Genomic DNA, 144179 nt, shown 5'->3' on the forward strand with positions numbered 1-144179 from the left:
TACACTGTAACTGAGATTTAATACAGGTCTTTGGCCACTCTACTTTCAATAGCTGTATCCAATAAAGGAGACAGAGAGAGATGAGGACCTTTGTCTAAAGGCAGGCACACCAAGTGGAAAATCTCACTCATTTAAATTAAATTCCTCCAGAGATTCCAAATAGTTCTAGGAAATTAAAATATTTATTACATTATTGTTTCTGTTTTTTTCACCTTTCTTTGCATAAAATAAAGAAATTAAAGGGTGAAAGAAAGCCTAGGTAGACTTAAAAGTACAACAAAGGAAGACCTTCATAATGTAAATCTCTACCGAGAACTGGAGCCAACTTTTTATTTTCCACTTCTGAAATATTATCTCTCTCTAGTATTTACTTCTTCTATTTAGAAACTTAAAGCAACAATAATCTCTGCCACTTGTTAATCTCTTTGGATGGAGATAAGTATCCTAACGCAGTGTAGAGGTAGTTATACAAATATAGAGGTTATATTTTTTATTGGAATGGGCACAAAGTATAATGACCTATATAATTCTGAGAAAGAAAGTAGACCTCAAAACTTGAAAAATCTTTAGTGCACTACACTAAACTTTCACTTACCTGAGTTGAAGAGTTAGAATATAATACCCTATTAAACTGTGTAGTACCCATTAGGTATCAAAATATTTCACTCAAAACTTTTGCAATAGGCCTCTTTCTAAAGTGTATTTATGGAAATTTTGGCAAAGTGTCCAAAGTACTAACGTGTACTCAGCATTAAAAAAACTCCTTGATCTTATAAACTTACATTTACTTAATGCATGGAAGACATGCATCGATTAAATTGGAAATGCAGGCAATTTTTTGACTTGAAGGTTTTTTTCAAGGTCTAGCTTGAGCCACAACTTAAAGAGTAAAGGAGGGAGGGGAGAAGGGGGACATAGCATGAGTGGCAGAGGATCTGAAAGAATTTCTTCTAACAGAATGAAGGAGTGATTAGGGACAGTCTTTGGCATCTAGAAGACCTAGTTTCTAGGCCAACCTCTACCACTTATTAGCTATATTACCTTGGCAATATAATTTAATCTCTCTAAAGCTCAGTTTTCTACTCATCTATGAAATTGACATAACACTACTCCCTCCTTCAAGGAGTTATTGTGCAGATTAAATGAGATAACGGCACAAAGCATTTACTGAGGCAGGCAATGTCAAGGGTCCATGTCAGTGTTATTTCCTTATTTTATGACTCTGTCCTCTGGTCATAGTTAATTTAACAAGGTCATATACTTTGTATATACTGGCCCCAAAATTCTGCCTCTCAGAAATCTGATTTTTAGAATGGAGAGATAAAACAACCCCATGAAGCTATTGGAGGAATCACATTAAGTCAGGGTCTAGCGAGGATTATATGATTTCCAGAGCTAATCTCTTTCTGTTTCTTCCCAACTGTTAGTTATTAAAATCTTTGTGTCTATGAGATACATTAATAATCTTCTAATATTTTGTTTTATGTAAGTTAGCAAGAGTTAGATCCTGTAGTTTGTAACTAAAAAACTTCAATGGACAGAAGGCTGAAAAAATGCTCCAAATCTGTTGTGCATGTTTGAATTCCCATTTTTTTTCTTGAGTGGCAAATATAAAGAATATTTTAAGGAATGTGAAACTGAGAAGTGAGACGGAAGAGAGAAAGAGGATGAAAAAATGCAGGAAGAGCAACAACTCAGCAGTTAGGGATTTGAATTAAATGGATTCCATAGGTAATTCCCATTGCATGTTCTCCTTCCCTTTCCTTTCCTTTGCAAAGAAATATTTTAAGAAGGAATCTGAGAAATCAGTACTTCCCACTTTCATTTTTTTTCAAATTACATGATATATACCAAATTGGTAGCTACAGAGAAAATGAGTGTTTTATTCCTAAAATAGAAAGGTTCTAAATGTTCTTTAAATTCTTAGCTCATGGGGGGGAGGGGGGGAGGGAGAAGGGAGGGAGGTTTTGGTGATGGGGAGCAATAATCAGCCACAATGTATATCGACAAAATAAAATTTAAAAAAAAAATTCTTAGCTTAGCCAAATTATTTGATAAATAATTACTGAATTATTATTAACCCATTACTACTTGTTTCTCTATTCTATTTCTCTGATTATAGAAAATGACTTTTTTGTAAAGATTGCAAATAATAACCACTTCCAGATTTTTTTTTCTATTTATGTGGCAATACTCAGAAAATTGTAGTGAAAAGTGGAAAAAAAAAAACCTGAGGTGGAAAGAGTTAAATAAATAATGTCATATCCATGCATTGGAGCATTAGTCTGCACTTAAATAGAATGAAATAAATCTATATTTTTGACATGAAGCAAAAATCCTAATATGTTAAAGGGCAAATTTTAAAAAGATACAAAGCAACATGTACAATACAATCTAAATTTTATATGAGAAAAAAGAAGAAAAACAGAAGGCCTTACCTCCTAATATTATCACATTGGGTGTTTTGACATCATAGTCTCATGACATATGCATATGTTCATGTCTCTCTCACAAACCTTCACATAGTTGGTGATTAATAAATGCTTGTTGAAACAAAAATAAATTAAAAACTTTAAATTTTTTATATTCATAATAAGACTCAATTAAATTCCTAATGTATACATAATAAACCATATTGTATAAAAATATATATAAATATATAATAACAGTAATATTACATTGAACACTAACTGCAATAACATGGCTAGTTACGTGCCTGACAACATGCTAAGTACTTCACTAGGATTATCTTATTTTACTCATAATGAATTTTGAGTTGGTTACCTGTATTACTTACTTTTCACACACAGGAAAACTCAGGCACAGAGAGGTTAAATAATAGGTATAAATATATAACTAACATAGAACTAGTGAATTTTCAGCCAACATTCAAATAACAAGTCTAATTACAGCAGCCACAATTTATTCCTTCTAAATATCTATCTATCTACCATCCATCCATCCCTCATCCATTCATCCACCCATTTATCCATCTGATCTCTGTGTTTCTCTGTATATAAATCCATCTATCAATAATCTACAAGTTCATTAAAATCATATAGTGCATGCCTTCTTAATCCTGCTTACTTACTTAGCAGTATGTCACCAACATTTTTCATGTTAGTAAGAATTTTAATATCGTCTTAATGACAAAGATATATTTCTCCCTGTTTTTAACATTATCTACCTCTTTCATCAAAAGTAGATCATGCTCCGGCCATCACATCTTGGGCACGAGTGGTGACAATTTGCACTTTTTACCCCATGAATATTCATAAACCCCCCCAAAAAAGAAAAGAAATTGGCTGTGAAGCAAACAAAACAAAAAAAGTCCCCCAAAACCAGAAGTAGATCATGTTATTTTTGTTGTCTCGTTACTTAATTTGTGCCTTATCACAGATTAAGTCTTTAGCTTCCTAAAAAACAAACAAACAAAAAAACAAAAAACTAGAAGCATGGCATTTCATTGAAAAATGTTTCATAAAAAAAGTTAACTAAAACCCTAAATTTAATTATACATTCATAAGTTAATTATGCTAAGAAAAAACAAACCAGTTCATTTGAGTAGCTCTGTATCACATTGGAGTATGAATTTTCTAGGAATTTTTTATTCAAACACCAAAATCTGAAATAAAATGATAAATGATTGAATGAGTTCTGCTAGGCAGCTGGCGATGACAAGGTTAATATGATGTAAAGGAAAATGAAAAATGTTTTAAAGCATGGATTTATAAGTTAGAAAAGAACATTTGTTTTTCTTTTTTCTTTCATTCATACTAAATGCTTTATGAGAGCCTAGTTGAAACTAGCATATTTTTCCCAAATAAAAATAAAGGTTATAACTACTCTTTGTGTATCTGTGTACTTCAGGTGTATAAAGTACTTTTGAAAAATATAACCAAAATGAAATAGTTGGTTGTCATTCGGGTAATTACCCACAAGATTCTAAGAAAGAAAGAAAAGAAGAAATTCTGAAGAGAAGAGTAGGAGGTTGCGAATGTCACCAGCTCAATGGTTTAAATCAATTTCTGTCATTAAACTAAACACTTAGCCAACTAAAACTATCCAACTGAATGCCTGTTCCCCTCCACTCACCATACCCCATCTTTTACAATAATAAGCATTTCTTTTTTCTGAATCTGCAGTATCATAAAACGATAACTGAAGCACTGGTATATTGAACAGTTAAGTATCAGAACTCAGTAAGAAGTAAATTATCCCTTGGATACTAGATCAAATAAACTGAGAAAAATTCTATACACTTCAGAATATTCAGAAAGAAGGACTGAAACACAAGTACTTTATGGCGACAATCTTCACCTTTGTCTTAATTGAAATTGTTTTCATGATGAGGGGGAGATGAAGCCCTGTAGTCAGTGAATCCACATTTCCTACTGGCTCTGTTATTAATCAGTTGGGTAACTAAAGATCAGTCATTAAATCTCTCTGGGCCAAATTTCTATGATTTTGTACAAAAAGAAGCTTTGATCAGCCATTTCTCTAGAGTCAATTTCAGGTCTGAAATTATATTCAATAACTTTCTCACTGAGTAATCAATTTGATATTGATTAATGAAAACGTGGGAAAAGTAAAAAGTTGTTATACTGTCTAATTCACAAATATTACATCAGTCAACTCCTGTAATTTCAAAAAGTTTTAGTTGCTATTCTATTCAATATCAAATCTCCACAATGAGTGACGTGCAATCTCTTAGAATGAGAGCAAATATTTTACTTCCTTAAATCGTTATTATAAAAAATGCATATAAAGCCCTGAAAAGTGAACACCAGCTTTCTCTTTTCATGAATCTTTATGGGGCTTGAGGGAAAAAGCATGATACCTTAGCAGGCAATTAACTGTATTTGCTAAGTGAATGAATTAATGAATGATAAACTGATTTAAAAGCATACTGGTTTGCCCAGGTTTCTAGAGAATTAAGTTCAAAAAGTTAGAAATAAGATTCAAGCAACTGAGATACTTTATAAATCACTGAAGTTAGTATAGCTGCTTTATTAATACAAATTGAGGAGATAAAATCAAAGGAACCCTTTTTCTTAATCATTGTTACTACTGTTTTATTCCAAAACTTACAATTCCAAGGTGATATATATAATGTCCCTTAGTTTTAAAATTTTTCCTATTTTAAGATATTCTTATGTAATGCACATAGAACATGTAATCCTTTGCCATTATCTTGTAAACCAAACCAATACAAAGATCCTTTAATGTGCAATTAAAAGCAGAAAACCAAATAATGGGGAATGACACAAGCAATGGGATTTGGACATAACCCACTCAATCATTTAACTTATGTTCCACTCTGCGAACAGTGCTAGACAGAATGTCTATCTTTGGAAAGTTTATGGTTCATCTAGAAAGACGAGCACTAAATAAACATAATTAAGTATGTAATTGTATTCATCCATATTTCAAATAATGGCAATTTCAGGATGATATGGAACTATGGTTAATGAGGATTTAACATAGTTTGGGGGGGGGGCTTCACTGAAGAGAATATGTTTAAGCTGAGATCTGCATAGTGAGTAGGAGATAACCAGGCAAATAGAAACAGAACATCATATCATAAGGTAGAGACAACAGCATGTGTGAAGGCCAGGCACCGGGAAAATGTGTTGTGTTGAATGCACTATAAAGTGTCAATGTGGCTAGAGCATAGGAAATTACAAAAGTGGACTGAGATAAAGGTAGGCATGTGGGTGGGGTTATATTGTGCAGGGATTGTGCATATTGAGTTCTCAATTTTATCTTACTACAGCAGAGGGGAAGTGTTAAATTGGTTTAAAAAATAAATGATCTTATACAATCTGTGTGTTCACAAGGTCACACTGAGTATTCTGAAGGCAGAAATGGAAACCCAATCAAAGATCTAATTATATTGAAGAACAGGTGAAAAATGATGGTGATTCATATTAGGGCAGTGTCAGGAGAATGGAGAGTAGTATTGATTATGGTTGTATTTAAGATAAATAGTTGAGAAGAGTTTGAGCTTGAATGTAGAGGATGAAGGAGAGAACTATCAAAGATGACTCCCAAGTTTATGCCTTGACATGCTAGTTGTTAATATTCGAGAAATCATCTGCTTTAAGATTGGCTGAGGTCCAACAGCTGATAAACATGCAAAGAGTTTCAGAATTCCAATACAGAATATACTAAAATAATGTAAAAGTAAGATTGGGTTCCTTAGTATTTTTCAAAGGGAGAATTTGGGGAATGTGTGGGATGATTTTGATTATCACAATAATTTGAAAGCTGCTGTATGTGTTGCTGGATAGTACAGCCCAAGAAAGAATTATCCTCCATCTCACAAAATTTTCCAATATCCTGTCAGACTAAAATGACGATAAATAAAAAATCATATTTCTTAATTGATACATTTTTTATAATAAGTTGCATGAAAAGCTAGTAATTTAGGTGAGCATTATCAGGATGGTAATTTAGTGGAAAGAAAGACATGGTCTGGAAAATTTGTTTATGTAACATATTCTTTATGCTGAATATAACATTATAACAATTCTAACGCTGTATTTACTCAGCAACATTATAGCATAATAATGCAGTATCTGACAAAAAAAACAACTAACTGCATAATTGCAAGTATAACATAGATAAGCTCAAAGACATTTAGAATCAATATTATTAGTGAGGACAAATACAACATTTGGATCTTATTCAATTTCTTTTTCATTTGTACTTTATTTTTCCTTGCTGTTTTTGACCTTCTTTTTGGGGTACCTGAGATTCTGAAGCCAATAGGAAGGCAATTCATACTAAATTTCCAGGTCTGTCTGTACCACCAGTTCCATCCACTAACATTGTCACACCAAAAGACATTCCTGTGACTCAAAAGTCTAAAAGAAAGTCCCTGGGAAGCATTATCATTAGCAATGAGAGCTATTAGCCCGGGAAAAGTCTGCTTTACTGTGTCATGGTTGTCTAGAACATCTGAGAATCATTACAAGATAATTCATATCATTGGTCAAGCTCTTACATTGAGTTCTATACTGAGTAAAGATTGAGAGTGGCTGGGATCTTCAGACAATAGGTTTGGCATTAAAAAAATGGTAAAAGTGATTTCAAAAGAATGGGCAAATGGCACATATAAACTTGTTGCAAATATAAGCTAACATGTTTCTGGAGGGTACTTTGTAAAAGTCAACCTTTAGATTTAAGCAAATATTAAATGAGCATATACTTTGTATCAGGCCTTTTTCTAGGTCCTGAGGAAAGAGCACTGGACATGACAAGTAACGCCTCTGTTATCATGCAGAAGTGATTATCCTACGTGATGACAGGAGCATTACAAGAGGATGAAGATGAAAGCAGCGATGTGCTTTGTGGTCCAGATCTCAGAACTCCCATATCTGTCCATCTGTGCATTCTATTGGACAAAGCCAATCTTGAGGACAGCCCAAATCCAAACCATAAAGAAAGTGTTCCCTCTGAATCTGGCTCATCTAGCATCTTCTCAGGAATGAGATACTCGGCTCTCCCATGACATTTAAAAACACTAAATTTGAAATAACTATGCAAAACTTTTTTTTCCCCTCAGTTTATTTTAGTGCAGTGACATGAACATTGACCCTATTAATGTGATGGTTGAATTAAAAGAGCTAACTTATTTGGTGGAACTATAGATACCTCCTCCAACCCCATTCCCAAAGAAATGCTTTTTGAATTATAGGTCACAGAATGCTAGAACTGAAAATGTCCCTGTATACTTCCTATACCATCCCCTTAATTTATTGATTAGAAAATAACACAATAAAAGAGAAATAATAATTTTTCCAAGGTCACAGAGTTAATAAAAGAATCAAGATTCCTAACTCTGAATTGCACGCCCTTTGTGTTAAAACATGTTGCCTCAAAGTTTTATTACAGATGATTATTAGAGAAGTGAATTGATAACTATACTATGTATTACCATAATTGTGTTATTAAGAAACTGTATTTAATTATGCAAAGAGTTCAATTTCTTAAATCAAATTGCCTGGATTCAAAACCTTCTCTGCATGCATTGTATGATGAACTGTATGGGCAAGTAATTTAGCTTCCATAAACATTAATCTTCTGAAATGTAAAACTTTGATAATAATACTACCTGTCTTGTAGGTTTTTTTTTTTTTTTTTTTTGATAAAGACCAAATAAGGCTTGCCACATAGCACTTTGCTTGGCACAGAAATATGCTCATTGATAAAAATATTTATTTCATTAATTGAATTTTAATTATGGCAAAATTAACATACAGTGAAACGCTCAGATAGTAAGTGTACAATCATATAAATTTATCAGCATATAATCCCAAATAATAACCTCCCTAATAAAGATCCAGACTATTTTCTTCGCCCCAGAAATTTGTCTTGTGCCACAATTACCACCTATTATAGGCAACCTCTGTTCTGATTTTAACCACAAAGATTGTTTAGCTACGTTTGAAGATTATATAAATGGATTCACGCAATATGTGCTGTTTTTGTCTTTTGCTTAACATAATATTTTTGAAATTCAACACTGAAGTTGAATGTATATATGAATGCATGTATATAGGTTTATGTGTGTGTAGCTGTATCTAATATCTCTATTTGCTCGTAAGATTATTGCTGAATGATTTTCTGTTGTCTAAAAACACCTGAATCTGATTATCCATTCTTCTGTTAATGACATTGGGACCATTTCCTGTTTGAATGAATCTTCTATAGAATTCATATACTGGGACTTTTGGGGATGCATTTTTTTTATTTGATAAATATTTGGAAGTAGAATCACTTATTCATATAAAAATGAATGTTTAACATTGTAATAAGCTGCCAAAACATTTTGCTAGTGGTTGGACTGTTTGACAGTTTCACAAGAAATGTTTTGAGTATTGGTTACTCCACACTCTCAAAAAATTTGTTATTGTCAGTTTTGTTAATTTTAGCCATTTTGTGAGTGTGAACAGGTATTATTGTGGTTTCAATTCACCTTTTTTAAATTACTGTTAATGGTAAACACCTTTTCATGTACTTAGATAAATGTATAACTTTTTTTATTAAGTGCCTAGTCAAGTATTCTGACCATGTCTTATTAGGTCGTTTGCATTTTTGCTAGCGAGATATAGAATTTCTTTATGTATGCTGGATGCAAGCCGTTTGTTAGATATTTTAATTGTGAATATTTTCTCATTGTTTGTGAACTGCTTTTTCATTTCTTAAGTAGTCTTTTGATGAGCAACAGTTTTTAATTTTTAAAAAGTCCAATTTATTAATGTTTTGTTTTATGTTTAATGCTTTTTATGTCGTTTCTAAGAAATGTTTGCTTAGACTGTGGTCATGGAGATATTTTTCTGTTTCCTTCTAAAAATTCATAGTCTTAGATTTTTTATATGAGATAGGAGATAAGAGGCAAAGCTATTTTAAAAAATAATTTATCCATTTATTCCAACACTATCATTTTATTTATTTATTTTTTATTATGAATATTCATGAGATACAAAGCTAATTGTCACCCCTCGTGCCCATGATGTGAGGGCCAGATTCATACCGGCAGCATACCCATTACCAGAAATTACTTCTGTAGCTAGTGTCCCCCATCTAATTATTTCCCAACCTCCCTCCCCCTCCCCCTTTCCCCTCTACTCCACTTTGTAGCCCTAGGAATATTCCCTCCCTCTGTAAGACCAACATACAATTGTGGTCTTTCTGTCCTTCCTTCTTTCTCTCTTAACTCCCACATATGAGTGAGGATATGTGGTATTTATCCCTCTGTGCTTTGCTTATTTCACTCACTCAACTTAAGTTTCTCCAGGTTCATCCATGTTGTTGCAAATGGGAGTATTTCATTCTTTTTTACAGCAGAGTAGTATTCCATGGTGTCTATATACCACAGTTTCCTTATCCTGCACTTACTTAGAAACTCTATCATCAGCTATATGAACCTCCTGATTTTTATATATTCCTAGTAAATTTTTTGATCATTCTAAGAAATACCTCTGTATCTCACATAATGCTTCTCGTATCCATGTCTACTTTCAGCCACCACTTTGCTATTTGGATTTTACTTGTCCCATTATTTCTCCCCTGTGCTCTTTTTATTCTGCCTTCTTTGGTATTTATTAAATTATATTTTAGTTTTGATTTTAATTTCTGTAGTAATTTTTAGCTATATCTTTTCTATGTTTTTTTTATTGATACTTTAAGGATTGCCATTTTCATCTTTAACCTATCAAAATCTATTTAGAGTTACTTTATATCACCTTATGAGATATGCAAGAAATTTGCAATAGTATAATTTTCTATCTCCAATTCCAGGATACTTTGTGCTATTGTTGACTGTATTTTATATGCATATGGGGTATAAACCTCAATATGCCCTGCTATAATTTTTGCATTAAAAGATCAGGTGTCTTAAAGAAATTGAGATGAAATGTATAATCTTCTATGTTTTTTCATGTATTAACCATTTACAGTGCTCCACACTACTTCTCCTAGATCTGGGTTTCCATCCGGTATCATTTTAGCATGAAGAATTTACTTTAGCATTATTTTTAGTTCAGCTGTACTGATGACAGATTCTCTCAGCCTTTATTTACTTGAAAATGTATTTATTTTGTGTTTAGTTCTGAAAGATTTATTTACTAGATATTCTAATATACATTTCATTTTGGCACTTTACAGGTGCTGACATCCAGTTTTCTGGCCTCCATTGTTTTGTTAAGTCAGCCATCACTACTTCTCTGGATACTTTCACAATTTTCATGTGCCATTTAGTTTCTAGATGTGTGACCATAAAGTTCCTAGATGTAGTTTTCATTGTGTTTACTATGCTTTGTGTCCACTGAGCTTCTTGGATCTGTAAATGTTTTCTACCAATTTTGAAAAATTTGGGCCATTATTATTTTAAATATGTTTCTGCTAAATTTCCTCTTTCTTCTTTCCCCTCACAATTTTATTAGTATGCTAGATATTGACTCACAGCCCCAAGTTACACTTTTATTTTTATTTTTGATGTTTTGATGTGCTTTTTATACTGGATAATTTTTTACTGGTCTGTCTTTAAGTTTATTATAATTTCTTCTACTGCTATTCTTCAATCTGCTATTAAAATCCATGAGTGAGTTTTTCCTTTCGGTCATTATAAATTTCAGTTTTAGAATTTCCATTTTACTGCTTTTTAAAATTTAATTTCTATTTTTTATCCACAAATAGCAATTGGATATATTTATGGGGTAAAATGTGATGATTCCATATATATACACATTGTGGAATACTCAATCAGGCAAATTCACATATTCATCACCTCACATACTCATTTCTCTGTGGTAAAAACAATTAAAATCCACTCTTTTAGAAATTTTTAAAAATGTATTATTTTTAAAATTTTTATTGGTGATACATATTCATGGGGCAAGAGCTGACCATAAGCACCTGTGCCCAAATTGTGCTGAGCACATCTAAGCTATTAGCATGTCCACATCTCAAATTACAATTATTTCCCATGTCTCCCACCAACCTCTCCCCTATGTCATGGTGATAGTGGGCATCCTGCTGCTTTTGTTTGTTTTGTTTTATTTTTAAAAAATTACTTTCATTTCATTTCTGGGATTCTTTGCTATTAACTCATTTGACAATATAGACATCATGATCGTATTTTTCTTTAAGTCCTCAAACTATAATGGTTGATTGAACATCTTTATCTGCAATATATGGGTCATCTCAGGTTTTGTCAATTTCTATTGACTACAAGCTCTTGTTTTTTTTTTTTTTAAATGTGCCCTATTATCTATGTCTTGTATTTTTTTTACCATGTACCAGACATTTTAAATACATTGTTAATAACATTCTGATTTGTTATAGTCTTCTGAAGAACACTGATTTTTGTTTTAATATGAGTTAAATTATTAAAAACTCAACTTAATTTTGTGGAAGATTAGTCTTATAGTGTCTTTAGGATGGTCAGTCTTAGTATCGTCCTTAGACATAGAGCAAATCCTTCATCTTGGAACAGAGAAAAGTTATGGTCCTTGGAGGGTTTTATAGTAAAGTCTGAGGTGTTTATGAAGATCCTCTACTTTGGCAAGATTCAAATTCCAAATTGTGTATCTTGTGCAGCAAGTGGCAGCTGAAATAATGGCTCACATTTTTAGTCTTCCAGTTTTTGCTTTTTTCAAGGCTTCTTGTTGTCTTTGCCCCTTGCCACACACACACACACACACACACACACACACACACACACACACAATGTTTAAGGGACGTTTGCATACAGATGCGGAGTCTTATCTTTCTATTGTTGTTTTGTTTCTGTGATTTGCTACTCACTTTGAGCTGTTCCAACAATTCCAAACTGTCCTTTTAAACCTCAAGACAATATGATTGCTGCTTTCTGCTGATTCTAAGCCTCTTATTATACCTGTGGAATTGAGGGGTTTTCTAAAACAAGAAATGGTTCCCGCACATAGGAAAAAGATGGTCACTCTTTATGTGCACTCAGGAGAAAGTGACGTAATCTTAAATTTTATCCAGTTCAGTTTCCTCTCTCAAAAGTCAAATCTTCACATTGTTTTGGCTACTTTTGGTAACTTCCTAGTACTTCACATCACTGTTTAATATTTTATCCACTACTACTAGCTATAATTATAATCTATACAGTAGTTAAACTACTTTGTCATTACCAGAACTAAAATCTAAGTAATATATTGTAATTTCCCAAATAATAGGAGACTATGTATCAACAACCAACTTGTCCAACTTTTAACCTCATGATTTACTTCTGGGTATAGTAACCATGATAATAATAATAATACAATGTCAAAGCAAAAGAGAAAAAATTAAACTTTATTTGTAGAAAATTAACTTACAAAACAATTCTCCAGTATTTTGATAATGGCTTGTTTGAATGAGAGAATGTGGATGGTAGTTTTCTTCTTTTTATTTTCCATTATTTTTCAAGGCTCTTATACACGTATATGCATTTTACATAAATATGAATATTGATGGGGTTCAGGACATGCTTCCCCAAAATATGGCATCCTGGCATGCTCAGTACTATAAACTGAAGGAAACTGAGACAACCACAGAAGTAGTAACATATGTCTGACCTTCTCCCGTCCTCCTCTCGTCTAAAACAGGCCATAGAATTTAGGAAGAATTACCTTCATCCCTTCTCCCATGAAGTGGGCCATAAAACCTAGCTGACCCCTGAAAATAGGTCATAAGAGTCATTCCAGAGTTGTCCTCTCTTTACCCATGGGAAAGGAATGTCCTTATTTCTGAAGACACAAAGGCAGACAAGAATGTGAGCTAACAGGCCTTGCTAAGTTCCCAACAGTTTATTCCCACGGATCATACTTCTTTTTGTCCAATCATATTTCTCCATAACTATCCACCTCTTCATCAGACTTAGCATAAAATATACAGTTTTTCCTGTTTCTTCGAGTCTTTGTTTCTGAAGGCTCCTGTGTGATGTAAAACTTACATTAAGTAAATTTGTATGATTTTCTCTTGTTAATCTGTTTTTTGTTATAGGGGCCTCATCCATGAACCTTGTGACGAGTGGGAAAAAATATTATTTTTCTCCCCTAAATTACATACATATATATTATTTACAATGAAAATATAAGCATCATGTTTATCGAATAATGATTATTCATATTCATTTTAAATATAATCTTCTTACACACAGGCGAGAATAAATATAGCTAAATGGTGATTATAAGAAAAATTACTAGAAGAGATCTCTTACAAATATCGTTGAATATAACATGTGTTGCAAAATCTTAGAAAATATATTAAAATACTTTTTTCAGAGAGTGTCATCTGATAAGAAAGATTCACCGGCATAATAAGGTCTACAAGCCACGAATAGGACAATTAAAATTGTACCCAGATACGATAAATCGTAAAATTTCCTCTATGGCTATTCTTAATATGCTGAGAAGTATTCCATTATTGAAACAAATTCTAATTTTCAGAGATTATTATGAGACGAATGAGGAATCAGTATATGAATTACTACTTTGTGGTTGTGACAGCATTCATTCTCACAGCTTCGCTAAGCTTGTCACTAATAAACTCACCTGAAAAACTTACATTGGAAAATGGAAAATGTCCTTTATGGTAGAAAACAATTGTCACATATAGATTTTTTATAGAGCATATAACAAAATTTGCAACATTGTGGCCTACATACTTGCTTGGTTTGGTCTCGTTTGTGTTTTAAAAATTAGGACATTTTGTATAATGATTATTTACATTTTCTCTGGCAACTCTGACTAGAACTGAACAGTGGCAACTCCATTTAGATAGTTTGGCTACTTCAGTTTGCATGGTTCCACCCCTTCACTGATTGAAAAACCATCCAGTTTCTTCCATTTATCTCACTTGCTTGGTTTTCGTAGGCATCTAAGCACATATATATATAACCTTAGCTGACAAAATATGATTGAACAACTTTGCTAAAAACAAATACAAAGCTAGAAACAACCGAGGCTCTTAAAAAAAATTGTAAATGGGCAGGCTTTCTTGATTTCTCCTTCTGCATGTTCACTACTGGAGAAAAGAAATGCTACTGATTTTTGTGTGTTGATTTTGTATCCTGCTACTGTGCTGAAATCATTTATCAATTCCAAGAGTTTTTTTGTAGAGGTTTTAGGCTGTTCGATATATAGGATCATGTCATCTGCAAACAGGGACAGTTTGACTTCATCTTTTCCAATCTGGATGCCCTTTATTTCCTTCTCTTCTCTGATTGCTCTGGCTAGTACTTCCAACACTATGTTGAATAGGAGTGGTGAGAGTGGGCATCCTTGTCTAGTGCCTGTTCTTAAAGGAAAAGCTTTCAGCTTTTCCCCATTCAGGATGATATTGGCAGTGGGTTTGGCATATATGGCTTTAATTATGTTGAGATACTTTCCCTCTATACCTAACTTATAGAGGGTCTTTGTCATGAATGAGTGCTGAACTTTATCAAATGCTTTTTCAGCATCTATAGAGATGATCATATGGTCCTTGTGTTTGATTTTATTAATATGGTGTATCACATTTATTGATTTGCGTATGATGAACCAACCTTGCATCCCTGGGATGAATCCCACTTGATTGTGATGAATAATTTTTCGTATATGGATGGACCTTGAGAGAATTATATTAAGTGAAACAAGTCAGGCACAGAAAGAGAAATACCACATGTTCTCACTTATTGGTGGGAGCTAAAAATTAATATATAAATTCACACACACACACACACACACACACACACACACACACACACACACAAACCGGGGGGGGGGAAGAAGATATAACAACCATAACTATTTGAAGTTGATACGACAAGCAAACAGAAAGGACATTGTTGGGGGGGAGGGGGGAGGGAAAAGGGAGGGAGGTCTTGGTGATGGGGAGCAATAATCAGCTACAATGTATATCGACAAAATAAAATTTTAAAAAAAAATTGTAGATATAAGGAGGAGCAAAGATCCTCACAGTGCAGCAGGGAACTAAATAAAGAATTACAAACAAGAGATTTGTTTGCTCTGCCTCCATTTTAATCACAATAGAAAGAAGTCAAATGACTACATGCGAATGTTGCTGTTGTTGTTTTTATTGGATTTTGTCTACATGCCAAAATAATTACTCTGCCTAAGGCAGAGTTCTAAAGCGGAGCAGGTTTCCAGGGGTGTCTGTCAGGCCTTTATTGCTTCATTGTCTGAATTCATCTCCTTAGCCTATGTCATTGGCAGCAAACACCAGTAATTCAATCTGCTTTCCTTGCGCATATTTTAGAGTTAAAGACAAACTGTGAACCTGATTATCTTGTGTTCTATTTCTATGTCTCCTGGGCTCCTTACTCAAGTTCTGGTTTTGAGTCAACTCCCTGGTATTTTCCAGGAAGGAGCTCCACTGATCCCCTTCACCTGTTCCTCTTCCTGGACATGTTTGTTGTGGTATCCTGACTCTACAGAAATTATGAAACACCCCTCCACTTTCTTCCTCATGATGAGTTAATGGGGTTTCCTCTGTGGTGCATGAACAAGGTTGGCATAGAGGGGTATCTTCCATGTGTCAGTATCCATGGTAACATTCTAGGCAAGAAGAAAGCATGCTAATACCACTCACTCACCCCAGGAATCTTCAGGATTGTTACCAAAGGAGCAACAAAAAAAGTCAATCCTCACACAGCAAAAATAAATCCCTTTGTATTGTTAAATGCCCTTTTGACCATCTCCCTTTACCCACTTTCTTTTCATAAAGCAGCCTCTCATTTTGTGATCTATACTCTTTACTCAAGCAGCTACCCCATGTGATTATATTCTTCAGGCTTCACGCAGTTTATGTCTTTACATTTTCACTGAGAATAGATAACAGACAAGGGAGGAATGAATTCTGGGGAGAATAGAATTTCTCGATGTATTTTAATTCTACCAGTGTTTTCTCCCTTCATTCAAAATGAATCCACCAAGTCTGTTTCCTACAGGACGGGCTTACCCAGAAACAGCCACTCCTCCCCCACTGACGGCTCCCCCACCCCCAACAATATAATCATGATTGCGAGGACTGCACAATTTTAAAATAAGGATTCTTGGCAGATCTGAGGAGACAAACATTCTGTCGTTGGTGATATAGTTTCAGGGCTTTTTGAAGCATCTCTTGTCTCCATGAAAGTCAGTCCTTGCATACTTACTTGTGTGTGCAGTAAAGGGTTAAAAAACAGAGCTGGAAAGACCACGCATGTGTTAATCCGTGCTGCTGCAGCATGCATCACTTCCACTTTGACCTCACTGTTAATCTGCGTGAAAATTAATCACACAGATCCTTTAGTGATTTTTCAGTTTCTTTTAAACACACACACACACACACACACACACACACACACACACACACACACACACACACACACAGCCTTGTCCTCTCTAAAAGAAAAATCAAAACAAAGCAAACAAATAAACAAATCTAAAAGATGGACCTGGGGGAGTACGCGTGAGTGTGAGGGGCATGAGTATCCTTACCAATGTGTTCGCTTTTCTCTCCCTTATTTGTCTGGGTCTGTGTCTCTCCCTGCACCCTCCCCCTGCCTTAATTATATTATTCCCCGTACTTGGAAGCCTCTGCCTCAGCTGACGCTTTGATGCTATCTGCAAGAGCTGGTGCCGATCTATTTCTGCCCCCTGAATATTAATTCCTGAATCTGGTAGCAATACATCTCCCCAGTGACGGGACCTACTAGAGGCAGGGGGTGGGGGGAGCCACCATCGGATCATAAGCATAATATTAATACAAAGGGGAGGGATTCTTCTGCACCAAGAACCAAGAGGCGAGAGTGAAAAGAAAAAAAAAAAAAAAAAAAGCGATGAGTTCGCCAAATATATGGAGCACAGGAAGCTCAGTCTACTCGACTCCTGTATTTTCACAGAAAATGACGGCGTGGATTCTGCTCCTGCTATCACTCTACCCGGGGTAAGATGTGCCCTTTTTGGCGTCATTTTTTTTTTTCTGAAGAAGTGGGGGAAGGGGTGGGTATGAGGAAATAGGGAGACCACCCAGATTCAAAACAGTCTCCTCGGATTTGGGGCTTTATAATTCAGGGGAGAGTGAATATATGGGGCGGGAACGAGAGGAAGGAAAGAGGAAGGTCACTTTTGTTTATTTATTAATTTATTGGATTTTTGTTTTGTTTTGTTTTAGAGTGGAAAAGCTAACCTGATAAACACTTTGGGGAGTAGGATTTGGGCTTTACTGCAATCTGATGCTGAGGTGGGCTGTGCTGATAAAGCCGGCATTTGAGGCCATGTTGAAGGCGTTTTGGGTGGGGGTCTGGAGGAGAAAATTGCAAATGAGGTCCTGGCGCACACCCCATAGATGTGTGTGAAGGAGGAGCCGGAGTGGGGGGCGGCTCTGTTCTGTGCACTAAAGTATCGCTTGCTCCTGCACCTGGGCAGTCTTAAGGTCAGTCAGCCAGGTTTTTTATCCAGCCCCTTTGGCCCGGCAGCCTACTCCCTGATGGGCAAACATGGTTCAGCACCAGGGACAGCATTCCCGGTCAGAGCCAGATGGTGAGAGGCTTGTCTACCCTGACAGGACATCTTCTCTAAATCTACATGGACATTCATATAGTCAGAAAGAAGGCCGATGGAGCCAAGGAGCATTAATGAAGTCCGGAGACCCTGCTCTCGTTATTGCCACCCCCTCCTAAAGACAGAAGGGGGACTGTTGGGGATGGGGTGGCAGATGTCGTTGAATGAATACATGAGGGAATGTAGTTGTGAGAAAGAGTTGTCCTTGCAGCAGTGTTGAAAAATATGCTGAACCAGGTGAATGTGATGCCAGATCTGTGAAGTATGCTTTAGAGTCTTGCTGCACTGAATAGAAAAGAGGGGTGAGATTGGAGGGGAGAGATTGGAGTTCGGAAAACCTTGAGCATGTGTGTGCTCTGAAATGTTTTGCAGCTCATTTTTTTTGAACTTCCTTGCATCGAGACTGTCAGGGTAGTATCCTCCCAGGTAGTGTGGTTCGTCATTCATCTATACATCTAAACATCTCTTCCCCCTCCTAAGATTTTTACCCAGTACCAAAGTCAGGTTAGAAGTCCAATACTTATATGACCTTCGTTCTCCTATAAGATACTTTTAAAATAAAGCTCCATAAGAATTCCTACACACACCCCATCCCCCACCACCATCAAAAAAAAAAAAGAAAGAAAGAAAGAAAGAAAGAAAGAAAGAGAAAACTAGCTATAGAAGAAATTAAGACACTACCCTAACGTTTTCTTGAGAGTTCACACTCATATAGCAGTTGTAACAGAAAGAGCTGAAATGGATGAGGATTAAACTATTTTTTAATTTTATTTAAAATCTAGTCAACTTCCCAGGTCCCCCCTTTTCTAGGGTAGTTAATAGGACATGCAGATTGCTGGTAAAGAAGACACCCAGGCAAAAAAAAAAAAGAGTAAAAGCCTCACTTGGAGTTTTTAGGCAGAGAGAGGGTCTCCTTAACTCTCAGCACTTTTTATACCTTCCTCCGTTGCTATAAAAATAGAATATATTTTCATTAAGCGTATAAGATTAAATAGCTTTCTCAGAAGAGAAGAGGGCCTTTTACTGAAAACAGTTTATGTGCAATACACTTTAGTAGAATCCTGAAAAATAATTTTTCTAGTCAAACTTTGCACACATATTTTCTATTTAATGTGCTGTGTAGGTGTTAATCTTAACTTGTTTTTAAAATTAGAGAGTTGATTGTTCCTTACTGATAGAAAATATATTTCCCATATTTCTTCCATCTATGAAACCTGTGGATTAAAATCTATGTAATACATAGAGAAGCATGTCCGTTTTTTCTACTAACATTCATCTTAGTAAAAAATTTTATAACTGCATACAGGAAGATATTCTTAGGTATTTTGTCTTCAGTGGTCTTATTTTAACCAAAGAGAAATAATTTTTTTATTGTTTATAACACCATAGTATTTAAGATGTCTTCTTGTTGCAACAGCCCCATCTTTTCAATTCCAATGTCATCTAAAAAGTATAACTGGATGATACATTTTAATTTCCAATTCCTAACAGAGTAGTCTAGATGAGCTTTTAAAAGAGCTCTAAATAATGTAAGTTATGTGTCGTGACAACTCTCCAATAGGAGAATTTTCACATTTTCTCACTAATAACTGAAAATTAGACTCATTGCAGTTTGATGCAGAGAATGTGATCAGAGCCTCAGTTTGCTGCAACCCCACTTAAAAAAGCCATTTGAAGGGCTGAAGGGAAAAAGAAGTTTTGATTCCTGAGGCTGATCCTGAAAAAAGACAATGAGTAAGTGGAAAAATAACTGGGGACCCTAGGAGCTCTTTTATAGAGTCTTTTAGGGTAAACAGTAGCAGAGAACTATCCAGAAAGTTGAAAGAAAATGTAAGAAACATTAAATTGATTTTTTTAACTTGTGTAACTCTGAAGAATAAGATTTTTCCTTATTAAATTACTAAATTCATTGGGTTCTGTGAACAAAAGTAAAACAAGAAGACAAATAGAGCATTGGAATGAGAATATTAATAGCTAATATCTCTTCTTATAAGTAAAATAGTTAATTTCTAAAACTCAAATTTTTCTAAATGGTCATTTGTCTTATTTACAGTGCTGTCATTTGAATTACCTGGAGAACTTGCTAAAATGGAGATTACTGAACTGAATGGTTCTGAATCATAACATATGGGGTGGAGCCCAGGAATATTTATTTTCAGCAAGTCCTCTTGACTACACTTTGAAGAAAAGTGGTCTATACTTTTCTGACTTCTAAAAGTTTATTCATCACCATATTTAATATTTATAAATGTTTCGAGTATTGCTATTGTATCATGCAGCTCAGTACAGTAAATTGATTTTGCATCCAGAATTTTTAAGTTTGTATGTAAACCATTGAGTGTAGTATACAAACCATAAAGTAGGAAATAGTATGAGGAATTTTAATAAACCCACAACATGTATGAGAAGGCATTGGCTGAAAAAAAATACATACGTGTCTAAATGTGTGTGTAATTATATCCACAATCTATATACATGCCATGTACAAATAGTCGTACATATAAATTTTAAAATTAATTTTATAACATTATAAACTCTTTCAATGTAACTTCATTTAATGTCAGAATAAAAAATATCCTAATAGGAAGAAAAAGATTAAGATAGACCATAAAAATTTTTATAGTAAATAGGAATAAGTTATACAAAAGAAGATGTTTTTACATATATTAGAATAAAACAGGATCTTAAAATATGCTTTGAGTGATAAAAATTTGTTTTTTAAGGATAGATTGATCAGAATTAAATTAAATTAAATTAAAATTCTGATGATCAGTCTAAACTTTACTTTGAAGTGAATTTTGAAAAAGAAAATTGAGTTAAAGATTTATAAATACTTCTAATCTTAGCTGTTGCCTGAATAAAACTGCTTCAGATGATTAACTTTATGAGCTGCTAAAGTGTTTGTATCCCATAATGAAAAATACATAGTGTTTAACTTAAATAGGCTATAGCCCTGCACATGGAGGGAATATTGTGATTCTTCAATATAACCCTATCTGTTAACAAAATTAATTTCTACAGATAAGCTTGTTATTCCCTATCTTTACAAAAGTCCCACCTGCTTGGATCTGGGAAAAAACATATCCTTAGCATATTTAATTGCTTTAGTTGTAGATACAGCATTTCAAATCATCTACCCTGAGGCAAACATCGAATTGGGGGGGGGGGGAAGAAAGAAAGAAAAGAAAAGAAATACCTACCACTCAGTACTTCCCAGAATGCAGTTGCCCACCAGCATCTAGACAAAACACCTGGATTGTAGGCAGAAATTTAAAAATTGGCTTGTAATTTAAATAAATAGTTATATAAATGTCTCTCTGATATCTTACACTCAGAAAAATCCTCTAATTAGTTAATTTGTAGAATATTTAATTAAATGATAGAGGTCTCTGTTCTACACATTTCAAAATTTGTTTCATGCCAAGGATTTCCACTCAAATTGGAAAGAAGTTAACACTAACTTTAGAGACTCTGTCTTTGTTGTGAATACTACCTTGCTAAATCCATGACAACCTCTCTGCTATCATTTCCCAGACATTCCAAGACAGACTTTCCAGAGTTTAAGTAGATAGGCTTTACTGGAATGATACATACTTGTGATTCTCCAAAGTACTTCCGCCAAATTGACTGATTACAGAAGATTGATTAGAAGTTATAACAAGAACAGTTTGAGAATTGTTTGACCACTATGGGTGTCAGTACAATTTAAGTGTTTAAAGATTCAGAATTGTGGGGGGGGATGGATATTCCGGATGTGATATTTTATTCAGGTAGATATGAAGAGAAGAATACATCCTCCTGCTCCTGTTTATAAGAGACCTATACGACATCTTGACACATTCAGGGTCATAAACCAAATATTCATAACACAATATAAATTTCATACTTTCAAATTTACCAATGTCATATATATACATACACTGAAATATTGCCTTCCACTGAGCAAATTTAAAGGCTAGCTTGTTCAATGTTGTCCTTCGGTTTTCTTATAAAAATCCTTAGAAAACTGAGAGACAAAATCGAGGCAACTATACTGAATATGAAAGTAGAAATAATATTTACAACTTCAATATCTGGACATGTATATTTTTAATATGTAGATATCTAAGGAAGACATTTTAATCATCTCAATCACATAAGCAACTGATTAACTTTGATATGTAATAACTTAATATTGAAGCACTTAAGTTTTAATTTTCAAAGAAATAAGAAGTTATGAATTTCTAGAAATTAATAAGGGCTTTAGTTTTTTACAAGAATATTTGCATCCACATTCTTATTCTCTCAATAGACACATGAGTTAGATGAGGAAAATAACATTATATTCTTCTGGCAACTGTAAAAAAATGAGATTTGGAGAGATTAAGGGACATATACAAGGCTCTTTGAATATTATCTGTAGGGCAGGGTTGATAACCGCTAGTTGCTTTTCTAGTGCAATACACTCCACTACACAAATGTAGTCACACTTTTTCTTTCCAAATGTAAGAAAATACTTGGATTGTTTTGAGATATAAAAGACCTCTCCACTTTGCCTTACTGGGAGGGTTGTTTCCTATTTATTTGTTCCATATACTAGAGAATAAATATCCTTTAAATGGAAATGAAAAGCTCCTTTTAAGCTACACATTAGTGGTTTAGGGTAAAAATAAAATTTAACTACAAATCATATTAATCCTTATAGTATTATGATATAAGAGCACAAAATATGGTAATAATACTATATTATTATAAAAATCATTGTATAACTCTGCATAGATAAAGTACCATGTAAATGCTAAATAAGTAGCACTGATATTACACTTTCCACCCATTTATAAAGAAAACCATATGAACACTAAATAACATAATAGTGGGGAAAACAAGGGATGTTTTTAAAGCAAAGATCCTTTGTAATAATTGAAACCCTGCCACAAACCCAAGTTTAGTTGTAGAACCAAAGTCTATGTAGTGAGACAAATATACAGTGAGCTCTGTGATTTCTTTAGGCGTATTTTAAAAAATGGCCAAAATCAACTAAATGCAGCATATCAATATAATCTTGGTAAGAATATAATGATTGAGTCCTTTTTGTGGTTTTTTTTTTTTTTTTGGCTATCAGTTCTTTTAATAAATTGCTTTTGGAGACACATACAAAATACATAATTGAGGACGACAACTTTAGATATAAAAAGTAATAATGAATTTATAATTTCTCAATTAATTCATTAAAGGAATAATATTTGAGCCAGGTGTGCTCTAGGGACTGGGCGTGTAACTAGAGGGCAGCAGGAGCCATAATATCTGCCTTCTTGGAGTTTGCAATCTTATGGGATGACAGGCAATGATCAAAGAGGCATAGAAATGATTATTAAGTTTTAATTCATGTAAATGATACACAAGAAAGTCACATGGTGTTGTGAGAGAGCATAGCACATTTCTATGTTAGAGCATAGGACAGAGAAACCGAGATACGCAACCTAGTGGAAACTCATGCATTACAATCTGATTGGTTAGTTTCAATATTCTGGCATTCTTCTCTTGGCCATAATAGTCTTTGTTGGATTTGTTGCTCTCAATTGCAGAAGGTTTCACTTGAAAATGAATGGAATTTTTTTTGAAAAAGTAAAGCAATGTACATTTTTCAAAATTCTCTGAATACTATTTTTCTTTGGTATTTTTGAAGATACCTGTATATATATGATAGACAAAGAAGGACAATTAAATAAAGCAATGCTGTGGTATATGATATTTTCTTAACATGTATTCAATTTACTAATCAATAGCCAGTTGATGGGTTTTTCCCCAACAACTTTCTATACAATAGTCTATGTGTATATAAGATAAGGTTTTCACGTTATCTGCATGAAAATGGATACCACCACCTACCACTGATACATCTTCTCTGAGCCTTTGGTAATTCAATATAAATAGTCAAATACTGTTAAATATTTAATAGATTTATCAATTTCCCTCCACAGAGGAAAAAAAATACATGACCACCTTAATATACAGAGCAGTGTGAATGGCAATAAATTACAGAAATATTAAAGCATGAAAACTTGGATACAATAGAATCAAGAGATACAGTAAATTTTTTGGAACACTTTAGCATTAAATACAAAATACACTGTGTGTGGCCTGCAAAAATACATACAGAAGGAGATTTTAGCACCTTGATATTTCTTTCAATTTTGATAAATTATAATATTTTGGTAAGATAATAGATGCTAGCAATGATGTTAATAAATTATCAACTGCTTTCTAAAGATATTTTCATTCAGTACCCTCCTTCAACTTATCCTGTCAGAATAAGGAAGTGTGATTTTAGTTCATTTGAAATAAACATTCTACAATAAGCATGGTGTATACTCATGCACATATACACAAACCTGCAGCTTTCTGATAATGTTTTTAATCTTATAAAACCATACTTTTTCTATGACATAACAAAGATTGAGTGAATGCATTTTCCTCTTAAATTATTCTGAAATGAAAGAGCAAGCAAATTCACTTTAAATTTGAGGCTACTTTACAATATTTCCCCTTTCTTAATCAGAAAGTGATTTTCCCCAGTACTTCTTGGAAAGGAAATTTGAAGGAATAGCTATTAGAGTTGGTAACAACATCTACACAATTCCAAGTGAAAATTATCATTCAACCAAATTACCCCCTTTTAACTTCTCCTTGCTGAAAGAATTCTGCATTTTAATTTCTTAGTTATGTTTTTTATAATTAAAAAATACCTCTTGGTTTTTTTGTTGTTTTTTTTTTTTGGTCTTTTTCGGGACCAGCACTCACCAGCCATTCCTATACAGGATCCCAACCTGCGGTCGAAGCGTCGCTGCGCTCCCAGCGCTGCACTCTCCCGAGTGCGCCACGGGCTCGGCCCGTTACCTCTTGGTTTTTTTAAATGTATACATTTGGAGTTGATTATTCCTGATTCAGTTTCTCAACAGTTACTTAAATGATTTAAATAGTTGCTTCATAATGTTCATAAACCTATAACATATTAATCAAGTTATTAGAAATTATGAAAATTTAGATATTTAGTTTATTCTACACCCAGATAGTTTTTATAAACTAAATTGTTTGGGGGAAGCTTCCTAGCCCTATGGCCAACTTTTTTTTATATATTGATAAAAAGTTTAACTAATATTGGTGTATTGAAATATGTGATATCCTCATCTAAAATGTGGAGTGTACATGAAAGCAATTATAGCCATGTTTAGATATTAGTATTATGTAAAATATCTTTAATTTTAGGAAATAAAATATTTTAATTTTAGCTCTCTATTTTGAGAAGATACTTAATCTGCCTGAATTTTCCTGTAACTGATTTATTGAACAAGCTGGCCTAGAAATCATGTTTCTCTCCAAACAAACCTCGTCTGTTGAATCTCTCTTTCCCACACTTGAGTGTTACCACAGGTAAATCTCACAGTTTTTCTTTTCACTTTAGGGTTTAGAATCATCTCATTTGCAAGTACTAAAGTCTCATCTAAATTAATCCTTGAATTTTTCATTCATTTTAAATCTTTTTCCATTCTCTGGTCTGGCCCGACCAAAGATTTCTGTAGCCTGATGCTATACCTTCACTTCTCAGGCTCTCCCATCCCCTCTTTTTATGCTGTTTATGGCTCTTTCAAGATTGGGGTGGAGGAGGGAGGTGAGTTAGAGAAGAAAGAACTTAGCTTTTCCTCTGTGGTGACAGACGCCTAAATACTGAGTGATTCTATTATGGGGAGATTGGATGGTTTTAAGGAGACAACCCTCTTCCTGCCTCCCCTCTGGACTATTCTTGTCTAATACCTGGCATGAGTCGTGCTCTACAATGGCTGATGTAAGACACTCCTTTGGCTTCACTCAAAGATACATCCACCTTGACACTGCTAGCCGTGTCTTGACAAATAGGCAGTCTTTAAGACGGTTCCAGAAACACTATTTTTTTTTTCTGACATCCACTTAGTTCATGGGAAAACAGAACAAAACATAACAAAACTCAACAAAATTGCTTGTCAGATTGCAAAAGTGAAGGTCTTTCCTATTCAGATTCACTATTTGTGTAGTCCAAACTAGTGTATTGACCTTCAGACTTCTTCAGGAAAGAAAGAGCCTACCTTGGTGATTGTACTGTTCATGTTATAGAGAATGCAAACCAAATTTCTCTTAGAATTCTCTATCCACCCTCTGTTCAGGGAACACTAAGAAGTAGGTATGAAAGCTTTTCTTTTTGGGCTATGTAGAAAAAGAATGGCCCTGTCGGTCTTCCGTCATGGTAGATATCTGCGAGTGGACTTCTTGGCTTTCTTTGTGCTTGTGTTGACATGGCAGTGGAGCAAGTCTTGCTGTGGGATGAGGGGATATAAAATTGCACAGCTCTTACTTCTCTTAAGCCAATGACCCTCCTTCACAAGACCTCCTCCCCTGCTAAATCCTTCAACTTCTATTACACAGCAGCAAGGAGGGTGAAGGAAAAGATATTCAGGATTGGTTTTTGTCCTTCTCTAGCAAGTTCTGCCTGTTCTTAGCAGTCTACCACATTTATATTAAATGAGTGTATAATAACGTGTCACCTGTTTTTCTCAGTTCTGCTCCACTGGTAATGATTACAGCAGGGAAAATCTCATTTAATATTTTGTTCTCTATGCAATGCGTTTCTCCCATCAGTCCCCCATCTTCTTAGGTCTTTACTCAAATGTCACCTTCTCAACCAGACCTACACCAATTCCTCAATGTAATATTGCAAACATCCCTCCATCCTGTACTCCCAATTCCCCTTACCATCTTCTATGTTTTATTTTTCCTTAGTATGTACTTACAGCCCTCACTAAGTAATTAGAACAACTTTGTTATGTTGTAATTAGTTTATTATTTTTACTCTCTGTTTCCTATCTCCCTCTGCTAGAAGACAGGATCTATTAGGGCAGAGATGCTATTGTGTCTATTGATATAACCCAGGCTTTTAGAGAAGTGCCTAGCCCCAATAGATGTTCAATAATTATTTGTTTAATTAAATAATGAAAATTGCACTCTTGTTCCCTAAATTTTTCTTCTTTTTAAAAAGGAAGAGAGAAAAAACCTTTTCAACTCCAGTATATCTCACTCTAAATCCAGCATATATGGCTTCCAACAAAAACAAAACAAGCAAATAAACAGGACATACAGAATAGTATAATCTTTAAGAGCATAAGCTATGGACACTCACTTGATCAGGATTCACTTTGACAGCCCTCAGTCAGCTTACTTAATTTCACTTAGCCTCAGTTTCTTTGTATTAAAAAAAGGAACACAATAATTTTTTACGTTTAGTTTTAGTAGTAGTTATTATAAAACATATTAAAGGCTTGGCACATAGTCAGCATTCCCAACATGTTGTTATTGTTGTTTTTGTTACTAATACAGGGTCATTATTTATTCCCCGGGGATATTCCTAGAGGTACAAGTAGCTTCTCTACCCCTAAATCCTAAATTTTAGGAGAGAGATTTCTTGATACATTTTTTTCTAATTCTCCAGTCTCCTGTCTTAACTTGTGTGAGATAAGCAAATTGGGGAGAGATCCCTAAGTTTTAACTGCTCACTCATTTTTAAGTACAATTACTGTAAACTTGATAATACATGCAACAATGTGGATTAGGTCCCAATTTAATGAGATAATGTATGTCACCATACAGGATTCCTTCCTGAATTCAAATTTCCTAACTAAATGTGAAGAAGGATCTTTTCCCAAAGATAGTGTGAAATTGCTGTCTCTGAGTTACTAAGCAAAATTACTCAACTCATTAATCGGAGTAAACCCAGGTTGCTACTCCTGATGGCCAAGTCCACACTGGATAGCATGAAATGGAGGCACTGACTGTTGAGCCTGAAGTTGATATGTTGCTATTCGAGGTCATGTCTAACTCTTCATTTTTCTTTTTGTGCCTCATAGATCTGATCATAGAACAAAACTCAACATCACTTATCACTTAGGTTACTGCATCAGCTGCTCAAAATGCCTTTCTGATACTTTTGTTACCTTCCAATTCATTTACACACAGCAGAAAGACTTTTCCCCCGACAACTATTATTTTAGATAAAGACATAAAGATTCAATAAGTTGCTTAGAATTTAATGTAGAGTTAGATGAATTTTTTCCAAATGTATGCACCAGTACAAGCACCACCTGTGAGTGTGCACACACATGCACACCACACACACACACACACGAATATACGCACAGTTTCCATCACATCATCAGGTTTTCTAGTGCCCCTTTACAAATTACCATTCTTTCATTCTCCCCTCCCTGCTTTCCCCTGTAGCCTCTCTTCTAATTTCTCTCACTAAAGATTTTTTTCCTGTTCTAAAACATCATAATAATGAAATTAACAGTGAGTGTATTCTTTTGTGCCTGGCCTTTTTTGCTCAACATGTTTTTGAGATACATATCATGAGTTCTTTTTATTGTTGTGAATTCCATGGTATAAACGACAATATATTTAGCTATTCTTCTCTTGATGTTTCTGGTTTGAAGCTGATTGGACAAAGCTGTCACAAACATTACTGTGCAAGTATTTCTGTGGACATGCTTGCATTTCTCTTGATGAAATTGCTGGGACACAGAACAGGTGTATTTTAACATTATAAGAAGTTACCAAAACAGTTGTACAGTGTATGACTGTTAAAGTTCCTTCAAATCTTTACAGTTTTAGATATTCATCTTTGTATTAGTTATCTATGTCTATATATACAGTTGCCCAAAAGTTAGCAGTTTAAAATAAGAAACACTTCTTATCTTACAAAATATCTGAGAAACAGGGATCCAGGTGTGGCTTAGCTGGGTGACTGTGGTTCAGGATATTTCATGAGGTTACAGTAAGTTGTTGAACAGGGTTCCAGACATCTGAAGGGGCAGGTGAATCCACTTTCAAGCTCACTTTCATGTAGTTATGGAAAGGAATTTCTAGTCTCTTGCCTTGTGGGCTCTCCTTTGGGTTGGAGATGTGGAGAAAGAGAGAGCAAGAGAAAGAGAGCGAGAGCGAGAGAGAGAGCGAGAGAGAGAGAGAGAGAGAGAATGAAAGTTTTGATGATGAATGCCACAGTTTTTATAGTGAAATCTCAAAAGTTATACACCGTCACTTCTTCCATATGCTGTTGATAATGAAGACCAACCCGAGATGTCGTGGGAGGGATCTACACAAAGGTGATGTCTTCATCTGTTTGGACTATGTAACAAAATACTGTAAACTGGGAGACTGTAAAAACAAAAAAGTCTATTTCTCACAGTTCTGGAGGCTGAACGTCTGAGATCAGGGTGCTGACATGGTTGCATTCTGGTGAGGAGCCTCTTCCAGGTGCAGTCTACTCTCGTCTTTGCATACTCACAATTAGCTGTGTGCTACGTTATATTTCACTAGACCCCTTTGAGCCCCAGGCTATTTCCTGTCTCTTTTATAGGTACTACTTTCAGCGCTTCATATCTTTCTCCCATTTTCTTTTGAACCACATCATCTTCAGTACAGCATTTTCAGGATTTGAGAGTTAATTTTTTATAAATATTTTCTATTCATTACTAAAAAGGAGGGGTCATATTGGAATGATATTTAACTAATATTATTTTTGAAAGCATGAAATAATAAAACAACAGCATGGTAAAAAAAAAAAAAGACCCCCCTCTCCAAAAAAATAAAACCCTTTCTAGTCTCATCACATATCACTTCTCGGCCTTTTGGCTAAGATCATTGTAGTCTCATCGCATATCGCCTGACCCGAAATTTTCTATATAATAAAACCAAACGGCAAATAAAATTAAGTTAGTGTCATGAAACCAAAGATGTATGAGCCCTCAAATACTCCTCAAAACATTCATTATAGTTGACTATAATCTTCCAGGTATTCATTTGGTCAACAGGTTGTTTACCTAGTTTCCAAGGACCAGGAAACAAATCCTTTTTACAGATCTGCTGCCATTCACATTTGCAACTCAATTTCTCAGATGAGTGAGCATCAAAGTAACTCTGTAGAAAGCCACATGGTGAGAGAGAGATTTCTTTGTTCAGTTTTGTTATCCTTAACTTCAGATTATAAGTAACCTCCCAAGAAAATTCTTAACAGATGTCTAAGTTTCAAGAAAATATATCTGAAAAATGCAATTGCACATAAAGCTTCAGAAGATTGGAGACTTGGTTACCCACTGTGATTCAGGTGACCCAAAATGTGCCTTCCTGAATACCTATTTATTTTGGTCATTACATCTTATTTAATTCCTACTCACTGCGTTGTAGCACCATGCAAGATGCTGAAGATAAAGCACTGAACAAGGCAAACATAGTCGTTGCTCTTGTAGAGCTTATATTTTAGAATAAGGACATGACTCAAAAACATAATAAAATATTATATATAATTTAATAAAATATTATATATTATAACTTTGCTTTTATGAATTTACTCAAAACAATGTTGTACCTATGTATTGACTCGTTTCACTTATTGCCTCAGATTTAAGGAAACTGTGTAACCAGATATACATTTTACATTTAATCATTTTTTAAATCCATAAATCCATATGATTCTATTCATTTTCCCATTGAAAAAGTTTAACATGCGATATAATTTGACTCTTCTTGATTTCTGAAGTGCTGTGTTAAATGTGGAATGAAAATTAATGCAACATGGACAGATTCCCTCCTGCCTGCCTTCTGCCTTCCTGCCCTCAATAAATGAGTTCCTAACACTTGCTTGGCCTGGGTATAAACTAATGAGAAAGATAGGCCTCTTCTTTACCTTCACAGACCTTGCAGAACAGTAAACGAATAAACAAATAAAATACTTCAAATTGTGACAAGTGTTGAAGAAACAACTAAAAAACTATAGTATGATAAAAAAAAAAAGTCACAGAAATTTTCCTTTACATAGTATGATCAAGACAGGTCATTATAGAGAATAGATAAGTTGAGACTATAAGGAGATGAAAAGTATCTGGCTATTGAAAAATTGAAGGGAAGTTGAAGGGAAGACAATTCTCATCATAAAAAACAGCAAGTGGAGGAACTTGAAAGGAATAAGTGATCGGTGAAATTTAGGAACTACAAATAGGCCCAGGTGGCTGGAGGACAGTGACCAAAGATAAAAAAAGTCAGGAGATAAAATTTGGGAGACAGGAAGCTACTTTCTAAGGCATGGCCTTGCAGCCATAGTAAAGAGTTGAATTGTATTCCAGGTAAGGGGTTTGGATCAGGGGAAATACTTCATAGAGTAATACCATTAGTTTCATTCTTAGAGGAGTATGCCTGTATGATTTGGGGAATGATGAACGTTGCAGTTTACCTATTTACTTTCAGTTGCTTGACAATTAATTAAATTGCTGACATATAACTTCCTTAGACATATATGGTGGTGTTCTTTACCCTGATATAAAATCTTAGCAAGACCAAGAACCAGTTTTCATTTTTCTATTATGTCAATGAATTGAGTAGGAGGAATGCCGTACAAATGCAATTTGTGGGAATGGGTATGCTGCCAGTATGAATCTGACCGTCACATCATGGGCACAGGAGGTGACAATTAACTTTGTATCTCATGAATTTTCATAACAAAAAAAAGAAAAAATGACTTGAAACATAATTATTTTACGACATTGCTATGAAATTATTGCATTGTTTTTAACTAATGTGTTTAAACAGATTCATATTTATAGAGCTAAATATTTGTGTCTAATACATGGCAAAAACTGTCCATAAAGTCCAAATTAATTACTATAATTTGAGCATTAATAGATTTTAAAATTTTAAGGGATTCAGATAGAGAACATTAACAAAAGTAAACTTACTTTCTATCCATGAAATTGGTTGTTGAACTTAATCTGTCTACAGAAGAACCAGGGAAGGTAATATTGCAACTAAAAGCCAAAAAGAGGTACAAATATTGTGTACCAAATTAATAAGAAACCACAGCACCATTTCATTAATAAAATTTTCTCTCTCTAGGAGATTGTTACATTTTTACGTAATTACCTCATACTTTAATATTAGGAAATTTCACAAAAATCTCATGTCAGAGAATATTTTGAAAAATTTATTCATTTATTTTATGGAATAATTGGGTTTTTAAAAAAGTTGTCTGGCAAAATTGGCCTTTTTAGTGTACAATTCTATGAATTTTAACACATATGTAAGTTCTTGTAAGTGCCACCCAAATGAGGATATTGAACAGTTCTATCTCCTCCAAAGTAACAAGAAAAAGCTCCCTAGTGCTACTCCTTTGTAGACACACCCTTTCCCTCATCCTACTCCTTGCAACAACTAGTCTGTTATTCATCGCAGAAGATTTTTCTTCCAAGAATATTGGATAAATGGAATCATACAGTTTACTTAGCATAATGCCTTTGAGATTCATCTGAGTTATTGAGGTATGAAATAAGCACATAAAAAGAAGTTCAACATCATTAACCATTATCCATTAGATAAATGAAAATTAAAACCACAATATGATATCACTACATACCTATTAGAATGGGTAAAATAAAAACAGTACTGGCAAGACCAGCATTGGTGAAGATATGAAGCAACTACAATTCTCATATGTTGCTAGTGGGAACAAAAAATGGCATAGCTACTCTGGAGAACGATTTGTCAATTTCTTAATAAGGTTAAACATACACTTAATATATTACTCAGCATTCCATTCCTGAATATTTACATGGGATAATTAAAAACTTGTGTTCCAGAATAATAGCTGTAAAAAACAGTGATTATCTAGCTAATTTTTTTTCAGGTATGCTTATATAAAAATAATTGTATTTAAATTTTTTATACAAAATGGAGGTTTTTAAAATTTTTAGTTGAGAGTGTACTTGAGTGAATCAATCATAAACTTTTCAATGATTATGTGCTCTGTTTTGATACTACTGATGATTATGTACCTGATGATATGGGAAAGACAAAAAAAATAATGATAGGAAAGATGGGAAGCATGAATTCCATGGAGGCCTCATTTTACAATTTGTGCATTAGTGATGCAGCCTCTTGAAAAAAGTATCAATACCCTATGCAGAACAGACACTAAGTTATCTTGTCATTCCATTAAGGCACTCTGTGTATAATATAAATTCATAATGATTTAAGGCTTTTAGCCTTATTGTATAATAAAAAATCTAAATTTTATATCTATAAATAATACAAGAGTCATTTCCTGTTATATAAACTTTTTATTTCTCTATGAAATCAACATGCTGATTTGTTTATTTATTTATTTATTTGCATAGTACATTTTTTGTATTGGTTGTGAATATTCATGAGATACAAGCTGATTGTCACCACTCATGCCCAAGATGTGATGGCCAGATGCATACGGGCAGCATGCCCATTACTACAAATTGTGATTATACCCTATGTCCCCCACCCAATTATTCCCAACCTCTCTTCCCATCTACCTTTCTCCCACTCCACTTTGTATCCCTAGGTACACTCTCTCACTCTGGGAGTCCAACACACCACTGTGTTCTTTCTTTCTTTCCTTCTTTCTCTCTTAGCTCTCACTTATGAGTGAGTACATGCGGTATTTATCCCTCTGTGCTTTGCTTATTTAACTCAATATAAGTTTCTCCAAGCTCATCCATGTTGTTGCAAATGGGAGAATTCCATTCTTTTTTTTGGCAGAGTAGTATTCCATGGTGTATATATATCACATTTTCCTTATCCAATCATCCATCAATGAACATTTAGGTTGGTTCCATATATTGGCTATTGTAAACAGAGCTGTGATGAATGTGACAGTGTAGGTATCCCTTTGACATGATGATTTCCATTCCTTTGGTTATATACCCAGAAGTGGGATTGCTGGATCCTACGGAAGATCAATTGTAGTTGTTTGAGAACCTGCCATACTGTTTTCCATGGTGGTTGTACTAACTTGCAGTCCCACCAACAGTGTAGGAGCATTCCCTTCTCTCCACACCCTCGCTAGCATTTATTATTCTCAGTCGTTTTAATTATAGCCAGTCTAACTGGGGTGAGGTGATATCACACTGTGGTTTTAATTTGCATTTCTCTGATGATTAGTGATGTTGAGTATTTTTTCATCCTATTGGCCATTTTTATGTTTTCCTTTGAAAAATGTCTATTCAGCTCCCTTGCCCATTTTTTAATTGGGTTATTTGTTTTTTTACTGTGTAATTGCTTGAGTTCCTTGTGTATTACAGATAGTTAGCAAAAAATTTCTTCCATTCTTTAGGCTGTCATTTCACTCTGTTGATTGTTTCATTTGCTGTGCAGAATTTTTAGTTTGATACAGTCCCATTTGTTTATTTTTTATTTTGTTGCCTGTGCTTTTAGGCTCATGTTCATAAAGTGTGTGCCCAGACCTAGTTCCTGAACTGTTTCACCTATATTTTCCCTTAGTAATTTTACAGTATCAGGTCTTATACTTAAATCTTTAATCCATTTTGAGCTTATTTTAGTATATGGTGAGAGATGCATGTCTAGTTTCATTCTTCTGTATATGGATATCCAGTTTTCCCAGCATCACTTATTGAAGAGAGAATCTTTTCCTCAATGTAGGTTTTTGTTGCCTTTGTCAAATATCAGGTGGCTGTAAGCCTGAGGGGTGATTTCTGCATTCTCTATTCTGCTCCTCTTGTCCAAGTTTCTATTTTTATGCCAGTACCATGCTGTTTTAGTTGCTATAGCTTTGCAGTATAATTTCAAGTCAGGTAGTGTTATGCCTATGGCATTATTATTATTATTTTTTTGCTCAGGATTGCTTTGGCTGTTTGGGGTCATTTTTTGTTCCATATGAATTTAAGATTGTTTTTTTTTTCCATTTCTGTGAAGAATGTCATTGGTAATTTGATGGGGATTTCATTGAATCTGTAGATCACTTTGGGTAGTATAGACATTTTCACAAATGTTAATTCTTCAAACCCAAGAGCATGGAATGTCTCCATCTTTTTGTGTCTTCTTTAATTTTTTCAGTAGCGGTTTGTAGTTCTCACTGTAGAGATTTTTCACCTCCATGGTTAAATTGATTTCTAGATATTTTACTTTTTTAAAGACTGTTGCAAATGGGCTTACTTATTGGAAAATATAAATGCAACAGATTTGGCAGCATTTACTTTGTATCCTGCAACATTAGTGAAATTATTAACCAGCTCTAAGAGTTTTTTGATAAGTCTCTAGGCTTTTCTATATATAGTATCATGTCATCAGCAAATGGGGACAGTTTGACTTCATCTTTTCCAATCTGGATGCCCTTTGTTTCTTTCTCTTGCCTGACTGCTCTGGCTAGTACCTTCAGTACTATGTTGAGTAGAAGCAGTGAGGGTGGGCATCCTTGTCTTGTTCCTGTTCTTAAGGGAAAAGCCTTCAGTTTTTCCCCATTGAGAATGATACTGGTGGTAGGCTTGTCATGGATGGCTTTTATTGTGTTGAGATACTTTCCTTCTATACCTAATTTGTTGAGAATCCTTATCATGAAAGGATGTTGAATTTTGTCAAATGCTTTTTCAGCATCTATTGAGAAAACAAACGTGTGATTTAAAACATGATTAAACTCGGGATGAAGTTAGGATAATTTCAAATTCCATTAGGGCTCTTTAAAAATATTGTTCCAGAATTCCAGGAACAAGAGTAATTTTGGGCTTTCCAAAATATATTCATAGAGCACTAATTCGTGCTCATTCTCAGTACAGAACTTTTTTAAAAAAGTAATGATTACATGTTCTGAGAATAGTCCTTAGCTCTTACTAGATGTCTGTGAATAAACACAAAAATGAGTGAATGAACACAAAATTTCTAAGATCTTGAGTATTTATAATTCTTAGGTATGTAAATTCTTATTATACAGAAATAAAAATGTATATAATGAGAGTAGGGAGAATGAGGAAGAACAAAGGAACTACAGACAAAACTGAGAGATAAGGATAAGACAGGATTTAACTTTTTAAAGTGAGCAGTAAAACCTTGATTTTTAGAAAATATTTTACCTATCAATAGTCAAATAATAAAAACTTAAGAGGAATCTTCTAGAATTGGTCATGACCACATGGACATATTTGGAATTTGATTAACTTGAACTTAAAGATAAAGGTTATAGGAAAATTTTAGAAAAGAAAGAAACAAAGAAAAGTAAAAGGAAAAAGAAAAAAATTCCCAGAATTATGGTCACTCATACGTATGTATACGTGTTGGGAGAATGTCTGCATGAAAGTGAAAATTTTAATCAGCTACCTGAACAAATGAGCATTATGATTCCAAACATCTGAATGTTAACACAAAATTGGAATATTTCATTTCCTTCTAGCACAGAGTAGAACACACTACAGTGATATGAATTTTCAAGACATTTTGAATACATTTGAACTTAGTACATTTGAATATGCATTTGAATATATGCAGATATTACTTGCAATAAAACCAGCCTTCATTTTTATACACTTGTTCTCAGTGATGTTGAAACTATCCTAAATCTGGGACAGTTTAATCTTTCATTCACGTGCCATGCAAAAGTACACAGAGGTTCTCCTATACATCTGTGGCCCTCTTCCGAATATGTGAGAAATTGTACATGTTTATATGCACGACATTCTTTTTTGCTAGAAAAAGGACCAAAAAGTTTCATTAGTTCCTCAAAATATTTTGTGTTTTAGAGGAAAATATTCTTCTTACCCACAGAAATTGATATTTGGAAGTAAATATAAGTGCATTTTGATAGAAATAACATTAATATCAAGTTGAAGATGCTGACAGGCAGAAATTAGTCATGTTCTACCACATGAAAATGTTTTTATTACTGTCTTGCATTGTTATTTAAGTGAGTTTTTCTAGCTGTTCAAGTATTTGTTGATCTCCTCAAATAGATGAGAAGTGTTTTGATATCAGCACTGTACTTTGTATGTCTTCCCATCTGAAACTGTGTCTTTCATAAAAGAGTCTCAGATATAAGCTGATTAACTGAAGGATGAAGAAATCTAAATTTATAAGGCATTGTTTCCTAAATTCAGCCACTTTCATGGTTTTTGCCACATCTAAGTGACATCTGGTCATTCATTTATTAAATGTCTTTCATAAAAAAGAACTATCTTTTCAATATAATTATTTTATTTCATACTCTTAATAAAATTAATAAAATCTGGAAGATCAATGTCACTTTTCATAGCAGAAGACAACTGCAAAGAAACTCAGTGAAACCAAAATAATGTTATTGGCTTTAAATTACATATCATTGTCTAACAGGCATGCCAAGCTTGCTGCTCGGCGTTAGCAGATTGGAGACAGTGGCTACAGACAAATCAGAAGTAAATGAGACTTAGTTCTTAATATAATCTTGTATTATATATTAAGTGCTGAAAAAATTAAAAATAGAACAAACTTTCTAATTATGTGTTTCAACGTCTTTTAATTATATGCCCATGCAACATTTAAAATTGCGTTGTGTACCAGGAGCAGGTGTCCCTAGCTTTGGGAAACAGTAATATGGGGCTGTCTTAATATGACATAAATATTGAGGATGATTCTATTTTAGATTTCCAGTTTACCTTGTAACACGGTAGTAAGAAGTATCTGACTTGTCTGAAAGCAGTTACCACAGTATTTACTCTAAGAAAATAAAGTCCAGGTGGCTTTGCCATACTCTCTTGTAGGAACTCTCATTCTGGCTCCACCTTAGAATTAGTTGAAAACCAAAGTCTCGGTCTCACCCTAGACCAATTAAATCAGTACCATAATCTTAATGCATGATAGTCATCATATAAGTGAATAAATACAAAGTATTTCCTCCTGATAGGTTTCCAGATGATAAATAATTTCATTCTTCTCTGACATTAGCTTTTATAGTTTGCACATCTTCTGTGGTTAAAATTGGTCTTAGATTTTCATAGAGCCTAAGAAGAAATGCAGAGCTTGTGTGGGTTTCTGCTCCGAAAGAGAGGAGCCCCCTCCCCACAAGTTACATTGATTTAGTTTATTATGACGTTGGGTTTGTAGTCTAGTAACAGCACAAATACAGTGTATAAATTCTTCCACCTCATAAGAAAAAAAATGCTGCATGAGATCAACATACATGATTACTGCCTGTTTAAATTTTCACATTATAGTGTGCAAAATGAGTTGCTCCAGTTTCCCAAGATCATTCAGGCTCTGAATCATATATTAAATGGAGCAAAGTCCCCATAGCTTCAATTCTGTGGCAAAGTACACACAAATGGGAAATTGAAAACACTTTTTAAAAATTATTTTGCAAATAATCACAATAAAGTTCATTATAATTAAAGAAATAAATTAGAAATATGCCAGTTTAATAATCATCTATTAGCATTTCTTTCTAACCACAATTTAGAATTCACACTTTTATCCAACACCTATAGACAGTTGAGTTGATTTTAGAATTAGTTTCTTATGTTAACCTTGGCTTTGTTTCATTTTAATCCAAAAAAATATTTTCAACGTATGTAGGTTTTATGCAGGAAATCAATAACATTTACTGAAGAGAGAGATGGCAATATGCAATAGCTTGTTATATGGGAAGCTCGTTTTAGTATTTCCTGTAATTGTTACATAGGCACATTTATAAAGAGAGTGAGTTTTACTATGTTAATTTTCACAAACATGAAACTTACTTAAAAATAACCCATACTCTGATTGATTCATTTAATATTTTGAAAATGATTCATTGGGTATTCAATAGCATTAATTTTGCCAAGTGCCAGGCATATTTTGGGAAATAACAGTTGAAAACAGAAACAGTTCTTACCCTTAGGGGCCTAATGTTCCACTTCTAACCTTCACAACTAAACCTAGTTATTTAAGCTGGTTTTTTTAAAATTTTTATTTTTATATTGTGAAGTAAGGTGTATAAAAAGTACCTGACATAAATATAGCTCAATGGATTACCATAAACTGAAATAGAAACCCATATAAACGCCAACCAAGTATGGAAATAAAATATTGCCACAACACCTGAGAAAACTTTCCCTTCCCAGTTTCTATCTTCTTTCTCTTTACCTCAAAGCAACTGCTGTCCTGACTTTGAGGACAATAGTTGAATTTTTCCTGCCATTAAATTTTCAATTAAAAATTGAATCTTCATAAATCTTCATTAAAACTACTTATGAAAGTTACAGTGTAGTAATGGAGACAAGCAATAGGCAAATCAATAAATATACATTGTGATAAACACTGCAAAATAATTAATCTACTGGTTAGATCATATAAAGAATGGGGCAGGCAACAAATGTAGGCAAGAGAGTCAGAGATGGCCTCCATGAGGAGATGATGTTTTTGTGGAAAACCGAAAGATAACGTATTTGTGTATGTATATAAGTGCATATACAGTATCTTTTGCTTGGATTTTCATTTTTCAAATTAATTTTGAGGCATGTAGCAATAGTTCATCAATTTGTATTGCTGTACAATACTTTATTATATGGATACACCATATTTTATTCATCCATTCTATTCTTGATTTGAGTTATATCCATTTCTATTACCAATAATGCAACTATGAACCTACTTCTGCAAGTCTTTTAGTATACATGTACATGCATTTTTTGAGGGAATGAATCTAGGGATGGAATTTCTGGATTATTGAATATACAGATGGTCATCATTAGCCAGTAACGGGAAAATATTTTATCCTCAGCAGTGTATGAGTCTTCGCTGTTCTACATCCTCACACTTTTATTTAGGAAGGGTTAAACAGATAAACAACAACAAACTTTGAAGGGTGGAGGTGTCTAACCCAGAGAAAACACACTTTAATGATAATCCTAGAACATGACCTGACATTGATAATTTTTTTGTTACACTCTCTTTCCTACAGTAAGCGTTGTGGTTGATGTCTCCACATCCCCCCCCCCCCCAACCTTCTCAAATGACACATTTTATATTTGGTATCTGTGAAATCCACATGCTTTTGGAGATACCAGTGGTAGGAAATATAATTGGAATGCAATATTCAGCATATTCCCATGCTCTAGCCATAGATATCAGTTTCATATATATGACCCCATGCAGGCTGGTGTTATAGAAAAGAAAACTTCCTGGAGGCTTTTAGAAAAGTGAGCATCTCACTGTTGTTTTTTAAAACATTTTTTTGCTTTATTTTATTTTATCATTATTTTTTATTATGAATATTAATGAGATACAAAAAAAATTCTGGTAATGGGTATGCTGCCAGTAGGAAACTGGTCCTCACATCTCACTGTTTTTGAGATAGCTTTTTGAAAAGTTATCTCTCTGTTTTCATGGATGTAAACAAGAAAGTGTAGAGGTGAAGGGTAAATTGTCAGCATCTTGTGATCACATAGTCAAACATCTTTGGATTGAAGCTGGTGGAAGAGAGAGACAGAATCTGCCTTTTTGAATACATAGTTAAGAAACTGAATCAAAGCACTCTGGAGTTCATTCTACTGCAGACTTTACAGTTATAAGTGGCACTGTCTCCCAATTTAGTTTGAATGTTCTGATACTTGCAATCAAATTCATCTTAGCTAATAAAACCCCACAGACATTTATTTGATGTAGGTCATTGGTGGCTGTTAATGAAAACAGTTTGCATTTTACAAAATGGAATATATAGCTCTGATAATTGATTCATTCAAATACACACTCACCAAGAGCTGTTAATATAAAAAAATTGAACTAGGTGTGAGGTAAAGAAGTTATGAGTAGGGCAATTCAATGTTCTACTTTCCTGCCCTAACTCTACTCTCTTTGTTATATATACAAATATGTATAAACGCCCATGCATAGAGCACTCTTCCCAGCAGGTTCTGCACAGATCACTCACATATTCTCACTGGGAGGTATAGAATCCCACAGGCCACTGAAGGGCTCTATTTGAAGGAACAACTGATGTCCCAATGCTCCTGTTCACTGAACACCACAATGTCTCTCAAGAGCTGCAAGTTCTCCTGGATAGTATTGAGTGGAGTACCCCCTCCATGACCATATTCTGTGTTCCTTATGCCCTCTGAGGGTGTACATTCACCTACTGAACCTGCTCCTACACTGACCACCAAAGTCTCCACCTGTTGCAGTGGCTTAAAGGCACCCTTTGAATTTTATTCCTTAATATATTTGCCTTGCTTTTGCAGTGTACATTGCTTTACAAACAGAGAAAGAGTTTAAATAAGGAAGCTTATCATATTCGTTAAGTTAAATTGCAAGGTCTGCTTTTATTCCTGTGTGGGGGGATCAAATCATTGGTATTTGCAATGGCGAGTTTATGAAATCCCAACATTATTAACTTTGTGCTGAAGGTGCCATATCTTTTATTGGGCTCAGGTATAAACTAATATATTTTCTTAAGGGGAAATGAGCTAGAGCAGTCACTTATTTTGCATAATCATACTGTTTGATTAATGTATAGTAGCAGATTCTTTGGTCCCAATTCTTTTTTCAAAACCTTGTAGAATAATGGTTAAATGTTTTGGTTTTGGCCAATCAAAGTAACTACTGGTAATTATAATGCTTTATACATAAAATGGGGATCATTACAGAAATATCAATGTTTTAAGGATTAAATGGGAGATTTGTGTGAAGTCTTTAAATTTATTCCTAGAACACAGTGAATATTTAACAGTAGCTATTTTGGGTATTATTTCTATGAGGAAAACTGGTTAGAAAAAAAATTGAATCTTCATAAATCTTCATTAAAACTACTTATGAAAGTTACAGTGTAGTAATGGAGACAAGCAATAGGCAAATCAATAAATATACATTGTGATAAACACTACAAAATAATTAATCTACTGGCTAGATCATATAAAGAATGGGGCAGGCAACAAATGTAGGCAAGAGAGTCAGAGATGGCCTCCATGAGGAGATGATGTTTTTGTGGAAAACCGAAAGATAAGAAATAAGTCATGCAAGTACAAGACTGAGGGGAGCAAAAAAAAAAAAAAAAGGTTATAGGCAGAGAGGGCAGTATATGCAAAGATGCTGAAGCATGGCCAGATTTCCAGAACTCAACCGACTCTTGGGTAACAAGATGACATAAGGAGCAAGACATTTTTGTGTTAATCATTTTTTCCCCCACAGAATAGTTCTTACCTTTAATTTGAATTAATCAGATATGAGATAAATGAAATACAGATTCATTGTGCTCTTTCCTTTACTAAGTAATCATTAGACTCCTGCTATTTTAAACATTAAAAATCATAATCATTACCTTTGTCAGTTTGCTCATATAACAATTTTCTTCCCAAATATTTTTTAGATTTTTATTTCTTTTAAAACGTTTTCCGGCTAACTTCAAAACACAAACTCAGTTGAGTTTTCAAACAGGAAAAATCTTAAACACATTAAGAGAGGAGTCGCTGAATTACAAGGATGCTTTTTGAGCATGGGATTTCCACTGGATTCTACAGCCTGGCAAAAATTGGGGGTAGCAGGGGATCCCTGTGAGTGTGGTAAAGGAAGGAACAGAGATGTATGAGATGTAAGTAGTGGATATGTACAATTTAGAGGTAGCAATGGTGCAGAAAATCCATTGCATGGAAATTTTTAATCGAAAAGATTCAAGGGTTCCATTTTACTGGCATATGTGTCTAGGGGGATTTATTTTGATGTATATAATATTCTGTATATAACTTAATGTATTTATAAAATAAAAGTAAACCAAGACTTGTACCAAGTAAATACTAGTAAAATTAATGTTATAAAACAGTGAAATAGTAATCCTTTAAAAATATTTTAAGCATAAAAATAAATGACTTTTTAATTCAACTACTTACCTATGTTAGAGAAAGAAAAATATATATGAATATTCTGTCTTTAGGATGTCAAACACCAATGGATTTAAGGATATCTAAATCAGAAGACAAATGCTCTTATTTCTCAATGAAATGTTTGCTGTTCTACTATCTGGAGAAAGTGCAATGACTAGATTGCCCCCTCCACACCTCCACTAAATGGAGAACTTTATTAAATCTATGGGAATCTGAAATACCTAGATGAAAATTTAAAATTCCAGAAACTGAGGGCCGAGCCCGTGGCGCACTGGGGAGAGTGCGGCGCTGGGAGTGCAGCGACGCTCTCGCCGCGGGTTCGGATCCTATATAGGAATGGCCGGTGCACTCACTGGCTGAGTGCCGGTCACGAAAAAGACAAAAAATAAATAAATATATAAAATTCCAGAAACTGCATGATTAATCTCCACAGTGGAAAACATACAGAATATGTACCAAAATTCAAATATTTAGGATCTTCTTCATAATGATTAGCAACCCCTCATCGAACAATGTCTATCCAGTATTTGTTTTGTTTATAAGCCACATTTTTCCCTAAGTAAAAACTATTTTTGCTTACAAATATAAATATAAATTCATGTTGGTAATCATGCTTAAATTCAAACTATGCATAAAACTCGAAATTTGAAAATAAAAACAAATAATCTAGTCTACAACCTGGAGATTCAGATTCAAAAGACTTAAGCCAGGAACCTGGGAATCTGTGTTTTTTACAAAGCCCACCCCCAACACACACACACACACACACACACACACACACACACACACGCACACACACAGCCAAGATAAGTACCATTGATCTAACCATCTTATGACTAATATTCTCAAATTATAATATGCATTTAAATCATTTGAGGAACTTTTTAAGAACGATTCTGATTGAGGACTCTGGCTCAGTCCCAGGGTCTTGCATTTCTAGCAAGCTCCCAGGAGGCGCTGATACTGCTGGTCCAAGGCTCATTATCGGAGGACTCTCTGACAATTTTTTGAAAATATTTAGAGATGAAAACTCCACACCTTTTCTGACATTGTCTCCCAGAAACTGTCACTCATATGACAAAAAAAATTATACTTAGTTAGTTTAAGAGTAATTTCGATTTCAGTTCTTTCCCTCTATAAGAATATTTTTAAAACTATAGGGCAACACAGGAGTAATAACTTCTAAAGGCTGTTGCATTCAGGTAGGTGCCTTTAGCCAGAGTTCAAGTTTATATTTGTGCTCATCCCAGACAACAGTTAAGTCAATGTTCTTGAATCATTATCAGTCAATTTCTGCCCAGGCAATCTCATGGAGTTCACAATCCCACAGAATGACTCATCTGTTGGTCAGATTTCAACATGCCTAGATAGCCTATTTGTGAATGCAGAGATTCTTACCTCCAAAGAATTCTAGACAAAGAAATGAAGAAATGGCCAACGTTGAACGAGGAAAGTTTTTGTTGTTGTTGTTTTGTTTTGTTTCTTAAGACAAATCTGGAAACAATCCCAGATTATGCATCAGCCCCTTTAATTTAGACTTCAGTTAGGAAAGTTGTAAAGAAAAAAATATATATTTATAATGTAAGGGCTTGTTATCTTTCTTCCTGGAAAACATCTGTTTTTAGTTTTCCTCGGTCCGTATTAGATAAAAGCCTTAAAATTGCATCTGTAGGTTTAGGTTTTAGTTACATAGTTGGAGCTGTTATTATAAATATAGCAGTAGTCACTTTATAGCAATGATTATAATGAATCTGTTTCTCGGACTATGTGTCAGGCGCTGTGCTAAGAAAGCACTTGATAAGCATCATCTTAACCTTACATAAGAATGTTGTGTAAGTACTAGTATTAACTCTATTTTAAAAATGAGAACTTTGAGGCTTAGTAAGGTTAAATAACTTGTCCAAGGTAATAAAACAGTAAGTAAAAGACACAAGACATGAATCCAGAAAGCAGACCTAGTACTTCCTCACTCCCGAGTATATGCTTTTAATTTCTCTACTCTATTTTACCACTCTATTGCTAAGTAGACATCCTGAAGTGTGAATAAATCTTTCACCCACACTTTTATATGAAATAACCAATTTGACTATTGTTTTGGCATCTACCAGGTGATGATTCTGAGAGAATTATTGATGCACTTATGGAAAGTGGCATTCCTTCTAAGTATCCCTTATCATTTTGCTTAATGTATTTTTACTCCTGGACTGCCAGATAATAGCAATAAAAGTAATATAGTCACGTCAGGATCATTTATTAGTTACTGTGATGAGGCACCATAAACAAGCAAACCAAATGATTTAATGCACATTTCCTTCTCTTGAAGAAAATTTAAGGTACAGATGTCTGACAGAGAGAGAGAGCAAGATAGAAATTTTTTGAAAAGGCACTTTTGCAAAAACAATTTAAACTCCATAATAAATTTCATTATAACATCTGATGGGCCAACCATATTCTTTTCTCAATGAGTTATTGGAGGGGTTTGATTTGAAAAATTCTTTCTTTGCCCGGGCCCTTTTATTCTTTTTTTTTTTCTTTTTTTCCCACTAAACTACTAAGATGATTTGGGCACAGGATTAGAGCTCTGTTAGGCAGAGTTAAGCAGTGCCCTGGAGAAATGATAAGTTGAGGCCTAATAGGGATTTTCCTAGCAAGTAACTGGTCTCTGTGCTTGCACTGAGGCTTTTCTCTTTGGGAATTGGTTGAAGCATTGTCCAGCCCATCATACCCACTATGGCCACTCTATGAAATTAATGCTTGTTTAACTTTCCTATGCCCACTAAAAATGCGAGATGTAAGATGCTGGCTCTGTCAGGTTTTTGTAGATGTGTTTTTAATGAGTCTCCTATTCAAACAGCTTTAAAGGAATAAAAAATAGGAGATTATTCTACTCACTTACTATGTGGATCCATTCCAGTGATTATTCTTAGAACTTCATCTTTCATCCTTACTTTCAAACCAGATTAATCACATAATCATTTTTCTTTTACAATATTTAGTCTTCAAGATATAGGCATACATAAATACATTCACATGCACACACACAATTATATATACATATATACATAAGGCATCGCTACATTACATGTGTGTATGTATTTGATGACTGAGCATGAATGAAGAAAGGTGATAAATCTGGTTTGAGAATTTATGTATATTAATGGTAATGGGCAATTATTTGATATCTGACAAGATCCATTGTATATCATATATTTAGGAAAATAAACTGAAAATGGGGATGGGGGTGGAACATTTTGTATTTTAAGGTTACCTTTTTTTCTGTTTCATCCTAAACCACAGAAGTAACTGGTATTCACCGGGTGTTGGTAAGAATGGAAATGGCAGCTATCACAAGGGTTTGCATTGTCCCTAGATAGATCTGGAAAATTTAACCATCTTGCATGAAAGGGGAGGGGGTGGAATTTGGGGCAGAGGAAAATGTAAGCGATAGGAATTCCAATTCCCTTCCAAAGTCAGTCTTGGTTAGCTTCCAGTCCAATTGTGTGTGCAGTGGAGTTTGGGCATCTAAGACTGAATCACAGGATATTATGTGAGTTTTTGATCAGTCAAATAGGTCATTTTATTTTTATGATTGTAGTACATTAACCATTGGTATGAGTTTCCAGCTTTGGAACTTCTGCTGTAATAAAGGTGGTTTAAAATCTGCAACTACATTTTTCTTCATAGTACTGGGTTCTTAACTACCAAAGATAAATGAACCGCCCTTGTCTTCAGTGCAAGTGAGGAAAAAAAATACACACACACACACTCCCCGGGGGAAGCAAAAGCAGCAAGACTGAGCTCTCCTAAGTAGTTCAATTGAGGGGAGAGAGGCACGTCTAGCGGTTTGTGGGAGTGAATCTAATTATCAGTCTCTTACTTTCATTAATAGGTTGGAGCCAGTTAACTTCTCAAAGGAGAGCGAAATAGACATTATGCCTGAATTCTTAGACCACATTATGATTTAAGCATCACTTTCACGAAAATAGTTTTTTTTTTTTCATACGTTCTTTAGGAGGCTGGGCAAGTGGGTAGGAAAAACATCAAATATGGGAAAGGCAAAAGTAACTGCTACAATGTGGTATGTTTATAGATGAGAGGGAAGAACATTCTGGAAAACTGGAGAATATATTTTAATACATTTTAATCTTTCTCTGTGCTGTCTAATTATTTAGACTATCAGATGAGAACTTTCAATGTTTTATATGTTCCTGCAATCCCACTTGCTTTCTTCTTTTTCACCAGTGGTCTGTGAGTGAAAGCCAACTTGGGTATAATCTATGTGTTTCTTGACCAATATTTTTGGTTTCTTAGCTTTACTAGCCAAAAATCTGATGATGACTATGAAGATTATGCTTCTAACAAAACATGGGTCTTGACTCCAAAAGTTCCTGAGGGCGATGTCACTGTCATCTTAAACAACCTGCTGGAAGGATATGACAATAAACTTCGACCTGATATAGGAGGTATGTTAAAGTTTTTGTGGTGTGCTGTAGATAGGAACACATAAATATGTCTACCTGATTAGAAGAAACTACCAGCATATTTCAAGAGCCAGAAAGATTTAAATTATACTTTTATTCTATGCTGTAAAAATAAATAAAAAGCGTTTAAATAGCATTTAGGCCTGAGGGTGGGAGGCGTAATAAGTTCACAACGAAGACATGATTTTCAGGTGAAGCATGAGAGCTAGCAACTCAAATTTTCCTACGTATCCCAGAGATGCTGTAGCAAAAAAGTGGCAACTTCTTTATGAAGTAATATCAAAAAATGAACAAGAAAATAATAGTAAAGAGAGGATATATTGGTTACCTATTGCTTTGTAACAAACAGTCACAAAATCACAGTGGCATGCAACAATGAGCATATTTTAGTACCTTGCAGGGGGATAGGCAAAGTTAGGCTAAGCCAAGCTGGGGCTGCTCATTTAGGGCAGCCGTACTCTAAGCATCTCTCATTCTACTCCTGGGACCAGCAGACAAGTTAGGAGAATCCCTCTCATGACAATAGAAAAAAAGAAGAGAGAAAGTAGATGCTCATAAGGCTTTATGCTTAGGCTTAGAACTGGTACACTCAATTTGTCTCTATATTATCAGCCAAAGCAAGTCAACTGGTCAAGCCCAAAGTCCAGAGGCAGAGGAATGGCCTTGCTGAGGTGAAGACAAAGGTGTAAATGCTGGTAATCTACCAGAGAGAGTTAGGTCAAGGAAAATGGATAAAGATGAGACAGATGTACTTTTTGAATTGAAGCCCAGAATGATATTATGAATCCTTGTTCATTAAATGTTAAATGAAAATGGAGCACATGCATTTGGTCATGGATGTTATACTACAGATTTTTAATGTCAGTGCTCTCTGACAGATAGTTGTGTAATGGGCCTCCATATGGTTTACTCATATTATCTATGAAGTCACAGCATCCAATAAGTCATTGGGGAAGATTGATTTTTGTGTTGTCTAGAGGTGTGTGAGGGTAATGTGGTCATAAAAGGAATCAACAGGGAGAAACATTTCAAAAACAATTCATATTACATGTTGCTCTTTAGAACTACTTTATGTTTCTAATACCTTTTTTTCTGGGTCACTAAGTAATTATTTTCCTAAATGGGTTAAGTCAGTTAACAATGCCCAAATAGATTTCAGGGTTTAAAGGAAAAATGGTAAAATTCATGATATCTGAGAGAAGAATGAAGAAAAGCTAAGAGCAGTGTTTTTTATTTTTTCTGATTTTTTAATTTGTATATAGTTTTAAAGGGGTAATCAGTTTCAAAATTCTGCTATGCTTGCTTATTGCATTTACATACTTGAAAGAAAATGTTTCTGTGGAAACAAAATAGTTATTCTGATATAGTGAATTAGTAACTGGTACCAAATTAGTTACAAATAAATCACTTCTAACGTAGCTAAATAAATCTATTCTAGAAAACAAAGACTAGAACATAAAAATTTTGTACCTGTCCATATGAACATATTTCTATGGTTCTCTTTACAGTAAAACCAACCTTAATTCATACAGACATGTATGTGAATAGCATTGGTCCAGTGAACGCTATCAATATGGTGAGTTTCACAATAAAATTTTTTGTCTATTTTATTAGCATGTTTGAAAGGAAATTTTATGGAAATAGAAAGGAACATGCCAATAAAAAGAATTATTTTCAAGAATTTGGAAGAGAAAGACAATATTTCAAATCTTTTTTTCCCCTCTCTCTTGTAGCATGAAGATAATTAAATGCAGAGGATTTTTGAGATGAGAATTAAATGTGATCATATGTATAAAATTAATTTTATGTTATAAAATTATCCTATACTATTATAATTTAACAATCATTGTGCACTTGCCAAGTGCTACTTACTATAAAAGAAAATATAGTACTCCACTGCTTCTTAGAATATTGATGGTGTGGGGATAGCATAGTATGCTTTAAGTCAGAAATGTTTCTCAGAGGAAATAGTGCATCAGGTGTAACAATAAATGTAACTTTGTTCTTATATGACACTTTCTATCCAAATCTGAAATAAAAGTAGACTGGAGTCCATGATAAAATATAATAGAGTAAAATACAATAGAGAATAGAATGGGATATGACATAACATAACATTATATAATATAATATGGTTATACTATAACTTTAAACCAGTTTTTACAAAGCTAAATAAAGACACTCTAAGTCAGAAAAAGAGAGATAAGAAACTTTAATTGTTCTCAAACAGGGCGATAAAAAGTATACTACTACTGCCTACTCTACGCAAATGTTTGCTCATTTAACCATTAAATAAATTCTAACATTGACACTTCTTTACAGCTAAAATTATCAGAATCTCTAGTATCCTGATGTAAATTGTAAGTATCTAAGAAGGAGACCTATATACGTAGTTTATTTAAACTTAGAATTTTTAGACATTTTTCTTTTAGAAATAAATAACAGTCCCAAGAATTGTTCCAGAATTGCAGTTTATGAAATGCTGGTTTGAAAAATCAAAGCTTTTCATTTGTGTGTGTGTGTGTGTGTGTGTGTGTGTGTGTGTGTGTGTGTGAGTGTGTGTGGTTTTGTTTTCAATTTTGGTCAAAAGGTCGATCAAAAATTATTTAATTATTCTATCTCTTGGCACATCACTAATTAATGGACAAAGAATTTCATAAAATAGGAAACCTTTTCATTACCCGTAGACATCATATATGCAACTAAATGGTGAACAAGGGTGGCATGACTTACCCCAGTGGAAATGCCATCAATTTCAATAAGAAAAGGTGGCAGCTGGTGCAGGGAAAGAACACAGAACAATGTGAATGAGTCAAAAGAAGCAGATTCTAGACCAGTCCAGAGAGACTGTGTATTCTTGAGAAAATCAATAATGTACCTGGTTCTTTATGTTTTTCAACATAAAATGGCGGGGGTTCTGGGGGACTGCACTAGGAAGTGTGGATGAACCCCTTTTCCTACTTCTCGTATTCTAAGAACAGTGAGTTGCTGTATTTCTTTAATTTCCCCAGTTATAGGAATGCTTAAAGTCACGTTATAAAATAATGCAAGACATGATTAGGAACAGTTAGTTGGAATAATGTCAATACCAAATATTTTAACCTATTGTTTGGTATAATAATAGTTCCTTCTTTGTTTTTATTGTTCACATAAGGTGGTTTATTAAGTGAGATAATGCATGAAAAGTGTTTAGCTGGAGGACTGGCACAAAATAAATACTTGATGAATCATATCAACAAGAATAAAATGATAGCAGCCTCTATCAACAGTCGGGATGATGATCACGGTGAAGACAGAGACGGAAAGTGAAGAATCTTAGTTTTGTAGAGCTGGAGGGTCCCAAAGCATTTATTTGGATTAACTATTCATTTGTAAAGATGAGGAAAATGAGACCCAGAGAGAAAAGGTGTTTTCCTCAAAGACGATCTCTAAATATGGTAGTCAAACTAGAACTCTGGTGTTCTGACTCCAGGCCTAATGATCTGAATTTTACACGATGCATGCTTTTCTTAGACTGAAGTCACTACTTTCTAGTTTAGTGATAAGTACTTGAGGGGAGTCATTAAGGAGGTATATGTCATTATAGCATGTCAGAATATGCTTTGTGATAGAGATTAGCACAATAGTAGAAATTATTTTTTAATTGGTTAGTTTCATCTTGTTTAGAGAAAAAAAATAACAATAATAAATAGTGAAAAAATATTGTTACTTTTCATTGGGTGTTTGCTCTGCCAGGTGTAGTGCAAAACATTTATGTGTGTTCCCTCTTCTATCCCCACACAACCTAACTAGTTAGGCTCTTTAGGATCCCCACTTTATTATGAGGCAACAGCCTCTAAATCTCCAGCTTAGGATGTTTTTCAAGTATTCTGGGCTTTGTTTCACTTTACAGTGGTGGTTCTGAATCAGGGTAACTTGTTTCTCAGAAAACATTGGCAATGTCTGGAGACAATTTTAGTTGTCACAACTTGGCAGGGGTGGGGGCATGTGTATTAGTCCATTTCTGTTGCTTATAAAAATACCTGGAACTGGGTACTTTGTAAGAAACCAAAATTTATTGCTTACGGTTTCGGAGGGTAGAAAGTCCAAAGTCCCAAGGACACACCTGGTGAGGGTCTTCTTCAGTTGGTGGCTTTACAGCAATGTTGGGGTCCCACATGGCAGAAAATGGTAGAGCAGAGAGAGAGAGAGTTCCTCATGCGCTCTCCTTTTAAAGCCCTCAGAACTATGCCCCTGACCACCACTATTAATACATTCACTATGTCATGGTCCTACAATCTACTCACCTCTTCAAGGCCCAGCCTTTCAATTACGCTAATAGGATTTCCCAACCTCAACCTTTACAGTGGGTATTGAAGCTTCGATGAGGTTGGGGGTGTGGGTATCCTGTCTACAGCAGCAGGGTGGGCGGATTGCTACTGGCATCTACTGAGTAGAGGCCAGGGATGCTCCTAAACATGCTGCCATACACGAGACAGCCCTCTCCACAGCAAAGAATTAGCTGGCTCAAAATCACGACAAACTGCTCTACAGACATGGAAACTGAATGACTGTATCAGAAGTAAGCTCTTTTGCCAAAATTCATTTGGACAGGTCTACTTTTTCATAAAAATATCAAACTGATCTACAGAAGACAGGCGAGGCAGTAGCCTCCTCAGCAAAGTTTGTGCTTCTTTTGGGACTGCTCAAAGCCTTAGTGGCTTTGCCTCATATTGTCAATGAAGAAAAGAATGAGATATACCAGTGCTCTGCAATATAATCTTACTGTATTATAAACATTCTGTTTTATCTTTTTCTTTAATATAGGAATATACAATTGACATATTTTTTGCCCAAACATGGTATGACAGACGTTTGAAATTTAACAGCACCATTAAAGTCCTCCGACTGAATAGCAACATGGTGGGGAAAATCTGGATTCCAGATACTTTCTTCAGAAACTCTAAAAAGGCTGATGCACACTGGATAACCACTCCCAACAGGATGCTGAGAATCTGGAATGATGGTCGGGTGCTCTACACCCTAAGGTATGCTGTTAGAAAAGGAAAAGAGTAATTGCTGGAAATAAAACAAAATCAACCATACTTCCTTAAAAGAAATGAAAGAAAAAAATTTCAAGCCTACATTATGGTTGGCATGTTTGGTCAAATAGTACATGATACTACAAAATTAGATTTTTTTTTCTTTCTGTTATCAATGACCTTTTTCACAGCACTAATCATAAATAGAACTTATTTAATTTTTTATGGCTGGTGATAACTCTGTTTTCTCACAAGTGACATTTCTCTTGCCTTTGTAAGACCATCCGACTTTACCCTAATCTTGGCTTCTGTGTGTGTGTCTTGCTACTTTAGAACATGGAAACTAAAACACAATCAGTCATCTTTGAGACCACCAGCTCTTATGCTTGGAAATGTCTCTGATTCCAAAGAAATCATTGATAAAGGAGAATTTTTGATATCAAAATCTTCATGCATCCTTCTATTTTTAGCTGCACAATGGCAAGCACCTATGAATCTACAATCTTCCATTTCCTGTCTCCCCTCTCTTTATTACATTTATAGGCTGTTTGATTTAACTTATTGTCTAGTTGGGGAATAGATATCTTTTGGGGAAAGTTGAAGGAGCTTTTTTCATCTTCTAAACTAAATATTAGGAAACAGTATCTTATGCCATTATCTTAGCACTTCATACTTACATGCATTTAAAATATATTTACATTGAAGTTTCTCATTGTTGAGAGTAAATTATTAGACAGCACAATTTATAAGTACATAGACTCAGGAATTAGACAGATCTGGCTTTGGTTTTTAACTCTCTATGTTGCTATCTGTATGATCTAGGGCAACTCTTCACAATTTCTTGATACAGGATCTTAGGGGCAGCTCTCTGGTAGCAGGGCTCTTGGTGCTGGAAGATATCTGAAAGTTTCGTTTGCATAGTATGATGTTTTTACTTGGCTACATTTTTGTTTAGAAGCATTAAGTGAGAACTAATGAAAATTACCAGGAAAGAAGGCATCTCCCCCCGCCCCATTCCCCCTCCCCCACCCCCAGGACCACAACTGAGAAAAATCTTTGACCTTTTATTTCTTTAATTTCTATAAAATAGACATAATGATTCTGACCTTATAGAGTTGCTACAAAGACAAAATGGAATGATATATAAAGTGCTTAACATGAGCCTGATACATACTAAGCATAGCAGATATTAAATTTATTTGTATGTATTTTCAGTAAAAAAATATGAATGATTCTTCTAGATCTTAGTATTCTCAAACATCTAGCTTCACAATGACTTATGTTAAATGTACTTGTGGCATATATGTTGTGCCATATATAATATTCAACATACAGAGAATAAGACTTTAAAATGGCTCCAAAACCTTTGTCGGAGTTATATCAGTTACTAGGAAAAAAGGCCAAAATTACAAAAGAAATTCATTGCATGTATTTTGTATTCTTCGTGGGTTTCGTTAAATTAGAGATAAGGTAATGACTGAAATTAAAATCCAGTGGAAATTAAAGTCTGTCTGATAAAACAGAGCTTGGTCTAGCTTTTGAAATATGAAGTCAATCACTCTATTCCAAGTCCCTTTATTGTTCTCATAACATTGTAGTCATTTTTTTGATTTCTATTAATTTGCTGAATCACTATGACATTTAATTATGGGAGCCATATCAAAAATGTCACTCATGATATTCTATCATACTTTGAATGGTTACCAATCTATATGTAGAGATAATTTTATTCCGGTTTCTTATCTATATTGAGCTATGAGGGAGTGTGTGTGTGGGTATCTGCATGTACGGATAAATGTATATGTGTGTATCTATTTATCTGCAATCTATCTATATTATTTCCAATTTTAATAAGTCCAGTTTAATTTGGAGAAATAATTCTAATAAGATATCAAATTTAATTGTAATTTCATTTATGAATATAACTAATCTTTTCTTTGAAGAGCAATGCAATTGTTGAATAACAATGTAAAACCTCCAGCTTTGGAGACAGATAAACCTAGGTTCAAATCTCAGCTGTGCCACTAGTTATGTGACTTTGTACAAGTTCAAGTATAATAAACCCATAATAACACCTACTAAATAAGAAAACAATTCACTTTACCGAGTATCTCATAGACAATTAAGCGCTTAATTATCATGAGATATATTTCAAGATCAGTAATTGCTCTATTATATCACAGAATAATAAGTCATGCCAACTAAAAATCTTTTAAAGTAAATTTGTATAAAATAACACTTTTGTTAGTTCAACACTTTTGTTTGTTAGTTCAACTTTTTAGCTATAACAAATATAGCTAAAAAATATGAAATTTAAAAAATCATCAACTCATTTCCATTACAATTTGGAATTATGTTTATATTTCTCCAAACATGGCCAAAATATCTGGGATTCCTTTAATTCTTTAAGTCTAGGACTTGGGTCTTTGAAAATCTGTAGGCTTTAATATGCATGCCAGACACAAGCTAATTGAAACTGGCAAACATTTTTCTAATATATTTGTGTATGTGTATTTAACATTTCTTGTTTGACATTCAGTATTCTTCTACTCTATAACATTCTATTTAATGACCTCATAGTGTCCCATTTAAGAATGCATTATACTCCTTTGTGCAGCATAGATATTTTTAAACTCACCTATAGCAATTTAAAGTTAACAGCTAACAAGTACTTACAAACAGAAGGACTTGCTTTAATTAGCAGATAAGATCTGAGAATTATCAGCATTCATTTACATGCAAACAGTAAATGAGCTTAAGTCCTTAAAACAGTTTGTTCTGTTAATTAAGCTAAATATATTCCTGAGCAATCTCATGTGTGCAATTAATTTGCCAAAAAAAAAAAAACAACCAAAAAAATCCAAAACCATAAAACAAAAACTCAACTGATAACAAATTTTGAATAAATAAAATTGAGGTGAATAAGATGCTATTTCATCTGTGAAAATAAATAGACTACATTGTCTTAAATAATTTTTTTCTGAACTTGGTTATTTTTCAGTAAGGATCACTTTCTGTTAACAATAAGAATGTGAGATATACCCTCCAGGAACAAAGATGAATGGCCACAGAAATTGTGCTAAAGTACATTTTAAAAATTATGTTCTATTCATGTTTAATATATTTCTATTTAGGTTGACAATTGATGCTGAGTGCCAGTTACAGTTGCACAACTTTCCAATGGACGAACACTCCTGCCCCCTGGAGTTCTCCAGTTGTAAGTAGTATTCTTTCTATATTCTATACCCCTCACACCTATAGTCTTTCTGATTGCAATGTCAATTGATTGGGAGAATCACAGAGAATTACAAAATTACATTAAGCTCTGTTGTTGACTTTGAAGATTTTGACAGTCTCTTTCGTTATAATCCCAACTTGTCCCTATTATGGAGATTCGTGTAAAAAAAAAAAAGAAAAAAATCTATCTTATCAGAAATTGCAAATAGGTTTCACTGGGTTGCAACTTTTAATAAATCAACAGTGGTTGCCTGGAGCCCTTTGTTGAGATAGACTGTAAAGCTGGGCCTGGACTCAACAGAAAGGGTGCAGAGGTTGATTATCCATCCGCTACCCACTTCTTTCCATGGGCCCAGGAGGGGAGCACAGCAGCACATTGCTAGTTAAGACCTCTTCCATACCAGCATTGTTTTGTTAGTATAATAAAGGTAAAGTGTTTGGTATGTTATCTGACACAAAATAAGACTCAATAAAATGTACGATTACTTTTAATTAATTATTATTATTACCAGATAGTAGAGTATAGCGAGAGAATCTGTGATAATTCTAACACAGATTAGGCATTAGTAACCTTCACAGATGTTTCCTGACCTAACCAAAGGCAATCAAGCCTCAGTTTCTGAAAACCTTTGCCTTACTGTGTGTTCAGCATCCACATTAGGTCACTTACCTCTTCCTTATTTTTAGTCTGCCAATTATGTATATTAGGTACAATAAAAACCTAATTATGGATTTCAAAATTATATTTCTATAGATATAATTTCCCAGGCAGGGAGTCAAGGAGACTCCTAATAACCAACTGAATGATAATAACCATAGTGAAAATAGAACCATTGACTAGTGGAGCAATCACCTGTTAATCATTACATAAATTCCAAAGGAAACAGAGGAAAAATATAACTGTACATCACATATATTTAGAAAAGTTCCATTATTAATCTTTGTTTATGTTTTACTTCATCGGAGAACAAAACATATTTAATTATAAAATTAATTCTCTAAGGATCTTCTTTTCTTTTTCCTCACTCCTTAATTAATAAACATATCATAGACAAAGAGTTGAGCCAAAAGGAAAAGAAAGGAGGAAATATACAATATTTTATGCCAAGCAGTCAATCAGCCTCCATAATCAAGACTTATCTTTACATGGCGTTATTAGACAAATAGCTGAGAAGATACCTAGTTTGTATTTATTTATTTTTATTTGAAGAAGTTCATCCTCCACAGTTTACTTAATAATAATGTCTATCCACCTATCAAACATAAACTGACTGTCAATTTAATGAGATAAGTACTATTATCATCTCCATAAGGAAGCAAATAACGTAGAAGAAAAAAGATTAAGAAATTTGCCAAGGGTATTATGGCTAGGAAACAGTACCCATAACCATTACTTTATCCTGTAATACCTCTTTCATGAAGACTTTCTGCTCTCTTGGTATCAAACTCACTGGTATTTTCTCCTTGGCATTTTTCCTTAGTGCTTTAAACTATATATTCCTATGTATGTTAAGATGAGAGTCCAAACAAACTGAGAGAGAGAGAGATAAAATGTTAAGTAGTTGAGCTTACTTTTTCCAAATATATCTTCTACTCTAAATGCTTGCCCTAAGAGGGATTTGAGTCTGCTCTTTCTTATTATTTTCTGTTTCTAGATGACTCTCAAAATCTTGCCTTATTGACTGTGAAACAGTATCTGGCATATTTACTATTTATTACACACTGATCACTGTTTATATATTACTGTAGACAATGTAAAGTATGCATATAGCATATCTGAAACCATGTAGAGTATACCTTCCATGCAATTTAAGTGATTTTTAAAAGTCATTTTGACCTCTGACTTTTGCATATTACTTCCCATTATGATGTGATGTCATTGTATTTATTTCCCTTACTCTAATGACCTTTTGTTGAGGATCCTTATCTAACTTCGACCTCTCTCTCAGTACTTGTCTCAGCATCTTGTTCTTAGAAGTGGTTGCTACATATGTTCATTTATAATTATTTTTAATGTGAGCTTTCCCATCCATGGCAGATGGCTATCCACGTGAAGAAATTGTTTATCAATGGAAACGTAGTTCTGTTGAAGTGGGTGACACAAGATCTTGGAGGCTTTATCAGTTTTCATTTGTTGGACTGAGAAACACCACAGATGTAGTGAAGACAACTTCTGGTAAGATTCACTTGAAAAGAATTCTGAGAGATACTTCCAAAGTTAAAATTCTGGTGTATATGATTCAGAAAGTTTGTCAGTATGTGTCTACAAATGATCTTCAGAAAATTAAATGAAGTGTTTAATTTTCTAGAGAAAATTATAATTGGTATTCTAGTAGAATGGATAAATATAAATAGATCCTAACAACTTGAAACAAATTGGATTCAAATTGGATTAGTAGATTATTTTCTAATTTCTTTAAGCAAAAAACTGGTAGTGATTATTAAAAAAAGAAAATATATATTAGGTTAAGTTTATTGCTCTTTTTAGGAAATGTGTTCTATAATACGTTGAAATAGCAGCATTTAAAATAATTACACAGGGAGAATGAGCTTTTCAAAAATGCAGAAAAGTTACCATAGTGGGTATGAACTCATTTTCCATTCAGTTATTTAATACTTCAGACTGGCTCCACCAATGGATAAGAGACCAAGCTCTGTGTATCAGAGAGACCTGTATTCAAATCCCTACTCTATCGGTTGTCAGCTATAGATATTGGGCAAATTAATTGAAACCCTGAGGGGATCAGCTTCTCCAGACACCCAGTGCATCACAGGGATGCTGTCTGTATGAAAAAAAGAAAAAATAATAATAATAAGTAAAATGCTTTGAATGATACCTCGCAATGTTTGAACACTCAATCAATAGTAGCTCTTACTAATATCAGTTACAATTATCAGGTGTGAATGAGGCATCATGTGGTCAGGACTTTAGATTTTTCAAGAGAGGCTAAAAGTCAATATTTTATATGAAATCTCATGATTTTTAATGGTATTAATTAATTGATTTAAAACCCCAAGTGGGCCAAGTTATACATTTCCAGACCAGATCTATCTTTGGGTGGGCAGTTTGAACCTTCTGCAATGCTGAATATACACTCCGTGCAGGTTATTCCAACTACTCCTTTTAAAATATGTAAATTTAAATGTGTCCTCATTTCAAATATAAGCATTGTATCCTCAGCTTACCATTTATTAAAACATATCATTTGAAATCTTTTTCCATGAGTTGAGCTGTTTTTTGTTGGTTTAGTCACATGTACGTGACTTTTATTTTTCTAGAATTCACAGGACAAAGTTTTGTGCTGAATAATTTGGAATAAGCTCTTGTTCTATTATTGCACAGAGAGAAGCAAATTAAGGACCTACGCAAAGTTTGAAAATTTAAGATTTTACCTTAAACACCATTCTCTAAATCCAAGAATTATCTTGCCTTAACATTGTTTTCAGCATTTGCAAGTTTCTCCCAAAGGTTCTTTTATTTTGCCAGAAGAATCTGAAAGAAGGTCAAAGTGATACTCAAGCATAGTTTCGAAAAGTGGCTTTATGTTCCCTTATTCACAAGAAATCTTGATCAAGTGCTACAACAATCTTTCATTTGTTCCAAAAGAAGAACAAATGTAAAAATAATCTCCAATTCTGCATGCTTTGAGAATGAGAAATCAGGCAGTAAGTTCTGTTGTGTATTCATATTTCTATAATTATTCCAACACCCTAAAACAGAAGCCACAATCTCATGATTAGCACATTTTTTGTTGGTCGTTTCGAGCCCAGAGTGGTATTAAGACCAAATGGCGGTAGTGGAAAGGTTGGTTTTCCATCGCAAGGTCTAACATTACCCTCTCTCCAGGGTTTCATATTGAGAACGATCTAGGGCATTCACTGTCTATATTAAAATATATTTCCAGGAGAAAATTATCTATTTACTTTGAGCATGGCAAGGAGAATTACCAAGGTCCCGTAAAGCTATGAATCTTCTTAAGGAAATCACAGCAAAATTGTACTGAAATAATACTAGATTTGATACTGAGTAGCATCATGTCACTGATCTCATCAACTCCTCTGTGAATTTTGATCAGATGGTTAGCCTTCACATTGGTCTTTTCCACTCCTTGCTCTTACCGGTTTGTATTTATGTGCACTACCATTTCAATGGCCTCTGTGAAGAGAAAGGGCTGAATAAAAAGTTAGCATCAATACTGAGAGGCAACCTGATTAATGTGACAATTGATATTATAATCATTGGAAGTTTCTGACATTGGTTGAATTTCTGATGCCATTCTTATCTCTGAAGCATAGCACCATAACTAGCTAATATCTACAAAGTTACATTAACAATATTCTTGGGAAATTATCAGAAGTTCAAATTATAAGTCTTCTGAATCTTAGCCATTCCTATAACGTGTTTTTTTCCTAGATTTTTTCCTGGATTTCTAGTAAATGTATTCTTTTTTTAAAAAGCCTCTTTTGTAACTGGGAAAGAATATTGCCTGAAATGTGACATAGCTTAGTGCAGAGTTTTCTACCTTTCATTCATTCATTCAAGCTTATACTATTATACTGCTGGTTTCTTACTATTTTTTTTTCTTCAAATTAATTGTTTTTAGTAAAATGAAGGTTTTTAAAAAATAGGAATGTTTGTATTAGGACCACAATTGGAAAACCAGAGCATTTGACATAAATAGAAGTTGATATAAAGATATAGTTTTTAAAAAATTCTTAAATTTTAAGAACGTATATTTGTGTTCCCCAGACTCTGGTTGTGTTGAAAAGGAGATAGAGAAGGAAGAAAGAGAGCTATTAGAGATACAGTAAAGTGCAACTACCAAAGTAAAACCTTCTCCTTGATGTAAACAGGATAGTAAAAGCATTTCACAGGCATTCTCTTACCAAATTAATTTAACACTATTTGATATTCTTAAATCCACTACCTGAATCACATTTTACTACGAGTTTTATCTGTACCACACTTGGAAAATATTTTCTCGGTGGTAGGTTGATAAGGCTAGAAGAATTCCTTTAATTTATAGCAATATATTGGAACATCCATGGTTTCTTCTCCAAGCCATCATCTCTTTCTGATTGCTCTATACTGGTAAAACCACCGCTATTGCCTCCGTGAGTTAGGCATGTACACTCAGAGTCATGTCCCTGCCTCCCGCATCTCGTAAATCATGAAGGCACTTATGCTTGTGAAATATCTTGTGTAACTGTCCTCCTTTCAGTTGCCATTGCCAGTGTCCTAGTTCACAATCTTGTCTGTTCTTATCTGGACTGTGTCAGTGGCCTATTAAATAATGTCCCTGCTGTCAGTCTCTCTTTTTATAGCCTATGCTTCACACAATAATCATGAAAGCTAGCTTTTACTGAGCACTAACTACATGCACTATAGCAAGCACTTTGTGTAGATGGTCTAGTTTAATTCTCATGACCATAGTCATATTCACTATTAGCACCAATGATATCACTGCAGATGAGAAAACTGAGGCTTCGAGGATTCATTCGGGGATCAAGTGCCTGCACTGGGATATAAATTCAAGCGGTCTGCTCCCAGACTCATGCTCTTGAGAGCTGCACTTTTTGCCTCCCCCTGTGGACCAATGAATCCCTGATGCACAATTTTTTTCACGTCTCAAGAATTCAGTAGGTTCAATGAAGCACAAGCTATTGTTCCTAATACGCAAGAACCTTATCTCAGGAAATTTCCAGCATCGTTTTCTGTAATTTCCCATCTTATGACAGAACAGATCTGTTAATATTTTTCTGACTTCAACTGCCCAGTCCTATGCCCACGTGGAATCTCAGTTTCCTTTTTCTTTTGAATAGCTTTTAACTCATTTTGTATCATCTCATCTCTTCGACTTCAAGGCTTAAATAAATGGGACCCCTGAATGATTCTTTAACTGATCTTAACACCAGAACAACTTGGATCAAGAATGTGTACTCTTGGAGTCAGGCAGGTTAGGTTTTTAACACTAGATTTGCCGCTCGTTGGTGGTATGGCTTTGTAAAAATTATTTAATATATCTGAGCCCAATATAAACAATACCACAGGGTTGCTCTCTGGATTACATATGATATTTGATTAAAAAATGCTTAAATCTGTGCTGAGCACATGACAAAGACAGTACATAAGAGGCAATATGATTACTATTGTCGTTATAATTATTATTACAATAACTCTCCTCAGGGCATTTTCATCCACTTCATGAGAACATAATTTCCACCTTCTGTTGCTTGGCCATTTGTTTTACTCCCCACCACTGGCTCCTCACTACACTGAGTCATAAGTTTCACAACAGAAGTCTTCTCTTCTTCAGGCCTATTCAGGCTATTAGCCTGATGGCTTGCCTAGAGTTGATTATAGATAATGGTTGTATTGATTACTTGTGACAATTGTATTAATAAAATTGAATATCTTTCATCAAATAAATAACTAATGAAGAATTCTCTTAGAGATTTGTCCATTGCTCCCTGTTTACTCTAAATTAAAAGATTTTATTCTTTCTGATTACATTGCTATGGCCAGTTCACCAAATTTTCTCCATATTTTTTAGTATCAAGCAGAACTTTGTTCTCCTGCATTCTCCTCCAGAGATGTGGGTTAAATGTGTTTCGTAAGGGAACCTACATTCCAGGGATCTAGATGCTATCACAAAGAATCAAAAATAAATGTATCACATTCCTCTATATTAGAATATCATTAAAGCTACCATATTATCTTTAGCAATGCATCCATAATGTCAGTGTTTCATGAAACATCTTCATAATTTTTCAGCATGCCCAAGTACATTAGCTATTATTTACTCTTTTTGCTGTCTTTAACACACTTTTTTGGCTTAGATTCCCTGTGCTCATTATATTTTCCTGGCTTATACTACAAGAAATATATATATATATATATATATATATATATATATATATATAAATTTTAAAACGTGTGCCCTACTAAACTCCTCTTCCTTTCCACCAGTGGTATGCAGAACACAATTTTTGAAACACCAGCTTCATGAATAAGTCTGTGTTCATTGCCTGATTTCTAAAATATCTATAATACATCTCTATCTGACCTACTCTATATCTTCAAACACTGCATGCCATTCTCCCATCACACAGTTTTCCTTCCTTGAGATTTTTCTGGATAGGTTACACCTACTCCAGAGTCTCTGCTCATTTTAATTTCATTATTTAATACTAAGCTCAAGTCCAAACTTCTCTGCCTACACCAGTGCATACGTCTGAGTAAAATAATCCTCAAAAAAGAAAAAAGAAATTAGCTCCCACCTTCCATGCCGTGTTCTAATTTAGACATCCATGACAAACTAGAGAGACATGTAAACTTTACTCATCATCGAGGTGAGCTATTTTGGGGGGAAACAAAAAAAAATATATAAAAGTAGATGACATTAGTCATTGAAGAGGTGGAGAAAAAAATCTAAATGATAAAACAGAAAGACCCAACTACAGCATCAATCCTGCTGTCTCGTGTTACTTTTGAATCTGAATGTGTTGCGAGCCTATTTTAGTTAATACTAAAATTTTCAAAGTCGGAGCAATGTAATATCTTAAGTCAGTGGATGATTGCATAGCAATAGATTTTTATTTTATTTTTAGCTTCAATTTAGAAAAAAATAACTTTGATTTCAGGAGAGGAAAATATATGAATTAAGTAAACAAAGACGGGGCAGGGGCTGGACACAGCCATGGGAAAGTCACTTTCCCTCTCTGGGATGAAAGTTCCTCATCTGTAAAAGGAATGCATTTGATCAGGTGCTTCTTTAAAGTTCTTGTTCTTAGCACTTAATTCATGAGTCCTGATATAACCAACCAAGGTGACACTGCAGTTGTCCAAATGTAAATGGTACTTTCTTGATAAATGAATGTTTTCCTGGAATGTTTTTCCTTCATCAAGTGTTCACTATGTTTTCAAAGCAATTCAAATTCAAAAACAAACTCCTTGACATTTAGGTTTTTAATTTAGAGGAAACGATACTCCCTCTCCATCTATTTTGTTCTCAGTGATATGTTAATACAAATATATATATTTTTAAAAAGATATAAACCAAAAATGGCAACTTCTTTTCTCTTAGTAGCATTTCTGGAATATTCATATATTACATTTAAAAGGTAAAACAACACACTGTGCTCCCCAAATATGTACACATAAATGTTAAAATATTTTGAATAAGAAAATAAAAATGAAAAGTACACATTTGAATTTTAAATTCCAAAGTTGTTCTGACATTACCTTGTGGGAGGACAAGTTTTAAAAGATGGAGGGAGATTGCATAGAGAAGTTGTATGAAATCCAAGGAAAATTGTTTGGTTTCAAGGTGACACCCATCATTTCTGCTTGTGTTCTATTGGCAAAAGCTAGTTGCATGTTCCCATGGCGATAATGGGGCTGGGAAATGTAGGTAAGTTGTGTGCTGGGAAGGGATAGTGGGTTTTATGACTTCCTAGCATCTGTGCAATATGTGCGATACCGTTTTATTCCTTACCAGTCTCTGAGGAAGGTATTATTATTTTTCCCATTTGACAGATGAGAAAATTGAAGTTTAGAGAAACTAAGTAATTTTTTCAAGGACATTTAGTGAATTAGAGCTATTTATTCAGATCTGGAAACCTTACCCCATTGCCCTTCATAAACATATTACATAAAGAAATACATTAATTAAAAGAAAAATTTATTTTTAAGCTTGATAATAGCTAATTTTACAGAGACATGCAACAATGAAGTATTAGCACTTAATATGATAACCATATATATGCATTAACATATTAGCTATAGGAATAGCAATTATATTTAGATACAGCAAAAATACCAAGTGGGGAACTTAATTTAGCAATAATATTATTTCATCTTTCAGAATCATATTTGCTGCTTATGAGATGTTATTCACTAGCTAAGTGGACCTGTGGGTCACCATTCAAATCTGGCCTTAATTAAGAAACTGTTGAATCCAAAGTATGTGTATAAATTTGTTCATTAAAGAAAAATCTTATTTGAAAGAAAACATAATAAAAGGTTTGCATGACTATGATTTATGACCAATTTGAGGATTGATCTCTTATTTTGATAGTCTATTAAAACCACGCAAGTCAAGAAAGCATTAATTTTTATCCAAGTTGCTGGTGTTTCCTAACTCAATTGGAAATTCTATTTTGTTATATTTAAAAGTCACATCAGTGTGAGTGATAAAGCTAATAGATCCCTCCTGTCCAGCTACTGCCCCCAAATAAAGATTCAAAACCGTGATGAGAAAATGGAGACTGAACTGAAGAAGATTGTACTCCACACACAAACTTATCAAAGGTTCTTTTTACCCTATTTGATATCATTAAATGATTCCTTTATCTTATTTTTGCATTTTCAGAAAATAATGCTATTTTGCATTGTAGAAATGCAAATGTAAGCACATCTGAGATTTTTAAAAGGCAGCAAATAGCACTGAGAAAAATAATGAGGTTCTTTTTATAACTTAATTTTCTTTTCTTTAAGAGTAGATTACTATGAAAGTTGTAACACATTGTAGTGCCCAACCGGCCAGAAAATAATTTGCTGGGCATATGGCCAGGTGGTGGCCAAATACTGTTTACCATTCTTCCCTGCCACTCATGTAATCTACCTGTTTAGAAAACCAAGAAAATTCAGATTTAATAGTACATTCAGAAAGGCAAAAGCAGATCAGAAAATCCACTCCCCTCATGCCAAAACAGGATCTACAAATATGTTAAACGACTTTAAGTGTTATTTTTTGTTTACTCTTACATATGGGTGTCTCTGCTGATCAAGAAATTGACTTTGCTTTATGTTTAACATAGAAACTATATCATTTTTTCACATTTTTATGTCTTCCAATTTATCCAGTCCAAAATTAGCTTCTCCTTATAATATACCATCTTTTAGAATAAAAATAAAAAAATATACCAAAAAGTAACATTTTCTTAAAATTACAGCTCTTCGCCCTTGTCTATCACAAACCTAATTGTTTTGCACACAAGAACTTCACTACCAGCTCTATAAGATGATGGCTTTTTTGAGAATACTGGACTACAATAAATAAGTGGCACAGCTGATAAGACTTAAAGATGAAAGTTTCAATTTAGATAACTGAGTTTGCAGAACTAGTTTTTAAGCATGATTTCTAATCTGCTTATATTCATAAGATTCACGTGCATCATGCACCTGGATTTTCACCATTCTATCTATTGTTCACTGCTAAGTGTTGCAGAACCATGTAATATAAAAGACAATGTGTAATTCATGAGCTGTGTAAGAGCTCCTCCTTAAACAGATCATGCTATCGTGGGCACCAGTTGTAACCACATAATGATCACATTTCCTTACTTGGTGAATGCTTGTTACCAGTATCAGTGAAAATAGACTGATAAAAAATAAAATGTTCAGGCTACATCTTAAAGTTCAGGCCCAACTGTAATTTTACTTATAGCGAAATTACTCCAAAGAGGTAAAGTCAGAGACTGTGAATTGGTGGCCAATTATCTATCTCCCAACTGAAGCATGGGTCATTAGGCATGGTCAGACTTACATTTGATTTATTTCAATCAACATTAAACAATTGAGAAATCTCATAGAAAAATCTTAAACATCTTTACATCTTGAACATCTGGGTTCTCCTTCACATGTGAAAACAATTGCATAGAAATGAGTTATCACCTGTCTGAACAGGTGGGTCATACAAACTTCAGGTCATCAAAGTCCCTATTACTCCCTGTCCTATTCTCAGGGCTATATGTCTTTCTTCTTGCATTACTGTTTCCTTATTTTGGAAAACAATGTGCATGTATATCTCTAGTGAAAATCAAAGAAAATAAATCCACAAATGAGAACACATGTATATCTGTAGAAATGAAGAATATTCTTTTATCTTTAAGAGGCAAAGAGAATTTCAGTCACAAAACAACACTTTAAGAAAAAAATGTAAAAATCATGACTCAGCCAAAAGTTCCCTGAGAATGGATATTGAGTTGCAAAGAAGTGCCAGAACCTGGCCAATCTAGATCTCATTTCCTTTTTTACTGTCAACAACTGGGTTTATTTCTCATAAATATTTAGCATAAGCAATGCAAATCAATTTTAAGTTCATTCAAGTTTATCTCCACTATTCACTTTCATGGAAGATGGATTTTAAATAAAAATAAAATTGTGAAGTTTTATATGTGAACATCTGTGCCTATAGTTTTTCCTGTTTTTTCCTCTCTTTTTCAACTCACATCTAAGCGGCTAAAGGCTTTGTTGCAATTTCCGGCCCATTACTGATTAGCTGTCTTGCATTGCCAATTAACACTTTGTCCTTCTGTAGTTTTCTGAAGATCTACAGTTATTGTTCTGCAATAAAACCTTTTTTCTTTTTGTATGATGAAATAGGACAGCTGGGTATAGAGCAAAAAAAAAAAAAAAGATATGATTTCTACTTACAGGGTTGCCGTTTCAGTCGTGCCACCACATCGTTGAATGACTTTGAGCAAGTCATTTTCTCTTCTGCCCTATTTAATTTGAAAATAAATAAATAAATCATACTAGATTGATTTTAAAGGTCCTTTCTCCTGTGCTGTATTTTCTGATATTTAGCAGCTCAGAAAACAGAATGAAAAAAATCCTAAACGTTTGGTGGATATTTAAGTTTCCTATGTTCCCAAGAGTTCCTAACAGAAATTTCCTCGTGTTTTTTTATTATGTCACACTCAGAAATTAACAGATTTATTTTCTCTATCATTTGTGGAGATCTCAGGTGGCAACTGTGGTGGAAGGGGCCCAAGGCATTGTCTTAGAGATTCTTGATAAGTTAACTAAGGTCTAATAAAATGAAAATGAGCTTGGCCTGAGAAACACAGGCCTACTGTGGGTGGTAGGACCTACGGTCGGTTCTAACTGAGTTTACTGCAAATGAGAAATTGGGAAGGGGTGAAGGTGGGACAGCGGCTATGACAAGGCTTTCAGAGAGGAGAAGGAACAGACACTTTGCATCCTCAAACAAAAAGAATTCTTGAAATTAAGAGTGAATAGGATGACCTTAATTTATTAACATGTTATTTTATTTTTCATAGCTTAATTACATAAATTTGGCTGAATATATACTGTCTTTTGAACCAGCAGTCTATTAAATAGCAATGACACTACTACCTCTACAATAATAGCAGTAACGATAATAACACCACTATGTGCTAATATAAATCATCTTAAGCCCTTAATATACATCATCTTGTTCACATTTCATAGCCATTCTATAACATGACACTCATCTTCCAGATAAGATTATCAAGAACAACCAACCTTGTAAAAAGAGTCCAGAGAGGGTAAGGACCTTACCTGAGATCATGGAGTAAGTTATTGAACAAACACCCACGTTTTCTAACTGACAGTCTGATTTCAATCCAGTGAGGACACAAACACCATGGTTGTTTCTGAATTTGTGTTTGCAGAAAGACTTGCCTATAGCCCTGTTTCTTTATCTAGCATGTAATTTGTTTGCTATTGCTGTTATGACATTTATCTATCTGTCATCTATTTATCCAAAGCTATTTTGGTCAGTTTAATCTAGACAATGTTATGGTAGTAAATAACTCTCAAAATCTCAATGGTTTAAAGCCCAAAAAAAAAAAAAAAATTATATTGCATATCTTTCACTGTCACATGGCTAGTTATCAGAACTAACCAACAAGCATCCGTGTCCCCAAACTACTGTTGCCTGGTCGCTACCTAAGACTAAGTTAGTACAAAAAAGAATTCCCTTTTCATTGGCTGACACTGAATAAGTGAGTAGTAAGAGATAGTTTGGTCCTAAAAATCTGCCACTGTTCATCTATACACAGAAAAGTTGTGTTGATAATGATATGATGATGATGACGATGATAAAGCCAGCTTTCGGTGTGCATTTCACATATGAAAGGCACAGTGTTAAGCACTTTACAAATATTATGTAAACCTGCAATAACTTTAAAAGTAGGTCTCTTTTATTTTTATAATCACATAGCTGGTTAGTGGCAGAGCCAGGATTTTAACCCATAATCTGAGAGTGGGCCAAAGCATTTTTTTTTTTTTTTGGTCTTATTTGTAGGAAGTGGTGAATTGTTATCATAGTTTTATTAAGGAAAAAGACTATTCACATGAATAGGGGTTCCTATTTCTATAATATGTGTATAATATGTAATAAAAAGCACATGTTTTCAAGGTACCTCATGACATGTAACAACCTGACAAGTTTTGACAACTGATTCTAACCCAGTATGTCTGGTTTCCTATTTGTAAAGATAAGAAGGAGCAAGAAACAGGAGTGCCTTGATAAAGGATAGTAAAAATGCTTCCCATGACTAGGACTATTATCTATGACTCAAAGGAAAACTCTGGATATAACTACATGAGTACTCTATTAGTAAAACACCATTTTTAGTGAAATTTGGAAGGAAAGAATACTGGGCTAGGACAGTGAAAACCTAGCTTTAAGTGTTGGTTGAACTTCTCAATATATGTATATATTCAGGAAAGCCATTTAACCGCCCAGACCTCACTTCACATGTCTGTAAAATGGAAGAATTATAATTGCCCTGCCAGATTTGCCATGAGACTTAACTGAGGTATCTGTAAATGCTTAGGAAATTGTGAATAACTTTGCAAATAGGTGTGACAATGTGATCATAATATAATGGTATTTTCTCCTCTTTCTCATCCCTTAATATAAAACTTAAAATAAGAATGTTTCTACCTAAACATTCCTGAAAAATTCCAGACATAGTTAATGGCTCTGAGAAATTTTTTTTTTAAAAAAGTGTGTAGAAGCTAGTGATGGATGCACTGGTTCACTCCTGCTTGCTTTGTAACCTCCTCTTTAGACCACAGAAGGGCAAGGTGTTTATGGGAATGCTCTTTTAATAGATGTTCCATAAAGTGGCTTTGGGGGGAAAAAAAGTGCCGGAGAACATGGGAATGGAATATTAAGTTGATTTGTTTAACCATGACTAGCTTGGGGTGTATAACACATGTGCGCGTCATGCATGCATGTTTGCTATTTTGGGGGAGTTTGTCATTTTCTATTCTACACAACTAGCAATACTCCATGTGATAGTTATGTAATAAACACTAAATCATGCAAGTCAAAAAGAACCTGGATTGCCTAGTTGAGTTCCCTCAGATAATGTCCAGAGAAGTGAAATGGCTTGCCTAAGGTCTTTTAGCTAGTTTCATAGGAAATGAAGTATATAAAAATTGGTTTCCAGACCTCATTCAAACAGACTCCTCTCAACCCTCCGTGATAAATTTTAGAACTGAAAAGTTTACTTTGGCAGGTCTTCTCTTTTGTATCACATGTTGAAGTAGAACAGAATGAGAAAACTAAAAATCAAGAGTGAAGAAAATGAATTAACAAGACGACATTTCTTTATTTGCTGAAAGATGTCATGTGATGCTTTTGGAAGAAAAAGTTACAAATAGCTTAGGGTTTTTTCTTATAGTGTTTGTACTTATTAAGTATTAGTTGTAATATCATGAAGTGGTATAAGAAAAATTAGAGTAAGCATCTCTAAAGTCAGGTCCCAGACCCAGACCTGTCTCTAACTTGCTTCATTACCTTTATCCAATCCTGTTATCCCTTCCCTTTTTTTTTTAATTGGTTATGAATATTCATGAAATACGAAGCTGGCTGTCACCCCTGGTGCCCAAGATGTGAAGGCCAGATTCATACTGGCAGCACACTCATTACCACAATTTGCGTTTGTACCCCGTGTCCCCACCCAATTATCCTCAACCTCCATTCCCCTCCCCCTCCCCCCTACTCTTTGTGCCTCAGTTTCTCCTCAGTAAGATGTGCATGACATTAGCTGGCTTCCTTTCTCAGAGAGGTGGAGAAAGAATCAAATAACATAATGGATGTGAAAATGATTTATAACATGCTGGGAGTTCAGCCTATGTGCAAAGCATCACCGTCATTATTGCTCTAATAGTTATCTACAAAATCCCCTATAGATCTGAAGTTCTAAAGTCATGCCTTTCTTGGAGTTAGGACTTAAGACACACACACACACACACACACACACACACACACACACACACACTTTTGCCTGTGAAAAGACTGAGACCTGAAATAAATGAATCATTCGTCCCAACTCCATCAGTCAGGCTGAGAACGTTACTCAGTTACTACTTCTCACTCCTGGGTTTCTGTGATCAGATTTTGTCATCAGGTCTTCAGGAGGATGACAAGCTGACAACAATCAAAGGTATTATTAAAACAACGTAAAAGGCAAAATTCTGACTTTTCTTCCACTTTGGGGGAAAACTGCTATTAAAAGATCAAGGCTAAATGTGGAAATGAAAAAAATGAAGGAAGCTTCACTCAGAGGAAGACAGAGAAAGATGAAATTTGGATGGACCTTAGGATTTCCTGAAGCCAACAGGGGACCTGTAGCACTGGACAGTTTTGAAGTCCCTAGGTGTGTGTGTGAAAGAGCTGCAGTGGTTAAACATAGTCTTTTAACTCTTTGGGGAATCAATGTTAAACTTTCAAATGAGGAGCATAGGATGAAAAAAGCAATTCGAAATTAGCTTCTGCATAGAAATTTGGAAACAGATTTAAAGAGAATTATGCTTTCATTTCAAAACATTCAATGCCTCTAAGTGGGGATGAAGGAAAATCACAAAACTCTGTATGAGTGCTAGGCTCTATTCTGTCTGGGACTGAGAGAAACTTGCTTATTTCTTCTTCAAAACTAATAATCTAGTTGAACATTTCTTTCAGGGTGATTGCTGTTTATTTTAAGACTTCCTAATTACACAATGTTGTAATAATTAATAACAAATTTTATTTATTGAAAACATACTTTGTGCAACAAGCTGCCCATGGCAATTTGTATCTCTCTTAATCCCCATAAAACCCTTAAAGTAGATATGATTATTACCCTCCTTTTACTGATAAGAAAACTGTAACTCGAGGAAAGTAGGTAACTAGTCCAAGCCCTCAGAGCCAGTAAGAGATACAAGGAATTTGAAATCATATTTAACCTGTCACAAATCCTGAGTTCTTAAATATTCTGCTCTTTAGGATTCCTTGAGATGATGTCTCTGGTTAGATGGTATTCTAAGGGATAAGGGATGAAGAGGAAGGGGAAAAATAATTCTAAATTTAAAACATTTACTCTAGAAACCACTGTAAATTCAGACCAGCATGCTTAGGAGGCACTTGCCAAACTTCTACTGGAGTATGCCAAAGGCAAGCCCAACAGTGTTGTTTTAGTTTCTCAATCGTGTTCCCTCACCATGCATTAAATGATGAAAAGAAAAAATTTATAGGTCACCTGATGGATACCTGAATGAATCAGCTTTCTTACTTGTTAAAGGCTTATTCAATGTTGAATTTCATCAACTTGGGGAATAGTCAGAGATTAATATAGATTGGGGATTCATGCAAATTAGTGGGTAAGCCCACTCAAAACGTATTGAATAGAATACACTCTTTTCTTTAAAATGGCTCAAGATTTTCATTGCTCTAAAGAAAACGTACCTTACTTTGGGGGAATATTTAAATAATATTTAAATAATAATTAATTCCTAGTGTTAATTTTAATTTTCTCAATTACTCCATGCAGTGGGTTTTAATAAAGCCCTTCTACAGATGAAATAATTGAGGTTCAGAAAAGATAACTGGACCAAGGTCACATGGCTAGTGAGTGGAAGAACTGGGATTCAGACTCAGTTTAGATTGCAAGGCCTGCTTAAGCTCTGTGCATTGCTGCTAAACTCTATTGGGAGTGGCCAAAAACTCTGATCAGCTCCTTTCTTTGGGATCAGCTCAACTCCATTCACTGGTTATGTATTCAGGGCCTCCTATGTTTCAAGCACCACTGATAGGATTCAAGAAGATAAATTTCCCTTGAGCAGCCAACAGCCTGTTGGAATGACAATGAGCTGTATCTAATTAAATTTTAGATAATTTTTACATAAATCTGTATCTGATAAGCCTGATGAAGCACCCACCACATGCAAAAATCTATGTATTTTTTACTACACACCAGAACATCGGTGCATATGGCCTTCAATAGCATGTCATTCTCACTATTATTATTCTGAAGGGATCAACCGTTATCCTAAAAATATGTCAAATTGTTAAAATGCATTGGTATATGCTTGGAGTATAATTTTAAGGTATCAATACAGTTATTACCCCATGTAAGATCTATTGCAATTCTTAATTGTGACTGTTCCAGAGGCTTGTTCTAGCAAGTTGCCTTCCACCCACCCTCTTCCTTGCAGTTGGTATGCTCTTCCCCACGCCTGTGTTGTCTAGGCAGAGGCTGGTAGGAGAGAGGTGTCTGCTGAGTCCAGCTGTCAGCCCAGCATTCTGACAACTGAAATTTGCTTGAAGAGCCTTTGCTAAAATGTCAGACACAGTGGCAAAGGTGGTGTTCCCATAGCTGTGCAGACTTAATGCTGTGTGGTTTATGTTTGCCTTCCCCTCTCTTTTATATTCAATTTTTGGCCCTTAGAAGTACCAGGCATAAGCTTTGCATCCAGACAAATGTGATCTACTTGTAGTTCTAGATATGACAGTCCTGTGATGTTGTATCCAACACTTCTATCCACCCTCAGTCCCTAAGAAGTCCTTTCCCAGGCCTAGGAGAACATAATAGATCACAGCCAAGGGGAATGGTGAGTTCTTTTTGAGATCCATCACTCCAGAACTGCAATTTTATGTCAAAATATGAATTTATACCTACTTGAATCCTCTGTACAATAAAGATATTAGGAAATTGTGGTTGGCACACTAGCAACTGTAGCTTTTGCTTGAATAATGTTTCTTTCTAACCTAAGAGGTAGACTTGGAAGAATTCTGGATGAGGAATTAGATAACCTGAGTTCCAGTGCAATTTCTGCAAGCGGCATGAACTTGGGCAAGTTTCTAGCATACCTTAGTCATTGTTTCCATGGCTATAGGTGAGATACGTTAGAGTATATGAAATGACCTTGTAATTGCAATGCACTATATAATTCTATAGAATCATTTGTCATACATTATACAAGAAGGAAACTAGCCAGTTTAGATTAAGAATTGCCATTAAAACATGGCGGTAAAGTCCAGCATTGCTTTTGTTAACAAAGATACTGTTTATTTAGATACCTTGTTCATTATTTGTTAAGGACTTGCTGAGCACATATTATAAATAAAACATTGTGCCAAGGGATGTTAGGTTGAAAGTTAAATGAGGCATAGATCCTTCTGTCAATCAGCTTAAAAGTCTAGTTATTCTAGTTAGTCATTCAAGTCATTAGAAAACTGTAGAAACACTCTTTATTCTCCTTATTTAATTCACTTGCTGACTAGTCTACAGATTTGACCTCTGCATTACCTCTGTTGAAAGTATTGACCAATGTTCATGGCGATTTGAACACTTGATGCTCATGGGTTACTCTATTGCATGTCTCCACAATTCTGTCGAGTTTAATATTTATCCAAAGTCAGTTGTGTTTCTGTTCAAACCTATTTATGAATGCTGAACTATTCTTTTAATGATATAACTTAAACATTATAGGGAGTCACATATTTATGTTTGGCCTAACTACTTGCAAATAATTATAAAAATAATAAATATTAAAGATAATTTTACACTTGATTTTTTTAAAATGGATGAATTTGGATATGATCTATGTATGAAAGATAACATTTTGATAACCGATTCGTAGACCCTTTCTCAAAGAAAAAGAGCCTTTGGTCAACTTTATTTTAAATAGTGGAGTAAGTGTACATTTTGTTGGTTTTTAAGTTAAAATGCATTGTAAAACATTTTATAAATTATATTATTAATACTTAATAAAAGATTACTCTTGATTAACTGACTTACCACCAGCTCTCTTTGTACACGGTAAAGAGGGTTTCTCCTTTATGAGACTTAATGTAGTTAAAATGCCATGAACATCCAACTTCATTATTATCTTTTTAGCAGCTAGCACAGTGCCTGGCACATAGTAGCTGCTTCATAACTACTGGTGGTAGAATTGAAGTAGATAGCTAGAAGAAAGAACATGGAGATAGGAGCTTTTGAACTGAATCTTGAAAATAAGGAGATACTAGGTTTAAAAGAAATGGGGACAGAACAGAAAAAAAAGTCAATGTGTCCTCTTTAGATCAAGATATTATGAGTTAAAATAACTTAAAATTTGTGGGCATACCTCAGAAAATTATTCAAAATTCTGTGTTTTTGCTTCTTACAATTGTTTGCCCTCAACAGCAGCCAAAAAAAAAAAAAAAAAATGAAGAAGAAGAAAATTAATTCCTGTCTTTGCTGAAAAATTGTGATTTGGCATCTGATGTATATGACTGTAGAATGTGGAACAGCTAGCAAAAGTATAGAAACTATGCATGCATGCATGGATAAATTAATGCTCTTGCTAATTTTGCAATGCCCTAGTGTCACTGAAGGCAAAGTCAGGTTTTAAAAAGTTCTTAACTTTAAATTACATAAAAAGCGTAAGAGAATTTGTGGAATTGAATAAGATGAGTTTAAAATAAACTTTTCTTTATTCCTCTAGTACACACACACACACACACACACACACACACACACACACACACATACACACACACACTGAGATATATGCTTATGTTAAAATCTAACAAAACGTATTATTATATAACTTGAAGTAATATTGAATTATTCAGAGTTATAAGAAGTTTTGTTGGCTAAAATTAAGTTGGAAGTTGAATGTTTATATGCAATTCAAAGTACCCTAATATAATTCATAGATCCTGTAAACTAATATCTGTAAGAGTTATACCTCTGCTGCAGTGTTGCATCTGTAAGAACCAAATTGAACCAAAAGGACTAAACAAACTGGACAAATGAAAACTCACACAAAAAAATTAAAAACTGATGAAGGTAACTAAAATTAAAATAAAAATGTTTAAAAGTAATTATAGAATTTCTTTCTACTGCATGTATTAAAAGAGAGGATAGATAACCTATATAACCCATTTGTCACATATATTATTAAAGGGCTTCCTTACAGTGTAGGCATTTGTCAGAAACATTTTGTTTTACATTTCAGATTATTTATTTTTGTCTTCATGATTACTCAATAAAGTATAAGTCTTGTATAAATGAGAAAATTGAAGCACAGAATATTTTTCAGGACTCTTGCTCTTAAAAGTATCATATTCAAAGCCTTGTTAAACAAAAAGGGAATGTTTTGCACAACTAAAAGTCCAAAAGTAAGTCAGGTTTCAGGTATGGCTGAACCCCAGGGACCAAATTGTAATAATCAGTGTTTAGTCTTGATCTCTCAATTCTGCAGTCCTGTTTTCCTCAACGGTGAATCCAATCTCAGAAAAGCCCCTGCTTTGAAGGGACAAAATGGTTGCCAGTAGCTCCACGTTTATGTATCTATTCTTTTGGCAACCCCATGAGCAAGGAGCATGCCTGTTTTCTGTCAATTGCAAGAAAAATCCTGCATTTAATTCTGCATGCATCAATTCACTTGCTTGGGACATTTGTCCATGCTGAAACTAATTATAGCCACACGCTCACTCCTAAAGCTGAAGGTATGATCACCCCAACCACATGGATTGCGTGGACTTAGAACAGGGAAAACTATTCTAAGAAAACTGGGGGACCAGATGTACAGTAGAAATAAGTTAAGTAATTTAATCAACTCACATGTCTACGTAATACCCGATGCTCTTTCCTAATAAACCACTAAATGAGAAATCTTTTATGTATTCTAATTTCTTTCATCTTCTACTAAATCTGCACCACAGATGTACTAATATCTTAGATTCCTAAAGGAGTTCATATTATTCAGAAATTTTAATAAGGAGAGGATTTTAGCTGAAACTCCTATTTGTAATGAGACTACGCCTCAGAGTCTCATATATTTCAGATGCCTGGGGAAATCTCTCTGATATAAATTTGAAGTGTCTCTAGAGTGTCACTTTGGGGGATTTTATGCTTTGATGTAACCGAAGGGACCACAGAACATTGAACACATGGAGGAATTGGGCAACTCATTGCTTCAAATGCCCTAATACTGAGGTCACTCGCTGGCATACTTTGGATGAAACCAGCAAACAAATGCTTTTTGTTTGTCTTGTAAGCAGTTTAAAAAAAAAAAATCCAGCCTTTAAAAATACAGATATTTCACTGAAGTATGTAGATTTCTGGCTTGTTTTCAATAAAAGAAATATAGGGCACTCCATTTTTGCTCTGTCAAGTGTTTACCATTGACTGGAGCTATGCAGCAGCTGGTCATGTCAGACAGCTGGATTAGATGGTTTACCACAAAGCTGCCTGCACACACCCAGCCTATCTCATCTACTGATGGCACCTCCATGGGCCTTCTCAATCAATCCTGACTTACTTAACTAATTGTCAAGAATGCTGATGAAGTCATATGACACCAGTCTCTGAAACTTTTGGGTTTTACTCATTCAGTAATAGGCCATAACATGTTTTAGGTAAGTTTTCACGCATGAGAGACAGGAAAAAACTAGCAAAAATCCTGGATTCCTCATTACTAACAGTATAATGTTGGGTAAATTATTTAACCACATTTCCTCTTCTGTCTTCACGAGCAGTTACAGGCAGGTGGAAGAGAAAAATATTAAGCGAGTCTAAGCAAAAACAAAAAATATATAGTTTAAATTGTGATGAGCTATTTTATTGATCCTCTACCTAGCTCTTTCTGGAACTATGTTACCAGGAAAGAATAATTATTCTTTCATGGTCCAGTGTACTATAACCCCCAAATTTAGGACTTTACTATCTATACCATAATTAAATACCATCTCTACTATTGTTTACTTAATATTTTTATATAAAACAATTTTTAAAAAACCCTTTGAGCTTAAACCACAGTATATAATATGATGGTGAAGAGCAGAAAATCTGGAGCCAAACTGCCTGGAATCATCCTCCAGTGACTGCAAGCAAGTGTGTACAGGTCCTGCACTTTTTTCATTAGACTTATTGATGTTTTTGTTAGGTTTTGATTTTGTTAGGTAACTTTTAGATTTTGTGTTTCAAAATTTCTATTGCTATTGTAGAAAAATAAAATTTAAAACATATGCTTTTCAAATAGCAGAAAGAAAGCTAGCTTAGGAATACCAAATTTCAGAAAAGGTAAATTTGGAACAAAAAGTAATACTATTACCAGAGAAAAAGAGAGGCATTTCAGAATGATAAGGTATTCTGTATAACATGTTAATCCAAAAATTTTATTCAAGTAATTACATAATCTTACTATTTAAGAAAATGACAAAATTCAAAGGATAAATAGAAAATTCCACAACTTTAGTTTAAAATTTTAACAATTTCTTTTTTCGGTAACCAATTGTACTAAAAGAAAAAAAAAAAAAAAACATCAGTAGAACATGGCAGAGTTAACCATGATTAACAAACTGGAATTAATTAACCTATATACAACACTGTACCCAACATCTTCAGAATACAACTTAATTCCATATGAGAGTGAAGCTGCTATCAATTTGAGCATATGCTTGGCCACAGAACAGATTTCACTACATTTCAAAAGACTGAAATCTTTCAGCATATCTTTTCTGACTGTAGAGGAATTATACTAGAGATCACAGCAAAAGGTGACTAAAATTTTTCTAAATATTTGGAAAATGCCAATATGTTATTATATAACATGTGTAATAAAAGAAATGACAACAGGAATTAGAAAGTATTTTGAGTTGGATGATGTAGCTAAAGCTGTACTTAGAAGGAAAGTTATACTATTAAATGCATATATTATAAAAGAGAAAATAAAGAAAATACAAAGTAAATGCACAAAATGTAGAAGAAAAAAATAAGAGCAGAAACCAATGAAAAGAAAATAGCATTATAATAGAAAAAAATTAACAAAGCTAAAAGATGGCTGTTTAAAATCAGTAAGACTGATGAACTTCTAGCAAAAATGATTAATAGAAATGAAAAGAAGGCACATTTTAATACTAGAAATTTAAAGAGCGATATAGCTACAAGTCTTATGACAGTAAATAGAACATAAGAGTATCTTATGGTCTCTGTTGCTTATGACAGAAATACCTAAAACTGGGTAATTTTTTAAATATACAATGTTTTTTTGCTTACAGTTTCAGATGCTGGGAAGTCCAAAGTCCAGGGAGTACATCTGGTGAGGGTCTTGGTGGTGGTGACTATACGTAGAGACACGGTCTCACATGGCTATGGAAGAGCTACGAGAGAGCTAACTCCTTATGGTTCTCCCATTTAAGCCATCAGAACCATGCCCACAACCAGCACTCAATCATCGATGGATTAATCCTTTTACAAGGGTACAGTCCTCACAATCTAATCACCTCTTCAAGGACCCACCTTTCAATTACAATAATAAGATGTCCCACACTCTTAACACTGTCTGTGGGGATTAAGCCTCAGTGAGCTTTAAGAAGACATCCAATCCATAGTACTTAAGAAAAAATATTTAAAAATAGAACTTTTAGAGTAAACAGACATGTTTTCTGAAAAACAGAACTTGCAGGAAGTAGCACAAGAAGAAATAGACAACATGTCTAATCCTGTATCCATCAATGTATTGAAATATAATTTAAGAAAGAAAAAAGATGTGAAAAAAGAAATCAGGAAAGGCTTTCCCAAAGAAATCTCCAGATAAATGTCTTCATTACTAAATATATTTAAACATTTAAGAAAAATATAATACCATTTTGATGTACTCTCTTCAGGAGAATGGAAAGGAGGAAACAATTGTTTTGAAACCAGTAAAACGTGACATCGTAAAAGACAAAGATGTTATAAGGCAAAAGAGAAAGAGGAAGAGAGAGAGAGAGAGCGAGATGGAGGGCGGGAGGGAGGGAGGGAGAGAGAGAGAGAGAGAGGAAGGCAGGCAAGCAAAAGAAAAAAGAGAAAGCAGTTTCTCTCATGAACATGGGAAAATCATAATCAAGGTGTCACCAAAACTACTTCAGTGTTATATAGGAGGGATGTTAACTCATGACCAAGTAGAGTTTTATTTCAGAGATTCAGGGCTGGCTTAATATTACAAAATCAATTCATATAGTTCAATTTTTCGCAAGCATAGAATAAGCGGGGGGAAATTATAAGATGAACTCTGTGGATGCGGAAAATTCATTTGGCAAAAACTTACTTCCCATTAATGATAAAAACCATAAACTAGAAAAGAACTCCTCTAATATGAAAAAGGATACCTAAAATAAAGACAGCAAACAGTATATTCAACCATAAAATATTGAAAGATTCTCCCCTGAAATCAAAAACAAACAATAAAAGGAATCCTACTTGATGATACTTCTCTATAACACTGTTATGGAGATTCCAGCCAGTGAGGAAAGGAAAATAAATAAACAGCATGAAATTTAGAAAGAGAAAATAAAAATCTTATTATTTGCAAACAACAGAATTGCCTATACAGAAAATATAAAAACACCATCAATATCAAAATTTAGCAAGGTCACAAAAGCAAATGGAAATGGAAAACAAAACAAAATAAAACAAAACATTGTTATTTCTGTATACTAGAAACAATAATTGGAAACTAAACTGAAAGCATAGATGGTTTTCCAGGTCCTCTCTTCCCAGTCTATCCAGGAACTCATTCTTTACTGTCATAGTACCATGAGGCACTTGAATCATCAAATTCCCAAAGTGACTGCAGTTTTCTCCTCCCTACCATTTTTAGAGGAATACTGGATACTGCCTTAGTTCCCTGATGTCTTCAAACAATGTGCTTTCATTTTCTTTTTTAAATGATTGTACGCAGCTTTTATAGTTATTCTCATCAGAAGGACTGAGGTGACATAAGCCACTCTTTATAGCTTGAAGTAAAAGTCCGGATGAGTATCTCTTACTCCTATAATCCATTATTAAATCAATATCCCTTAACATTTAATTTTAGAAATTTTGTCTTCGATTGCAGTCAAGTAAGTTACCTTCAGATAAAAATGTGCCATAAATCTTTGAAACTTTTAAGCCCTAACTTTATTTTTTATACATTTCCAATATAATCTTTATTGACATTCATTAGGACAGGAAAATCATATGTCTTGGACTCTGTTTTATACCGTAGCAGAGAAAATGATGCACATTCTCAATAAATGTCACTGAAAAAATTACCTTATTTCATTGATTCTAAAGAGCATATTTATTTTAATTTAATATCTTTAAAAACAACGCACATTTAAAAAATCAATGCTATCCACAATCTGTCAGGCAAGTAGCTTTTGGCAGTCAGGAAAGTACAAATATGAAAACATGATAATCATTATACATTTGTAAACAAAGTGTTTAGTCCTTGTAGTTCAAAGATGACTAATGAAATGCTTGAATATTTTACAAAGACTAAGCAAATATCTTTGGGAAAAAATGGGTCATAGATACTACCTGTTATCTATTAACAAAATCTGCAAATCATCTTTATGATATTTTTTCTTTTCTAAATTCTGCTGCTTCTTGCTTTGAACATGGATTGAAAGTCAAGGGTACATATTTTATTCATGGATGGGATATGGTTATCTTTCTTTATTTTTTATGTATAGATGAAACTTTATTCATTAATTATTTTTGTATGATGATTGCATTGTCATTCAATACTTATCCATATTTAACCGTATATTCCTAGGGAATTTGATGAGCATTAACCAATAGAAAATAATTATGCATTTTCAAAATAAACACAAAAATAAATCCAGTTCAGCTCCAACTGTATTGGGAGTTATATTTTAAAGGAAAAGGAACACATATATTCATGTGCCTGTTTATGTTCACACATGTTACAAAAACAATTATATTTATAGTTTTTATGTTTATAAAAACTAATAGCACTACCATTTACTGGGTATTTACTATGTGTTAGGAGTTGACTAATTGTTTTATTGCATTACTTATTTGATCATTATAATAACTATGAGGAATTTATTATTATTATTCTATAGGTAAGAAACAGACTTAAAGAAGTTTAAAGAAAAAAAAAAAAAAAACTTTCCCAGGGTTCTGAAGTATGTGGCAAAGTCAAGACTTGAAAATGGGACTGTTTGCCTCCAAAGTATGTGTTCATAACCACTGTGTTAATGCTTTTGCTTATGTGTAAATTATTTAAAATAATTACTAGTATAGGAGTGACATCTTCAAACAATGGCCATCAAAAAATCTGGGAGAAAAGTGAATCTCTTATGTCCAGATGAGCGAAATGTAGCAGCAAATGGTGAGTCAAGACATGCACTCGCTAGAGTTAAAACAATGCCCTGTGTAGGCCTAGAGAGGCGAAGAAACCAGAGAACACTCCCTGGAAGATAAAATGTTTGAGCTGGGTCTTTACATGAGATTTTGATAGACTGAAAAGTGAGAAAAGGCATTTAGGCAAGGACAATAATATAGATAAAGGATCAGATGTAGAAATGATCAAGTGTATTCAAGTGATTGTAAATGTTAGGTGTTTAAATGTCCAATTAGAAGCACTAAATTTTGCCTCCCATGTTGTAAAACAAGTGAAAAATAAGTAAAATAAGTAAAAAGTGACCAAAGCATTGTCTTTATTATTGATAAAGCTTATACTGAAACATCCTATGTACACCTATGAGAAAGCGAGTTTTATAATTTTAAACCCCAGAACTAGAATTACCCACCAAGCAGAATTAGAGTCACTCACCTGAAAGAGCAGAGTAGAGCACATATGCCCTTTAGAAAGGCCCAGCGAAGAAGGAGAAGGAACAGGGGGAGGTGGACAATGCATGTTCAGTTTCATTATTCACCTAAGCAACTCGACCTTTCCTGGGCTGGAGTGAAGGACAGAGAGGGGCTGGTGGTGTTACTCTACTGGAGCTCTTTCACAGGGAAGGACATGAACCATGGAGACGATGCATCCTTCCACCTTGGCCAAACTTGAAAATCTATACCTAAACTCTCAAGAACTGGCTATTTTCTTAATTTGCTATATGACACAGAATGCTAGAGATCCAGTCCTTCATTCCTATCTCCTCTTAAATATTTCTAACAGCAATGAAATAGAACTAAAATATCCACCAGCAAAATGGCTTGAAACCTCATAAGTCACCTTGAAAGAGTATTACTTAAACATAACAGCAGTCTTGAAATAAGTAAGAGGCACTGTTCTTTGTCCTTTTTGGCCTAGAGAGAGGTGTGTGTGTATCTGCACCTTAGAATATGAAAAATTGCATGGAAGAAAAGGTTTCACAGCTTAGATCATTTTATCTTTCTGACTGCACCTCATCCATGTTTAGTAGTTCAAATAATTAAGTTTGAAAAAATAAAACCTTGGGACAAATATACTATATCCTGAAATAATAGAGAGTTTCACTTTTTGGTGGAGAAACAAGAGGAAGCTATTGCCTGTATTTTGTTTCTTCTTATTTTTCAGAATTTATATATATTTGTTTCCTGCTCAATCTTTGGGCAAACTGTATCTGGTGCTGGAGTCCTTCTTAACCATTCATCACTATCTTGATGTCTCCTCATGTATTTCATGGCACTAAAATAATGCTCTGAATTGCCTGTTTACTTGAAGTCTCTCATTGCACACAAATGGCACTGTGTAAGCTGGGACTTTCTTGTTTACTCTTGCATCTCCAGTTCCCGCCACTGGGAGTGGCTTAAGCAGGTGTTCAATAAGCATTGGTTGTTATAAATTTATTTAATTTCCAGTAGTAGTCAATATTCTTGAACTTTTACAAATTCGCAACTACAAAATTCCAGAGGTAGCTTCTAGGTGCCGTTACCTCTGCAAACCTACCATCATTAGAATTCAATAGCAGCACTCTTAAAGGATGAAAAGAAAGAGAGAAAAAAATCTTAATGAAGATTAAGAGAGCAGGATTGCCTGAAGCTCATGATTCTTGTGAAGAATTTTTTTTTACAAAGTTATCAAATCTCCACACACTGGCAAACCTATGTGTGTTGAATACGAATGTATTGTTTTTTTGCATAAAAATCATCTCTTTACTATTACTTCTACATTAGATGTTTGGGGTAAATTGGTGTCTTTCCTACAAAATTAAAACTATTCTAGAAAAATTTAAGATCATCCTAGGTTTATGTTGGATTGTTTTCATCTATTCTCTTCATCTAATTGTTTATGTTATGTGCTTTAGTATATGACAAAACCTAAGATTTTTATAAGACTCTAGAATTGTGAGTATTCTTTTCTATCATGTAGTGCAGCCATCACCAAAAGCTCATACTTCCAGATATGAGCAATACTGAGGTTTGGCCTTAAGGGTAAATTAGGGAGTCAGACTTCTCACTGGTGTTTTTTGGACTCTGTATATGATTCTATCCTTCCATGTACCAGGATATCAGACACTCCGCTATTAAAGATCATGCCCACTGAGTTCAAAGCATTCTGTCTTCAGAAATCCCTATAAAATTCAAATGCCTAGATTAGACACCTAACCTATCATGCTTTCTTTCTACCAGATGACAAGGAAGGGAATGTGACACAGAAGAGAGCTGAATGTAGTTATGAAGAAAGTGGTGTTCCAAGGAATCAAGTAAAAGTTATACACTTACTAAGAACTGGAGTCAGGGTGCAAATCCACATCTGATCTAAAAGCCCACACTGTTTTCACTGCATCCACTTGGTGCGAATGCAGAGTGTTGCTCAGGGTAGACTGCGCTGGCGGATGCTCTGTGTGACCTCAGGCAAGAGGTGGAAAGGAGATCTTTGGGTACTGTGGGCAGAGAGCATCAAGAGACCATTTCCCAGGGAAATGGGAAACATAATCTATATATTCAGTCTTTATCATATTTTTGCTGAGTTCCTCTGAACTAACAAGAAAATGAAAGAAAAAAAAACTCCTTTCTCGTAAATGCTTGTCCAATTCTGGAATGCCCTTCTTTGCCTGGGGATCCCTGAAGGTGGCTACATGCCAAGCCAAGCATCTCTTCTGCTTAACTTTTCTCAAGTTCTCTTCCCTGGCTTAGAAACAGTGAGGAGGCATATCAATTTTAGCTCAGACTCTCATGTGGGTCATTCAACCCACATTCAGCAAGTGCATTATTTCACACTTGGAGGCAGAAAGACACTGTCAGTCTCTCTGGATGACAGTTGATTAAGTGTGGTGAGACTGTTTTCTGGCCTTGCTCTTCCCTTGTCTGGTTTTGTTTTACATAAGAGCATGCCACAGCTCTTCAAGAATCAGTGTTAGAATCTGCACTGGCCTCCCTGACATCTAGAAGGAAAACATGAGCATTTGCAAAATGCTGTGCCTCCAAACTCAGCTCTCAGCAGGCAGGTAATAAATTTTCCCCAATCCCAAGCCCCTCCCTCTTCTCCACCCTCCCTCTTCTGCCACATCGCATACAGTAACCTATGCCAGAGGAGCATTAATACTTTCAATTCTTGAGGAGGCAGGATGGGGAGCAAGGGACCTCATTTTCCTCATTTGTAAGATGAAAGAATTGAACAAGTTGATGACTAAAATTGCATATTTCTGTGGTTATGTTTATTATGTTATTGTTTCAGTAACATGAATCAAAAAAAATCTGTGCAATGCTTTTAATGAAAAGTCAGCATGAGAAAATTTCTAATTAAGAATCCAGAAACTGGAATTCTATATCCTAGATTTGGTATTAACTAACTGTGTGACCCTGGGTGTATAATTTCAACTCTCTGAATTTTAATTATAGCTGGATTGGATAATCTTTAGTATAGATAGTCTTAGTTGCATGCTTTCTCTTTTCCAATTGTTATATCTTTTATTTACTCTAAGGTGATATGGTTTAAAGGAATATTTTGGAATTAAAAACAAAGGGAGTCTGTATATATTGTATTCTTTATTGATCAGTGTCTTTTCTTAACAAGAAAAATAGCCAAACTGGCATAGGAGAGCATGAGAGTTTGTGGGGAATAGTTATATCACCAGAATTTTCTTTGCTTTTACAAAAGATGAGCTACATGTGAGCTTGGTGAGTTTGACACTGGGTCAGATTACAGATTGTCCAAAAAGTGGATACAAAGCAAACAAGAAAGAAAAGGTTTTTTCTCCTTTTTTCAGAACACAAGACTTAAAACATCACTAAGAGTATCTTCCCTACCATAAAATGATTAAAAACAATTTCAACTAAATTAAGGATGCTATTTTCCATTCTATAATTCCTATAGTTAGCAAACCACTTTTCAAAAATTATTACCAATACCACTTCCATTTTACCACTGAATCCTTTATGTTGTTAAGTAATTTGTTACAGCAAAGGAGCTACACATTAATGTGAATAAATTATATAAAGTGCTCATCCTATAGAAACTGCTAGAAGGCTGTAAAGGGGAAGAAAGGGACTTCATTATTTAAATACTAGATTTCATGTAGAACACAAATTCATTAATGCCCACATCAAATCCTCTTTGAGAAATCTCTTCTGAACAGCTGGCTGAGAAGTCATTTCCTCAATGCTGAGAGAACAATAGTGCTTTAGCAATAATACAACTCTTTAAAATTAAGGATTAATATTTTTTTCTTCTTATTCTTTGCAAATCACTAAAGCTGTTACTCCATAGCAAGGATTGGTTAGCTCTGGAGTTTATTCAGTCTCTCAAGCATAGGAAAGGAGAGAGAAAAATCTATTAAATCTTTAATGTATAAACCATAGTTCAGTTTTACAACTCATCGTTTAGTTATTTAAATGACAGTATTAATGGAAATAAAAGAGCACTTGGGGTGAATTCACAGACCTGGCTTCAGGTGCAGGTTCTGTAATGTGAACATTGACGTTTGGCAAGCCCCTGTATCTCTCAGGGTTCTACTTTCTTACTTGCAAAGTGAAGAAACTGGCCTGATCTCTAAAGTCCCTTTCAGCTCTGATATGGTAGCATCAAATCCAAACTCAAATTCGGTAATGAAAGCACTGAAAAGGCCTGATATAATGAGGCCAGGAACAGTTTTAGTTTTGGTGAGCAGAGCATTAAGCCATTATTCTTAATGCCGATTAAACATAGAATACCATCTGTTTAAATAAAGTAAGTACCAACTCAAAAAAATTGGAGGACGTTTGATAATCCTCTGTATTAATCCTGTAATAGTAGAAGCCAGATATGGAATAGATGCCTACATAACTTGGTTCACATGATCTTTCTATCAAAATAGTTGCTCCCAGAAGTCTATTCTGCTCAAAAATACCATCCAAATCTTCTCTGTTGACAGAAAAAGATTGACACCAGCCCCCTGCTTTAGTCTGTTCTTTGTAAAATGAAAAAGACAGAATACCCCATGTGGCAAGGAGGTTGATACTGGAATTCATTCTCTGACATGTAAATTGTAAATCAAGACAACCTTGAGTTATGAATCTCAAATACAATCTAAAAGCGCATGTGGTCAAGTCACAAAAAGATTTTTTTGGTGGACAGAATGAGGGGAGCATGCTCAGCATTGGAGTAGAGGCAGAAGAGATGTCATCTCACTGTCCCTGCCGTGGTTTCTTCAACTGCAGATGCCCACAGGGAGCACAAAGCCTGCCATCCTCTAACAGGGAGGCTTCTTACACCACGGCGAGGCTGTGGCATACTCATGTCTTATGTCTGTGATGCATTTTCTCTTCTCTTGTCTTTGACCCCAAGTAGGCATTACAGTGCAAGAGAGAACGTCCTGTCAGATGTATAGCTATAGTATTTTTAGATTTAAAACTGGAAGAGGAAGAAATGGGATTAAGCTTTTGATTTCCTGACAGGTGTGGAAAAGTATAAAGGAATTAATGAAATATAAATGGTAATAACATTCAGTGACATTTTTAAGCACCTACCAAGTTCTGAACACTGTACAGGAATCATTTTATTTAATTCTTATCACAAATTGATAGTAGGAATGAACATTGCAATTTCGCCCATTGGTGAAATTTGACATATATTTCAAATATGCAAATTTACTAATTATTTCTAAATATTAAAATCATATTTAACATTTTACATAGGATTTTCATTAGATTCCTTATCTAATTAAATTTGTTATATTTTACAGAGAAGAGAAAAAGAGGACCAGCTAGGAGAAGGGATTTACGCAAGTTCACGCAAGAATATAGCCAGACAAGAATTAGAATACAAGTCTACTAACTTTGAGACGAGTACTTTTCCCACCAAATACAATTTCCTTATTCAGAGACGTTGAGCTTTTTAGAACCAACTCTATGTAAAATTTACCAAGTTTATATATATGTGTATGTATATGCACGTGTGTGTGTGTGTGTGTGTGTGTGTGTGTGTGTGCGCGCGCGCAATAATTTTTAACAGCTATTGGGGAAGGAAGGGAAGGAGGACTTTAAGTGCTTGGGAGTAGTGTAGAGGTGAAGTTTTTAAGCCTTCAATTCTGCAGAGTATCCTCAGGAGTGATCTGACATCTTGGGGGAACATTTTGTGATTTGACCTTTTGCAACCATTGCCTGCAGTTTCCTGAATTTGAGCATTTTTTTTTCAAGTTGCTTTCAAAGCCATTTTAGAAAGCTTGGTATTCTGATAACATTAGGTTTCTCTCCCTCTGTGGAGCCTTTTCTTTAAGAAAATGTCAGTGCCTCGGTTAATCAGGTCCAACTTCAAATGTAAAATTACTCCAGGCTCATCCAAAGAGTGAAAAATGACCAGAAAAGTAAGATATTTCTACTAACATGCTTATTTCTCCAGAAGAGGTTTCTAGGTTTGGGGTTATAATCATTAATAACAGTTCTCTCTTTTTCTCACAATTTTTAAAAACATTTCTGAGATATAGTCATAAATTAGACACATAGAGTACAAATACTATCTTTACTGCTAGTAGCACTGGTTTGCAGGATTAGTTTTTAATTAAAGCTGGGATTCATACAATTTCTCCTCGAAGTCCAATCTCTGTTATTAACCAACTCAAGGAAGAAGCAGATATGCAAGACCCACACAGTTGCTTAGCATAGCTGGCTGGCATCTACTGAGTACCCACAGTACGGATGGAATGAGACCACTAGATCAACCTTTAAACATTAGTCTGTGCCTTGACACAAGAGAGCTTACCAGACGGAGGACAGAAGCAAGAAATTACTAGATTTATCCAGTAAGGAAACACCTAAGTGGCCAAGTGTCTCAATTTTACCAATCAGAGAACACAAAATGAATAAAGTGGGAGGAGGTTAAGAGTGGATTTTTTTTTTTCAATACGTCTAATAACGAGGAACATTCCTATTTAACAGGTCAGGAAAAGATATGAGGGAAGATGGAAAAAATTGTGACCCCTAAAGAGTAGCGTATCCAACAGCAAGTCCTGCAGAATATTTGCATTGCAGGCTATAGCAAGTGTTCTCTGAAAACCTAGTTCTATGATAATAAATGTTTGGACAATGCTAAGTGAAAAGCAGATAGATATCTTTCCACAATGCAGAAGAACATCTATGCTAATGTGCGTTGAGAACTTCCAGTGGTTGTAGCACGCTGGGCTGCAAATTCAAACGTTCCTGATTCATTATTTCTAGTATATTATGGGACCAATGCTCCATGAAATATACTTTTAGAAATGTTGCTTTAAGAGTACACCCAGTTAATCTCTTGTTCTTTCTCCTCTACTTCCTTTTCTTCCTTCTTTTTCTTCCCTTTATAATATTTTCATTTCTGGTGGCTGTCAAACTTTGGTAGAAATATTGAATGACGGATGAAATAAATTATGACCTTAAAAAGAACAAAAATTCATAAGAATTTATAGTTTATAAAGAGTAAAAACTATTTATAAAGATTAAATTTATACTGAATAAAGATTTATAAAGAACAGAAAAAAATGCTTATTTTCAAATCCACAAGACAACTTCCATCTAATTATAATTTGAACTCATATTTTATGACTCAAATGTCCCCCGATATCTGTACTGCCTTTCTAAACTTATTGTATTTGTTAACATATTAGAATTAGCATAAAATAATGACTAAACCTTGGATTTAGAGTCTCAGCTTGGTTAGATGGCTAATATTGGTAGATATAAGAAAGTTTCCAAAAATTTAAAACCTTTGTAAACTAGTCAGCAAAATATGTCTAATAACAGTAAAACATAGGTTTTGGTTGATATTCAGAGTGCCCAGTAAAGTCTTTGGCACATAGAAGGGGCTCAAAAATGGTGGTAATTACAACAAGAATTAATCATTGCAATAACCCTGTGAGGCTGCTGTGATAGATTTTATCATCTCTATTTCACACAACAGGACCAATTTGGGATGAGAACTCAGTTCTTACTATAGATACTCTTCTGTTTTTGCAAACTGGTGGATACCAAACAACTTGCCAGGAAAACAAGCTTCTGTCTTCAGAGTAGGTGGATCAAGTGGCTGCCCATGGTTAAGACTGTTTTACAGGACAGACCTGTGGACCTTGCATTTTTTGATTAGGAAATCTTGTTTTTTCCATAGATCACAAATAGGGTTTCTACTCATTTCTCTGTAAAGTGCGGTCTCAGCATTTCATATTGACCCCTCCTCTGTGGCTGTGAGATTACAACTCGACAAATCAATTATAAACTTTAACTCAAAGGAGCATAGAGTTCTTCCTCTGCTACTATTAATTTCTGTGTTAAGTTTGTCTAGAAAGAATGACTTAAACTTTTCTCTGGATTCCTCAGATCTTCACTGATACTTCTGAAGATCCCATTTCTTCTAGTCAAGTCTAAATTTCTCACCAAAGTTAGCAGAAACAACTATACTACTGTATGTGATCCTTATCGGTATCTTTCTTCTGAACTGCTAAAAATATTTCCAGTGGAACTTCAGGGCTAATAGTGGAATATGAATTTGCATTATAAAATTTCTTCTGAAATGGGACTTCTGAAACAGTCGATTTTGTGTCCCTACACAAAGAGTAACTACAAATAAAATGATATTTTGTTACCTTTGAATACCAAATCATGTTGATATGTAACGAGTCTGCACTTCAGAATCCGAGTTGAGTAAAAGAGAGCGTAATTTTACTGATACAAACCTGTGAACTATATTAATGTGGGAATGTATTAATAGTTTTCACGGGTACATATCGCTATAAACAAGAACAAGATAGACTGTTTTGCTATTATTTCTGAAGGTCGCAGATAGCTTTTTAACAAAGGCTAAAAAAAAAAAAAAAAAAGAAAGAAAAAATCAACAGGAAGTTTACCTACCAATGTCGTAGAAGTTATTTTGCAAAACAACTGTGCATTGGAAGCTGCAAGTACTACCTATACACTGTGTTGGAAAATTATAGACCACTGTCCCTACCATGAGCAGATGTGGTTCCCATAGCCCTAGCAATATGTATGTTTATTCCTATTTTACTGAGAGAATTTCAACTTACCCAAGTCCCTGGACCTTGTTATGATTATCACCACTCCTTGAATCCTGGAACTAGATCTGCTACTGTGAACTACTCTGCACTTATATAGAACATGTTTTGATATCCAGTCAGAGTTTTGCAGGAGTTAGACTTGATTATGCTGGCAAATAGCACTCCCTTTTGATGGATCAAAGTGGAAAATATATTCATTTGTATCTGTAGTTCTAGATTTTTGAGCCAGAGTTGTTTTTTTTTTTTTTTTTAATATAGATCCCAAGGTGAATTCATTTGCTGCATTTTCAGAATTTGATGATGGACTCAGAATAATGAATTGCATTATGGAAGCCCACACTGGGTAGACACCTGTGGTGGCTTTTTTGAAAAGTGAGAAAGATAAGCACTAATAAAAAGAATTGTTTAGTAAAGGAATGCATAAAACTAAGATGTTAGCAAATACCTTACAGAATAAACCTACAGAAAACTGCCAGACTTTATAGCATTTGTGAATATTGAACTTTCTTTCATCTAAAGCTATTTTCTGAAAAAAAAATCTCTACTACAGGGTTGTTTAGTCAGACAGGCTGGTATTGCAGACAAATAAGTTTCCAGCCTCCTGATGGTAATATGTGTGTTATATAAGATTCAAGAGAAAATGAAGGCAATTTTTCTGTTTGAGGTTGGAGTCAAGTTATTCAAACCAGCTTTCTATGGTAACTTAACTGCATTCAACAATTGCTCAGCTTTCCACTTCATTTTGTTTTTGTTTTTTTGCTTTATCTCTGTGGTTTTAACTACTGGTTCAAAATGAAGAGGCTCTTTCTATAGAAGGATTACAGGTTTAGGAGGCAGGAGTCTTGGACCTGCAACCAGGTGTTTCTTTCTCTTTGCATAAAGCACCTTTCTTCTTGGATGAGCATCAATTGCTTAATCTTCAAGAGGATAGAATTGGTTGGTTTCAATGAATTTTAAGAAAACCCTTACTAACTCTTATTCTTATTTGAATGTTTAATAACATTTCTTCTCTGCTTATTATAGGTCAGAATGGTGTTTAATTCTATTATACAGGTTACTTTGTAATAATTGTCATTAATGGGACTTTGTTTACCAAGCATTGTAACAGTCACAGTGTATGTATTAATTCCTTTTGTGGTCACAATGATCTTGAGAGGTGGATTCTATTATTGCTCCTACTTTATAGATAATGAAGTTGAGACTCAGAAAGTTAAGAAAGTTGTCTGAAATCACTAAACCAGTTAGTGACAGCACTAGGATTTTTGAACCCAACTAATCTGGTATGATAGCCCTTCCAGTGGACCCTATTAATGGCCCCGCCTTTGTTGAGCTCAGACACCCATGGCCCAGATGCTTAAGGGTTGGCTGCTAACAGCTCACTACTGTCAGTTTCTACAGAGTATTGCCTTTGGCCAAATTTAAACCATCTCAACTAGGAAATTGAGACCAGCTCATATAAGCCTACAGGGAAAAATACATTGCCCCCCTCCACCCTGCCCCACAACCTCCAGGTGGGATTAATGCTGTGGTGCACTTTGTTCCAGAGCCCCTTGGAGGCTCCCCTTCTTCTTCCCTTACTCCTCTTTTTCTGAGAGCCAAACCCCAAGTCACCCTTGCAAGAGTCCTGGAGTCAAGCTCTGCTTCTAGGGAAGCTGACTTAACGCAGCCCCCATTCTTCACTACAATTCCACAATCCTGCCCTCAGAGGAGATTCAGATGGAGGCTTTAAAAGAAAAAAAAACTTACATTGATTACACTTTTTAATTTTCATTATATTTTACCCAATTGCTATTTTGTTCTTTTTCTTCAACATATAAACGTAAATAACAGATGACGTAAAAACGGTAAAGTTTTAAATAAAAATACACTAATTAGGCTTAACACTGAAGACTCTGATGGTTCTGTTTCAGCAGCCAAGTCTTTTTCTTCTCTTCTCTCACTAATTGGATCTGGCCCAGAAGCTCAAATCACCAATTGATTCTTTGCTAAGCATAATGCAGTCACTCTGATGAAGCTGATTTCCCTTCCCTTTTTTCTTCTTGGCAAGCAGCTAAGATTGCTAACAGCTCACTGTGACCTTATATTCACATCTCAGGGTATTACGTTTAGCAGTTTCCAGCAAAACTATTTCTAAATGCAATAATTTGTAAAGTAAAAGTTTAATATTTTAAAAGCCCCTGTTGATCTCTGCCTCAGTCTTAACCACTTTTGGTTCAGGATTTTCTTCATGACGTTCTGAGCTAAAACATTTACTCATTTAACAAATAATTGCTGAATTCCTTCTATATACCAGTCACTGTACTACATGCTGAGAATAAAATAGTGCGAAAAATAGGTACAGCTACTTCCCTCTTGGAGCTCATGAACTAATTATAATCTAGAGTGTAATGCAATATTCACACCAATTATATACTCTAGATTATGATCTTACTGAGATTTTTCTATGAGATCTTACTGAGGACATTTGATCCAATAAGGGCATCTTTGACCGTGGAATAAATTAATTGACATATGAAGAATAAAGGGAGCTAGTTAAGTAAAGATGGGGATATTAGAGTTTGAGCCAGTGAAAACAACATGTGAAAAGACAAAGCCCCTAAGGCAAGTGGTGGTGGTAGGGCTGGGGGATGAGGGTGGAATTTAAGGAACTGCAAGAACCCCAATTAGTGACTAAACACTATTTAAGGCATTTAAGATGAGATTGAAGATGTAGTCAGAGAAAAGACCATGTGAAGCCTTACAGGCCAAAGTTAAAGAATTTTAGTATGTCCTGATATAAATGGCTGATTAATGAAGGATTTGGAGGTGTGTATATGTGTATGATGATCAGAGGGGCAAAAAACATTCTAGAAGTTAGGGGAAACACATGGCAAAGAAAGATTAAAAAAAAAAAATGAGAAATGCCCCCTTGAGAGAGCAGAAAGTAAATCATGTTGGCTGGACATAAAGTGAAGAGATTATAAATGTGAGATAAAGTTGGGTTACAGTATGGATCAGAGCAAAATGGACCACAATCACGTTAAGCAGTGTGGATTTTATACTGAGAAACTTGAAGGGAATGGCCTGAACAAACATGTATTCTGGAAAGAATAGTTTCATACAACACTCTCCAATTGAACTTTTCATGATGAAGAAACTGTTCCATAATCTACACTGTTCAATACACTAGTCACCAGCCACATGTAATGCAGCTTGAATGTGTAACTGGAAATGTGGCTTGTGTAGCTGAGGAACTAAATTTTTATTTTTATTTTTTTATTGTTTTCTCACTTAAAAAAAAATTGTATTTAATCTTCTCAATATACATTGTAGTTGATTTTCATGACCCTTTACACATTCCTCTTCTTCCCTCCCCCCCCCATCATATCTGTTCACTTGTCTTAACAAATTCAAGGAATTGTTGTGATTGTTGTGTCTTCTCCCCCCCCTTATATGTTTGTGTGTTTATTTATTTATTTATTTTTAGCTCCCACAAGTAAGTCAGAACATGTGGTATTTCTCTTTCTGTGCCTGACTTGTTTTACTTAATCTAATTTTCTCTAAGTCCACCCATATTGTTGCAAATGGCAGTATTTCATTCTTTTTTATAGCAGAGTAGAATTCCATTGTGTAGATATACCACAGTTTCCTTATGCACTCATCTGATGATGGACATTTGGGCTGGTTCCAACTGTTGGCTATTGTAAATAGTGCTGCAATAAACATTAGAGTACAGGTATACCTTTGGTGTGATGATTTCCATTCCTCTGGGTATATTTCCAGCAGTGGGATAGCTGGGTCATATGGTAGATCTATCTGTAATTGTTAGAGGAACCTCCATACCATTTTCCATAAAGGCTACACCATTTTGCAGTCCCACCAACAGTGTATGAGAGTTCCTTTTTCTCCACAATCTCGCCAGCACTTATCATTCATAGTCTTTTGGATATTAGCCATCCTAACTGAGGTGAGATGGTATCTCAGTGTGGTCTTGATTTGCATTTCCCGGAGGCTGAGTGATGTTGAGCATTTTTTCATGTGTCTATTGGCCATTAGTATCTCTTCCTTTGAGAAATGCCTATTCAGTTCTTTTGCCTATTTTTTAATTGGGTTATTATTATTATTTTTTTTTTTTGCTGTAAAGTTGTTTGAGTTTCTTGTATATTCTGCATATTAATCCTTTGTCAGATGTATATTTTGCAAATATTTTCTCCCTCTTTGTTGGTTGTCTTTTCACTCTGTTGATTGAGGAACTAAATTTTTTAATTTTACTTAATTTAAAATTGTATTTAAGAGGGCTGCTATTTTAGACAGCACAAGTGTAGATGCTCTATGAAATACCCGCTTATGGTGTGGTGGTGGTATAGGTGGTTGGAAAGTCAAAATGATGAAAAGGAATGAAGAGAGTATTTAGAAATCTGGGATAGAGATGATCCCAGGAAGAATGAAGACAGAAAAATCACAGAAGCAAGAAATAAAAATATATAATTTACTTCACCTGGGGTTTATAGAACATTTAGGCGACATGGCAGAGAAAGACCTAGGTTAAATTCTGATTATAGCTAGCTTTGATGCCAGGCTAAAGAGTTTGGACTTTCTTTGAAGAAGAGCATGCACCTGTTTAAGTTTTGCGAAGATTGCATTACCTAAAAAGAATTTTCAGAAATGTGCCTGCCAGAAACTTTAATCATGTTGTGTAAGATAAATTAGCATACATCGCATCTGTTTTATTAGAGCCCATGTGCCATTGCATACTAATGATACATTGATATGTCTTTTTAGCCTGAGGACTCCTTGATGGCAAAGGCTACTGCTTAGCTATATGTTTTTTCCCTCCCTTATCCTTACAGGACCTAGTTACCAGGAGAATGTTAAATATATTTCAGAATTGTTAATGAGAAACTAAGTCACCACTGGTTATAGTGGGCAGGTCATGAATGCAGAGACTACTTCGGGGTAGCATGCACAGAAGTTAGTAGCTTATTAATTTGGAAGTCTTTTCTCCCCAACAATGTTCTAGATCCATTAAGCTCAGAGACTTGGATTTTGCCCGAGGACTGTGTAGTCTACCCACATTTCTGGGCATACAGAAACAAACCTTTAGAAAATCCTGGTGAAAACTGAAAGGCAATAGTTGAACATTTATTTTCTGCAGTGCTTATCCCAGAATTCTAGGAGTAAAACATGTTTTTTTAAAATTTACTTCCAGTTTACCTTCCAAAAAGTTTACTTTGGTGTATACCCCCATCCAGACTGTGTAGCTCTGCTCTTTGTCCACATATTGTCAGTGCTGCACATTACCAGTTTGTTTTCTTTACAATCTGATAGGCTAAAAATGAATGACTATTGTTTTACTCTTTGCATTTCACTGATCACTACTGAAGTTGAGAATTTTTTCATACACTTATTATCAATAAATTCTCCATTTTTTTTAGCTTGTTAAAAATTTAGGTTCCTTTTCTCAGTCATTAATAAGAAGTATTTCTATATAAATGAGATTAGTCTTTGATTTCTTATTTATGTTGGAAATATTCTGTTCAAGTGAGGTGTTTTGTCTTTTAAAATTAGTTATAGCATTCTTCGTCATACAGAAATTCTAGGTTTTACACAGTGAATGTGTAGTGTTTTTCCTTTATGACTTTTATGTTATATTTATGTTCAATAAAGCCTTTTCCACACAAAATCATAAGATACTGTATATATTTTCCTTGTGTAGGGTTTATATTCACTCCTAAATTTGGATCGTTGGTCTATCTTAAATTTAGTTTGCATGTTAGGATAAGGTACAGATCTAATTTCAGAAAGTAACTTCCTCAAATGAAAATTTAGCCAGTTAGCCCTCCTCCCTGCCTGTGGTCAAAATCAATCTCATGGAATTATGACTCAGATTTAAACGTTTAATGAGGGATGATAAAGGTAGTTCTATTGCATTGTCTCGACACATGCCTCTGTCTATCTGGGTTGTAAAGAGAAAATAATCTTGTTTCCATTTAACTCATTTAATTTAGAATCAGTTGCAAAATTCCATTTAAAAAAATTATTATTTTTATTTACATATATTTATGGGGTACAGAGTTGACGAGCAGTATTTGTATACAGTATGTGATGATCAACCCAATATTATTAACATGTTCTTCATTACAAATCGTAATTACTTTTTGTGTTCCTTGCCCCATTACTTCATATCCTCCCTTCCCCTCCTCCTTTCCCACCGTTAGGAAGTATAAGTAGGTTTTCTCCTTCTTAAAGTTCAACATTTTATTATAGTCTTTCTATCTGAAAGTTAAACGTTCTATTATGATCTTTCTCTGTTTCTTAGCTCATACTTATAAGTGAAGATCCTGTAGATTTTAATCGCTACATTACCTAACATTAAAATTGACTTAAGATTGACTTTTTAATTGACTTAAATAAAGAGGGAACTAGCAAAGGAATGTAAAAAGAGTGTAACACTATGTATGTCTTTAAAATTAACCTAGTAGAATGAGATATACTGTGTTCAACTATGTTTAAGTAGAGGAAAAAAATGAAAAAACATTTGAGTCTTAGTTTGTTCACCATCCTGACAGAGCATTTAAGATGTGAAATGACAGTATATGCAAACTATTCATCCTATATCTGCACATATAACAGCCCCTCATCATTGGCAACTAGAAAATAATTATTTTTATTATTTCAAGGGTTTAATGCAGGGAAAGACTTCTCTACCATAGAATCTTTAAGTTTTAAGAGAACATAGTTCCATGCATGAAATAAGAACCTACTGAATTTTAAGGCTTTTATACGATGAACACCCCAGCTAAAAATAATAAATGAAGCCTAATTTTTCACTGACATTGATAGTCTCTCTCTTACTAAAACTGAACATGAGAAACTTGTAAAAACATGAGAAAATAGATAAACATTAATGGGTGTTATTTTATATTAAATGTCTCCTCTCCTCAGTCATAGCCTATGTCTACAAATTCTGATTTAGGACCAAAGCAGAGACAAAACTAATTTATAAAACTCTATGACTTTAAACATTATAGGGTAAATCAATAGAAAAAAATAAATTTGAAGTGGCTAAAATAACCACCTTTGACTTGGTTGGCATTTAAACCTTTTGGGCTTGGGGAATCATTGATGTGGCACTTTAAGGGGATTTGATTTCAGAGGCTCCTCAGCCCAGAGTTTTTCAGAATATAAAAAGTGATGTGGCCTTGCAGATAAGACAGCCATAAGGCTGTCACTGTAAAGCTGCTTTGCTTTTAAACGGCTTGTTCCCAAGTTTGAATCCGTAATCCAATGGTAGAAAAGCTTTAGATTTGCTGGCAAAGATGAAAGATGCTCAGAAGCCATTACCTTATAATAGAAATTGATAGACAAGCAGACCATGGAAGTTTAGACTCTGACCTAAAGGGAAGTAGAGAATTGAATAGAGATAATTATCTTGTTAACTTTGGGCAAAATTAAAGTTCATCTTTAAGAGAGTCAGATTATTAAAGCCAAAGTGCAGATTCTCTTTCATTTACATGATAAGTGGGAAAAAAGTTACCAAAATTGTCTAGTTTTATTAATCAATCGATCAATTAATTAATTATTTTTAAAAATTTGTTGGTTATGATTATTCATGAGATACAGAGCTGAATGTCACCCCTCGTGCCCAAGATGTGAAGGCAATATTCATACTGGCAGGATACCCATTACCACAAATTGCATTTGTACCCCATTTTCCCCACCCAATTATCCCCAACCTCCCTACTCCTTCCCCTCCCCCCCCCACTTCACTTTGTAGCGCAAGGAATGTTCTCTCCCTCTGCAAGTCCAATGCACTACTGTGGTCCTTCTTTCTTTCTTTCTTTCTCTCTTAGCTCCCACATATGAATGAATACATGTGGTATTTATCCCTCTGTGCTTTGCTTATTTCACTCAATATAAGTTTCTCCAGGCTCATCCATGTTGCAAATGGGAGAATTTCATTCTTTTTTATGGCAGTGCAGTATTAGATGATATATATCACACACACACACATACACACCCCCCCACACACACACACCCCATCCTTATCCAGTCATCCATTGATGGACATATAGGTTGGTTCCATGTCTTGGCTAATGTAAATAGAGCTGTGATGAACATGGGTGTGCAGTATCCCTTTGACATTGTAAATTTTCATTTAAACACATTTAAAATGTGCAGAAACCTCAAGGATTTGGAAAATAGAAGAAAAACTACCCTTGAATATGACTATTTGAAAGGAGATACTCACTTCCTTACTCTGCTTTTCCCATCTACGATAAGGGAGCTTGTGTTTGCCTCTGGTATTATGACCAAAGAAATAAGAAATAAAACTGGTGGACATTAATAGAGATCATCTTACATTAATTTTTTTTTTTACTTTTCAGTTTTAGCCTCTGTCTATTCCATTCTAAATTAGGACAAAAGTGAGACCAAATTAATCTATGGAATGATATGACTTTAAATAGATTATGTTCAGATAACATAGAGAAGTATAATCTGAGGGAATTAGCTAAAATCTACTTATCATTGAAAAAAAAATTCTACCTTCAAATCTTCAGGTGCAGTTGCTAAATAACTGCTACTCGTTGATATCTGGAAGGGAACTTATGTCCCATTGGAAGCCTAATTCCTCAGTCATGATCACTGCCTCAACCAGGCCTGACATAGACAAGCAACAGTACATCAATCTACAAAAAGGCAGTATTAAGAAGTCTTCAAAACTCCACTTAGGAAACATTGCAGGGTTAGGGGAGAGCCTTTACTACCTTGTGGAGTAGCCAAGAAAGGGGTTTCCATTTCAGGGGCTTGGGAGCATACGAGGTAAATTTCAAGAGTGGGATAGAACTAGACGGAGTAGAAAAACACACCCTGCTGAGTCAATCTCTTCTGCATGAGGCTTCTAGGGTAACTTATTTTCAACTCAGGTTGAATCAGCCAAGTAAATAGAGTTAACAGAAGCACAAAGCCAAATAAGTAAGAGAAAACATATGATTTGGACTTGATTATCTACGTATTTTAGGACAAAATAGTAAAGAAAAAATAAGCAACATTTGAAAAGTGGTCACATGTATTCACCTCATGTTGCAAGTGCAGATAGTCTTTGAAACTGATGTTCGCTAATATATAGAAAACATAAATATATAGTAACTGAGATATGTCTCCATAGTATATTTTCTAATTTCAAAAATTAAAATGCTGCAAAATTTCACGTGGAATAATAAAAAATGAAAGACCTACAATTTTAAATGCAACTTATGCATCATGATTTCAAAAAATCAAAGACTTCAAATGGTGTCACAAATTGTTCTCAGGAATGGTTATTCTTCGATTCCTTTAGTACTTTGTATTAGTATATTTTCTGGATTAGTTACATATATTCCTTTTTTAACCCAAATGTTTCACAATACACATTCTTGATTTTTTTGTATTTTTTCTTTATGTTTAAAGTTTATAAATTATTTTTTTCTATTTGTTCATTTATTCAACAAATGCTACCGAATGCCTATTTGGAGTCAAGTAAGACTCCAAATACTGGCTGTACAATGACGCGTTGAAATAGGTACTGTTCATAGACAGTTTATCAGCATTCAGTCCAGGATTTTTTTTCTTTTTAACCTGAGTGGGTAGAAGATCATTTTCAACATATCCCTTGTGTAGAACTCTCAATTTAAATGTGCGTGCACAACAGTTGAATGCATGGTTATTTTCAAATATTTTCTGATTTTTGATAAGGGATCGAATGGTGCTATCTTTGTTCTGTTCCAGGAGATTATGTGGTCATGTCTGTCTACTTTGATCTGAGCAGAAGAATGGGGTACTTCACCATACAGACCTACATTCCCTGCACGCTGATCGTCGTCCTGTCCTGGGTGTCTTTCTGGATCAATAAAGATGCTGTTCCAGCCAGAACATCTTTAGGTGAGATAACAGTTACATAAAAACACCATTTGTTTCATTTTAAAGAAAGCTAGCTTTTTTTTTTTTAGTTGTGTTTAAAATTTTCTAGTTCTGTAGCTCTCTTTTTCTTAATTACCTCAATGGTTTTTCTTTATTAATTTTTCTTCATACCTTTAAGTTAATTATAAAAACTTTTAATTTCAGCTGACTTTTTTGTTTTGGTCTTTGAGCAGTCATATGCTGAAGCTCCTCACACCAGCTCATGAAAGCTCACTGTGTTATATTTTTTCCCAATTCTGTATGTTCATTGGTAGTTTGGAAGTATTATCAATATGGAAATAGCAAACATTAAAAATCTGGGCCTTCCTTTTTCCAGAGTGTCCACTGTAAGACGTTTACCAGCACACCACTGGCTGCTGGTAAATTCCAACATGCAGTTATTGTGATGTCATTTGAAATAACGGGCTTTGAAAAGATTGTTTTGGAGACAACATATTTACTTGTGAAAATTTGGGGAAAAAACACTTTTGAGATTATCTGCATTTAGCTAAATTTATTATAGACGATGATATTCATCTTGCATTTTTACATCTTCTTCTTCATGAGAGAGAAGTCTCACACAGACCAAAACAAAGCCACAGACTAACAAAGATAGTGGAGTCTAAGACCATAAATGAAATATTTATGCTACAAAGAATTCTTTAAAGACTTAACTAAAAATAAAGTTAGTGAAAGATGAATTATAAAATAACGACCCCCTTTTATCAGCTATGTGAAACCTAGAACCATATCCCTTGCTAACTCTGTGGCTAAAGAGGCAGTATCAAGTAATAGTTAATAACTTGGGTTTTGAAGTCCAACAAATCTGGGATTCAAGCCACATATATAGTATGACCTTGGAATGCCCTTTAATCTCTCCAAATCACAGTTTCCTCACATGTAAAACTTATTTTTTCTTATACCTAACTTGTGGGGTTCTTTTAGAGTTAAATAAGATATTCTTTGAAGAGTGCATGGAACAGAGTAAAACCTCAGAAATGTCAGCTACTATAGCCATTTTATGCAAAATGATCTGTACCGGTTACTAAACTGAGGATAGAAGTGATTACTGGAAAAAAAAAAAAAGACATGATTTGCATATCTGTCCTCTTCCAAACCTAATTTAGTTTCCCATCTGTTTCAAAATGAAGTTATTTTGGTTTTTTCAGTTATATGCAGTGCTTTGTGTTTCAAGTCTTATTCAACAATTAAAATATCTTATCTAATGCTACATGCTGAAACACACCTAAAATACATTGAGCCTATTACTTTAGGTCTATTACTTGTCACTTGCGTATAATGTATTGTGCAACATGCTTTTATGTCTGTCTTTCATGTCAGAATGTAAACGTCTTTTTCATTTCCAGTACAGTGCCTGGCACATAGCAGATGCCTCAACGATTATTCAATTAATGTATGCACTTAGGAGTGGATGGAAAAAATACATTGATATATCCCAATCTATCCTCTTCCCAAAAATATTTTAAGCAAAATTATGACCACTTGAGTAGCTCATTTCAACCACTCATTAAATGAGTGTTCATTGGCAAACGACCATGGTGGGAGAAGGGGTCAAGATACATGAGTTGAGGAATAAGGGAAAGGCCCCTGAGCAAATAGCAGGTAGATACTCCTATTTGTTGATTATTTATAAGTCAGGCATGTTCCACATGGTCCCTGTGCTTTTTCTGCTTTTCTACAACTGCACATAGAAGATTTTGTAATGATCATACAAAGCATTATCACATTTTTTAAAGCTAAGAGAACAGAAATGTTAGAAGGTTAAATGGCTTACTCAAGGTCACTCAGCTAGTAGGTAGCCGATCTTCACCTCGGCTGAGTGTGAGGCCCTGAAGAGGTCCATAAGCTGAGCCAGTTTCAATTTTAACTTTGCTGTGTCACTCACTTCTCTAGATCAGTGTTCTTAAATTTAATAGCACTTTTAAATCACTGGGGAACTTTTAAAAGTACAGATGCCTTAGTCTGACCCCAAGAGATGCTTGTTTAACTTTTCTAGAGCATGCCATGTGTGTCCGGATTTAAAAGAAAAAAAAAAAAAAATCCCCAGGCGAATCTAATGTGTGATCATATTTTAGAACATAGCTCTAGATTCTATTGAGTCCTATTATCTTTTCCAGTGTTTATAATTTAGAGTTAACTGAGATGACCTTAAACACCTGTAGACGTTAAGCTTATTTCCACAGATTAGAGCCAAGTTGTTTGATGAGTGAGATATATATACCCACATGGCTCAGAGACTGGCTGTTTCCTGAGGACAGACCCCTAGATCATAGGGAACAGTCATTTTGGAGCTTATAACACTTGAATGTAGTTTAGTACACAGGCTGGTAGCTAGTGAGGTTTACTCATGGGGTAGTGACAGTGGATAAAACAATGAAAATACTGATTGGTATTTTTCACCCCAGTAATCTGAGGTGAGATAACATTCTTGAAGAGCTTATTTTATGCCAAGGGGAATTGGTAAAAGCTACAGATATATTTTTCATTCACCCTGGGTAAAAGAAGTCTAATTTCTTTGCTTAGCAAAACTGGATTTAAAGACCACATCAAGCTATCCTATAGTTGGTTGATGAACCAGTTCGAACTACCACTTCTGTAGTCCTTGTTCTTGATGTCATAGCAGTTCTTTTCCCTGTGGCTCCATGCAGAACCTTGAAAACATCATGAAGCAGTTTTTCAAGAATCCACTTCTACACGGCTGTGATGAACTTCCATGTAGCCTAAACAACATCTTCCCAATTTGCTAGATTAGTGTTCAACTTACATGCCAGATTTTCTTAAATGAACTCATCTATTGTATCTACCATAAATACTGACATTTTCATTTGTCATGGGTCGAATGTGGCTTGAGGCTTGATTATAAATTGAAGGATGAGGTGCCAATTTAGTTTTTGTAAGTTCTCCACAAAAATATCAACTGTAATTAGGTAAAATCAATAACTTCTACATGAATTAATACATAGACAACCAAATTAAAGTTTTCTAGTTTAAGCAGTAGATCTTTCTTCTCTAAAATAAATGATACAAATATGTAGCATTTACTGAGACTTCAGTAGGTAGTGGCACCCTATGCACATTATTTTAATCTTTGCAAGAGCCTTATGAGGTTTTTCCACCACCGTGACTACCCCCAGTTTGTAGATGAGGAACTTGAACACGACAACATAGAAGACCCCTAAATCCATATCACCTTCCCAGTCAGGAATCTGCTATAGCTACCAACTGTTTAGTGCTTCTTACTGAATATTATTCATATATTTCCATATATTCATGGAAATAAAACCGTGGTTCAGAGCATAGCATTTGAAGTCAGGCTGCCTAGGTTTGTATCTCATCTCTTCCACTTATAGCTTGGACAAGTTTTTGTTCTTCTTGGGCTCAATTGTTAACCTGTAAAAAAAAAAAAAAAAAGATAACAGTGCTTTCATCACAGGATCATTGTGAGGATTTTGTGGAATAATACATAAAATGCTTGATACAGTAGCTGGTCAAAGGAAAAGATCGATAAATGTTATCTTCTGTTATTTGCAATTAAAACTATCTCGCACAAGTCATAAATATGGATTGCTACTCTCAAATGTAGGTTGATCTTTCATGTATACACTCTTCATTGATTCATTGTTTCACATATTCATTCAACAAATATTGAGTTCCAGTGCAGCTCAGCTGTGGGATCAATCAGATCATGACACACACAACCCACCTCCTCAGTTTAACAGCTTTGAATGATTCCTCCTTGCACTCAGAATAAAATGCAAACTCCTTTGCACGTGCTCTGTGATGCAATTTCTATTTCACCCTAATCCCCTGAACCTCCCGGGTGCTAAGCATTCCAGAAATTCGAAATCAGATAAGGTTTGCCTTTCTCAGAACCCTCCATTTATTTATTATTACTCACAGTGTCGGTTTCTTATATTTTAAGCTTGCCTTAAATATGAAGTCCTCAAAGAAGTCTTTCCTGAGCATTCCATCTATCTAGGTTCTCATCATCCCTGCTATTCTCCATGGCACTTACCATAATCTGAAATTATACTTTTCTTTGCTTACTTGATTCATAGTGTGTCTCTCTCACTAAAATCTGAAGGCTGGGGTCAAGTCTATTATATCCCCCAGTAAATATTCAGTGCTCGTCACAGTGAGTGAGGCATAGTAGATAGGCAATAAGTATGAGTGAACAGAGTGAATTAATTCCAATTACGCTTCCTTTCCCATTACTGGGGCTGCTTATCAGAAGTCAAAAACGAGTTTAGTCTCAGTAGTGACTCAGTTATCCAGCTTGCTAATGCAATTCCATGATCTGTTTCATTGTACCTCTCTTTAGGTATCACCACTGTCCTGACAATGACCACTCTCAGCACCATTGCCCGGAAGTCACTCCCCAAGGTCTCCTATGTCACAGCGATGGATCTCTTTGTGTCTGTTTGTTTCATCTTTGTCTTCTCTGCTTTGGTGGAGTATGGTACCCTGCATTATTTTGTCAGCAACCGGAAACCAAGCAAAGACAAAGACAAGAAAAAGAAAAACCCTGTATGTATCATTTCTCATTGTGACCACTGAGATTTTTATGCAGAAAGACCACTGGTTTGGTTTGATTTGGTTTGTTTAGCAGGCTAACGCTCAGCACTTTGGGATCTATGATGAAAATAGAATGTGTGAGTTTGGCCAAGCTATAAAAATCCATATATGGTCATTAGTTACTTGAGAGAGACCTGATTCTCTAAGTCAGACTCCTTATGCAATCATGATTACCTGCTGTCTTTAGTTTGTGGGGATTAAAACCATTGCTGAGAAATGTGTCCATTTTCTCATTTCTATAATACTAGGTTTTATTGATTTTTATCTTTCTGCTCCCTTACTATATTATTTTTAAATTACTGATGTTTTAAATTAAAATTTTTATCCAGGCATTCCACTAGGAAGCCACAATGTTCTTGAAGTTCCAAGGATCACCACTTTTGCAATTAATTTAGTGTGTGTGTGTGTGTGTGTGTGTGTGTGTGTGTGTGTGTGCTGCCACCAGAGGACTTCTATTGATTTCATATTTAAAATGTATCTTTTTGTTTTAAAGCACATGGCTTACCTATTGTTTGGGCAAGTTTCTTAGTCTCCCTGTGTCTTTGTTTTCTCATATGTAAAACGAGTATTGTTAAAAACACTTGTCTTATGGGGTTGCTATGAGTAATAAATGTGACAATGAGGGTAAAAACAAAAGAAATCAAACAAACAAAAAAAAAAAACAGCAGCAATAAAAAAGAAAATTATGTATTACTCTAGACATGAAAGTTCTTACCATTAGTAGTTGGTGATGATGGTTGATATTGATGATTTATAGTTACCAACCTGGATTGATTTCAGTGTCCGCATGATTTGGAAACAGGTAGGATGACTTCTGCTTGCCACTAAACTTTAAGTAGAGAGGATGAAGCACAAATACAAATGCCTAAAGCAGTTGTCTTTTATTGTGGGTGTTGAGGAGAGCACGTAGCTACCCTTTTACCCACTTAAATACAGTGTCTGGCTTATAGGCATTCTCATAAAAGTTAAGGTCCATTCCCTTCCAAGGGCAAAAGGAGTCACCTTACCTTCCTGGATTTACAGCCTTTCTTGGTTTTCTGCTCTAAGGGTCATGAAGACCATGATAGTGGCTAGCTATCTGACCCATGTACATTGGGGGCTGAATTATAAAGAGGGAATGTAGCTGTTTCTAGGTTGAATCCTGATGCATCTCTAGGAACTCCAGTGAAAATCTACAAGTGGCACATGTTTATTTGAAGATAAGACTTTGTGACAGGTAAAGAAAGAAGCCTTGTTATTCTTGATGATTAATAGAAAATAAATGCTTATCTTTAATTTCCCAGATACTCACTATGCTTTACGCAGTCCTTGCCTTCCCTGTTTTGCTTCTCTCTGCCTTTCCATTTTCTCTATCCTTATTTTGTTTTCCTTGTTGTGCTGTTTTTTGATTGTTGCCCCTCCTTCTCTTCCATTTCATCCTCCCCCAAGAAAATGGTTCTATTGACACCCCTAATTATTACCTGCTGGGCTGTAACAAGGATGTGAGGACTGGCTTTCAAACAAGTTCTGATGAGTACTTTGGAAAAAGTGCTTTGATCCTCTCTATCAGCTACGTCATTGCAGAGTGGATTTGGTCACAGAGATCGAAACAGTTGGATTCCTTAATCCAGGGTCATGGAAATGACAGAAGAAAAGAAAGCAGAGGACAAAGGGGATTAAAGAAACTGAAAATTAAATTACCTGAGAATTTTATGCATTTCCCCTTTTAAGCCAATTAAGAACTAGCAAGAGCCTAAACTGTGAAAGAGAAGCTGGAATTTCATTTTCCCATTTAATATACCCCTTGGCTCATGTGTCAAGTCTCACCTGTTAAGGTCTTCTTGAATAAAATCACAGCATTTTTATACAGGGGAACCAAGCAACAGGAATCTTCCTTACAATTGAACAGCATTGGCTTTTGAAGTCAGTTAATTATATGTCAATTTATTAAAGATTTCACTAGCAATGAAAAAATTCCATTTTCTAACTTTAAGCATATACTTTATCCCGAACTTAGACCCTCCTTCTGTGTTTATAATTTCAGTTCATTTCACTTACTATGTTTTCAAAATGTATTTTTAATTTTATCTTATTTTGTCTCTCTTTTTTCTTTTCTTTTTTTCCCCTTTTTTTATTGAAAAAAATGCAATTCTTTTTTCTGACTACAAACCCAAAGCTTCTTCGGATGTTTTCCTTCAAGGTATAATGTTTTTGGAATGGAAATTCACTGCATGCAACTGCTGAAATTAACTATTAATGCTTACATGGTGTTTTATTTTATTTTATTTTTTATGTAGACATTTAAGCATTCTACTAGAAGTAACACGTGCAAGGTGGAGAAAGTTCTATAGATTTCTAGAGTTGATTCAGCAACTGTACACTATTTCATGTAGGTTTTGACCTTACAACAAGGTCAAAAGCTATAAGCCCTATTAGATACCATAGATAAAGAAGCCTTTTTTAAACATCAAAGCCAAAACTGACCTCTCTTCTCAGATGACAATGGGGTCCAATTTCATTGGCTATACCTACCATATGTACGCTCTTTTAAAATTAAATTTTAACTCTGTAAATCCTAATTCAAAAATGGGATTTTAAAAATTGTTTGGTAATATTATTAATTTCTGTTGAACTCTACCCGTAAGTTCTATAAGAACAATATTCTCTCTAAAAGGCTTTAAGTTAAAATATCCATTTCTTCCTTCCAGAGTGATCACGAAGCCTGCAGGCTCTATCGTGAAATATTGCAGTGAGATTTCTATTCAATTCTGATAGCTGATTCAGAGACAATAGGATTTGTGTTTATATTGTTATTTTAAAAGTAACTCATCCAAATTAACATTAAATAAATCATTAATTTTATAGTAATTTTATAATCATCTGACAGCAATGATTAGATTAGTGTGCAGTTAATTGTTACTAGTTTCTTCTCAAATGCTAAGAATAGTTTGGCATGTAGTAACATTCTTTTCTGAATTTTCATTCACACGTAGGTAAACACTGCTAACATTCTTAAGCTCTAGATGGGGAATGTTAGACAAAGAACCATATTCCCTTAACATATAACCCATAGCTTTGGTATAAAATCAGGAAACTTCTTTATTTATATATATTTTAACATTCTCTATTAACAGCATTTAATACATTTGCCCAGTGCAATGGGGTTTCCTATTTGCCTATAGTAAGCATGACACACAATTTGATTTCAGAATTGAAGCATTTTTATTTCTTTGTTCCACTCACATGCAGCACCATTAAATGCCTTCATGTAACCAACTTTACATCTAATAGTTAATAGAATAAGAGTCCATGTAGTTTTATTTAAATCTTTAAACTTTGAGTTCTTTTGGTGTTCAATCTTCTTGCTATAGCTATTAGCTTGATGATATTATTTTCAGCTGCACTGCTTAAGCTCAAAATTTGAAATCTGCCAATGTGCTATCTTTCTAAGTTCAATTTTACCATTGTAGATCACGATGTCATAGCAATTTCCTGAGTACCCATTTTCAGATTCATCATCACATTGGTGACATTGTGGAGAAATAGTCTAGGATTTCTCAAGTTTAACTAACTCTGATCCTTCTTTTTCCCTACCCTTATCTCAGGCTCCTACCATTGATATCCGCCCAAGATCAGCAACCATTCAAATGAACAATGCTACACACCTCCAAGAGAGAGATGAAGAATACGGTTATGAGTGTCTGGACGGCAAGGACTGTGCCAGTTTTTTCTGCTGTTTTGAAGATTGCCGAACAGGGGCTTGGAGACATGGGAGGATACATATCCGTATTGCCAAAATGGACTCATATGCTCGGATCTTCTTCCCCACTGCCTTCTGCTTGTTCAATCTGGTTTATTGGGTCTCCTACCTTTATCTGTGAAGAGGTATTGGTTTTGTTGATTAGGGTCTTATTCACTGAATCTCATGGAGAGAAGATGTCCTTTCTAAGTTCATTTAATTAACCCCCTACGTTGTTGATAATGATCTGAATTTGTTTCTACGTTCAAATCTGGTAAATTGTATAATGTCATATTGTTTGTGCCCAACTCTCCTTTGGTTAGTGTAATTTGAACTGAACTGTTTGCTGTGTTTTGAACCTGCAAGGCAAAGTACAATTACAGTAACAACATTGAAACCAAACAAGGCATTTTTCAGCTACAGACACTGAAAGAGTGAAAGCCCATGCATGCTATTTACAGTGGTGGTATCCTTACTTGATTCACAATGCAATTAGATACAAAAGGTCCAAAACTGTACCCTCTGTTCACTTGGGGTCATGTTGTAATAAATTTGATCCCAATAGAATACTGCCCTCATTTGAGAAGAATCACAACTCGCTTTAAGTATAAAAGTCTAGACTAGAAATCGATTATGCTTTTTTTCCAAGATAGGAAGAAAATTCCCTCCACATCACATGTACAATGATGTAAATATGTCAGTATCGTAGAATGCTTCAAGTTTAATGCATGCATCTCTCTAGAGCCAAAATAAATGGATTGAAGTTATCATAAACTATTGTCTTTTATTTTGTGACTTTGGGCTATAAAAGAATCATGAATGTAATTATAAGGATTGGGTTTGGAATTTGAGGGAGGAATTTTCATTGCCTTCTCCCTCAAGCATGAAGATTCAAACAGTTTATGTTTTTCCTTGTATGACACATTACAACACTTTAAAATATAAACTGAATAATCAACATTTGCCACCTCTAAATATGTCCAATTTCATAACTACAGTATAAAGTAATTGTATGTGCTTGCTGCTATTCTTTCTTCCTTTTAGGATGATAGATTATAAAAGAACTTATTTTCCATCTCAAGATCTGCTTCTAGTGATTGTGAGTGCCTTGTGGGCAGCATCCTTGTCATTTCTTCTTTGGGTCCTCAGTACCTTGCATAGTGCCTGGCACATAGTTGGTGCTCAATAAATATGGTTTGAAATGAATTGCCCTCAGATGCTTCTGGTAAATTTCTCTGTGCTGGCCTGGAACCAGTGATTTATTTTTTCACATAGGCATTGCCAAGTGATATTTGATCTTGTAGAAACAAATAACCAAAAGGATCCAAAGAACTTTGGCTATTTATGTTTATCTTCAAAAATGTATGCTAGGCAAATCCATGCTCCTTTTAAAACAATATTTTTGTGCTATGTTTGTATACAGAAATGACTCTACTGTGGTATAATTAGAGTTTTTGTGTTATTTTTGCAGGTTGGGGATGAGTCAGTCCTGACCCATCCACAATTGCGCTTGTGAACTTATGACAGGCATGAGCAAGAATCATACATGACTGGTATTCAGAATGTATATTCTATGCTCTATAAAGGAAAAAGAATGTACTGATTAGATTAAAAGCAAATTAATGACTTAGGTGGAATTTGAGCCTATGACTGTGGCCTCATTAGACTGGACTGTAATCAAATGAAGTGGTTTCCCCAGGTGTCAAATGATGAGTCGAACCTCATCTTCATGTACTCATCCTGAATCCTTATTTTTCTAAGATAGCACCCTTTGTCAGTTCTTTATGGCAATCATTGTTCTAAGCTAGAATTCAGTCATAGCTAGTATAACTATATAGATGATCTAAAAAGAATAGAACAGAGAGAGGCTTTGTTAACGTAAAACCAAGTGAAGTCATTCTCAAGTCTCATCTGGATGAATCTTGAATCACATTTAGCTGCCAATTTCACAAACCTTTGCTATATCAGTGCTCTAGTATATAACCTCAAACAAATGTAAATAGAATGAATTTTTTTGTTTGTTTTGAACCATCAAAATATTCAATATTGACTCTTTGGGAGAGATGTTGGCAAATATCAATGGTGAGAAATGTTATTATTGTCAGCCTGAAATGTGTTCTATGATGGGAACACTAAAAATGCTAGCTTTTCAATGTGTGTATAAATATTGTCAATATGAATATATATAAACTAATTCTTAGTTAGAAGCTTCTCCCTGTCTATGTATTTGAAAACCCTTTCACAAAGGGAATTGCCTAACATGTGGACTTTTGCAATAAAAATGCTGCATTCTAATTCATGGTGGCATGTCAGTTGTCTGGTTGGACTGTTTGACTTATAGATTTTGATCCCCTTTTTTTGTCTCATTAAAATTCCCTTTCAGTGAGCTTTATTTGTGTGCTGTGTGACCATATGTCACACAGTGATGCTAATCACTTCTAACAAATTAAGAGATGCATTCGGGTGTAGAGTGGAAAAGGAAAGCAGGGATGTTATGAAGTAAGTATTGCTCAAGCCTCTACTTCAGGACTTCTGGTGTGGTTCAAGAATATGGACTCTGGTGTCAGACAGAGTTGGGATCACAACTTCACCATTTACCAGTTTGTTTGCCAATTGTCTACTGAGCTTTAGAAGCTTCCATTTTACCAGCTATGTATTAGGTGTGATAATGAAACCCTATGTAGTGACACTCAACGAATGGTCAAAAGCTCTCTCTCTTACTTCTAATGTCTCCCATGCACTGCTGCCATGTTCCTCCCACTCCCATCGAGTCAACCTTCCTAATAGAACTCAGCTGTAGTCATATATGTCTTAAGGTGACTCTGCATCATGTTTTATTTTTAAGGAACATTTGCATTGCAAACTTTCTTTTGAACTAGAGATTGGAAATTCATGTTTCTTATTGAAAGAAATCTTACACATTGGATTAGTTATTTTTAAGGCCAAAGAACATTTCTTTGTACTCTTAAAACTTAAAAACATACGGAGTTGATAAGTCCTATTCCAGGGACAGTGTCATGTTTTCCTGATGTACTTCAAAATTCTCCAAAGAGTAAAATAGTATAATCCTTCACAAACACAGCTTTTCTAACCTTTCTCTGCCTGTCATTGTCTTGGCCCCCCATGGCTTCCTGAATCCAATTTTTAAAAAAATAATTAATTAATTAATTAATTAATATTTGTTTATTTTCTGAATCCAATTTAAACATCTATTTCTAACCTTCCAGACATGTAAAAATACAGTTTCCATTTAGGTCTTGTCTGCTGTCTAACTCAATGCCTTCATCTTTAGCTGAGTGTGTATTCATTGCATGACCTTCATCCCTTTCTTTTAAGTCTCAATATTATTCTGACTAGTAGCAACAATTTTTGTCTCTAATGAAGGTCAAATTAACCAAATCATGCAATCTTTGGAGATTATGTCAAAAATTTCTCTCTCTATACTTTGTCACTATAGATGTTTGTCAAATATGTAGGAGAAAAAGGAATTACCAATAGTTTTGCTATATTTTTCAATGATAAGTTAATTGCCAAAAATCACACAGCCAACTAAGGGTAGATTGGGGAGAGTCATCCGAGCATTGCTTTTTCCACTGTGCCAAATGGTGTTTCCGGATCTGGAAGCAAAATTCTAGAATACTTCACCTTTTTGTTCATGCTTTGGGATCTGCCAAACTTGGGAATGCCTTCTTTCTTTGATCTTGACCTCACTTTGACTCTTTTCATTGCAATGAGACAGAAATTTTAGAATACCTAGTAAAAGAGATAAGTCAATGGATTTTGCATTTCTTTTATTCCCTATCATATATAATGACCAATCAGTATTTAATATTACCTATACTGCTTTCAGAATTCTGTTTCCAAGTGGGGGGTCTTCAATCATTTAAAACAGTCCAGACCTGAAGTTGCCCTTTGTCCCTCAGGACATGGGGCAATAGACAACAAAAGAGTTTCCCATGGCTGGTCTCTGCAGGTTCATTCTTTCTACCATTTCAGCAAAGTGGTGAGGAGTGATCTATTATTATTCTTTCCAAGGTTAGAGATTATAGGTCAATTACAAAATCCAGTTGTAACTTTTTATTTTGCCATATTTGGAATAATAAAGAAAAGTTTCCCATAACTTTTGCTTATACAGCAAAATGGAAAAGCAGGGAGGCTCTTGTTCCAAATTACCTAATTTCAAATTCCAGCCTTGTCAAAGCTTGTCATGCAACTTTTCTCTGACTCAGTTTCCTCTTCTGAAAAATGAAGATAATATTGGTATATATCTCATAATTTTATTGGAAGGAGTAACTGAGTTAATACCAAGAAATGCTTGGGTGTTAATAATTTTCCTCAGCACAGATATGAAGTTTCAAAAAAGAAAGGTCATGAAGGCCATGTCCACCTTTATTAAAAATAATGATTATGATTTATAAGGACTCTCTCTTCCCATGAATTAAAGAAAAAACATCACTAGACAGAGAATTAATATTTCAAGTCACATTAGGGAATTTCCCCAAATATCTCTACCTTAAGGAGGCTCAATTTTTCATAGGTAATTGAGGGGATTTGGCTGCTTCAGCCTGGGAAAATTTATTCTATCACTTCCCTACTGCTTATTATGGTCTGTTGTTATTGATTACCACCTAACATTCAGATTTTTATTAAACTGTATCTTACCTTTACACCAATATCATGGCTTATTTTCCCTGTTTGCTCCTTGAGTCTTCTCCAAAAAAGTCCATAGTTCTAAAATGTCTTTCTCTACTCAACAGACTCCAACAGTTTCTAATCAAAGATTCTACCTAGTCCATGAAGTCTTTCCTGTTTTGTTAAAGTACAATATGCTATTTTCTTTGATCTCTTCCAGTATTTGATGTGATTTTTTGAGTGGCCTAATCCTAATGTTTACCTCAGCTAAGTACTTACATTAATCCAATCCTCTTAGTAAACAAATTTTAAATGAACAATGCTGTGACAAGAACGCCATATAAATAATTCACCATTCATTTGCATCTTATATCAGGTTGTTTATCTGCCGCCTATTTCCATGCTATATAAATTTGCCTCACATATTTTTTTCCTGTTATTTGTATGTTTTATTGGTCTGGAATGAAGTCCCTCATCAAAGAAGTTTTCATTAAGCAACTATAAGTTTAATTTAATATAAAGCTTTAATTAAACACATACCATGGGCTTCACATAGAGCACTGTGAGTGCTGAAAGAGATAAACTTTTGGCGTTCCTTGCCCTGAAATGCCCATAATATGATAGAGTCAGAGAAGAATACAAGTAACTATAATGGAACTGCACACAAATAGTTGTAGGTAGAAGAATTGTTATTCTAACTGTGGGTGGAAGAAGAAAAGGATTTCTCTATAATACAAAGCATTTCACTATATGTGAGGAGGTCCCATAACTGATTTAAAACTTCCTTTCTGATTTCTAATAAAAAGCTTGCAAAAGATTTTAAAAATACAAAAAAGTAAAAGGAAAAAACATTATTCTTAATCCATTAACACAACTTAACCACTAAAAATATATTTTTCTGTCTTTCTTTCTCTATATATATATATTTAAACATACAGATAAATTAAAAAGGTAGAAGGCTAGACAGAAGTATAGACATAGATATGGATATACTAGTATATCTGCTTTGTAGCCTAAATTTTTTTAACAGAATTATGCATGTGTGTATGAATATATGTAACATAAATATTTTCTGGCATTCCATAATCCTATTGCAGGGCTGTACCATAATTTATTTAGCTAATCCCTTATTTCTGAGAATTTGCATTATTTCTTATTTTTGTTGTTATAAATAAATGCTATAATAAATATCTTTGTCAAGCACTGTATATACCTTCCACTATTTCCAAAGAATAAATCCCAAATCATGGACTTTGATGATTAAAAAAATATAAGCATTTAAAAATTATAGTTCTGGCAGAAGACAAGTGGTATACTCCAAAGGGTAATGGAGGAAAATTAATGAAGGGGTTACTTACAAAATGTAGGGAAGGCTTACCAATAAGAGAATGGTATAATACCATGGAGCTAGCAATAGTGGAAAGCCATTATCATGTGGATTAGTTGCCTATTGCCATTGCATCAAACTAACATGATCTGAGAGACTTAGAACAACACAATTTTTTTATCATATCTGAAGGTCAGAAGTCTCACTGGCTAAAGTTCAGGTGAGGGCAGGGCTGCATTCTTTCTGGATACTTTACTTTGCCTTTTCCATGTTCTAGAAGCCTTCTGAATTCTTTGGCTGGTTGCCCAACTTCAAAACTAACATTTGTGGTACTCAAATCCCTGTTTCCTTCATTGTATCTCTGACCTCCTGCCTCCTACGTATATAGTCCTTTGTGATTATATTAAGCCCATGCAAAGAACTCAGGATAATTTCCTCTTCTCCACTTAATCAGGCCGGCAAAAATCCTTTTTACCACATAAGGTATCATATTCAGAGTTTTCAGGGATTAGAACATGGACATCTTTGGAGGCCAGTATTCTGCCTACCGTACCATTTTACTCATGAAAGCATAAGAGAAAGGAGGAGCTACAGGACCTAGAAAGAGCTGTGGAGCAGAAGCCACCCAATAGGAATTATGGCCTTAGATATCAGAGCCACTGCTACACAGTGGTCAGTCAGGGAGCGGAAGTAGGAATAAGTATCCAGAATTCCTTCTTCTCCTACCTAAAGCATACCTAATTGATCAAACCAAAGTGAAACCAGAGGGCAAGGAAATCCAGATAGTATAGATCAGAAAGGTCAGCATCATGGGGCACATTGCCTGGTGATGAAGGGTGGAGAATGGATCCAGAAAAATGAATGGGAATTATTCAACAAACCTTTCCAAAAATTAGCACATGTAGTATAAGAGAAAGCTTCTTTATTTACATGCTAGTCATCATAACTTTCTGAAACTAAAAGAGAAGTTTAGGTTTTCAATTTAATTCCTTTTACATGAAAAAAAAAAAGTAGCCTTTACAAGGTTAGAAACCATATATTTTGTATTTGGTACTCTGTTCAACACGAACAACTTTCCAGTTGGCTTTATAACAGTCAAGCAAACGTCTTTATAAAACTACTCTCTAGAAGTTAAAGTGGGTTAATAGCTCTCTGGCGAGTACCAGGGCAGGAGTGCCAAGTCAGCCAGTGGTTTGCAGGCCAAAGCAGCCTCGGGCTGTTTTTACAAAGAGTGGGTCTTCTGAGCCAGTATTTCTCATTTGTTGTTGCAAGTTTAAAAAGAGACAGGGCTTCTGAGTCACTGAGAGCCCAAGGGTACAATTCTATACTGGGTTCAAGGCTAAAAATAGCAAAGGCACAGTCCTATTTCTGGAAACACAATGACTATAAGGACAATTAAAACTTAATTGGCACAACTTAACCTAAAGTGACGATAGCCAAACCACTTAGAAAATAGACCAGCTTTGTTCTGATGTCCTGAAGTCAGCATCTGACAGGGTACAAGACTATGATTTCCTCACTGGCAGCCCCCAGACCCTCTTGAAAATTATGGAGGAACTGCATCCTTATTGGGGACAGATTTGAACCCTGTTGAACAAAGAAGAAGGGCAATTCTACTTGGTACTTCAGTTTAATTCCTCTCCCCTTCTAAAGCTCTGCTGATTCTGTTTCCCGAACCCTTTCACTGTTTCAATCTCTTATGTTTTCCATCAAAAAGATTTAATGCCACTATGAGGTAACGAAGATGCGATTCAATTGGTATATTGAGTACCTATCATATGGCAAGTGCTGCACTACGCGTTTGAGATACTGTGGTAAAACATATTGGCACAGGTCTTTATAGAATTTACAACATGCCAAAAACTATCATAAATTTGAAATTCAGTGAGTGATATTATTAATGTGGAAGTAAAGATCTGATTACAAAATCCTACCCCCCAAATACTATATATATAGGAGATTGCATTAAGCTATTATTCTTCCATTAATTTTAATATGTTTATATCTTAGATGTTAAAAATATGCCAATAAAGTGATAGATCATGGGATTTCCCAAGTATAATACATTTTTCATTTTTAAAAAATCACTAGTATCTAATAAAGTATTAAAAGTTTTTCTTTTAAAAATGTCTTTTCTGATATATATAAAATTACACAGGTAGCATGTATTTCTTTTGAACACATATTGGTTTCAGGTGTAGCAGTTTTTACCTAGGGACTAAACAGAGACTGTAGAAGTGCTCTAAAGATGTTTTATATTAAGTAGTTGACCTACCAGGTTTGGCACTGGAGAATTCGTAACAATTATTAAAGTAATAAATTCCCACTGCTACCATGAAAGCTGAGGCTTTCATACTTGTATTGACCTATAGTAAACAATAATTTTACACTTCAAACTAATACACATGTACCATGCATACTCATTCATTTGCAAAATACATACTTGATGCACCCTTTCTTATAAAGCTGTAAGCTCCTTAAAAGTGGGGCTACAGTTTTCACTTCTGAATCTTCGTCATGTAGCTCAGTGCCTGATCCGTAATGGGCACTTCAGAGAAGTTTTCAAAACAAAATCTGTAAAACTCATGCCACTGGACTGTTAGATGTAAAATACACAAAGCATACTTTTTATTTTGAAAGAGGAATTTCACAGTTGAGACTCTGGACTTTTGAGTTAAAATAAGTGTAGACTATAGGATGAAATGAATGCATTTACCTGTGAGAAGGACATGAGTTTGGGTGGGCCAGGGATGGAATGCTGTGGATTGAGTGTCCCCCAATACTCATTGAAACTTAATCCCCACTGTAACAGAGATAAGAAGGTGAGAAATCCTACTATGGTAATTGAAGGGTGAAATCTTTACGAGCTGATTAGATTGTGAGGACTGTACCCTTTTGAATGGACTGATCCATCATAGAGTAGTGGACATGGTTTGGAAGGTTTTTAAAGGAGAGCAACAGAGATGCTTAGCTCTCTCTTCCTCAGCCCATCTGCTCTATGATACCGCTGTGAAGAGTCACTACCCACCAACATAGCCCTCACCAGATGTGTGGCCGGGACTTTGAACTTCCCAGAGCCTTCAAAACAGTAGCAATAAATATTGTTTCTTTATTTAAAAAAATAGAATTTTCCAAGATACCTCCATATGATCTCACCTCAGAAGAGTATACTAACTTAACAAACAAAATCAAAAGTAGTCTTCAGAGGTAAATCATCTTCAAAGATTGTCTACTGAAAAAACCACAATGAAATTTCAGAAAACTTAATATGGTTTAATTTTCACTAATTATTCATCAATGGCAAGCAATAGACTCAATTAGTTTTGGGAGGAAACAAGCAAAACATTTCCTTAAATGAGATTTTGACAGGCAGATTCTGTTCCACAAGGGGCAAGACTAAAAATACTTTTCTTTTTGATAAGTCAGCAATTATTTATAATTGTCTTAAGTAACTTCAAGTCCTCACCAAAACCAACTTTGAGAACTTCTTATTATTCATGCATAATGTTCTAATACCTAATCAGAGGTAGGATAATAAAGAGATGATGATTTTTTGGGTTATTCTGTATAACTTCTACATCCTTCAAAGGCTGACTTTGACTATCTTATATACTTTACTTAAATGTGAATAATAGGTCATCTTTATGTCCTCAGAGTGAGTGAGAGAAAGAGCAAGACCAAGGCCAAGAGAAAGACAGAGAAAGCAAAAGAATAAGTATTGTGATGGAGGAAAAATGGAGATATTTACACTTCTCTGACCATTAATGCATTATTGTTAGGAGTAATTTAACTAGACTTGCAAATGCAATAATTTCATCATATCGGAATCTGATTCTTTTGGTAGTGAAATTCACATGAGCCTTCATATTACCACTAGCAATAATTTGAACACTTGCATTTATATTTGTATACTTAAGAGAAATATTCTTAAGGATTATTTTGTAAATGTTTTATTGTTTATGACCAAGTTTAATCACAGTTTGCTGCTCATTGCTGGTACACAATTAATGTCTGCCTTAGTAAAAATGATAATGACAAAACATTACATATTAAAAAAGATGAGTCTCTACATTTAGATAAACATTTTTTCCAATAAAATTCACTTAAAAACATTGATATGTTAGATCTTTAGCATATTCCAAGATTATTCCATTTTTCCCTTAACAGATTGTTCCTTGTAGAGTTATGTTGTTGAATTATTCACAAACACAAACACACGAAACTTAAGGAGTCCTAGAAGGAGGTAAAAATCTTAGTCAATTAAAATAAAAGCTAATGGTAATGTGAACAAGTAATAAATTGTGTTATATTAAGGCTAAGGACATTTTTTCTTCCAAAGACACCTTTAAGAAAGTGACACACAGAGGAGCTTGGTTATTCTCAATACATTTATATGACAAAGGACTCATTCAAATTGTATGAAGAACTCCTAAAATTCAATAAAAAAAGACAACGCAATAGAAAAATGGGGAAAAAAAATGAACATTTCTTTACAAATGAGGATACCCAACTAATTTATTTAGTCATCATGAGAATGCAAATAAAAACTATAATGCCATGTCACTACATAATCAGTGAAACTGGTTTTAACAAACAAACAAACAATTTAAGTGTTGGCAAGGATGCAGAGCAACACAAACTCTCATATTCCGCTTGTGGAGGTATAAATTGCACAGTACTTTGGAAAACTGTTGGAAGAATCTACTAAAAATAAATTATGCTTACTCAATGACCTTGTAATTCCCCTCCTAAAGCATACACATGTTCTCTCTCTCTCTCTCTCTCTCTCTCTCTCTCTCTCTCTCACACACACACACACACACACACACACACACAAACACACACACACACCATGGAATACTACTCTGCTGTAAAAAGAATGAAATTCTCCCATTGGCAACGACATGGATGAGCCTGGAGAAACTTATGTTTAGTGAAATAAGCAAAGCACATTGGGATAAATACTGCATGTACTCACTCATAAGTGGGAGCTAAGAGAGAAAGAAGGAAGGAAAGAAAGACCACAGTGGTGTGTTGGACTTGCAGGCAGAACATACCTAAGGATACAAAGTGGAGTGGGAAAGGGGGATGGGGAGGGAGGTCAAGGATAATTGAAGGGGTAATTGGGTGGGGGATACAGAGTACAAACAGTATTTGTGGTAATGCGCATGCTGCCAGTATGAATCTGGCCTTTACATCTTGGGCACAAGGGGTGACAATCAGCTCTGTATCTCATGAATATTCATAATCTATTACAAAAAAAGAAATTAGCTGTCTGCAACCTGGAAGAGAGTCCTCACCAGAACCCGATTATGCTAGTACCTTTATCTCAGACTTCCATCCTTCAGAACTGTGAGAAATAAATTTCTGTTTTTTATAAGCTACCCAGAATATGATACTTTGTAATAGAAGTCTGATCTAAAACAGTAAGATTCCATTTATATAAAATTTGAGCCAGTTGAGCCAGAGAAGGCAGGTGGGTGTGACTTCTGGCCCAGGCTGATCTCTGCCTCCAAGAGTGACTTAACAGGCTCTGAGCCCCAACACCCTGAACCAGCCATCCCAGAGAAGCCAGGTGGAGTGATAAATCTTGCCCAGGCCAGTCCCAGCACCAGGAGAGACCTAACAGCCTCAGGGCTCCCACACCCCAAGTCAGCCATGCCAGAGAAGGCACGTGGGGCACGGCTTCTGGCCCAGGCCATCCTTGCCATCATGTGGGAGAAGGCAGACAGGATGGGACTTCTGGCCCAGGCTAGTTTCCACTGCCTAGAAGTGGCAGTCCCTTCAGGATCCAAGCCGCACATCAGGGTGAAACAAGTGGACTGTGATACCCCAGGCTACAATGACAAAACACCAAAGGAAAGATACCAGAAATATGAAAAATCAAGAAAGTACATCATTACCAAAGGAAATTAATAACTTTCAAGTGCTAGATCCTATAGAACAGGAAGTCTTTGAAATGACAGGCAAGAAATTTAGAGTAACTATTCTAAGGAAACTAAATGAGATAGAAGAAAATTCAGTTAGACAACACAATGAAATGAGAAAAAATATACAGGATCTGAAAGAAGAAATGTACAAAGAAATCAATGCCTTGAAAAAGAATGTAGCTGAGCTTGTGGAGCTGAAGGATTCATACAATGAAATAAAAGACACAACAGAGATTTTAACCAGCAGAGTTGAAAAGGCAGAAGGGAGAATTTCTGACTTTGAAGACAGGCTGTTTGAATTATCACAGGCAGACCAGAAAAAAGAAAAAAAAATCAAAAAATTGAAGAAAATCTAAGAGAGACAACTATCAACGTTAAGTGCTCAAGTATCCAAATCAGGGATATTCCAGAAGGAGAGGGAAAAGGAAACAGCATTGAAAACATATTCAATGAAATAATAGCAGAAAACGTCTCAGGTATAAGGAAAATCACAGATTTCCACATTCAGGAAGCCCAAAGATCACCAAACACATTCAACCCAAAAAAGGTCCTCTCCAAGACGTGTGATAAAAAAAGTGACAAAACTTGAAGACAAAGAGAGAATATTAAAAGATGATAGAGAGAAGCAGCAAGTCACCAATAAGGGAGCCCCAATCAGAATAACATCAGACTTTTCATCAGAACCTCTAAAAGTCAGAAAAGAATGGGATGATACATTCAAAACACCAAAGGACAAAAATTGCCAGCCAAGAATACTTTACCCAGTAAGGCTATCCTTCCAAAATGAAGGACAAATAGTATATTTCTCAGAAAAACAAAACCTGCAGGAGTTCACTTCCACACGACCATCCCTACAAGAAATTCTCAAGGAAGTACTGGGCTTGATACAATAAAAACAACCATCACTGCCATGAATACACAAGAAAGAACCATATCTACAAGCAAAACAAAAATGCTAACAAAAGAGAAAAAAATAGTTTATTTATCACCCCAAGAAACCAACAAATACAGAAGACAAACAGAAAATCTGAAAGAAAGGAACAAAAGATACTTAAGACATCTAAACAAAAATCAGTAAAATGCTAGAAGTAAATCTACACCTTTCAATAATAACTCTAAATGTAAAGGGATTAAATTCCCCATTCAAAAGACAAAGACTGACTGACTGGATTAAAAACATGGACCCAAAAATATGCTGTCTTCAAGAGACTCACTTGACCTGTAAAGACACACATAGACTAAGAGTGAAAGGATGGAAAAAGATATATCATGCAAATAGAAATGAAAAACAAGCTGGAGTAGCTACTCATATCAGATAAAATACACTTTAAAGCAAAAACCATAAAAAGAGATAAAGATGGCCAATATATAATGATAAAAGGATCTATCCATCCAGAGGACATAACAATCATTAATATATATGCACCTAATGTCAGAGCAGCCAGATTTACAAAGCAAACACTATTATATCTAAAGAAAGAGATAGACATTAACACCATAATAGCAGTGGACCTGAACACCCAAGTCTCATCATTGGACAGACCATCTAGGCAAAAAATCAACAGAGAAACACAAGATCTAAGCAATACTTTAGACCAGTTGGATTTGCCAGATATCTACAGAACATTCCATCCAACAACCTCAGAATATTCATTCTTCTCATCAGCACATGGAACATTCTCCAGGATAGAGCACATGTTAGGTCACAAAGCAAGTCTTAAAAAATTCAAAAAAATTGGAATTATTCCATGTATTTTTTTCCAATCATAATAGATTAAAATTAGAAATCAATAATAAATGAAACTCTTTAAACTATACAAACACATGGAAATTAAACAACATTCTACTTAATGACATGTGGATCCAAAAAGAAATTAAACAGGAAATCAAAAAATTTCTTGAAACTAATGAAAATAATGACACTTCATACCAAAACCTGTGGTATACTGCAAAAGCAGTATTAAGGGGAAAATTTATCACATTAAATGCTTACTTCAGAAGAATGGAAAGATGGCAAATAAATAGCTTAACACTTCACCTTAAAGATCCAGAAAAACGAGAACAATCCAAACCTGAAGTTAGCAGACAGAAAGAAATAATTAAGGTCAGAAAAGACCTAAATGAAACAGAAACCTGAAAAACAATATAAAAGATCAATGAAACAAAAAGTTGGTTTTTTGAAAAGATAAATAAAATTGACAAACCTTTAGTAAGATTAACTGAAAAAAGAAGACAGACGATCCAAATATTAAAAATTAGAAATGAAAAAGGTGATACTGCAACTGACACCTCAGAAATACAAGGAATCATTAGAGACTACTATAAATATCTATATGACAACAAATTTGAAAATCTGGAGGAAATAGATAAATTTCTGGATGCATACAAATTACCAAAACTGAGCCAATAAGATATAGAGTATCTGAATAGACAAATAGCAATAAAAGAGATTGAAGCTGTTATCAAAAGGCTCCCAACAAAGAAAAGCCCAGGACCAGATGGGTTCACTGGAGAGTTCTAACTAAATCTTCCAAGAGGAACTGATACCAATTCTCTACAAACTGTTCCAAAAGATTGAAACAGAGGCCATTCTACCAAATTCATGTTATGAGGCAAACATCACCCTGATACCAAAACCAGACAAAGATGCATCAAAAATAGAAAACTACAGGCCAGTATCCTTGTTGAATATAGATGCAAAAATCCTCAATAAAATACTAGCTAACAGAATACAGAAAATTATACACCATGATCAAGTGGAATTCATCCCAGGAATGCAAGGTTGGTTCAACATACACAAATCAATAAATGTGATACACCATGTTTATAAAAGCAAAGACAAAAACCACATGATCATCTCTATTGATGCTGAAAAAGCATTTGACAAAATTCGACATCCTTTCATGATAAAGACTCTCTACAAGTTAGGCATAGATGGAAAGTATCTCAACATAATTAAAACCATATATGATAAGGCCACTGCCAATATCATCCTTAAAACAGGAACTAGATGAGGATACCCACTCTCAACCCTCCTATTCAACATAGTGTTGGAAGTACTAGCCAGAGCAGAAAAGAGAAGGAAATAAAGGGCATCCAGATTGGAAAGGATGAAGTCAAGCTGTCCCTTTTTGTGGATGATATGATCCTATATATTGAACAGCCTAAAGCTTCTATTAAAAAAAAAAAACCCTTAGAGTTGATAAATGATTTCAGCAAAGTTGCAGGATATAAAATCAACACACAAAAATCAATAACATTTCTATACTCTACCAGTGATGATGCAGAAAAATAAATCAAGAAAGCTAGCCTATTTACAATAGTCACAATAAAAAATAAAATACTTAGGAATAACACTGTCCAAGGATGTGAAAAATCTCTATGAAGAGAACTACAAACCACTGGTGAGAGAAATTAAAAAGGACACAAGAAGATGGAAGGATATCCCATGCTCTTGGAGTGGAAGAATTAACATTGTGAAAATGTCTATATCACCCAAAGAGATCTACAGATTCAATGCAATTCCCATCAAAATTCCAATGACATTTTATCTGAGATGGAAAAAGCTATACAGACATTTATATGAAACACCAAAAGACTACAAATAGCCACAGCAACCCTGAGCAAAAAAATAAAAATAAAAAAATAAAGCTGAAGGCACAATACTACTTGAATTTAAATGATATTACAAAGGTATAATAACCAAAACAGAGTGGTATTGGCATAAGAATAGACACACAGATCAATGGAATTGAGTAGAGAACCCAGAAATCAATCCATACACCTACAGCCATCTGATCTTTGACAAAGGCAGAAAATATACATACTGGGGAAGAGACTGCCTTTTCAACAAGTGGAGCTGGGAAAACTGGAAACTCATATGTAGGAGAATGAAAATAGACCCTTACCATTCATGTATGCCAAAACAAACTCAAAATGGATTAAAGAATTAAATATACATCCTGACACAATAAAACTCCTTAAAGAAAACATTGGGGAAACATTCCAGGAAGTAGGAGTGGGTACAGAATTCATTAATAGGACTCAAAAAGCACAGGCAACTAAAGGTAAAATAAAGGAATGGGATTATATCAAACTAAAAAGCTTCTGCACAGCAAAAGAAATAATCAACAGAGTAAAAAGACAAACAACAGAGTGGGAGAAAATATTTGCAAAATATATATCTGACAGAGGATTAATATCCAGAATATACAAGGAACTGAAACAACTTTACAGCAAAAAAGCCCAAATAATCCAATTAAAAAATGGGCAAACGAGCTGAATAGGCATTTCTCAAAGGAAGATATACAAATGGCCAACAGACACATGAAAAAATTCTCAACATCACTCAGCTTCTGAGAAATGAAAATCAAAGCCACACTGAGATACCATCTCACTCCAGTTAGGATGGCTAATATCCAAAAGACTGAGAATGAAAAGTGCTGGTGAGGCTGTGGAGAAAAAGGAACTCTCTCATTCAGTGTTGGTGGGACTGCAAAATGGTGCAGGCTTTATGGAAAATGGCATGGAGGTTCCTCAAACAATTACAAATACATCTACCATATGACCCAGCTATTCCATTGCTGTGCATATACCCAGAGGAACGGAAATCATCAGGCCGAAGGGACACCTGTACTCCAATGTTTATTGCAGCTCTATTTACAATAGCCAAGAGCTGAAACCAGCCCAAATGTCTATCATCTGATGAGTAGATAAGGAAACTGTGGTACATCTACACAATGGAATACTACTCCGCTATAAAAAAAGAAGGAAATACTACCATTTGCAACAACATTAATGGATTTAGAGAAAATTGTATTGTGAAACAAGTCAGGCAGAGAAAGAGAAATACCACATGTTCTCACTTATTTGTGGGAGCTAAAAATAAATAAACAAATAAATAAGTAAATAAATAAATAAACAAACACACAAACAATTCAAGGATGGGAGTGGGGGGAAGAAGACAATAACCACAAAAATTCCTTGAACTATTTAAGTCAAGTGAACAGATATGATTTCGTGGAGGGGGGCTGGGGAGAGGGTGGAGAGGAACGGGTAAAGGGGCATGAAAATCAAGCACAATGTATTTTGAGAAGGAAAAAAATTAAAATAATAACAAAAAAATTAATAAAGGGCCTAAAATGGAAGAAACCTTAAAAAAAAGAATTAAATCTATTCTGTGGTAAAGAAGTGAGAATTATTGTGTATATGTGTGGAGGGAGTTTGGAGGGGATTTCTGACCACAAGAGGGTCTTCTGCGATACTGATAAAACTGTTTCTTCATCTACATTCTGGGTACACAAGTAGGTCATTTTGTGGACCATTTGATCAGTATGATTTTCAGTGTATATGTTTATTTCATTAAAAACTTCAAAAATACCCAGAGGGATATATATTCATAATTACGTTTTCTCTACTCATTTATATCTACCTACAAACAATATCAATGTACCATGAAAATAAAATACATCCCTTGACTGTGAAGTCGTGGAACATAATAACAAAGGTTCTTACAGAAAATCAAATCAATTTTATTCTAGTTCTGTTTTTGCAACTAACCAGCATTGTGACCTCAGGAAAAAAAGTATAGCAGGCTCAGAGTTTTCTCTTGATTGGCTTGGACCACACTGACTCCAGGTTTTCCTTTTATATCTTATATTTCATAAGTTATGTATGGAATTTCACATAAACCTCCCAGGTACTGACACTGCCTTTGAAAGAGAATAAAGAGAATGAATGCAGTTTCTAGAGTATCAGTACACCCATTGTTATGTTTATTCAGATTTGTACTAGATAACTTTAAAAAATGCATTTCATAAGTTGGCCGCAAGTTTTAACTATGCAATTGGAAGTCGAAAAACTTTAAATAGTATTTTAATAAGTGAAAAATATTCTGTAAGTTTCACGAACAGAATAATCCAAATGGTGTGGAAAATATACCTATATGTATACCCAGACCCATACAGCTAAACTTCATCTCTTTGAGAGAATCATTAACCCTCACCAAGTGAGACGATTCTTAATGCTAGTTACAATCATGCGTGCTTCAAGGGTACTTCAAAAACTTCATGGAAAGATTCATATTATTTGCTAATTCTATTTTTCCAGGAACTTTTTGAAGTACCCCATATATACACTGGCCAATCAAAAATTATGCACACAAAAATTGACTGTTTTTGTGACAGGTGACCTGAAATCACTGTTTTCTCTATTTATAGTCTCAGTACCAGTAAGCCTGTCTTCCCTGACCAGAGTCACATGGCCCTCTAACTGTGCCTAGATCTTAGTTTCTTTGAAGATCAGATCCTAAAGAGAGTTCTCCAAGGAGAATCAAGCCTTTTGCCACATCTCTAAGGATGGACTACAAAAAGCCACACGTTCAAAGCAAATCATGACCTGCAACTTCTCTGGGAGCCTAAAAGAAGTAAATTTTGAATTCACCACTTTGTATATTTTAAATCAGAAAATGATCCAGGTAACTTCAAAATTTGGATGATAGATTACTTGAATGGACAGACAGACAGAAGAAAAAATAATAATATTTATGCTGTTTGGGGCATTAGAAACTATTAGTGATTAAAAATAATCCTCCTCTGAGTTTTAAAATCCTCAGTTGTGCATACAAATTAATTTTATAATCATAAAAGGGGTATTTATTAAGTTAGAAAATTTCTTTGATAAAAATCTGGATTTTAAAAATACATTATATGTGGTCAGTCGAGAAAAGAGTTTTTTAGAGAACAAAAAATTCCACCTGAAAAAGCACTACTAGCAAAGTAGACCACAATGTTACATATACACAAGTCAACAACAACAACAGAAGAAAGGTTTTAAAATGTCAAATGTTCTGAGAACCAGAAGTTGAGCACATTCACTTTCTGCTGTTGTTTAAGCACAATCCCTTTGTCCTTTCCTCCAAGCCCTTCCTGTTTCAGATGGCATTTCAGGGAGCTATTTGAAGACTCAGCCCCTCCCACACCCACACCTCCACTTTTAGCTCTTTTTCTTTTAGAAAAATACAGAAAGTGCTCACGGGAGGCAACAGAGTCATAGCTCTGGAGACTGGAGTTGTCTTTACATTTCTGTCATTATTGGCCCCCAGGTGGCAATAGTTAATCTATGTTCCACCATCCCACAGTGTGACTTTAAATGTTCCTGAAGTGACAGGGCCCCCAAACTGGGTCATGGTGGCCCTCCTCCAATTAGTCACATCTACTCTGCTGTGAGGGTGATGAGAGAACATTGCAGCATTCCTTTTCCCTAATGTGGACTGGTTAAGAATGATTGAATAGTGTGCTTTGCTCTCTATAGTGCCCACAGAGATAATAAAGTAACATGCTTGAAGAGGACACTGTGGAAGGTGAATACTGGTTTTTAAATATATGTATATATTATAAAATTTCATGGCTAATAAGAACCTTGAAGATCATCTGCCTCAGTTAGTGAGAACATTATTCAATTATTCGTTCATTCAAAAATACCCGGTAAGTACTTAGTAAATGCTAGTAATGATGCTCCATGGTGAGAATAGAAAATGAACAAGTCATAGAAATAGGCTTTAAAAAAAATCATTTATTTAATAAATTTTTTGAGCACTGTGTACCAGACACTATGAAGCACTGAAGCTAGAAAAGTAAATAAGCGTGTAGCAAATGTTCTTGAGGCCCATCCACCACCCGTATCTACTGCACCATAACCCAACCTTCAACTGCTGGCTCTTGCATTTTTTTGTCTGGGGGCTTTTGGGTCATTGGAGTTCATTTTGCTGTCTGCACAACAGGCTAAAAGTGTCAAGGAATTAATAGCCACCTGCCACCCCTCAAGTCAACTGCTCTCCCCTTACCTGCCTGCAACATGTTAACTAGTGGGAGCTGGTTTTGGAGTAATTAACTATTCTGATTTATCTGAAATAGAGGAATTACCCGGCATGTGGCACTTTCAGTGTTAAAACTTTCAATGCAATCGAGACAGTTGGTCAGACTAGTTTGTGAATATGTTAACTCTTTACTAGGCTGGGGTTCACACTGGCTTCCAAAGAGCCGCAGCATATTAAGTGCCATTTACCCAGAGTGGTGATGTGCTTGATGAGTTCTTTATTAAGGACTTTTCCGTCTCTCTTCCCAACTCTGCCACCAATATTTCCTGAGATCACCTTTAAAATTATTTGCACTTAAATCTTTCCCTGAGACTCTGCTTCTGGGGAAAACTAAGCAAAGAGAAAGTCACGATGCCTACCTACCCTTGCAAGGACATAGAGTCTAGCAAGAAAATTGGTAAAGATGCAATGTGAGGAATTCTATGATCACAATAATGACTATGTGCTCTGGGAGAACAAAGGGAGATCTTGGTGGGAGAGAGAAGTCTTACAAGAGAAAGTTATGTCTAAACTGAATGTTGAAGGACGATATGCATTAATGCATTGAATGAGGGAAGAGGGTGAAATTGATAGGCAGGAGGAGAGATCGTTTTTTAAAATCTTAGAACTGACATAAAGTGCAGCCTGCTTGGGGATCTCCAAACAATGTCCAGTGGTTGTAGCTTAGAATAAAGTGAGTAGTTTGGATAAAAGAAGCCATAGGTTTAAGCAGATGCTAGGTCATAAATGACCTTGCACACCCTGCTGAAAGTTTGGACTTTATCCTGAAGGCAGGGGAATGGCATTGACAGCACTTAAGTAAGCAAGGAAATGACATGATTAGATTTGACTTCAGAAAATTACATAGACTGCATTGTGAAAACGATTGGAGGGGCCATGGCTTGAAAACAGGAACACTAGTCAGTACACTGCTGCAGTGATTCAGAGGAGGGTTAATGGCATTTTGAATGGTGGGGATAGAGTAAAAGTGCTGCATTTTAAAGTATTTAGGAAGTAGAAGCTGCAAGACTTGTGATTTATTGCATATGGTCTGTAAGAAAAAAAGCCCATTTCTTGAGTGTGTAAATTGTTGGAGAACTGAAAAGTTATTCCAATACTAAATTAGATGAAAGATTTCAGTTTAAGAACTGTTGGATTTGAGTTTTTGCAGAGAAGTCTTTGCATATTTATCACTAGAAACAGTACGAACAGTATGGGGTTGGGAATCAAACTCATCTGGATTCTAGTTTTATGTATTGAGTGATTTATTAAATAATCTCTAAACCTCAGTTTACTTTAATATTTGAATCTTCCTTATAAGATTGAGATAATTTATGAAATGTTTTTATCAGAGAGCATGGATCACAATTAGTTCTCTATTATTATGATCTTTATGTTTAACATTAGTATTACTATCCAGGATGTAATATTCGGTAGATACATGGATATATAGATTGGAGCCAAGGGGATAAACTTAGACTGAAAATATAGTCTAAACTAATAGAATATGAAACAGTGCATGAAGACTGGAAATGGATAAGATCACTGAGAAAAGGTGTTTAGAATAGCAAGAGGATGCAACCATGAGAAAAACAAAAGAAACTCCCAATAAGCAGGCTCAGAAGGACATAGCACAAAGGATGTGTGTCACAGTATGCCCCCACCTGCTCCAAATAGAGTGCAATTTAAAGAGAAGTTGATGAACAGATCAAATTCTGAACAAAGATTAACTGAAACTGGGACTGAGAAGTTTCCATTGAATTTAGTAGCAAAGAAGTCAATGGTGATTTTATCTACAGCAATTTTGGCTGAGTAGAGGTGGCAGAAGCCAGACTGTAACTGTCTGAAGCACAAATGCAAGGTGAAAAAATGGAGACAGCCATTTTTTGTAGACAACTCTCTTAAGACACTTGGTTATGAAAGGAAGGAGAGAGATAAGAGAATGGCTCCAGAGGGTCTAAAAAAGGTGAAGGGAAATTTGTATCTTTTAAAAATAGTAGAGAATTTTATTGGTTTAAATACTGTTAGAAGGAGTCAACAGAGAAGGAAAATGTTGAAGATAAAGAAAACAAATCGTAGCAGTAATGACCAGACTCTTAAGGATACTAAATGCAATGGGATCCAGTACATGGGTGAAGAAAAAACACTTTAATTGGTAAAATCAATTATGCTTCCATAAGAAAAAAAAGCAGAATTGCAGCAGAAAAAGATATCATGACCAAAGAAGGAGAAAAATTCAGTGCAGATGTAATGAGGTGTGCAGGTGTTTGTCCAGAAGACTGTAATGTAACTGATGGATGATAAGATCTAGGCGGGAGAATGAAAACAGCAAATACTTATAGAAATGGATATAGAGAAATCACAGAATAAATCTAAATTATATAGATTCCGAGGCACCAATGCAGATCCATAGACTCAGAATCTTTGGATACTGGATTCAATATTGTACTTTTAAAAACCTCCCAAGTGATTCTTACGAAATTTCAGTAGATCCAATTCATGAAGAAGCATTATCTAGAAGTGTTATCTAGTTGGCATTAAAGAAAGGTTAGAGAAAGAAATGAAATGATAGACGGGGAAGATTAGATGAAATAAATTCAGATAATAACAACATACAGGTTATTGGCATTAAGTGAAGGTCAAAGTCATTAGAACTGAGATGTTCAGTAATAAAGAACCCAGAAATAAATCCACGCATGTGCAACCAACTCATCTTCAACAAAGGTGCCATGAACATATAGTGGGGTGATGGAGTTTGGATGTTTTGTCCTCCCACAACTCATGTGGAAATCTGATCCCCAGTGTGGCAGTGATGGAAGCTGTTTGAGTCATGGGGGAAGATCCCTCAGGAAAGGATTAATGCTCTCCCTGGGGGGTGAGGATAGGATGTGAGTTCTTGCTCTATTAGTTCTTGAAAGAGCTGGTTGTTTAAAAGACCCTGGCTCTTCTCTCTCTCTCTCTCTTACTTCCTCTTACCACATGATCTGCTTGTACCTGCAGGCAGCCTGCTGCTTTCCACCATGAGGAGAAGCAGCCTGAGGCCCATGCCAGTTGCAGCTGTCCCAAAATCGTAACCCAAATAAACCTCTGTTCTTTATAAGTTGCCAAGTCTCAGGTATTTCTTTTGCAGCAACACAAACAGACTAATACGTTGGAAAAAGACAGTCTCTTCAATAAATGGTCCTGGGAAACCCTGATATTCATAGAAGAAGAATGAAACTAGACCTCTGTCTCTCACCATATAGAAAAACCAACTTAAATGAATTAAAGACTTAAATGCAAGACCTGAAACTATGAAACTACTAGAAGAAAACGTTGGGGAAATGCTACAGGGCATTGGTTTGAGCAAATATTTTTTGGGTGAGACCTCAGTAGTGCAGACAACAAAGGCAAAAATAGATGGGATTATACCAAACTAAAAAGCTTTTATATAGCAAAGGAAACAATCAACCGAATGAAGAGACAACCGACAGAATGGGAGAAAATGTTTGCAAACTATCCATCTGACAAGGGATTAATAACTAGAATATACAAGGAACTCAAACAACTCAATAGAAAAACAAACAAACAAACAATACAATAAAAAACTGGAAAAATGATCTGAATAGTCATTTCTCAAGAGAAGACATACAGATGGCCAACAGGAATTTGAAAAAAATGTTTGATGTCAGTAATCATCAGGGAAGTGCAAATTAAAACCACAACAAAATATCACCTCACTCTAGTTAAAATGGCTATTATCAAATAAACAGAAAATAACACATGGAGGCAAGGATGTAGAGAAAAAGGAACTCTTACACTGTTGGTGAGAATGCACACTAGTACAGCCATTATGGAAAACAGTATGGAGGTTCTTCAAAAAACTAAGTATAGACATACCATATGATCCAGAAATCCCACTGCTGGGTATATATCCAGAATAAAGGAAATCAGTACAGAGAAGAGACATATGAACTCCTATGATAACTGCAGCAATATCCACAATAGCCAAGATATGCAATCAACTTAAATGTCCATCAACATATGAATGGATAAAGAAAATGTGGTATATATATATATATATATACACACACACACACACACACACACACACACACACACACACACACACACAATGAAATATTATTCGGCCATAAGAAAAAATGAGATTCTGTCCTTTGCAGCAACATGGATGAGCCTGGAGGATTTTAAGTGAAATTTGCCAGGCACAGAAAGACAAATACCATGTATTCTCACTCTTATGTGGGAGCTAAAAAAGTTGATCTTAATGGAGATATAGAGTAGAATAGTCACTCTGAAAGGCTAGAAAGGGTAGAGGGAGAGGGGGTAAGGAAAGGTTGATTAATGGGTAAAAAAATATAGTTAATGGAAGGAATAAGTTCTAATTTAATAATAGCACAGTAGCGCTGTAGTTAACAATAACTTGTTGTATATTTCAAAATAGCTAGAAGAGATTTGGACTGCTCCCAATATGAAAAAATGATATATGTATGAGGTGAAGGATATTCCAATTACCCTGATTTGATCAGTACACATTGTATATATGTATCAAAATATCACATGTACCGCATAAATATTTACAGTTATTATATATCAATTAAAAAAAAGAATTGAGATGTTCAAAGGACTCAGGTCATAGGATTCATCTTTGGATGAGAGATTTACAAAAATGTTGAAGAAACTGGGATTTATTCTGCGACTCGGGGTAAGAAGAACAAGGCTGTAAATTAGGCGCTTGATTCTCCAGTAAATGCTGGGGAGTATTGGGAAGATCTGTAAATGTCACCAAGGAGTGGAGGCATATAATGACATAACTGAAAGTCATACTTCTCAAATAAGTGTTTTTATCTTGTTTTATTTTATTTTATTACATAAAACATTTCTGGTTTTCCTCTTATTTTTAAATGATTTTAGTTTCCCAAATATCACATATTGGGCAGTTAATTATCTAACACTACATCTACAATGTGTAAAAGGTTTTTCTATCAAATCAAAACAACAACAAAAAACTAATTCTTGAAATTTTGGGGTTTTTTCTTGACAAGGTGTAATATCTGAAAGTGTCCTCTTCAATGTGGCCACAAGGACAAAGACAACTAGAACAATAGTAATTGTGATGTGTGCAAATCTAAGAAATAGCTGTATCACAACCCTATTCTTGCACAGAAACTAGAATAATAAAATGGCAATAATAAGTACTGTGAGGAATGTGAAATTGAGAGACAAAAGGCCTAATTTCTAGTCTTCTTTTACTTTAATACAATGTTATCAAGGAATAATTGCCTCCAACAATTTTTCAGAATTAAGGATAATTCTGACCTCACCAAGCAAATTTGTTGGTACGGAAGAATAAACAGAACCAGAGAAACATAAATTACATTAATTACAGTCTTAATTGTCTTGATTCCTACTACAATTTGTTCTCCCTTATATCACCTTTATATTTTAGAGGTGAGAAAATGGATGCACACAGGCTTGAATAATTTGATCGAAGTTACAAAGTTAGTCATTGGTAGATTATGGTCTAAAACACAACTATCAAATGTCCTTGCCAAAATATCTCACTGATTTATATATGATTTCTAGAATAGAATCTTCTCTGGCTGTGACTGATAGCTTGCATTGTAGTCAAATTTGTCAGAGCTCGTTGACTAGAGTTGCTTGGGGTTAGTTACTATGAAAAGAAGCAAAGTTAACCAGCATCTAAAGGACAGAATTCCTGTCCTGCTAATCTGAGCAACTGGGAGATCCTTTCCATAGGAAGATAAATTGTTTTCACATTTTATTAGTTTCCCAGAGCTGCAACAACAAATTACCACAAGCTCAGTGGCTTAAAACAACAGACAGTTTTTCTTTCACCGTTCAGTAGTACAAAAGTCCAAAATCAAGGTGTCAGCAAGTTCGTGCTCCCTCCGAAGCTTCTAGGAAATAACCCTCTTTTTTCTCTTGCAATATTTGGTGGCTCCAGGGATTTATTTCTTTGACACTGTGGTTCCATAACTGTGGTCTCTGCTTCTGTCTCCACATGACCTTCTTTTCTTCTCCCATGTGTCTCTTCTCTATGTGTCTGTTACAAGGATACTTCTGGATAATCCAAGATAATCACACCTCTAGATCTTAAATTTAGTTATATCCACAAAGACCATTTTTCCAAATATGGTCACATTCATAGGTTCAAGAACATGAACTTACTTTGGGGGTGGGGGCACCATTCGATTCACTACACACCTCATGTGCCAATTCCAGAAAGTTAAAAATTATTCCCTGAAATGTTGTTGAATAATTATTTATGTCCATGCAAAAGCGGCCTGGGAGACTGGCGTCATATGGCCTAAGAAAGGAAAAGAAGGTTGGGGAAGGGCATACATATTACATATGCCTGATATAGCACATGACTTTTACATGCTGTCCTTGTTAGCTTAACAAGTATTTTCTTCCAGATAATACTTTTTAAAAATTTATTTATTTATTCATTTACTTATTTACTTATTATTGAATCATAATTGATTATACATATTTTTGGGATTCAATGTTGACATATGTTGATCAAATCAATATTATTAGTATGTATATTGTTGCAAATTGTACTTATTCTTTATGCCCCTTGTCCAATCTCTGCCCATCCCCCTCTCTCTCCCCTCTCCCACCTCTAATAACCCTAGATTTCTTCTCTCCTTCTGAAAGAGTAATGGTTACTCTGTTGATTTGTTGCCTAGATAATCTGTCCAATGCTGAGAGGTGTGTCAGGTCCCTCAATATTATCATAGAGCAGATGCTTCTTTTGTCACTCTAGAATGGGCTTTGTGGAGAAAGACATCCAATTCTTTTCTTTGGTCTCTGCTGGTGAGTCTCCTTGTGTCAATGCACTCCAGTGGCCGGTGGACCATCTGCATGGTGGTTATGATGTCTAGCCACTTTCGTGGCAGCTGTGGTTACTGTGGTGGCTGTGGTGGGCCACCCATATGGAGGTGATGTTTTTGGCATGCTCCTTGGAACGGATAGTGGGCCTGGTTGTAGGCGGAGGATCCAGTCCCTGGCTCCATACCCTGGGCCCCCAGACGTGGCTCCGAGGTTCTGCCAGTGGGCCTGGATATGGGAGTGGGGTCCAGTCCCCAGTTTCAAGCATCAGGTCTCCTGGTGGGCCCCAAGGCACTGGTGGTGTGCCTGCACCAGAACTAATTTTTTGTCTTTTGCTTACTTCTAAAACAGGGGAACTTTCTGTGGGAACCAGTATTTGAGCTGTGTTGTTGAGCTAAATTGCTGCTTTGCTGCTGCTTCCCTAGGGAAGACTTTTTGTGCAGTTCAGGGTTTAATGGTTGACCTTATAGGTACTTCTGGCTCTCCAGAGACCAGATGCACCTGGGTTGTGTAGAAACTCTTATCTGGGCCTGAATCTTTTCATCAAACTGCACCCCATGCAATTCTGCATTCCCGACCAGTCTCCTCTGAGTGGTCCTGCACTGATTGGGGGTGGATCGGCTGTCCTTGCTGTGTCCCAGTGTTCTCCTCGTGGGCCTGTCTCCCCCACCACCTGTGTTCCAAACACTTCCCATGGGACAGGTCCTGCACTGGTCCCTTGCCATGACTCACTGGCCTCTGAGTGGCTCCTCTTTTTCAGCTGTTCTGGCTCCTCTTTCTGGCGTGTGTCCATGGGAACCCTATTAGTGGTCTTGTTGTCCTGGGGGCCACCAAGGCCCTCTTCTCCCCTGCTGCCTCCAAGCAACTCCATCCAAGGGCACAGCTGCAGCTTCTGCCAGGTCCTGCTCTGTGCACCCAGCAGTTCCAGCCTTAAAGTATCTGAGGCCCTAAACACTCCAAATAGTTTTTTCTTTATCACATTGTGGCTTCTTCCCCTTCATGAACTCCGAAGCTCTCTCCTCCTCTTCCCCTGAGTTCCAGCAGCCCCAGCTTGGCTGTTGCTACATTTTTATAGATGTAAATTGATTGATTTGTGGGAGAGAGTGATGCTGGGACTGTCTACTCTGCCATCTTGACTGACTAGTGGTTTTCCAAACGAAAATTTTGAATATACATACACACCCACACACACACACGATTTCCTGGAATGAGGTTTTATTTTTTTAGTTGACATTCTAGAGATAGCTTTCAAACAAAAATTTACTAAGTCAAATCACTACCAAGACTATTAATATTATTGCCAGTGATCTGCCTCTTAGCTAGAATTCAACCAAAGTTGAAAATCATAATAGAGAAAGGCCCATTTCTTGCTCTACAGGTAGCTTTGGGATGTCTACACTGTTCTCAGTCCCTGTAAAGTCTCTGCTAGTCATTGGGTATGTATTATATGATGTCGTTAGTTTGTAAACAATGACATTATACACTAGGGGTGCAGAAGTTAATGAATACTCCTAGGAAATTCATGGATAGATTTCAGGGATTCTGTAACTTCTCTGAATTTACATGCATTTTTTTAAAAAAAAACTCAAACAACTCAAAGGTGAGCCGCAGTGTGTACAGTCTGAAAGAAATGCTGTATGATCCTGTTCATCCTATTCTTAGTCTTCCTACCTACTGACATTTCTTTCCAAAGTAGCTGCATCAATTTAGACTCCCACCAGAGACAATACGTGAGAATGAGTATGAGAATAATGTTTCTCTTTCTCCTGCCAATACATATTCCTTTAAAACTTTTAATATCTTTTCTAATCTGTATGGTGTGAAATTGTGCTGCTTTGTTTTAAATTACATTTTCCTTTTTATTATGAGGTTCAAAAATCTTTTCTTCTGTTTGTGATCATTCAGATTTCTTTTGTCAATTGATTGTTCATATCCTCTGTTGATTTTTCTTTCTTCTTTTTTTCATCCTATTCATTTGTAGGTGCGTGTCTTCTGGTTTGCATATTTAACCTTTGTTGTAAATGTGTACATGTTTTAAGTATCTTCTCTCAGTCTACCCAACTGTCTTTTAAACTTTTGATTTCTATAGCAAACAAAAGTTTTTAATTCTCTGTAGTTGAATTTATGTAATTACCCTTGAGAAAGTCTTTCCTACACAGTGGTCATAAAAGTGTATTTCTGGGCCGAGCCCGTGGTGCACTCGGTAGAGTGCTGCGCTGGTAGCGCGGCGACGCTCCCGACGCGGGTTCGGATCCTATATAGGAATGACCAGTGCACTCACTGGCTGAGTGCCGGTCACGAAAAAACGACAAAAAAAAAAAAAAAAAAAGGTGTATTTCTATATATTTATTGTAATACTTTGTAGTTTTTATTGTTTTATGTGAAGGTAATTATTCCAGTTAGAATTTATTTTCATATGATTTAAAGTAAGATCTAATTTAATTTATTTGACATGCAGAACTATTTAATCCAACAAAAACATTCATTAATCAGTGATTGCCCCCATTAAAGTGCATGCTACTCCTGTCATAAGTTTATGCACTTGTATTCCTGTTTACTGATTTATTACTGATTTATCATTCTATTTCTACCTATTAAACCTAGTGTATGAGGGTATTTCGTAAAGTTTGTGGAAAAATAGATTTCAAAGATAATATGAATCTTCCCATGAACTTTTTGAAGTATCCTTGTATTTCCGTTCTCCAATATAATAGATTCCTCTTTTGATAAAAACTATTGAGCAGTTGGTAACTATAATATTCATTTTATTAATAAGGAAATTAAGGCTCAGATGAGAAAGATAACACAACTAAGATCACTCTGTGAGTCACACATTTTACACACAGGGTCCCAAGCTGCCAGTAAAAAGAACTCATCACGTGACATTGCTTTAAGCAAGGGCTTAGTTCCCATTCACAACAGATTTGTCTCTTGTTTTGGGGTTATTATTAAATCATAAATCCATAGGTTAAAATGATGAATAACCCTGGTCCACACTGCCCTCTTGTTGCTTAGGTGATGTTTAATCTTTATTTCCAGCATCTGTGGATTTTCCTTTCTTTTTGTAAGCCGAACTTTGCTCACAGAATAATTTTGATTTGTGCTGTCTAGAATTCCAAAATGTTTGTAGCTAGAATTGTAACAAAATCAGAAATTAGTGTGTTTGCACAGTTGAGAAACAGGATATTCTCCTAAAAGGAACATAAAAATATAGGCTCATTTGCAGTTTTACAACATAAACTCAAATTGTAAATAAGCATTTATATACAACTTAGGCTTTAAAAAAAAAAATTTTTTTAAACTGGTGGTACAAAGACAAGTTATGCTGTTGTGATTGGTGTAATACTATGATGGTTCCTTTGCTCTCAACTTTTCTTTATGATGGTGAATCTCATCAAAATCCTTGAAAATATCAGAACTTTAACATAGCATGCTTATTTATTTCTGCTGGTTTAAAGATAGTGGTTCAAAATTCTTGTTTCAAATCACTGGCCTATTCTTCCAATTGAAAATATAATTATAAACTATTGAACTTTAATTTTAACTTTAAAAATTATACTAAAGTAACAGAAGACAGAATTTTTAGCAATATTTCTACTTATTGCCAGGTTGAAAACTTTTTTCATATAAATTATTGATATAATTATTGGTATATTTTAATATAATTTACATTTTGCTGTATTTGTTTATCACATACTTTTAATCTATCCATCACTCCCCTAATCTATCCCCGTTTTTAAGGGTAAAATTTCTATAAAGTGAAATACACAAATCTTAACTGTATCATTATATAACTGTTGAAAATTGCATACACCTATGTAATGCAAAACAATTTTAAGATACAATGTTATTATCACCCCCAGAGAGTTCCCTCCTGTCCCTTCCCAGGAAATTCCTACTGTCAACTCCCAGGAGGCAATCACTGTTTTCACTTTTATTTCACCATGGGTGAGTTTCACCTGTTCTGGAATATCATATAGATAGAAACATGCCAAATGCATTGTTTTGTGTAAGGCACCTTTCACTCAGAATAATCTTTTGAAATTCATCCATGTTATTACATATATTATTAGTTATTCCTTTATATTCCTTAGTATACTATTGTATAAATATACCAAAGTATGTTTATCCCTCCTTCTCTGATGGAAAATTTAGATTTTTCTATTTTAAATCTATTACAAATAAGGCAGCTGTGAATATTGCTTTTCAAATTACTTTCAGGTATATTGATTCATGTATCTTGAGTAAATACCTAGTAATAGAATTGCTAGGTCATAGGGCAGGCATATGTTTAATTTTGTAAGAAACTTCTAGAATTTTTTCCAAATACATTGCAATGTTATACAGACAAAGCAACAATGTGTGATAGTTCCAGTTGTTCCATATCCATAAAACATTTGTTGTTATTTCTTTTAAGTATAGTCATTCTTGTGGGTGTCTCATTTTGCTTGTTTTTTTAATTTATCTTGCTAAAACAGCCTGAGTGAAATCGAAACTTCCAGGAAGATATGGCCTAATTACTTTGGGATTTTGCATAACACTTGCATAAAACCACCTATTTCAGAGGACTATGCCTTAATTTTGGAAGTATAGCACCAAATTTAAGTTTCTGGAAGACAATTGCATTCATGTAAGGCAAATTCAAAGTAAGGCAACACTAGATGGTTCAAGTCCTCAGTGATTAAATGTAATTCCTTTGAGAAAAGTAATTTTAGAGAAGAGTTCAGGAAATCAAAATACATTTTGATTAGTTGGATTACAGTCAATGCTCTTGGTTTTAAATTTAACTGCATATCCAATAATTTTGTTTATCCTGGTTATAAATAAACCAGGGTATATTAATGAGAGCAGTGAAATAAAATATGAATATTGCATTTTTTATGATAGTTTCTCTGTTTACTTGGCTGTTTTCTTAGCTTTTTAGAACTTTCAAACATGAAGTCTATTATCTGGCTTTATAAATTAGGCAATAACAAGGTGATCCATTGGGTGAAATTTGTAAGGATTACCAAATAATTTCTTGTAAAATCAAAACACCCACTGTCAGCTTTTAAAGTGGATTGTTGTGAATTTCCTCACTTAATCAATAACCTCTCTTGCACCAGTAGTACATGATTTCCAAAGAGATAACTATTAAAAATCATTGCATAATTTAGCTGCTTATAATAATGTCCCCAAGGATGTTAAGAAAGAAATTTAAGGACTGAGTATTTCAATTGTGTGGACGCTATTATTTTTTTTCTTCAGTTTATTCTAGTGCTTTTCTTATTAAGAGAGTTTCATGTATTTTCCTAACTCAATCAACAGAAAAAACAGAATAGTACATACATAATTTCCATTTAATGAAAGGCAAAAACCAGCCCACTGGACTTTGAAAATTAGTTTTATGTGAAAGGCTTCATCAAAGATGAATATGCAGATATAATTTGGAAGTTTGCCTGTTATTCTTGCTATTCTTTACCATGGCATTAAAGTAGAAATAATTCCCTAGTTGCTGAGTCTATGTTCTGTTCCTTTTCCTCTGCTAATTTTTTTTCTAAATAGTTAATGTTCTTTGTTGTTTTCTTTATAATTTATTTCTATGAGGGTATCATCTGGAAGCCCAGGGATCATAAACATGCTCATGTCTCTTTGCAGTAAGAAATGCAAATTTCAGGCAATGCATTAGCTTCTTCTGAATTTCTCTTTTCCTTTTTAACAAACTTTCTGAAGAGATGTTATTATTCCCATTTTATAGTAGGAAATGTACACCATGTTTTGGTTATTCCACAGAGGTGGGATGGATCCACCCAACCAAAATGTGGTTTGGATGCCAAATATCATGGATGAGGAGTGCCATGATACTCTGCTAATTAGGTGGGTGGTAGTCCTAAGTTTAAAAGGCCTATAAATAAGAAGAAGAAAAAAAAGAAACAGAAAACTGCATTCACATATGTTATCTCAGTCTGTACATGTTCAGGATTCCCTTCCTATCTCTTCCTGAGTGCTTACTCCCAGGACCCAAATTTCAGAGTAGCTGCATACCAGCTGAATGTGAGGACTATGCAGTGGGACATAATTCTAAGTCAAGAAGCTAATTTTTAGTGACTTTTTTTTTTTTTTTGCGTCAATATGACTCAGACAACTAAGTCTTCACAAAACTTCAGCTTCTTTGGGTTCTTACATGACTGAGTATGTATTGTTATGCTATTATTATTTTTGTCAACCCAAATATGGAGTGATGACCAGCTGTCACTGTTTAGTTTACAGATACAGTCTCTTTAGAAAGGACTGTGGCCACAACCCAAATCTTATGCACACCCATATACACAAAGAGAAGAAAATAATCATTATTTATAGGTCAATATAATAGCAATCTCACAGAACTCAGTTCTGAAGGGAAACATATACTTCATCTAATCTAATTCTCTTGTTTGACAAATGAGTCTTATTCAAACTAGCAAGTTCCAGAAAGCAGTAGAATACTGTGACTACACTATTTATGTAATCTCAGAGAATATTAGTGACAGCCAAATCTGGGGGTAGTCTTTTCTAGAGGACAGGATAGGTCTATTTCAAGTGTTTTAATGCCATGAAAAGTTAATGACCAATTTCTCACATGTTTAAAGTTACTTTACCTGCTAGGGTTAATGTCAGAATCTAAAAATGTAATTTTTGCACTTGGCACAGTATTCAGAACTTAGTAAATACTGATGTTGTTCCTTCCAATACTGTCAAAACTAATTACTACTATTATTCTAGTACTATTAGGCATACTCTGTTTTAAATTTGAAATAAAATTTAAATGTGATTGTTATTTGCAAAGGCTATGGAGTAAGACACAGCATTGGGTTTCATTCAACTTCTCTACCTACTAGCTCTATAACTTTATCACAAACTATAAGATTTACTAATTGAGATACAAGACAAAAGTTCTGAGACATAGATATTTAGTTAAATAAATATTGACATACTTGATAAAAGATATGATTTTATTAAAATGCTTTCTACTGCAAATATGGATAACTCTGACCCAGTCTGTATTTAAATAATAAAGAAATTGATTACTGCAAAGAACAAGATACCTTAAGGAAGGACGGACTTCAGGCCTGGTTGATTTAGCTGCTTGGTTTTGCCTTTAAGAATGAAGACTTTTTTTCATCTCATCTCTTTTGTCATTTTGATCTTGGTTTCATTCATAGGCTGTTTACCATATGATGCAGAAGATCCATATTTATATCCTGATACATCAGCATTTAGAGCAAGGATTCTCAACCTTGGCACTATCAATATTTGGGGCTGGATAATTCTTTGTTGCGGGGGCTGTCATGTGCATTGTAGGATTTAGCAGCTTCCCTGACTTCTACCCACTAGATGCCAATAGCACTCCCCTTAGTTATCCCCTAGTTATTAAACCCAAGATATCTTTAGACATTGACAAATGGCCTCTGGTATGTGTGTGGGGGGGGGGCGTGAGTGTGTGTCAAAACTGTCCCCAGTTGAGAACCACTGTTTTAGAGGAAGAGAAGAAATCACCTCTGTTCCCAGAAATTCTGCATGAGTATTTTCTTCATGTTTTATGGGTAAGGATTGGATCACTATACATGAGACAAATGATGGTACCCCTCAGTCACATGGGCATTGCAAACGGAAACCTGAAAACAATTTTAGTCCTTTTAGGAAGGGTACTGGGACAAGAAACCTATAATATGCTGCATACCATCTATATTAGAGTAATTAACATTTTCTGCCATGATAGCCAAACCCGGAAATATCAGGAGCTTAATACCAAAAAAGTGCTATTTCTTCTTCAGCTGAATCTCACATAGGCAGTGTGACCTCTCTGCCTTGTGGTATCACCAGCTGGAAAACAGTCAAAGAGAGAGATGGGGGCAGCACACTGACTATTAGTTTTCAAACTTTTTATTTTGAACCAATTTCAGACTTGTAGAAAAAAGGTGCAAAAATAATATAGAGCTCAGCTTCCCCTAATGCCAACATCTCCCGTAGTACAAATATCAAGACCAAGAAGTTACATTAATTAAACTGTACGCCTTATTAAAATTCCACCAATTTGCTCACTGGTGTTCTTTTCTATAACTGCCTTGGTCAGGAAGTGACACAAGTCACCTCTCAGAGTCATAGGTCAGAACTCATGCCATGACTATAACCTACGACAAGGAAGTCATGGATATTTGTTGAAAACAAATGACCTCTTCCTACCATGATTTTACAGTTATGTGAAAAAATAAAGTTCATTTCTTTAGAGATTCCAGGGACACATTTAGCCAGAGGGCTCCAATTTCAACAACCTATGCAAAGTGGGAGTTTCCATACCTGGGGCATCAGTCATTTTAGCTCTTCCTGTCTGTTGAAGCATGCTGCTGGTTGAGGCTGTGTGAAAAGGCCACTAGTCAAAGTCCTTTTGTATCATCTGCCCTGGCAAGTATTCTAGACCATGACAGGGCACACATTTGTGCCTTTACACTCCAAAATAGTTATAGGGCTACCAATTGTCTACATAGAAAATTCATAAATGATCATCTCCTCAAAACAAACTTTCTTTACAATAATCTTAATGAGATGCTTGACTGCTCTGAGGCTTATTCTCCTCT

General features: G+C 34.9%; 1 protein-coding gene across 6 annotated transcripts; it reads left to right on the top strand.

Annotated features, from left to right (window-relative positions):
- Positions 1 to 17341: 17341 nt before the first annotated feature.
- Positions 17342 to 109125, top strand: GABRG2 (gamma-aminobutyric acid type A receptor subunit gamma2). 6 transcript variants are annotated; one of them, XM_063085824.1, is made up of 12 exons: positions 17342 to 17448; positions 47063 to 47214; positions 48741 to 48808; positions 52039 to 52259; positions 55388 to 55470; positions 57529 to 57666; positions 58991 to 58993; positions 85393 to 85428; positions 100499 to 100651; positions 105012 to 105217; positions 107421 to 107444; positions 108850 to 109125. In XM_063085824.1, the coding sequence occupies exons 1-12, from the start codon at positions 17342 to 17344 to the stop codon at positions 109123 to 109125; spliced, it is 1467 nt and encodes a 488-aa protein (XP_062941894.1). The 6 variants fall into 6 exon arrangements, with proteins under 6 accessions (XP_062941894.1, XP_062941895.1, XP_062941896.1 ...); XM_063085825.1 differs by lacking the exons at positions 58991 to 58993; positions 85393 to 85428; XM_063085826.1 differs by lacking the exons at positions 58991 to 58993; positions 85393 to 85428 and having other exon boundaries at positions 100502 to 100651.
- Positions 109126 to 144179: the final 35054 nt, after the last annotated feature.

Source organism: Cynocephalus volans, chromosome 2 (genome assembly GCF_027409185.1).
Source record: "Cynocephalus volans isolate mCynVol1 chromosome 2, mCynVol1.pri, whole genome shotgun sequence".
In the NCBI taxonomy this organism is placed as follows: Eukaryota; Metazoa; Chordata; class Mammalia; order Dermoptera; family Cynocephalidae; genus Cynocephalus; species Cynocephalus volans.

Excerpts from the sequence above, each read along its gene's own strand:
- GABRG2 (XM_063085824.1), top strand. The coding sequence starts at position 17,342 with ATGAGTTCGCCAAATATATGGAGCACAGGAAGCTCAGTCTACTCGACT. Across the intron at positions 85,429-100,498 it reads CTTGGTGAGTTTGACACTGG|GAGATTATGTGGTCATGTCT; the intron begins GTCAGATTACAG and ends GTTCTGTTCCAG. Across the intron at positions 100,652-105,011 it reads TCCAGCCAGAACATCTTTAG|GTATCACCACTGTCCTGACA; the intron begins GTGAGATAACAG and ends ACCTCTCTTTAG.